Source organism: Neofelis nebulosa, chromosome 5 (genome assembly GCF_028018385.1).
Source record: "Neofelis nebulosa isolate mNeoNeb1 chromosome 5, mNeoNeb1.pri, whole genome shotgun sequence".
NCBI lineage: Eukaryota > Metazoa > Chordata > Mammalia > Carnivora > Felidae > Neofelis > Neofelis nebulosa.
The window spans coordinates 46,542,777-46,686,955 of record NC_080786.1 but is presented as its reverse complement, the minus strand read 5'-3'; the positions used below and the strand labels follow the sequence as shown (position 1 = coordinate 46,686,955).

Here is a 144,179-nt window from a genome sequence, read left to right as displayed (position 1 = left end):
TTACCAGTCTACTCTTGAAAGACCCTCCAAATATATACACCTTAAATTTAACCATGTAGCACACTACAGTGCAAAAAAGCCCACTTTATGAAAGGAGAATTGAGCTTTTAGGTAAAGACTAGCAAATGCCAGTTTTCTTTACCCAGTTATTTTATTTAAAAAATATATTATACCGTTCATAAGACCTATTAATCAGCATCAATGTATGATGTAATGCTTATTAAAATTAGTAGAATTAAAATGGAGATGTTTTGATTAAGACAAAGGTTCTCAACCCTGGCAAAATATGAAAGCCACCTGGGGACCATTTAAAAGAAAAATATTATTTGAATTAGAATTTCTGAATTAAAAAAATCTCCCTAGGTGGTTCTTATAATCAGCCAAGATTGAGAACCACTAGTCTAAGGTTTAGAATATTTGATCCAGGTTTTGCTGGAGATGATTGAGTAAATTTTTTTCTCACACAGAGCTGCTATTGGCATCATTCTACACATGGAGGGAGCTTAGTGCTAACCAAATCCTCACAAGTCAAATCAGTAAGAGACATGGGATCCAGGTGTAATCTTTGACAACTTTTTGAAAAAAAATTTTAAATGTTTATTTTTGAGAGACAAACAGACATCAAGCAGGGGAGGGGCAGAGGGAGAGGGAGACACAGAATCCGGAGCAGGATCCAGGCTCTGAGCTGTCAACACAAAGCCCAACGCAGAGCTTGAGCCCATAAACTAGGAGATCATGCCCTGAGCTGAAGTCAAAGTCGGTCAGCAACTGACTGAGCCACCCAGGTGCCCCAATTGATTGACAACTTTAAATACCAGCTGAACTTTCAATGCATCTTTACTTCTCTAAACCTACTAGGTGGGGAGTCATGGGAGAGGGGGGCCATAATGGCAGAGCAGCATGGAAGTTATTTGCTTCTCTCATCCCAGAAATGTAGCTAGATCAACACCAAACTATCTTGCACACCTAGAAATTTGATCTGAGGATTAACTCAACAATCTGGATAACTTGAACCATACAACTCAGCAGGTACATGGTGTGGAGATGTGAAATGGTGGAGAGAGAAGCTGTGGAGTGTAGGGAGCTATTTTTGCTTGAAGAGAGAGGATGGAGACAGGGGGGAGAGTACAGGAAAAGTGCTCCCCGTGAAAGCAGCTGGAGAGAAAGAGACATAGTAAAAACACCCATAAGAGAATTAAAAAGAAAGAGAGAAAGGAGAAAGGAGAGTGTTTGGGTACCATTAAGACTCTATTAACAGAAGAGCATAGAGTCTGAAACTCTGCAGCTCGATATCTGGTGGAGCTCTGGCAGAAAGGACTAATTCCCAGGAGCAGACAGCCAGGTCCAAGGGGTCTTCAGGCCACACAGGGAGAGGGAGTTCCCCTGCTGGGAGGACATTTGGTAGAGGCTGTGCAGCCTGCCCACAGGCAAAAGTCCCAGTGGACCCCAGAGAACAGTGTTAGATTGCATCTAACACCACATTTACTGGTGTTAGAACAAGGACATTAAGAGGCGGTGAGCCTGGCACCAGAAGTGTGTTGTGATTTACCATAATCCCTATAATGCTGCTGCTACATGATTGTGTGAACTTTTTCTGGGGTGGGCTGGCACTTGGCTGCAGTCTCTGGGCATCTGCAGTGGCATGGTCATGTAAGCATTCCCTCAGGTGGGCCGGCACCTGGCCATTTCTTGATGAGAACCTCTCTAAGAGGGTCTGAGCTGGTCAAAGCCACCAGGCCCTCAGAAGAGAGGGATTTGGAAACACAGCCCCATCTAAAATAAAACTCAGGAAGGAGGGGCCAACTGGCAGGCTGATGACTTGGTCATGGACACACTAGAAGTGGGGAGTGGATGAAGGCCGGAAACAAAGGAGGGGTGCTTGATTGCTGGTCAGTGAGAGCACAGAGTTCTGATACCAGAGACTGGTAGCTGGGTGATGCCATTTTCACCTCTCCCATGCATGTGCATACACTTGTACCTGGGCCACAATGATCCACCCCAGAAAGATAAGCAGCTCCATCTAGTGGAGAATGGAGCCATTACACCAAGCCCTGTCCAACTGTGCTAACCATGCTCTAGAGGAACACTACAAGTTTCTCCAACTGCTTAGTTCACAGACTATAAAGTGCTTCATGGTTTGACTTCTAGGGGAAACTGGATGTAATTTCAATCGTATTCCATTCTTTTTGCCGGTCCATCTGCTCAATTTTCTTTTCTTTTCTTATTCTTGAAAGCAAAAAGAGAAAACATTTATGTTTCCCCCTTTAAAAAAAAAACATTTTTATTTAATTTTTTCTACTCTATTCTTCCTTTTTTCATATTTTTCCTTTTTTTCCATATTTTCCTATTTTTCCTTTTTTTATTCTGTTTTACTTTCATCATTTCATTTTATTCTATTTTATTGTATTCATTTTTTTTTAATTTTCAAACGTTTTCCTTTTTTTCTTTTCTTTTCTTTCCCTTTTTCTTCTATTCTATCAAACTATTTCAACAACCAGACCAAAACAAACTAAATATCTAGCATCTTTTGCTTGATTTTTTTTGTGTTGTTTTTAATTTTAATTTTTAATTTTATTGTTTTTCTTCCTCCAAAATGATGAAATGAAGGAATTCACTCCAAAAGAAAGAACAGGAAGAAATGACAGCCAGAAACTTAGCCAACACAGATACAAGCAAGATGTCTGAACCAGAATTTAGAGTCACGATAATAAGAATACTAGCTGGGGTTGAGAAAAGAATAGAATCCTATTCTGCCAAGGTAAAAGAAGTAAAATCTAGTCAGGACAAAATTAAAAATGCTAAAGCTGAGATGCAATCTTGAATGGATCCATGGTGAAAAGGATGGATGAAGCAGAGCAGTAAATCAGTGATATAGAGGACAAACTTATGCAGAATAATGAAGCAGAAAAAAAGAGGGAAACTAAGGCAAAAAATGATATAAGAATGTGAAAATTCATTAGAAATTTTATTAAGAAGGAATAACATCTGAATCATGGGATCCCAGAAGATGAAGAGAGAGAAAAAGGGGTAGAAGGTTAAGTGAGCAAATTATAGCAGAAAAGTTTCCTAACTTGGGGGAAGACACAGACATCAAAATCCAGGAAGCACAGAGAACTCCCACTAGATTCAACAAAAATCGACCATCAACAAGGTATATCATAGTCAAATTCACAAAATACTCAAGCAAGGAAAGAATTATAAAAGCAGCAAGGGAAAAAAGTCCTTAACCTACAAGGGAAGACAGATCAGGTTTGCAGCAAACCTATCCATAGAAACTCAGCAGGCCAGAAAGGAGTGGCAGGTTATATTCAATGTGCTGAATTGGAAAAACATGCAGCCAAGAATTCTTTATCAAGGAAGGCTGTCATTCAAAATAGAAGGAGAGATAAAAAGTTTCCCAGACAAAAATTAAAGGAGTTTGTGACCACTAAACCAGCCCTGAAATAAATTTTAAGGGGGACTCTCTGAGGGGAGAAAAGATGAAATGAAACAAAAAAGACCAAAAGCAACAAAGACTAGAAAGGACCAGAGACCACCACCAGAAACTCCAACTCTACAAGCATCATAATGGCAATAAATTCATATCTTTCAGTACTCACTCTGAATGTCGATGGACTAAATGCTCCAATCAAAAGACATAGAGTAACAGAATGGATAAGAAAATAAGATCCATCTATATGCTGTTCACAAGAGACACATTTAAGACCTAAAGACACCTTCAGACTGAAAGTAAGGGGATTGGGAACCAGCTATGATGCTAATGGTCACCAGAAGAAAGCCAGAGTAGCCATACTTATATCAGACAATCTAGATTTTAAAATAAAGATTGTAACAAGAGATGAAGAAAGGCATTATATCATACTTAAGGGGTCTATCCACCAAGAAGATCTAACAATTATAAACATCTATGCCCCCAACATGAAAGTACCCAAATATATAAATTAATTAATCACATACATAAAGAAACTCACTGATAATAATACCATAATAGTAGAGGACTTCAAGACCCCACTTACAGCAATGGACAGACCATCTAAACAGAAAATCAACAAGGAAATAATAGCTTTGAATGACACACTGGAACAGATGGACTCAACAGATATATTCAGAACATGTCATATTAAAGCAGTGGAATATACATTCTTCTCCAGTGCACATGGAACATTCTCCAGAATAGACCACATACTGGGACACAAATCAGCCCACAGCAAGTACAAAAAGATAAAGATCATACAATGCATATTTTGAGACCACAATGCTGTGAAGCTTGAAATTAACCACAAGAAAAAATTTGGAAAGGTAACAAATACTTGGATATTAAAGAACATCTTACTAAAGAATGAATGGGCTAACCAAGAAGTTAAAGAGGAAATTAAAAAGCATATGGAAGCCAATGAAAATGATAACACCACAACCCAAAACCTCTGGGATGCAGCAAAGGTGGTCATAAGAGGAAAGTATATAGCAATCCAGAATCCAGGCCGCCTAAAGAAGGAAGAAAGGTCTCAGATACACAATCTAAACTTACACCTTAAAGAGCTGGAAAAATAACAGCAAATAAAACCCCAAACCAGCAGAAGACAGGAAATAATTAAGATTAGAGCAGAAATTAATGCTATTGAAACAACAACAACAACAAAAACAGTAGAACAGATCAATGAAACCAGAAGCTATTTCTTCAAAAGAATTAACAAAATTGATAAACCCCTAGCCGGTTTGATCAAAAGGAAAAAGGAAAGGGCCCAAATAAATAAAATCACGAATGAAAGAGAAGAGATCATAACCAACACTGCAGAAATGCAAATAATAATAGAGAATATTATGAGCAATTATACACCAATAAAATGGGAAATCTGGAAGAAATGGACAAATTCCTAGAAACATATAAACTACCAAAACTGAAAGAAGAAGAAATAGAAAATCTGAACAGACCCATAACCAGTAAAGAAATCAAATCAGTAATCAAAAATCTCCCAAAAAATAAGAGTCCAGGGCTGCTTGGCTTTCCTGGGGAAGTCTACCAAACAATTAAAGAAGAGTTAACACCTATTCTTTTGAAGATGTTCCAAAAAATAGAAATGAAAGGAAAACTTCCAAACTCATTCTATGAAGCCCATAATACCTTGATTCTAAAACCAGACAAAGACCTCACTAAAAAGGGGAACTACAGACCAATTTCCCTGATAAAAATGGATGCAAAAATCCTCAACAAGATACTAGCCAACCGGATATAACAGTAGATTAAAAGAATTATTCACCACAACCAAGTGGGATTTATACCTGGGATACAGGACTGGTTCAATATCCACAAAACAATCAATGTGATACATTGCATCAATAAAAGAAAGGACAAGAATTGCATGATCCTCTCAATAGTTGCTGAGAAAGCATTTAACAAAATACAGCATCATTTCTTGATAAAAACCCTCAAGAAAATAGGGTTAGAAGGATCATATCTCAAGATCATAAAAGCCTTATATGAAAGACCCACCACTAATATCATCCTCAATGAGGAAAGACTGAGAGCTTTCCCCCTAAGGTCAGGAACACAGCAGCGTTGTCCATTCTTGCCATTGTTATTCAACATAGTATCGGAAGTCCTAGCCTCAGCAATTAGACAACACAAAGGAACAAAAGGCCTCCAAATCAGCAAGGAGGAAGTCAAACTTCCACTCTTCCCAGACGACATGATACTCTATATGGAAAACCCAAAAGATACCACAAAAAAACTGCTAGAACTGACCCATGAATTCAGCAAAGTTGCAGGATATAAAATCAATGCACAGAAATCGGTTGCATTTCTATACACCACTAAAGAAGCAACAGAAAGAGAAATCAAGGAATCGATCCCATTTACAGTTGCACCAAAAACCATAAAATTCCTAGAAATAACCCAAAAGAGATGAAAAGCTATGCACTTAAAACTATAGACAATATATCAAAGAAATTGAAGAAGACACAAAAAAGTGGAAAAATATTCCATGCTCCTGTATTGAAAGAACAAATACTGTTAAAATGTCAATACTACCCACAGCAATCTACTTATTCAATGCAATCCCTATCAAAATAACACCAGCATTCTTCACGGAGCTAGAACAAATAATCCCAAAATTTTTATGGAACCAGAAAAGACCCCGAATAGCAAAAGCAATCTTGAACAAGAAAACCAAAGCAGGAGGCATCACAATCCCAGACTTCAAGCTATACTACACAGCGGTAGTCATTAAGACAGTATGGTACTGGCACAAGAAGAGACACTCAGATCAATGGAACACAATAGAGACCCCAAAATGGACCCATAAATGTATGGCCAACTAATCTTTGACAAAGCAGGAAAGAATATCCAATGGAATAAAGACAGCCTCTTCAACAAGTGGTACTGGGAAAACTGGACAGTGACATACAGAAGAATGAACCTGGACCACTTTTTTTACACCATACACAAAAATGTACTCACAACGGATGAAAGGCCTAAACACAAAACAGGAAAGCATCAAAATCCTAGAGGAGAAAGCAGGCAAAAAAACTTCTTTGACCTTGGCTGCAGCAACTTCATGTCTCTGGAAACCAAAGCAAAAATGAACTATGGGGACCTCATCAAGATAAAAAGCTTCTGCAGAGCAAAGGAAACAGTCAGCAAAACTAAAAGTCAACCAACATAATGGGAGTAGATATTTGCAAATGACATATAAGATAAAGGGTTAGTATTCAAAATCTATAAAGAACTCAGCACTCAAAAAACAAATAATGCATTGAAGAAATGGGAAAAAGATGTGAATAGATAATTTTCCAAAGAAGACATCCAGATGGCTAACAGACACATGAAAAAATGCTCAACACCACTCATCATTATGGAAATGCAAATCAAAACCAAAATGATATACCACCTCACACCAGTAAGAATGGCTATCGTTAACAACTCAGGCAACAACAGATGTTGGCAAAGATGTGGAGAAAGGGGAACCCTCTTACACTGCTGGTGGGAATGCAAACTGGTGGAGCCACTCTGGAAAACAGTATGGAGGTTCCTCAAAAAATTAAAAATAGAACTACCCTACTACCCAGCAATTGTACTACTAGGTATATATCCAAGGGATACAGATATGCTGTTTTGAAGGGGCACATGCACCCCAATGTTTATAGCAGCACTGTCGACAATAGCCAAAGTATGGAAAGGGCCCAAATGTCCACTGACAGATGAATTGATAAAGATATGGTATATATATATATACATACATACATACACACACACACACACACACACACACACACATATATATATATATATATACACTCCATATATACACAACGGAGTATTACTTGGCAATCCAAAAGAATGAAATCCTGCCATTGGCAACAATGTGGATAGATCTAGAGGGAATTATGCTAAGCAAAATAAGTCAGTCAGAGAAAGACGAATATCTTATGATTTCACTCATATGTGGAATTTAAGATACAAAGCAGATGAACATAAGGGAAGGGAAGCAAAAATAATATAAAAACAGTGAGGGGAACAAAAAGATAAAAGCCTCCTAAGTACAGAGAACAAACTGAGGGTTGCTGGAGGGGCTGGGTTGGTGGCATGGGCTAAATGGGCAAGGGGCATTAAGGAAGACACTTGTTGGGATGAACACTGGGTGTTATACATAGGGGATAAATCACTGGAATCTATTTGTGAAATCATTATTGCACTATATGCTAACTAACTTGGATGTAAATTATAAATAATAAATAAATAAATAGAATATAAATATACTGGGTGGAGCTAGCAGATAGGACAAAATTTCCCTTGATAAGAAACGATGTTTGTTATATAATTAACAGAGGCCAAGGCATAGCAGAACTAACACTATTTAGGGCCTTCTAATAGCCATTCTTTAACAATGGAACCACTGTCTCTGCCAGAAAGCCTATGGCACACTAACATGAAGATACATTGATCAGATTTAGTTCATTAGTATATTATAGTCAATATCTATTTTTAATCCTTCTAGATTTCTCAAGACTCATTTGGATTCCCAAAGTTAGTTCTGTGATGGTTACAGGGTCTTTAGTATGGTCTGATGGCTTTTCAACCATACTTAAAAGGTGAAGTGTCTCATAATTATGTTCTATACTGTACCCCTCTCCAACAACCAATTCCCACTCTAGAGAGTAACACATTCCTATCAGATGGCTTTCCTATTTTTCTCTCCTTCTATTGCATGCATTCTAAGGAGTAACTGAAATCAAAATTGTCTACACTTCAGGATTCTGTCATTTGGAAACACAAGCTAAGCTATGTTGAAAATGACTTCTTGGGTCTTCAGACATCTGTCAGTCTTATGATCGTGTGGGTAAGTATAGCTGTGTTCTGTAATTAGAACATATTATCACAATAGTTAATATTCACTTTTTAGTATTAAAATTTTAGACCAATTTAGGTTGGTCAGGGAGATGGAGTTTTGTGGGTTTTGCCTATTTAGAAGTTTCTCTGGAAGCAGATTCTCTAGTCACAGTAATTTAGCAGATGTATTAAGGGTGAGTGGGGCAGAGTGGAAAAAGACAATTTCATGCCTACTGTAACTTCAAAATAGAATTCTCTAATGTGTAAACATCAAGAAGAGAAGGGAAGCACTCAGAAACTAGGATATCTAAAAGAGAGTAGATCTTCAATAAATTATATTTTGGTGTAAATTCTTTGGTTAATTTTTTGGCATAAGTCTTCTTCAGTGTGAATTCTGTACTAGCCTCTCTTGTTCATTTCACAAGTTAAGTAAAATTAATAGAAGCATACTAATTAGATTAGATAAAAAGCAAAATGGAAATGAAAGTTTTTTACAGTAGTTAACATTTGCATAACCAGTTACAAGAGTGATCCTACTAAGTGAAAGGATTTTATTTTATATTTTAAAGATCAATACATCCTAGTTAAAGAAACAGACTAGTAAGGAAAACATACTTTAGGGCAATTTTCATGTTTTCCCAAATTGTAGCTCAAATTTCAGGGCTCAGGCCAGTAGATACATATTGTCTCCATATTCTGAAGATAAATACTAGATTTATCCATGCTGAATTTGATGAAAGCTGGTAAAACCAGTCCTCTACCAGCTTTTATCGATAGAACACTAGAATGGTTTCTCATAAAATCTGAATGTACTTTCTTCCTCTGGGAAAATGGAAGAAATAAGATAGAAATAACTCTATAACCTTTTAATAAGTTTCTCCATTTTGCCTAAGGTACTTTTATAAGCCTCTGTTACTTGCAACAGAAGGATCCCAAACTAAAATATGAAGTACCATAGTCTTAAATGGATCTTCAGGCAACCACATCATTTTCTTTTTTCTAAGTCAGCTTCTAATGGAAGTAAGGAGGGAACACCTGAGGTAATGAGAACAGCGAACAGCTTCTGGAAGTTTATAAAAGGACATTTTAAGGTCAAAACATGGGGAAAACACAAGGTTCAGATGATAACTCAGTCACCCTGACAGCAAACAAAATAAAAACTGCCATCTCAGCTATACTGACAGCAGGAACATTCTAAAAAAGTTGGTAAAATGAGGGCATGTCTCACTTTTTATCATGTATCATTGCTTTATTTATCTTTATTTATCTGTATAAATATTTATAAATAAATAAAAATCATAAATAAATAAAATATAAATACTTACCATGTATTATTGCCTTATTTATCTTTATTTATCTGTATACTAGTTTACATATATTATCTTCCTTATGAGACAATGCGGCTCTGAGGACCTGGTTCCTAATTCATCTCTGTATTTGCCCATCAATCAGCATGAGGTCTGTTATTTAGTATTTAGTATGTGTTTAACAGATATGTGTTAATTGAGTGAATATGATGGGGGAATAAGACTAACCTGACTCCTTTTTAAAATTCTGATATTCAGGGATAGCTTATATGAAAACAAAGGAAATATGCCTTAAAAGAAGAGGCTCTCCTAGGTGGCACCTTACAGCTAGCATAGTGCTTCTCAGTCACAACTAATTTGTCTCCCAGGGCATATGTGGCAATACCTGGAGACATTTGTGTTTGTCACAACTGATGGCGGGGATGCTACTACTATCTAGTGGGTAGAAGCCAATGATTCTGCTAAATATGCCAGAACAGTCCCACTCCCCAACCTTTTGTAATTCTACAAAAAGGAATTATCTGGTCCAATTGGCAATAGTGCCAAGGTTGAGAAATACTGCACTGGAGTTTTCTCTGATCAAAGACTCCTTCTTGCTGACTGGAGCAGAAAGAACGCCTTCGGGTTTCAGTTGCTAATACTAACAGCTGGTGCCAGAGATATTATTTGTCCCACTACAGCAATTCTCCCCTTATCTTTTTTAGTAATAAAACATCATGAGTTTTAGCTGGGCCCTTGGCTACCAACAAAAAACTATATTTCTCATCTTATAGCCAAGATTGAGGATGAGATTGAGTTCTAGACAATGGAAAGGAGTGGAAGCGATGTGTGCTTCCTTCTTTAAAAGGAAAGCTTTTGTACCCTCCATTCTTTCCTTCCTGCAAGGTATAACATAGACGGGGAAGATGTGAATGATATTTGTCCACGTAGATGTGGGTAAAATCACAAGAAATGCAGAGCAATGGGGTAATAGAAACCTGTGTCTCTGAATGACCTCTTGGAGCAGTCACCTACCTGTCTTGTCCTGTTTCTGCCAGACTGTCACCTGAGCAAAAAAAGTTAATTTCTTTGGACCTCAGGGTTGTTTGGGTCCTTTGTGATAGCAACTGAGGTTTTACCCTAACTAATGCAAAATAGATATAGTTTTTATTGTTCTGGTTGATGGCTTGGAGTAGCACTATAGGAGACAGAAAGCTACACTCACATAGTTCAGAATACCGTAGACAAGAGTAGTAAAAACTGATAAATACATGATATTGGCAGACAGTGGGAAGAAGACCACATCTCAAAAGATACCATATTTTCTGTGTGCAGTGACTTTTGTAGCAGTCTGCTAACCCATAGATGATACAAACTGTAGGACATGGTTGGACATGGTGATTTTTTAATTGTAGAATTTAGAATGTATACTGATTTTGTTTTCTTTTCCTGTATTGATGTTGCTTTTAATTTCTTTGTTTATTTGCTTAGGAATTTTGATAGGATATATGGCCATCTAGTAGAAAAAAAATTTCCCAGTTTTCTGTTTACAGGAAAGAGATGGCCATTTGACTCATTGAAAGGAATAGAGATCTTAGGAATAATGCAGATGTTGTATTTAGTGATTTGAGGAATGGTGAAAATGATAACGTTTTAAGCATCTACCAAGTACCTGGTGGTCTGCTTTCTTCTCATTGTTATGGGATACAATTTGGAGAAAAATAACCATTTTTTTCTCCTACACTTTCTGGCTGCTGCCTCAATTTCTACCCACCAAGTGGCTTTCAGTCTCTCAGAGAAGGTCATATGCAGCTGAGAAAGAGGAAATCAATTGAGTTCCTCAAGAGATATGTTAAAACTCCTATGAGTCAGGCATGTTGAAAGCCAACACCTTATAAAAGCCAAGTTTTTTGAGATCACAGAGGACTTTTTAGGCAACAAAAGGCTGAGCCCCTGGAGATTGCTGACCATGAAATCTTGAGAATAAAGTTGGAGAGAAATGCATGTTGAGATAAGAGTGTTTTCCCACACAAAAGAAGATGAAATTTAACATGTAAGTGGGATAAGTATTGTTGGAGAGGAAGGGGCTAGAGTTTGGAAGCTGAAGGTGACTGAGATGGTATATTGTGCCCCACCCTCAGCTTAGCCAAGCTCTGGGTGGGGTAAATGAAGACCATAGATGGATTTGGTAGGGGTTTGCAATCAGAGGAGGCAAGTTTTCTATGAAGCCTGAGGGAGTGCAGCTCTCAAAGTCAAGTCCCCTGAATGTACATGTTTCCAGACAACATCATTGTTGCCTAGCGATAGAAGAGTAGAATCAGAGATGTGTCATTAGAGATGGTCACAGATATCCTATCCTAAGTTTCTCACAGTTTGGACTAGTGCAGCAGAATGTTAAAATTTTTCTGTATCCTTGAAAAGGGGACAAGAGAGTTGATTGGGACTTTGTACAGACCTTATAGGTAGGATAAGAAGGATAGGAAGTGACCTTTGACATGGCAGAGGAAAAGTAGATGGGGGTGAAGATGCTATGATAGTGGGTATAAGTGAGCTAGAGTTTGATGAACAATATAGCAGTAGACCCAGCATAGGACTGAGGAAAAGAAGTAGACACATTAGTCCTTCTGTATACGTCAATGTGTATTGAATCCCTTCAAAAAAAAAATTATGTCATCCCCTCAAGAAAAGACAAGAGCATGAAAACAATCTGGAATTGACTATTTACCCAAAGAAATGGAGAAAACTCTCATAGGCCTTCTACATAAATACACAGTAACCTCCAGTGGTTGGAGGTGAGAAATCTTTCAAAGATGCACACATCATGGAGATGTTTTCAAGAAATGGATTCTGAGCAAAGACAATAGTTTCCAAATTCTAGAAAAGTATAGAAAAGTCTTAAGAATGAACTAAATAGTATTTGAAGAGAGCATAGAGGAATAAATGTGGTAGAATGAATATGTGATAGAATGATATCTGAAACTTTCTACCACCTTTTCAAATGGTCTCAATGTCCCAATAATGGAATCTAGGCATTTATTGCTATAGAAGGGGAATAGATAGAGTTGAAAACAAATTGTCAGTTGGTTCCTACACATGGCTTAAAAAATCCTTATTGCATAAATAAGAATATTGAAAGCCAAGGCTTACTATTGCAAGTGCCAGGGTTATGAGAAATAAAGTTTAATTAAGGAGCAAATTTTGAAAATGCAAAAACTACCAAGCTTTCAGATTAGCAACCCCAAGAGGAAGAAGGCATGATGATTTACAGGCAGTTTTCTCAGTCAAAAGAGACAGAGATTCAATCTGTCACTAGGAGAAGGAGACTCATAGGACACAGGACTAGACTTTAGAGGTTTGTGTGTGTCTGGGAATGGGAGGCTTCAGCGCCCCTCCCCACCTCCATTGATCCTAGAGCTCTATGCAGTAAAGCCAAACAGAATCAGTGCCACTAGCTTGACATGAACCACGTACTCTTGGTGGCCAGGCTCACAAAACTAACCACAGTTTAGGTAGAGAGTCAGGTAGCACACTCAGTAAAAATATTAAGACACCTATGAGGAAGGTTTAACCATGAAGTTTTCAAATGTAAAGCAAAAACCAAAACAAACAAAATAACAAAAAGATACCAGTGTACCTTCTTACAGAATTTACAAAAAATGAAAAATTGGCCTGATTTTCTTTGGATTTAAAAAAATAAATAAATGTGTTCAAATATTCTCTATCTGCATACCATTCAATGATCTTAAAAACAGACAATGTTTGTCTTAGGATAGATGTGAATCCTTAGGCAATAGGGCAAAGAAAAGAGATTAGATCTCAAGAGCCAGGCTGTGAAGCCCATGTCAGGATCTGGGCTTCTGGCTGGGCCTCTGGCTGAATCATTTGCCAGGCCTTGTCTGGGCCTATGGTGGGCCTGTGAGTAGGTCATGGGCTAGGCCTGGGTCTGGGCCTGGGTCTACTAGGTCCAGATCTTAGGCTAGACTTGAAGTCTGAAGCCAGGGCTGAGACAAAGCCTAATCCTAAATCTGGGTTTGAGATTATGCCTGGTTCTGGATTAGCTCTGGGCCTACATGTAAGACTGAGCCTAGGGCTGGGGCGGGAGTATGGTCTGTTCCTGAGAGGGTTCTGGGTGGGAGGCTGGACCTGAGGCTGGGGCTGAGGCTGCAAATTTTTATCTATAAGAGGAAGTTTCTGTTACAGCTGCAGAGGCCTTGTTTGTGATTAAGTCAGTAGATATCAGGAGTCATATCTAGACTTCTCTGGTAAGGTCACTGAATTTATCTCAGTGACTGAGAATTTCTCATGGAAAAGCAAAGTCTTTCAGACTCAGTCTTCCATTTAAATCCTGAAATCTTGATAACTGAATTAGAATAACAGTTCATCAAGAGGAGAACACAAGTGAAGGCATAGCTAGCTTTAGTTATGGCAAAGAGCCTTTTTATTTTTTTATTTTTTTAATTTATTTAACTTCAAGTTAATTAACATACAGTATAGTATTGGTTTCAGGAGTAGAACCCAGTGATTCATCACTTACATATAATACCTAGTGTTCATCCCAACAAGTGCCCTCCTTAATGCCCATCACTAATTTAGCCCATCTCCCCCACCTCCCCTCCAGCAACCCTCAGTTTTTTTTTTGTGTATTTAAGAATTTCTTATGGTTTGCCTTCCTCTCTGTTTTATCTCAGTTTTCCTTCTGTTCCCCTCTGTTCATGTGATTTTTTTTAATTCCACATATGAGTGAAATCTTATGATATTCATCTTTCTCTTATTTCCCTTAGCATAATACCCTCTGGTTCCATCCATGTTGTTGCAAATGGCCAGATTTCATTTTTTTGATCAGTGAGTAATATTCCACTGTGTATATATATATATATATATATATGCGCCACATCTTTTTTATCCATTCATCAGTCAATGTGCATTTGGGCTCTTTCCATAATTTGGCTATTGCTGATAGTGCTATGATAAACACTGAGGTGCATGTGCCCCTTAGAATCAGCATTTTTGATTCCTTTGGATAAATACCCAGTAGTGCAATTACTGGGTCATAGGGTAGTTCTATTTTTAATATTCTGAGGAACCTGCATATTGTTTTCCACAGTTTGCATTCCATCAGCAATGCAAGAGGGTTCCTCTTTCTCCACATCCTCGCCAACATCTGTTATTTCCTGAGTTGTTAATTTCAGCCATTCTGGCAGGTGTGAGGTGGTATCTCATTGTGGTTTCAATTTATATTATTCTGGTGAGTGATGTTGAGCATTTTTTTCACTTGTCTGTTAGCCATCTGGATGTCTTCTTTGGAAAAGCATCTATTCGTTTTTGCAGTGTTTAGTTTGGTAAGTTCTTACACATTTTGGATATTAACCCTTTATCTGATATGTCATTTGCAAATATCTTCTCTGTTATGGCGAAGAGTCTTAACACTTGTTTGGCAGTGAGAAGGCACTCAGGTTCATTAGTTCTTTTAAATCCTAAACAATTTTCAGTTATTCATAGTTTATGTTTTAAAGTGATCATTTATATCTTAATCAAACATGTTGCCTTTGGTTGTTATTGATATTGGTTTTGGAACTAAATGATTATTACAGTAACTGTCATTTCTAACATTATGTGGGTCTGTGATTCTATAAAAATGTCAGAGATACGTTAAGAACCACTCATTCAATTCCAGCTCTGCCTTTAACTTGATTTTGAACATGTTGGTTTCTCTTAAAACCTCCCTCGTGGCATCACAGCATTGCTTCCTGGAGTTGTGAGTAGTCTGCCAGCTGGTACAAAGTACAAAATCAACAAGCCATACTCTTTGAGTATCCATTCCCTTCATTCATAGGTGTCATCTGCTACCAGGACTCACTATTGAAATTCTTCTCCTAGGGAACACAAGCTACTTTAAGCAACTCAGTGGTTTGAGTTGAACAAAAGTGGTTGTGAATCATCTAGAGACTGTAAAATACCCCATGATAAACTGCTGAAGTACAAGCTACTATCTCAACTTGTACTTATTTTCCTTCTTCTGCTTTGATCTTGGTTAGAGAAAATAACCATTATTGAGTTTCTATGATTTGTCTGACACTTGAAACTCATTTACTCACTTCATTTTCAGAATGGCCTGCAATGAAGTGTTGTGATTCCTACTTAGCATGAGGAATATGAGCCTGAGAGAGGTTAAATCACTTGCCTTTGGCTACATAGGCTGGGATATAAAGTTAACACCCTTAAACCGTATATAGGACTTCCTATTCTCTGATTCCTGGGGTGCTTATTATAGAAATGACAGTGCTGCCTGACTCATAATTAAGTTCTTGCCTTTGGTTTCTGATCCATGTTAGGTTTCCTGACCCTCATTTCCCCTTCAGTATTGTGACCTAACCTTTATCTGGAATCTGAGCCTCAGTCTGTGATTCACCATTAACTATTCTCTTGTGCGGTTCCTACAAATGGAATTTTTAAGGTATGTAAGCCTTGAATTAGTTTTGTTAAACTGAATAAAGAAAAACTCATTTAAAATGGAGTTGGAAGGCCAGAAAGGAAACCTCTACCTCTCTTGCTCTTCAACTGCTGACTCCAACAGGATGAGACTATCCTTTGCATTTCCAAAGAGAACAAGCCTATCTTACTATTCCAGCAAGAGGAAGGAAGAATTTTTCCTTGCTGGGCAAAAGCACAGCCAATAAGAAAATGCCACAACTTAGCGAATGAAACACAATTACTATTCTGAACTCTTGCTTTCCTTTAGTGGACTCTTTTTTTTTTTTTTTCAAAGCAGCCCCTCCCAACTTCCTCCTTTTCTCTATAAAATAATGTTCTTCTCCTTAGATCTCCTGACTTGCCTATGGTTAGTCATAGCTTGCATGTCCCCAATTGCAAGTCCTTTGCTGTTCCTAAACAAACCCATCTTGCTGGTAAAATAACTAGCTGTTTTAAGGTTGATAGTTTGGACTTACATAATGATGTAGAAATTAAGATATATGGTATATAAACAAACAAAAAGAAATATAACAATTCTTGATTTTCACAAGACAGTGTGTGTGTGTGTCTGTGTGTGTGGTGTGTGTGTGTGTGTGTGTGTGTGTGCTATTCAAGACAAATTACAAAACCCAAGGCAATTTCTTATCCTCATCCAGGATAATATGCTGTTGCCTATGCCAGTCTGTTTGTTTTTAAAGAATGCAAATTAATTTTAATATTGGACTATGGCATTTCCAAGGATGGAAAACCTGTTGCAAAAATGTCATATGATTCAAATTTTATTTGAATTCCACTTTGAATAGCATTGCCTGTGGCATCCCTTCATGTAGTAGCACAGATGGTAGAAAGGTGTTTATACATTCACATTTTTTATATTCCTTATCAATTTCATTCATAATCTTTGGTACTGTCCATTGAGACAGTTTACATTATTGTGACACTAAGATATGTGTAGAAATATCCAACATTTCAGTAACCCTGAGTAAACAAACTCAGGAAACTCAGGGTCATGAGAAAGTCATTAGCCATGACCTTGAAGAGTTAATGCAGCAAAGAAAATCAGGGAGAAAAATTTTGCCAACAGATTATTACTCAACATCATTTTTTTTGGTAAAAGAAAAATATTAAAAGGTAAAACAGAACGTCTTATTAGCACTACTCACTATTAATGTGCTTAGCATGGCTAACATAGTGGTAAGATTGTCCTGGCCACCAGAGTCTCTAAGGGACTGTGCACATTCTGCAAGCAGTTAGTACTCAGTACCTCAGCCTCTGAAATTACACTAGGAAAGAAATGAGAGCTCTGTTTTCTTTCACTATTTTTCATGAAATGCAACATCTGGACAGTGAACCTTTAAATTAACTTGATTAAGCGTTGGCTATTAAAAACAGAGTGCTAATGATGTAAAGGAAAAAATGATTGACGATAAATATCACCAAGTCGTATTAAGGTAGCAGTGAAAGGGATTTTCCAGTCAGAGCCAGATTTACATATAATAAATTATCTAAATGTTAGCCTCTTATGAATTCTGTGGTGTTGGCAAAATAAAATAAGAAATTGATTCATACTAAAATTTCACACTGTCTTTGTCTTTCCTTCATGTAAGAGTCTTGAACTCTAATAAATGCAAATAACCTTGCCTGAAAGATGATGCCATCCAGTAATGGGCACAGAGCTTAAAGGACAACCAGAACAGGACCATATGAGTGAGCCCATGAGGCAGAGTCACCTCTTAAGTGCATATGTGTTGATTTGCTTTGGGACTGCCTGTTTGTCACATTGGCATGGATGGGTATCTGAAGGAAGGTTTTTCTAGGGGAGGGAGAGAGAGAGAGAGAGAGAGAGAGAGAGACAGAGAGTTGGATCACCCCAAAAGGAAATAATTCAATGGGGCAGGTAGACCATAGCTGTACAAAATTATATGGAAAGCACTGATTTAAGCACAGAGACTTTAAAATTTCACACTCTGAGGGCACCTGGGTGGCTAAGTCAGTTAAGCATCTGACTTTGGCTCAGGTTATGATCTTACGGTTCATGGGTTTGAGCCCTGTGTTGGGCTTTGTGCTGACAGCTCAGAGCCTGGAGCCTGCTTTGAATTCTGTGTGTGTGTCTCTCTCTCCGTCCCTTCCCCACTTATGCTGTATCCCTCTCTCTCTCAAAAATAAATAAACATTAAAATAAATAAATAAATAAAATTACAGACTCCTGGCCTCAAATCCTTCATCCATTTACCATTTGTGGAGACAAAATACATGACTGGGCTATGGCTTAGTTTCCTCAGCTAAATTTCCTAGATGTATGGATAAGAGTAAAATGAGAACGAGTATCAGAAGAATGGCATAAGATTTAGCTATACAAAATTAGAAAATATTTAGCTCTTGGTAGCTAGTATTAATTCTATTATTATCATCATCACCTCCATTGTATAGTTGTAGTGTGGATTCTGGAGTTAGGCTAGTTAGGTTCAAATCCTTTTTCCTTCATTTACTAACTTTGTAACACTTGACAGGTTATTTATCCTTGATATGCCTTGATGTCCTCATGTGTAAAATGATAATTATTTCTACCTTGTGAAGTTGTTAGGAGAATTAAATAATTTAATTCAGGTGAAGCTCTTAGAATCATTAGATCTGGCAAATAGTAAACACTCCAAACGTTAGCTGATATTACATCTATATAATTTCAGAGTTTAAAAAAACTCTGAAGAGTGGCGATTTGAACATAAGAGAGGATACTTTCATTATAGACTACTGGTTGCTGTTTAGACTATCTAAACTAACCTCAAGTGCCTCAAAGTTGGAATTACTTTTTTCTGGGATTCTGTTATGCTTGCGGCAGTACTTACAGTGACAGCCTTTCTAAGTAGGAGGGAACCAAGTGGTCATCCAGGCCCACTTGACACATGCACACTTTTTACAGCATCTCCAACAACACAAGGCATAGCCAATGATGGGTAACATCACTTCTCAAGGCAGCCCGTCCTATTTTCAGATACTCATAGGATAGAAAATTTGCTCTTGTCTAATCATCACCTCAGTTCCCTCCTAACCACTGGACAAGTTATGTCCTAAAAAGCACCTCAGACTAAATCTAATTCTTCCTTCTTATGAAAAGTTTTGAATATTTGCAAATAGCATCCAAATCTACTCTTCTCCCCAATAGGCTAAGTTCCTCTTTCCTTGAAGCTAAACTCCTTCCATTGTTGCTGGTGTAAGAGTAGCATGGAGTCCTTTGGAAGTCAAGTGAGAGGACATCAAATTTCCATGTGCTTAACTTGGGGAGTTTATCGGATTCCTCTAATGGAGGAATCTGCCCATGAAGATGGGAATGCTAATACCCTGCTTTAGAGGCCACATTAAGGATTAAATGTATGAATGTATGCATAACACTAGACACAACACAGGTGCTCAATAACAGCAGTAACTACCCTGATAGTTACTGTTTTACATAGCATGTTTCTCCTGCTATTCTAGGCCTTTTTTTAAGTTTATTTATTTTGAGAGAGAGAGAGAGAGAGAGAGAGAATCCCAAGCAGGCCTGGACTGTCAGCACAGAGACCCAAGTGTGGCTCCAACTCAGGAACCGTGAGATCATGACCTGAGTTGAAACTAAGAGTGGGACGTTTAACCGACTGAGCCACCCAGTTGCCCTTATTCTGGGCCTTTTTTGATGAAAGTGTTCAATGTACCAGCAGGTGGAAGAGAGTAAAATAATTATTCACCTTTCCTGTACTATTCTAGATGTGAGCTACTGTTTTTTTTTTCTTTAAGTTTATTCATTTATTATTTCAGAGAGAGAGAAAGAGAGAGAGAGAGAGAGAGAGAGAGAGAACAAGCAGGGGAGGGACACAGAGAGAGGGAGACACAGAATCTAAAGCAGGCTCCAGGCTCTGAGCTGTCAGCACATATCCTGATGTGGGGCTCAAACTCACTAACCACAAGATCATGACCTGAGCTGAAGTCGGACACTTAACCTACTGAGCCACCCGGGTGCTCCAATGTGATCTATCCTTAAATTTAGGAGTCTCATAGATACATTTGAAACTACTTATAAGTAATAAATGTGGGGAAAGTTACAGAATGCTTATCATGTGTTGTTCACTGTGTTAAGTGGGTATCAGGTACATCCTGTACTGTCTCCATTACAATAATACTATGAGGCAAAGTCCATTATTATCCCCATTTGTAGAAGAGAAAATTAGGCTTTAGTGATACTAAGAAATTTCTACAAGTTCACATAGCTAGGAAGTGGCAAAAGTAAAATTATAATTCAAGTCTTTCTCGTTTCCTTTTAAATCCTCTTTTATGCTACCTGTTCTTCACAATCAATGAGTTGATTGAACACACAATAGCAAGAATGATGTCACCTCCCCCCAAATCCCAAAATACAACTGGGAAAATGATGACAATACTAAAGTTAGGGGAAGTAGATGGAAGCAACGAGGTGTCCTCTGAATCTGAAAACAGAAGAACCCCCAAACTGCCAGTAATTACTCACCAAAAGTGTGAGGGGCCGATCTGAGAATCAGCAATTGCAAACTGGGAGGGCGGAAGATTTTTACAGTTTACATCTTGGCACAAAAGGTCCACGGTCAGGTGTGAGGTTGCTTTAGAGTCTTACAAATTTTCAAAATTAATCAACTGAAGCTATCTTCTAGGATAAAGTCAAACGTTGATGGAAAACTAACTTCTGGACATAGAATCCAAACTGAAAAAAACAGTGTCAACTGAAGTAAAGAAAAGAGAAGTTCCAAGTATTATAACTTCAGGAAACATATGACAATTTTTTAAATTTACTTTATGAAAATACAGAATAGTAGGGTCTGGCTCGGGGATACTGGAAGACCTTCAGGGTCCAAAATGGTTCCATTCATGCTGTTACCTGCCATCTGCAGGGAGCTTAGCTGGGACTCTTACCAGAGGTCTTGATTCTTCTCCTTGAGGGGACTATCATCATGACTTCTTGTACTTTCTCAAGCCTGAGAAGAAGTCCAAGAAGACTTAAGAAGAAGAAAGCAGAAAGCAAAAGCTGTTAGTTCTCATAAGTCCTGGGCTCCGAAATCCCCAGAAATCACTTCTGCTACATTCTACCGATTAAAGCAGTCATAAGACCAACCCAGATTCAAGGTGTGGGAAAATAAACTCCACCTCTCAAAAGAAGAGTGGCACATAGGTCCAGCAAGAAAAGAATCTATGGAGGCCATTTTGGGGGACTATCTAGCGTGCATGTTTATACCACAAACAAAGAATGAAAGTGTATCCAGTTGTTGATATAACTACGCTGAAACAAACTATTCCAACTAACTTTAAATATACTCATAGATTATACATCTTTAGTAGGTATATTCTAAGGACAAAAATAACTGCAAAATGAAGTTTGTATCTTAAAATTATTTTAGAAATCATATCATCTGAGGTAATGTTCATATTGACATTCTGAGATTATTATGTAAGTTAGAAAAAGTAAATGAAGAAATTACATGGTATTGTAAATTTATCATTCCTCATTATTGAGAATCGGGATTCTCAGCATGGGAAAAAGAAGACAGAATAAACTCGTGATGTATTTTATCTTATTTTTTCTTTATAATGTATTGTATCTAAAAAAATACTATCCACTAAAATTCCTAGACAAATAATCAATCTAGAAGAAACACACAATTACCACTCAAATTGAAATATTATGTCTTACTAAAAAGAATGAGAGTTCCTTAATAAATGGCTGATTTTAGTAATAAGAAATGTTCAAGATGGCGTACCAAATGGTAAGGAAACTATCAAAAACACCAAAACAGTCATACCAAAATACTTAGAAGCCTACTTGAAGAATTTCTCAGTGGCCAAATAGGAAACAATTTAACCACTAGCTAAGATATAACTACAATAAGTTTAAACATATCACAAAGTTTAAATACATGAGTTTAATACTGTTGGTATATATATATATACATGTATATGTATATGTGTATGTATATGTATATGTATATGTATATATATGTATATGTATGTATATATATGTATATGTATATATGTGTGTGTGTATATATATATGTGTGTGCATATATATATTGCATATATATATATATATATATATATATATAAGCTACATCAGGGAGACATTAGGAGTTCATTTTACTATTGCTTACTTATTAGGATTTACTTTTTGGTACAAAATAAAAAGTTAAAAATTTCAGGATAATTTAAAAACTAATACTCAATGTCCTTTCATCATTATTTATAGATCATAGAATTGTGAACAAAATTTCCTAAACATTCTTAGATATACAAATAGTTTTAAATATCATCACAAGGAAGAAAAATTTCTTAAAAATGAAGTGATTTTGAATCGTGTAAGACCAGATAACAAACCACATATGTTCATTCTTTCTGAAAAATTTTGAGTAAGACTTGCTAAAAATATAAATGGCTGTTTCCCAATAAAACCATTTCAATTGTATAAACAAGATACATCCACAGTCACCAATTTGGTGATTATTCAGGAATCTGGTAAAATAAATGATCATGTTCTCTTTTAAGCATATCACAATTACTGAATGAAACAAAAATAAAATTATGATCCCCTTTTCTACCTATATTCTACATAATCAATAGCTGCCTAAATTACAAACTCTTTTCATTCCGTTTCCAAGGTATTCAATCACTTCACATTTTTGTTTGATGATATGACATTATAGAAATTATTTAGCCCTTTGTTTCATTTATCTAAATTTTAAGACATGTTATTTATGACTTCTAATGTCCTTAAACTCACATAAACCCTGTAGGTATCATTTTATGGCCTTCAACCTCATTCCTGTACGAAAGCTTGGTGTGCTGTCCAAAAATGCAAAAAAGCAGTGATGAAAAAAAATTAGAGGTTTTATGAATAATGCTCTTCCTAGTTATTAGACATTTAGAATGGATATTTCTTTCCACCTCATTGAATTTGTATCATAATTCTCTAAATAACAAGAGATATTGTAGATATAATACAATATTCTAACAAAATAAAATACTTGAAGTCAGGAGTATTTCAAAATACTTGAGGTCAGTCTAGTAGAAATTATTTACATAATGCTGATTTGAAAATAAATTACGCTTTGACTCTTATTTGAATCTATATGTGACATGGAAATGAAAATTTTATATTTATTGATAACTGAGCACAGTTTTGTAACTGTGTACAATAGTAACTGACTAACTGGAGTGCACTGGAACTGAGTTTGAAAATAACAGTCGGGGATCTCAACAATTCCTTTTCAAGTCACCTTGTAGGGATTGAGAAGGAAAGATTTCACGCAGCTGCCTGTGATCCACTTCCTTCCTGTTTGCAGGAGTAGAGAGTCACCTCAGAAGGAATAAAGCTGGTCTAAATTTGTAAACATGTTCTAAATTTGGACCTCCTCAAAAACAGATTAATGATATTCACTAGAGAGTCCTTATCTATGAAATAATGAAATTTTTTTAGCAGAATATCCATGGTTTATGATTGATACATTGATGAATAAAGCTAGAATTTGGCTTTATGAAGTACGGCTTCCTATGTCACATAAGCTGTAAGTATCTGACATAAAACATCGATCAAAATCTAAACACTAAAGTGTTCTGCAAGCTTTCTTAGATACCTTGTCTATTATTTTGGATCAGAGAGCTTGTCCAATGAGAGAAAGATGGACCTGGGAAAGTGTTCATGAAGTTCGAGAGCTCTCCTTGATATGCCTATGCCTCTTGATGGCCCATAACCTTGAAAATGTTAGTAAACCTTGAAACTGGATTTATTTATTTGCTACTTACTTATTTACTTATTTGAGTTGAGCTGTTTATTCGTGTCAGACTATTTTAACATTATCTTGAAGTATTTAAACACTGTCTAAATTAAATCATGGGATTTCCTAATGACTATTCTGTGCTGTGATTGAGAAAGAGTAATGGATACTAAAGCTCTGAGTAGTTATAAGACAAAAAAAAAAATCTTTCTTTTTGTAAGTGATTATAAACAATAATTAGTAAAAGATTAGAAACCATTTCTAAGAAATATGAATGTTACTGATATTTGCACCTACATGGATAAATAAAAAAAAAATTATAAGTATATTTTACACTGGATATTTTGTCTGTGACCTCTGCAAAGGAAACCAGTTACAAAATAAGATTGCTTGCTTGATAATGGAGTAGATATTTCTATATATTGGCTCTTAGCATTTGGAGGCTGTATCCTGGAGATCATTTGAAAAGGAACAGACATTCAAAGTGACTTCCTCACTTCAAAAGGGACATAAAAATTTTCAGGAATTTGGAAAGAACAGCTTGAGAGATCTGCAGGTTATGCTGATCTCAAGTCGCTCTTTATGTACCTTGAGAAACGATGTTGTACACAGCCGAAGTATGACATTCTCTCTTACTGGATGCCATCATAAAGATGATACCAATGTTTCTAAAATATGTTTCTTTACTGACAGGATATCTTTAACATCTCAAAAGGAGGTTTGAAGATAATATCAACTTTCCCTGTGTTGGTAACATCGGACTCGATTTAAGCTCAGAGATTAGACCTAAAGCAATAGATAAGAATGAAATTTTCTGGAGGAAAAAGAATGAAAAAGAAAAGGGAGCCAAGAACACTAATATTTAAAAGGTGGCTAAAATACAAGGGCCAGAGCTTGCAGAGCAGTGAAAGGTAGTAGGACAAAGTCTGTCAAATTAACGATTTAATTATTGAGTAAATTTTGCTTCCTGTCTTTGTTTAATTCTCCCTAAAGTAACCCTTTGCGGAAAAGTCCTCATTTGAGAAAACTTAAATGGTTCCATGTATCCTGCACTGCAAGCCGAACAGCACTGTGCACGTGTATGGTGTCTCCACTACCAGAGGGTTGTTACTGATCACCTTCCTTGTAATTGCACACTTCCACAGTGATTGCTCCCTCACTGGGTTGGCCTGCAAATGTCTGCCTTCTGGGCCTCCGCCTTTGCACCTCAACTTCTTGCTCTGTGGCGCTGCTCACTCCCATGCCAGTCCTCAGCAGGATGAACATCACCTGCACATAATTTCCTAGCCTACCAAGACAAAATTCAGACCTCTCTTCCATGCACTTTTAGTAATTTGGGCACATCTCTGTTTTTGCCCTGACCGTGTTATGCACATCTGTCTATACGTCTGTTTTTCCTATTAAGATCACGAGCTAACTGAAGGAAGGGGTGAGCTAATTTAATGAGGGGAACGCTTGTTGTTCATAGCTTAACCAATGACATAATTTCTGGCTTATGCTGGGCATTCGATAAATATTTGTTGAGTAAGTATATTTGTTATAGAAGGGGTATGCTGTCACATAACTCCGTTTACGTGATAGGATTATGATTTTGATTTTGAATGTGTTTAGAACTCATGACACATCTTAGTTTATTTTGTGTCGTCAGTCTCTGAGCATAGACAAAAATTTAATGGAAAAACATGACAGAGGAACAAAACAATTGAATTATTGATGTAATGAGCTTTACTTTTTGATTAAATGTATTACAAATGTATATATTTATCTCTGTATATAACACATTTATATGTGTATGTCCAGACTTTCTCCAGGTCCACTAATTTGGGAGCACAAATAGAATCACAGAAACCGGTGCTTTGTCTTGTTTACGCTCCACTTACTCAGCCTGTGTGAAATCCCACCCAGGTATGTATTTATGTAAGGCCCCTGGGATATGTCTCATTTAGGTTCATAAGTATGCTCATGTTCCCTTCTCCTCTCCCGACAGATTCTCTCTCATGGCATCTTCCTGGGATTGCTGAACACAGATCTAACTAACCACTTTGCTCCTGATGGGTACTTCCATGTAGATCTGTCATCATTAGCTCTAATGGAAACCACCATCATTGCTGATGGATGTTATTTTATAACTCAAGTTTCAAAATAGTTTGATGTTCCAAGTTTACACGTGAGAGAATCTTTAGTTTTACCTTCTATCATATGGAGGTTTTGGGTAATGTGGGTGGGTGTTGGGGGTGTGTGGCTCACAAAGCTGTGCTGCTTGGGCCCCTATGTTTTACAAAGATTCTAATGAAACAACTTTTGTTTCAATTAACTTATATCTACTTTTCTCCCCAGAATTCAAACATGACTCTGTGGGACTTAAGCCAAAAAAGAAATCCTAAGTGACCCACATTGTGTTGTACTCAGAATCACCCATGTCCCATGACAAAGGCCTTGTCCTGAAAACAATTGGCTGAATGCACCTGTTTTGCACCCATGATGAATTCTTCCCCCGTGGACCTGTTCATACACACATATGTGCACACAGTGCATGCTGCCCTGCCCCATGATTCACCAAGCACTAGTCTTTATCCTAGTTGTGGACAAATTGAAGCTAAAATTGAAGTAATAGTTTCTAATACACACATTATAGCTCTTGTAGGATGCATCGATTTTGTAACACACCAAAATATTTACTACTTAGTTTTTGTTCCGTTGGAAACCACAGGAAGTGGGTAAAATGTAATACATGCAAGGTGAAACAGCCCTGTTTCAGCAACTACTATTAAGTTTAAGAATGAAAGCCCTCATCCTTTCCCCCATGATAATAACTTCAAAGTCTGTCACAAGTTAACTTGGGTGGAGACTTTTAAAACATGCCCTTTGTTATATTTGAACTTAGTACACTACACTTTGAATGGAAAGCTATGAAATTAGCTCTCATTAAATTAATTTCAAACTCTTTGTATTCTTAGAAGTTAAATCTCAAATGAAGAAAACTACATTTTTAGGAAGAAAAAATTTTAAATCTCCCTTCCCATTATCAGTGTTTTCTTATTGAAAATAATGTCTCATAATAGGTCATAAACAACTTTTCCAAAATATCTTAGTGGATTGAAATTTGGGGTAATCACTTGGACTTCTTAACAGAGATTGTCATGAAGAGTTTGTGTTTCTTTGGAGTCAGATCTAAGTTTCAAAGCCAATTCTGACCCCTGCCTTGCTCAATTTCTCAAAGCGTGTTTCCCCAACAGTACATTGGAGATAATAATACAACCTAAATGGCGAGACTCTTGAGGAATCTAATGAGTTACTAAGACACAGCCAATAATTTTTTTACATGGCATTCCTTGTTCTTTTTCTTTATGTGACATATATACACACATCAGTATAACACTATGTATTTCAAGTATTCATTTGCACATATATAATGTGACATGACAAACTGTAATTTACTCTCTTTAGGGATCAAATCAAATCAACATATTCACAGCTAGAGGTTATAAATCTAATTATATGTTATATAGAATAAGAGAAAATTTGGTATTTGAATACATTATTACTTTCAACAGAAAGTTATCAAAAAGTAAATTTTCTAATAAAATATTGTCCATATTATTAAAATTTAGAGAAAATACGGACATGACTTATTGATTCTGTCTGAGAATCTCACTAAAACATAATCACAGGGTTCTAGGTCATAGGACTTCACATTGCATTGCTAAAGAAGCCAGCTACCTATAAATGTTATACACTTGATCATTATATACAGAAATTTCTATTCTGACATGTTACACATTCTTAAGTTTATTGTATCATCTGAAAATATTATCTGTGGATTCCATACCATATGGTTAAATTCAAGATTTTATATGCGTCCAATATTCTGCATGTGTAAATAAAATGTCTGACTCCAGAGCCTATTCTAGAACTCATTCTCACATCGTCCTGGAGTTGTCTTCCTTAGACCTATGTTATAAGATGACTCTGGGACTAACCCATGTGATAAATTATAACTTAAACATCCTTAGAGAGAATCTAAATATGGTTTCTGAAGTGCAACCCTACCACTTACTAGCTATGTGACCATTAAACTCTCTGTGCCTTGGTTTCTTCATCTGTAACTTTCATAGGGTTTGGCAACAGTTGAATGAATTAAATGTATAAAGTGTTAGAGCAACTGTGCCTGGTACATCTTAAGTGCTACCTGTGTTTGTTATTACTATTATTGTGTTGATGGTTTACGATGGGATTTGATGACTCAGTCCTGAACAATCTCATTTTTTTTTTCCACCCAGGGTTGAATAATAGATTACTCTCACAGGAATCCATAGCAAATAGAGATCAAAGCACCTGATTTGTTACTGGTAAGCCTGGACTGCAAAATGAGCTTGAGATGAAAACTAAAAATTATAAATAACTTAAATGTCAGCAATGAAGTATTGACTAAAGCAATACAGCTATATCCATACAATAGATTACCATATAGTGACCAAGAGCTATACGCTAGAAGTAGGTTTATTAGCATAAAAGACGTATTGTCTTTTGACAATTGAATTTTTCAATTCTATTTGGACTTGAGACAATAATTTCTTTTAGGAACAATTTTACATTTGTTTTAAAGAGTTCTTTGCTAAGACCACTGGTCTACTCAAATATTTTTGGTACCAAAGTCTCTAAGGGGGGCAAAATTACCCTTCATAAAGTATGGAGTGGGACCCAGAATGAGGAAAGTATGGAGACTAGCAAAAGGCAGGACAATGGGCAGTGGATGCTATTTGCTTTCAGAAAAATTATTGGTTTTGTTGTGTTTTTTTAAATTACTTTTTGTTGAAAATTATTGCAGAGGTTAGGTTTAAAACCAAAACTGGTGCAAGGGAAAATAGAGAAAGCATGAATAAACGCACAGGCTGGAGTCAAATGATGGTCAATATGAAATAAGCCCTTAAGAATATTTAGAAGCTATGAGTGGGAATTTAAACCACTTATGATATATAGTTATATTATTCTGTGAAGCTTATTAATTCTAATGGAAAAAAGTTTCTGCTTTAGTAATGGCCTAGTAATTCCTATTGATCCACACTTCCTGCAAGGGACCTCTCTAAACTCTGGGAATATATAAACAACCAACTACATAAAGATACTACAGACTGAACAAAACAAAGCAAGGAGGGGGATCCACACCTGGCAGAAGTAAAAGGCACTGAGTGACATTCACAGTTACATTTTTAAGTAATCAGGCCAGGCTGGTTTGCTAAAATATAGAAATGAACCTACAGTCTATCTGGCATGAGAAAGCAAAGAATGAGTCCAGAGTAAACTCAGCAACTGGAAAGTGAAGGGGAAAGAACCCTGGAGAAGAGAGAGTTACAGACAGGGAACTGCATATCTGGTATATAAATTCTATTCAAGTCTCTAGCTGACCTCTGAACTATGGATGTGCTGGAAAGACTCTAAACAGCTCAGTTAAGGCTAAAATAATTGAAATGAGATTGCAGGGCTTGGAGTTTGAGTTCAGCCATGAAACAAAATATTTGTACTTTTCCATGGAACATAATAGAATCCAGAGACTCCACAGTATATTATTCAAAATGTCCAGAACATAATCCAAATATATTAGATATGAAAAAGCAGGAATTTGTGGCCCATACTTAAGATAAAATGCAATCAATGAGCATAAATTTTGATATGACCCACCTTGTGAACTAGCAGACACAGATTTTAAGCATCAATTAAAACTATGTTCAAAGGTATGGAGGAAAATATAAGGGATGTGGCAATGGCATCTGGCGCATGTGTTTGTATATATACACTCTATTTTTTATATAAGACAGCAGTACTTATAAAAGCAGTGATGACAGAAAGTAGTCCAATCATGTACACTAAAAAGGAGCATTGAATTCAATTTTAAGGACATTAATCCATAATAAACAACCATATAAAATGTACCTTGCTAGGTTCTAGAAGGGCAATAAAAAATTAGATGTGGTTCTTCTAATCACAGACCTTAGAGTTCACTTGAATCTAAACAACTATGTTATAAGTGCAAAAATAATTCATTTATTTCCAGATCTGCGGAGGAGATGACCTAAAGGAAGGTTTTCAGAAGGAGTGACAGATGACATGGGCCTTAAAAAATGCATAAAATTTTTTGTATTTGGGCATGATGGGACAGGGGTGAGCATCCAGCTGTGCATAGTGAGAAAGTTCTGCATATAGAAGTGAGGTAACCATCTTTGGCTGGAGAGTATAGTTTGTGAAACTGGCAGTGGGAGATAACATATGATAATATTGGTGGGCCCAGATAGTGAAATGCTGGACCAAATAGCTTAGACAGGATTCTAAAAACAATAAGGAACCAATCAAAAGACAAGATACCAAAGCCCAACATCATTTCCTTTGAAAACTACAAACCCAGAAAGAATTTCCATTATTTTTTGTTTATAATTCTTACAATCACCTAGTACAAAAAGTAAATGGAATAGCTCTTATAGTTTTAATGCAGGTCTCTTGTCTGCTGAGGGTAAAGCTACCAGGTGACAGACTTGGGCAAGAAAAGGATTAAGACTTATGCTATGAAATTACTTAACATTTTGGTTACAAGATATATCTAAGAGTTTGTGGTTCTATAAAATATTTCACTGCCCTAATTAAAAGAGTCCCTATCTTTTGGGTAAGGGTAGGGAAAATTTATTTCCAATTTTGCAAATTAAAACCCATGCGTAAAAAGCAAATTACAATTACATTAGATGTTTCTAAGTTTGCAGAAATAAGTAAACACTTCTTTCCTAAGGCTCTTTTGTGGCCTTTCTGATGAGGATATTCAGGAGATTATGTTTTCAGTTTATTATCAGGCAGGTATAAAATCACACTAAAATTTCAAAAATATTGACCACAAAGGCAAGGCATGAAAAAAATATCTTAAAGCCTAATAATAAGAAAATAAATCCTTTGTGAGTAATGCATGTTTATAATATCTCATTTGTTTGAATTATGTAAGCACTAACTGGGAATATTTTGGGTTTTTGTACTGTCAGAATATATCACCAGAGTATAGGACAGAAAGGGCAATAGAATTTTGTCTTTGTACTCATAATACCTATTTTATCCTTCATGTTACAACTAATCATTTTTTTAACATAACTTATTGTCAAGTTAGCTAACATACAGTGTATACAGTGTGCTCTTGGCTTCAGGAGTAGATTCCTATGATTCATCGTTTACATACAACAACACCCAGTGCTCATCCCAACAAGTGCCCTTCTCAATGCCCGTCACCCATTTCTGCCCCCCTTCCCATCAACCCTCTATTTGTTCTCTGTATTTAAGAGTCTCTCATGGTTTACCTCTCTCTCTATTTGAAACTATTTTTTCCCCTTCTCTTCCCCCAGGGTCTACTGTTAAGGTTCTCAAATTCCACACGAGTGAAAACATATGATATCTGTCTTTGTCTGACTGACTTATTTTACTTAGCATAAATACAGCTAATGACTTTAAGGAAATGAGCATAGACATGTGGCCATGGACACATTTTGTTACATGTAAGTGAATTGTTATGTGATACTTATTTGATTTTAAAAAGCTAATGTAGCATCCATTTAGTTTTTCCTATATTTGTTTTGTGGCATAGAGGGATGCCTGGATAATCTATATGAATATGCGCATAAATATTTCTTACATTTTACAACTTCATAAAGTGCACTTTGTTTAGAACACTTCCTTCAGTGGTCTTATGTGATGTTCTATGAACATGAAAACAAGGCTCATTCCAGATGTAAGTCACTGTCTTTAAGATACAGTCGTCCAAAAGTATTTACCTTTGTTTTGTTTTGTTTTGTTTTGTCGTGCTTTGGGTTTTCTGATAGACACTTTGTGTTCCATAGCTCTGAGATTTTTGCAAATCTTCTTCTTCTCTCTCTTTGTGTACTTTGGTAAAATCATTTATACCTAAATTCCCTGAGAGACAAGCTCAAACATGTCTCTCTTTTTGTCGAACCATCTCTTTAGGCTCCATTTAATTTGATTCTTTGCACTAAAAACCATGAAACAAAATAGGACTTATAATTACAACTTGACTCCAACTCATAATCAATACAAAGAAATACATATAGACATCCTTGAACTCATTACATTGCTTTCTTGCTTGTTGCTATGGTTGACTTTAAATTTTGTTCAAGACCACAATTTCTAACAATAATCTCTAATAGTGTATGCTTAATCTGTTATTCAGTTTTCACATTAAGTTATAAGATCAAATGAAAAAGAATAACATAGAGAATGTTGCCAACATATTTTTTTTCGCAATCTGGTGATGATTAAATGCAGACTACTTGCTGCTTTATCTATCTTCTATTTCTTTTACACTGGTTGAGAAAGTCTTATAACACCTAGGGTTTTGGATTTATATGCTCAAGCACTAGACAATGCCAGTCCAGTTCCTTTCAATTCTTAGGTGAAGAAATCAGTAAATACTTCCCATCCTCTTCTTTTCACAGACTCCGGGCACAGCATGTCTTTAAAAGAGTGTCAAGTCTTTGCTTCTCTGATTTACGTCTATGAGTTAAATCAAATTCTAATTGGCCTACATCTGCACATGCAAAACAGTGTGTTACACAAGCATCTCACTTTTCCCTGAATGGAAACATCAGTCCATGACTTCATCTTCTAAAGGATGTCAGAGATTTGAATTGGTGCCTCAGCTTGCTCATTAACATCTCCCTGAAGTGATCTCCCATAAGGAAGTAGAAGACAGGGTTGACGGTGCTGTTCAGAAAGGCCAAAGGCCGAGTCACGATGTATAAGGAGTTGATGGTGGCCTGAGCACAGTGGGACTGCTTCCACTTTCCCAGGCGTGAAGCAATCCTCACATTCCGCATGATGTGGTAGGGAGTAAAAAGCACGGAGAAGATCACAACTGCCATGATGACTAAGGTGAGGGGCTTTTCAAAGGGCAAAGCAGTAGCAAGCTGTATGCTCCTCTGCTTTAAGAACAGAGCAATCTTGAAATAAAAGAAGCACATCACCAAAAGAGGAATGAGGAATCCCAAGAAGGTTAGACACATGCTATAAATGAGGTTGTATTTGGGGTCCCCAGAGCTTGCATAATCAACACAGTTGGTGCCATTGACAGCTATATTTGGATGTATAAGAGAAAGTATGGGCAGGAGCTCTAGGGTTACTAAAACCCAAATACCCAAAGAGATGAAAACAGCGAACTCTTTCTTTTGCAGAAAGTGTTCTCGGAAAGGATGCTTCATGAGCAGGTATCGGTCAATGCTGATAAAAGTCAGAAAAAGGATGCTCGTGTAGAGGTTGGCATGAAGCACATATCGGTTGGTTATGCAGAGCACATCCCCATATGTCCACTTTCCTTGAGAATAACTTCTTATCAGCATGGGGAGGGTGCACAAAAAAGCCAAGTCTGAGATAGAGAGGTTAAAGAGATAAATGTTACTGCTATTCCAGTTCTTCAGACAGAAGAGGTAGCCAAACACAACAGTTGTATTTGCAAGGACTCCCACAACAAACTCGATCCCATAAAAAATGGAAAGGTAGTACTTTTCCAGGGAAATCTCTGCTGCCAGCCAATTTTGGCAAGTTTCATTCCACGCCTAAGGAAGAGAGAGAAAAGAGAAGGTTGAAACACCAGCTTATGACTAATGACAAAACTGCACATAAGTAATAATTTAAAAAAAACACTTAAAACTTGAACTATGAAAGGTTAGTAAGGAGTGCACATACATACACATTTATATACAGATATATCATTAATATATTATTTTAACAAATATTTATTAAGTGCCTTTGAACTATGCGCTAGGCACTGGGGATAACAGCAGCGAGTCAAACAAAGTTCCTAATCTCAAACAATTTATACTCTCTTGGGAAGAACCAGGATGCAAATAAATGCATGTCTTCTAACGGTAAAAAATGTCCCAGACATAAGGGGAAGCATGTGCAAATGCCCAGAGGTGAAAACACACGTAGAGGACTTGACAAATAGCAAAGAGGCCAAGAAATGGTGCAGTGAAGTAAGTGGAGCATCTAGTTCATTTTTCTGTTTCCAGCACCTCCCATGGTCCCCAGCATATCACAGTTGTTCACCCAATTCTGCTAAGTTAAATACAATTGAACCACAACCTAGGAGAGGAAACAGGGATTCTTATAACTCCGGTCCTGCTATTTTCATAGATTTTACTGTGTTTCCATATTGTCAAAGAATTGTGGTTATTTCACTCAATTTGTAAAGTATAATTCCAGTTTTATAACATGATTTAAAAAAATTAAAATACGGTGCTTCAATTCTTAGTAATAATAGTAATGGTGGCCAAACTTGCTGAGAGCCTGTAGGATATCTAAGCAACATCCTTGAAGTCGTCTGTAGCTTGTCTCCAATAACAAGTAAGCTACCAAGTGTTGCCTATAGTGTTTAGATGTTTCTTGACTCCATTACCATTGCTCCATCTCCTTCATCACCATTCTAGTCCAGGTCACCATCATCTTTATCTTGGCCTGTACTGTATCTTCTAGGGTCTCCTCGCATCCTCTCTGGCTCCCTTTCAACCTACCTTTGGCTTGAAAGCATGACAATCTTGAAAACTACAACCATAATTCTGATTCTCCTCAGCCAAAAGACTTAAGTGACTTTCCTCTGTCTAGGAAATAAATTCCAAATCCGTAATGACACGCATGACCTGGCTCCTGTAGGCCACTTCAGCCTCACCTCGCCTGACCCCCCTCCTTACTCATCTTCTTCCTGTTCTTTGATTGCACAGAGAACTTACCAATGCTCAGTTCACTGAAACCCATCTCACTGACCTTTTCCCCCTGTGATCTTGCCCCATCACAGACACTGCCTTCTATCTGCATGTCCTTTCAGACTTCAAGTGTGGATTTCCCAAGAGAGGCTTTCTGACCCACCCATCTTAACTTCAGCCCCACATTCTATGTTCTCATTATAAACGAAGTTTCTTCGAATTTCTCACAACTTGATCACACTCAGAGTTTATCTTCTACCTCTGGCATAGTGACTGCCAGATAGGGAGATGGTATGTAAAGGCTTGCTGCGTGGAAATGAAGGTAAACATTTGATAGTCTAAAAAAAACATTTTTTACAAATATTTCCTCTAAGGTCAGAGAAGCAGTAAATCCAGCAAATTAAGCCCATTGCTCTATTTCACTCTAAAAGTTGACACTACACGTGGGGTGCCTGGGTAGCTCAGTCGGTTCAGCATCCGACATCATCTCAGGTCATGATCTCACAGTTCCTGAGTTCGAGCCCCGTGTCGGGCTCTGTGCTGACAGCTCAGAGCCTGGAGCCTGCTTCAGATTCTGGGTCTCCCTCTCTCTCTGCCCCTCCCCCACTTGTGCTCTGTTTCTGAAAAATAAACAAATGTTGAAAAATTTTTTAAGTTGACACTACGCGTAAAATGACTAATATTTAAAACAGGCAATTGTGGTAGTTAGGTTGCTTTGTTTAGACACACATTTGTGGAAGGTAAGATTTCATATATATCTTCCAGAGTCAATTTTTTAAATTAAGGTCAATTTAAAAATTATGAATTTACCTCTGACGTTAATAAACATCAGAAAGTCTAGGAAATGTACCAAAGTATTAAGAGTTCTATCCCTAGGGATGAGATACCAGATAACTTTTTAATGTTGATTTATTTTTGAGAGAGAGAGAGAGAAGGGGAGGGGCAGAGAGAGGGAGACAGAATCCAAAGCAAGCCCCATGTTGACAGCAGAGTCCAATTTGGGGCTCAGACACATGAACCATGAGATCATGACCTGAGCCAAAGTCTGGTGCTTAACTGACTGAGCCACTCAGGTGCCCCAATACCAGATAATTATTAATGTAATATATAGAGTATATATAATTAATTATACTATATATATATTATTATATATAGTATATACTATATATATTATTAACATAATATTTAGTATATATAGTATATATAATGTAATATATATAGTATATATATAGTTTATAGTATATATATATAGTATATATATATATATATATATATATATATATATATATATATAAAATAGAGTCAGTTTATCTGGACTTTCTATTTGTTTCCCCAAATCAACATGTATTTGATATTATTAGGATTTCTAGAAATACAGCAACAAAATTAATGGTCTTTTAAAAATATATATAGGCTTCATTTTATAGGTCAGTCAGTGGCAATTTGCCACTATTATTTTTAACTCTATTCCCTGATGCTTTCAGCTCCATGACTTCTGGAAATACGTTCTTCCCAGCTTTCTATGACATGGCAGTCTTCTCACTATCCTCCTTTCTCTCTTTGTGGACTATTTGCCCAAGCTTCAAATGTTGGAGCTCCTCAGAGCTCAGATCTGGGCAACTTCATTATTTGGGGAGTGCTCAAAAAAGCAGGTGCACACACTCAAAGGTATAGTAAGACAATAGAAAGTTTCCTTAAGACTCAGTTGTTCCACTTTGAATTTCCACTTTTTCTAGTTCTTTTTCTAGTCCTCTCTCTTATTTTTCTGACTACTCAGTTCTTAAAATGCATGGGCTGACGTCAGTAGCTTCTGTGCAGCAGGAAGGTTTGACTGCTATTGCAGAAAAAGACAGCCATGAAGACGTGCATTACTACATGTGCCCGATTCCCAATAACTAGCACTGGGGCAAGTCAGGGGCCGTGCTGCCACCATGGAGAAGGCTTTTTCTGCTTCAAGCTGTCCCATGGGAATGGAGATTCAGGGAAGTAGCAGGGATACAGCATATCAGAACTGGAATAAGGAAACTGAATGACTAGTCACCTTTGTCTTGCTTCTCAGAGCAGTTGCTTTATATTTTTAGTTTTATTTTAAAAATAACTGAAAAATGAATGTTATTCTGTAACACTAAGAAGGTACAGGTAGGCAAAAAGAAGGAATGAAAATTAATTGTCTGTAAACCAACTAGTCCTCATACCTGGATACCTGTTTACAGTTTAATATTTATTTGAATTTATTTTTTATAGAAATGAGATTATCCTCTTTATGATATTTTATAATCTGCTTTTTGGTACTTTATTTCATTCTTAAAGTAATTTTCTTAAGTTCTTAATAAATGGTGGTTCATGAAGGTCAGGCTGTCTTATATTTGCAGGCCAGTTTAAGTCTCACTGAGACCCATAATTTTCTGGGTGCTAGAGTCCAAATTAGATGATGTTTATAGTCTAATGTGTTTTAGTGTGGCCATTATAATTATACAAATTGATGAAGTAAGCTGATCCTTTAAGGAAAATTCTCAGTTGAAGGGATATTCCTTCACAAAAAATTAATATTCTCTGTTCCACTTTCTCGTGGTTGTGTTTTTAATTTTTAGGAAATAGAAATCATGATAAATAGGTTTTAACTGTTTTGGGTGAATTATTTATTTATTTTAGCTATTGGTAATTGAAGTGAAATCTTTAATTATATATCCAAACATATATCTAAACCTGTTAGAACTATTGAATTACAAGCAATAGTCAATACACACATAAGCAGATAAGTAGTACTCATTTTTAATTTGGATTAATGTTTCTTTCACCTTAATTGTATTCAGTCTTTTAAAAATGTACACTATTGAATCTTAAATTTAAAAATATATTTGACAGCTTATTAGCATTTAAATTGTTTTTTACAATCATTATAATTAAACAAAGATTACTTATGCATTTTAAACCTTAACTGCTTCTTTAAGGCAAATTTACATGGCAGTATGAGTCTTTTTTAACAAATTGCTATTTTCATTAATAAACAACTTGAATGAAAAAATATATATTCACACTGAAAAGATACAATCACTTAATATTGATAACTTGTTTTTTTGTATATTCCAGAATTTATACTATAAGTCAAGGTATTAAAAAGTAAAGTACCAAATTATGTTTTTGAATTAAAGAAAACTCACCAATTATAAAAAGTTCTGGAAGGTAAAATAGCAATGGCTTCTGCAATTTGTCATTTTTCCTTAGTGAATTACTTTCTTGAAAAATTGTAACTTTTGCAACCATAATTGTAATTTTAACATAAATGCTAAATTTAATCTTTAGAATAACTTAAGATTCCCTCTAACATATTATTTTCTAAACGTGAAATATTACATGTGGTTGATTTTGTCATACAATTTAGAAACTTTACATTTTTTCTGTAAGTAGTTACATTTAAGCAAATCTGATTACTCTTTTTTGTTGAAATATGTTACCAAGACATTAGCAAATGTAATAAACCTCTTTAAATAAATTTAGTATTTGGCAATTAAAAAAAGACATTCAATTTAGTGAAAAATAAATGTAGGAGAAAAAATTATGACTTCCTTTTAGTTTCCTTTATTGTTCTTCATGTTATGAATGACAGTTCAGACAGTTCATTTAAACATTATTTAAAACCTTAACTGCTTATAGGCCATTTAAAAAGAAACCCCTGAGGGAAGTCTGGCATTACTTTGTACACCTGGGTGACATGAGTTGCATTATAACTTACCATTCTGTTGGAAGGCCCTGATCCCTTGACGGAAACTCTTTGCCAGCAACCTGATAAAGCTTCTAACCCAAGACTGTGCCGCTGGACATAGTGAAGCCTAATTTGCATATCATGCAGACAAGATTAATAATTCAAAAGTCCAGAAATAATTTATTCAGTTGAACTCCCAAGTCCAGTTCAAGGGGAAATTCCTGTGAAGTTGAGACACAAAACAAATTACTCATGTCACAAAAAGATTTTGAAAAGACTACTGTTGAAATCATCTTACTCACTATCAAAACAACAGAGAAGCATTGGTCATTTTCATGTTTACTTGCATATTGAAAGTTAGTATAGTTTATATTGGATATACAATTGCTTCTGCTTTTTTTATGCTTTTTCTTTATTTTTCAAATTGACAATTTTTAATGAATTCTATGTTGGGCATATAACTAAACAGCTATTATCAACAATTTTGAGGGAGGTATAAAACTGAAGTTTTGAAAGCAAATTTGGGTATATGCTTTGTCAGTGTTCCGGCAAAGGGGACACTAGAGTTTCAGGTATTTCCCATTTTATTTTCTGTGATTAAAATCAAGAGACACATTAAACACACACACACACACACACACACACACACACACACACATCAGATGGCTAGGGATTAGGGAAAGAGGTGGTGTCTACCTAAGATAACCTCAATACGTGGCATTTCATATATTCTAATCAATGCTTAGCATAGCACCTGAAAGCACACTTCCACAACTTCGGACAGGAAGCACACCTGGCTTTTTCTGAGGATTGTATTAGATTTATATTCAAATAAACACTCATTCTGCTTGATCTGAAGCATAAGGTTTATGCTGAGAAAGTCCCTATTTTACAAGCAGTAGTAATTTCATTTGGCCGTGATAAAGTTGAATGTTGAGTTAGCAGTGACAGGCAGAAGCTCCAAAAGAAATTCTATTAGAGTCAGTTCTTCTAGCCAAGAATTTCCCCTTCTCCAATATATGAGAGCCCAAAACTTAGAAACTTAAAAAAAAAAAAATATATATATATATATATATGTGTGTGTGTGTGTGTGTGTACATATATACATATACACATATATAACATACTTATGAGTATATATATGCATGAAATATAAATATATGTCAAATGCATGTGTATTTATTTCAAATAATGTCTCTATCATTTGCTGGGTTCTTATGATATTCCTGGTATTGCACTAAGCACCTTTATGTAATGGATGTTTACAAAAACTCTGAGATTTTTCTCTCTTGTTTTTAAAAATTTTCCATATTGTGGATGAAAAAACAGAAGCTCAGAGAGGTCAATCAACTTTCCCAAGATCACAGAATCTGTAAGTAAAGCAACCTGAGTCTAAACCTATGTATTTTGATTTTAAAATCACCAGCTCTGATTCTTGATTGCCTACAAGATTGAATGACAATAACTTTAATGTACACCACAGATTGACTCAAAGTTCAAGATTTAATGAGAGCTATTTTTCAAAAATGCAGCTCTTTTCTACATATAAAAGAAAAAAAAGACTAAAAACATCATTTTTGTCTATAATTTTAAAAGGGCAAAAACCAAAGCGTTTGGATGACCAGGTCCAGGCTTATTAATTTTAAACATAAACTAACATGACTTCCCTCCAAACAACCATGGACATATGGATATATCTCACAGGCTTCTGCACCATTCTGGTGAGAGACAAGGGCTATTCCCTCCTTGTGGGGTGGTATAAATTCACCAGAACTTCCTCTTTCTTCTCCCCACATCCTGACTGTGGACTGCTAACATGAAAAACGGTCTATACTTCTGCTTTCTTGTAGAAGGAGTGATCAGATCTGTGGCCTGGTAGTCTTACTTCCCTTCCATGTCCTTCTTCATCAAAGGTCCCATTGCCTCAGGATGCTTATAATGGAGAAGCTGGAGTCATTATGGAGCGGATTTAATAAAAGGTCTCCATTACTTCCATTCTTTTCATGTTATGAGTCTTTATTCAGATCTACAGGAGGTAATTGAACAGAATCAAGGCCAGAGTCAGAGTTATGTACTTTGTGAACAGGGCTCATGTCATGGGTGTGCTACCTTTTAGCGACATAGGACCTTATGCTGTAAAGGACCATACACTTGTCTTAATGTTCTACTCTTACATCCCAACTGAATTTTTACTAACTTTTTAAAGAGGCCCTATATTTTCATTCTGCACCCAGTTCTGCAAATTAATGTAGCAGTCTTGCCTGTGAGACTACAAATATAGAAAATCATTTCTATTGAGTGTATAAAATTTCAACGAGCAAAGATTTGGGCTTGGGGGTTTTGTTTTGTTAGAAACAACGTGACATGTTTGAAATTTACTGCTTGAGCAGCAACGAAAATTTTAAAGGCAGTCATTTTGCAGTATAATTTATTGTCTAAAAGTTAATATGACATACTGGTTTGGTTGGCCCTAGAGGCAAACTGCCCCCTTTCAAATCCTGGTTTCGCTGCTTACTGGCACTCAGTGTTCTTACTTGTAAAGGAGGGATAATAAAAGTGCCAGTCTCACTGAGTTGTTATGTATATGGTAGAATTACATCGTTTATACATATATTATATAGTATGGGTACATATTAATTGCTACATAAATGCCTGCTATTCCAGACGTTTATAACAAATGAGAAGGAGACCTCTTCAAAATGATCATGTCAACCAATGCCATCAGTGTTAAACTATCTGCTGCCCAGGAATGTCCATTTAAAATGACCTTATAAAAGAGAGTATGGTAAAAAAAAAAAATAGAATTCTAATTCTGGATTTGCCTTTTACTTTCTGTGCAGTCTTTGAGAAGGTAACACAACACGGTTTCCTCATTTGGAAAAGGGGAATAACAATTCCTACCCCATAAACCTCATAATGCTCATAGTAACCAAATGAGATGTTATGTTAAAATGTTATGGCCAGGAATGCAAGAGCAGTTCATGTAAACCAGGAGCACTCACCAGGAAATTCAGGAGGAATAATAAAAGACTAGGAAAGATAATAAAACTATTTATTAAATTCAGTGTTAATAATCAGTCTAATATTTTCTGAACACTCTATAACAATATCTGTGTACCTTAGTTCCTCTAATATTCACTAGGATTCAGTGCAGCGTAGACTGTTGATATCCCTAATGTTCAGATGAAGAAACTGAGGCATAACAAAGATCAAATAATTATCCATAATCAAACAGCTCATAAATGCCTGGGTTATAATTTGAAGTCTTATCTGTTTTACTCTGACCAAGCCTTTGACTGTTATTTTGTGTCTTTCATGGTAAAGAAGGTAATGTTAGGTTGAAATATAAAATGACTACTGTTAAACCTTTTTTACTCTAAATATAGCACTTTTGTGTGTTCTGGCCTAATAAAAGTAAGTTTAAAACTAACACACGGGCGCCTGGGTGGCTCAGTCGGTTAAGCGTCCGACTTAGGCTCAGGTCGTGATCTCGTGGTCTATGAGTTCAAGCCCCTCATCGGGCTCTGTGCTGACAGCTCGGAGCCTGGAACCTGTTTCAGATTCTGTGTCTCCCTCTCTCTCTGACCCTCCCCCGTTCATGCTCTGTCTCTGTCTCAAAAATAAATAAACATTAAAAAAAAAACCTAACACTGAGTTTAGTTATTGGTTATTATATTTACTGGTTATCAGATTCAATAATCTGCCATCTAAATAGAACATTTTAGATAAGAAACCAGAAATGTTGAAAATAAGTAAAGTATTCATAGGAAGTTTCTAAACACATTTCTTTCAACAGCATTAACAAGTCTGTGTGGAAAACAAGCTGGTCTAAGGTCACACAGATCTTCAAGAAATCAAGAGCAGGGAAAATAAAGGAAAATTAATTCAACTCAAGGAATTTATCCTAAACCTGTAGGAGTGATAACAATATTATTGCCTTACTAATGATATTACAGTTCCAAAGAGCTTGAGATGGATCAAGAAGATTATTGAGGAGGAAATTTTGGTGTTGCTATACTGGATGGACATACCCAAGGCTGCACAGTTATTTCCCTATCGAATTATGGTTTTACATAAGACATTAAGAGAACAGCAAGACAGTAAACATAATAGAGGGTATATGTGGTGTATGTATGAGGCATACATATGTATATATATACATAAAAATATATGTATGTGGGTATATGTAGTGTATGTATGAGGCATATATACATACATACGTATGCCTCATACATACACTACATATACCCATTTGTGGGTACCATATATATGATATATGGTACCATACCATATACACGTATGTGTACACACACACACACACACACTCTTCCAGATTCTAGAAACCAAACTATCTATGGACCAAATTTGCTTTACCATGGAAAGCTGCCTGTTTGACATAGGCATGCAAGCTGAGACAAAGCAATCTGTTTCCTCTTACATAAAGACCTTTGTCGTTGCCACAACATCATTGCCAGCATTTTTTTTTATCATGCGGTTGAGAAAAATGTGACACATTTATTATTTTTTGGCATAATTCAAAGAAATTGTTTTCTGCTGAGTTAAACCATATTACTTGTTAAAAGTATTTGGCTATGGCTGAAAAGATTCTAAATTCTTTGAACTATTAATAGGTAATCTAGAAACACAGCAAACTACCTTTTAATTTTCAGCTTATATTCATATTCCAACAGCTAAATGATTTTTAACGATATATGGTAAACTTAATCACAGGTGTTTCCCTACAAAAATAATGTATTGTTTGTTTGATATGAAATTTAAACATTTGTATGCTATATGGAGATAATTTTCATTCCTGGCTGTCACTAAGGCTTAGCCTTTTTGATCAAAATAAAAGAGTTTGCTTGAAATATTGAAATATTTTATTCATTTGTTAATTGACTCTTCAACTACTCAGTCTTTTCCAGTCATATTTACTGTGTTTTTGCATAAATTTGCTTGATTCTTGGAATATTTTGCATTATTATGAAAACAAAACAAAAACAGCTATTTCATTGCTTTGATGTACATATAAACACTTTCAATTGGGTACGAATTAATTATTCCCCATCTTGCATTTCTTGTTTACTCTAATTCATCATTTTCCTTTGGAATAAGGAACAAGAAAGTTTGATTGAATATCACTAAGCACTTTAATAATTGAATTGAGAGGTTTTCAAAATTCCCTGGAGTATGGGAAATATGTTCATTAAGAGAGTTAAGTGCTTTGTGAGTGCATTATAGGTTAAATTAAGGAAATTGCCTGCCCCATTAATAAAACATTTAGTGGTATAAATCTCCTGTACTAGTATCTTTACCTCTGCAATATACTCATTGATGCAATTATTAATTTTGAAGTATGTTTTACACAGACTTACTATACTGCAAAACTAATAAAATATGATTTCACTGGTAGACCAGTAATGTAATGTATATGTAATATAATGAATTTTCAGGCTGCAGTATTTCTGACAATTACAGGTAAACAATGTAAAAAGTTAAGAAAATACTTCAAATGCTACCTTTAAAAAATCTCCCCCACCTTGTATGTATTACTTATGTGTCTATAAGTAGTATTTTTTCATGTTAACCTAACTTTAAAACCCAACATCACTTGTATTATTTCAAAGAAGAGTACATTTACCTAGAGGCGTACTGAGTAATGTGTAGAATTGTTGAATCATTATGTTGTACTTTGGAAACTAACATAACACTGTGTTATTATACTTTAAAGTGTTACTAGTGCTGGTCAAAATGCCTAGCACAGACTATTAGATCAGGAGATGTGCTTAGAAACCATTGTGTAGAGCTGCCTCATCCTGAGCACAAGGACGTCAGTGTCAGTGGTTAGAAGGGACCTGGATGGATGGAGAAGGCTGAGTCTGGGAATACGGAGGGATGTTCTGTGTACAACAGAGATGCCAGGATTCCATGCTGGGGGAGGAAAGAGTGGTAGGGAGCCCACCCTGATATATACTGCCTCCTGTTGGAAGAGGAAAAAAACCACTCTCTGATCCATCCCCAGATTAGCACCTACCATTGTCTCTTTTATTTAACAAAAAAGAAGGAAAGAAAGATAAGAGCAAACTTGAGGAAGAGGATCCAACAGTTTGACCCTCCATGAGGACTCCATCTTCAGGAGAGGGGTATAACAAACCAGGAGCTTCTCACTGTCAAAGGAACTCAAAACACAAAAGCTTACACCAAAAACAATTAACTCCAAGCAAAACCCTGTTTTGTTTGTAACTGTGACCACAGTGAAATGCACCAGCTGCATCAATTTGTTTTACCACTGATACAGCCTCTACCCTTCACAGTCCAAGGAAACCTTTTGAATAAAAATGGCCTATTCCCTTGATACTATCATTTTTTCCTCCTTTACTCAACATCTTTTAAGACCTATATGTGTATCAGGACCTGGAAATCATGAAATGCTCATTTGTAGCAGAGATCAGAATAAAGGGAAAATAAAAATGAACTAATTTTTTTAATGACAGTAAATTCTTGAAAGTTAAATATCAACATCCATGAGAGGGGAAAAAGCAGAGATTAGAAAAGACTTCCACAAGCAGTATCTGATATTTTTTTTCTCTCCTAACTTCAATTCCTTCCCCATTAGTGAGACACTAATATGTCATTGTGTAGCTCATTTCCTGCCTTCTTTTCAATAGTGAACTCAATAAACATGTGCTTATCACCCACTAGGTTCAAGGGGATATAGGGTAAAAAAGGATTAATAGGTGTAAAAACCTGACCTCAAGGAATTTATGATCTTTTTATACTTAAATCTTTTTAAAATCCTCAATAAAGTCTAATCCCACATGGAACTTCTCTTGCTTGCCCTCCATATCACTTCAGCTAGTCCATAATATGTGCTTGTTATTGTTGAATTCTTAGAAGAAACATTTTTATAATACTGTATTAATGATCCAGCTTTTCCATAATCCCTGAAAATCTGTTTTGCTTTGCTAAATCAAATATTGACCTTGAACAATTTACATCATTATCTGAGCCTTGATTTTCTGATAGAAGAAGCAAATTAGTGGGCTGAATTATGAATGACAAGCAAGAGCTGCCTCTCTCCATGCTTGAGTTCATAGTAAACATTATTTATCAATCACACTGTTTCTTCTGTACCCAAACTTAAGCTTAAAATATTTCTTAATAGAATCCTCCAGCAACTCCTAACAAATTAAAGATATCATTCTTAGTACATCTTGGTTTGAATATAAGAGTTCTCATTTAATATAAATTACTTGGTTCTAACACATGATAACTTCTTGAAAATCTGGTACCAACTGAGAATTTGTTTCTTTTGTTTTTGGTATTTATTGTTTTTATTGAGGTAAAATTGGTATATAACATTATATAAGTTTCAGGTGTGCAATATTATAATTTGATATTTGTATACACTACAAAGTGGCCACTGTATTACCACCACACATATAGTTACCATTCATCGCCATACAACTGAGCCCCTTCACCCATTTTACCCATAACCACCACTCTCCCCTCTGGTAACCACCAATCTGTTCTCTGTATCTTTGGATTCATTTTTGTACTGTTTATTTTGTTAATTTTTTTTTGTTTTTTAGATTACACACATAAGTAAAATAATACATTTTGTCTTTCCCTGACTTATTTCACTTAGTATAATACTCTCAAAATCCATCCATGTTGCCACAAATGATAAGATTTCCTTTTTTATGGCTGAGTAGTATTCCAGTATTCCATTTTGTATATAAGTGTGTGTGTGTGTGTGTGTGTGTGTGTGTGTGTGTGTGTAGAGAGAGAGAGAGAGAGAGAGAGAGAGAGAGACCTGTGGAATATATTCCATTTTGTATATATATGTGTATATATATATATATATATAGAGAGAGAGAGAGAGAGAGAGAGACCACACATATAGACCAGTGTGTGTGTGTGTGTGTGTGTGTGTGTGTGTGTGTGTATGTCACATCTTAACAGTCCATCTTTTGATGGGCACTTGTTTCCATATCTTGTTATTATAAATAACACTACAATGAGCACAGGGGTACATATATCCTTTTGAATTAGTGTTTCCATATTTTTTGGATAAATACCTAGCAATGGAACAGTTGGACCATGTGGTACTTTTTCCCAATCTTTTCCACCCTTTCGTATTTCCTTATTTTCCAGGCTTCTAGAAAACTGGTTGTGAGTTTGACCACAGTTGTTACATTAGCTAGATTTGTTTATTCTGGTTTTAAGGGATTTATTATGTCTGAAAATTATTTAGAACTCTTCGACTATTTTTTGCAACATTTCAGCTTCTAAGTAACAAGTGAATTATTGTTTCAGTGATCATTCTTTGCATGACTTTTATAATCTTATCCAAGGTTTATGGGGTATCAATTTCAACTTAAAGTAATCCAGAGTATTTGCCAACAAATTGTGCTTAAATTTTCACAATTCATTTTTGTGAAAAGTGGATTTGTGACTAATGCAAGGGCCTTGTCTACCATTGGTTATTACATAAGCTTCCCTTTAAATACCAGGAAGAGTTATATATATAGAACAAGGGACAAGAAATTGCCAGATATTGTTCCCCAGAGAAATGAAATTCTAGCCTCTTAGATAATCTGTGGGAGGAGGGAATGAAGGAAAAATAATTCTATTACATGGTATCATGCTTTGTGAACTCAAGAAGAGAATGAAAAAGAAAATAAATCATAGAAATGGGGGAGATCATCTCAGAATCCAGGACATCAAAGAGTGTGCTGACATAGGGGAATGTTTGGAAGCATAGACACATGCATGCCAAGGTCAAAGAACAAGAATTAATGGGAAGAACAAGAACTTCACCAAGAATAAGCAATAAATTCACTTCTGATGATAAAAATTATCAAAATTTAAGGAATCTGATATACCTTTCTCTAACTGGGTCTGCTGCATTTTTACTTTAATTAATGCAGTCTGTTGTCTCCATGAACTTTATAACTATCCAGTTTTGTTTACACAGATGGGAAAGATTTTCCCAGAACTGATATGTTTTTGTTAATTTTGGTTTGTATTCAATGCTTTTCCAAAGTGGGAAATATTTTGCCAATCATAATTTTTAAAGTTTATTTGTAGCTATTCAGTAATACAAAGTTCTAAATGTGTGATGGCATTTTATCTATGTTTAGTTCTAGGGAAATTAAAAAATAATAAAATTGTACTTCCCAGAAAGAAACTTGTACTGTAAAAGTGAGAAATAAAGGAAAAGAACAAATATTTGATCACGTGGCATGAAAGGGGGGCAGGAGAATGTTATACTGTGCAGATGAAAAGTTAATGCAAGCCAATAAGAGCCTCCATTACAGTTAGGGCGCTAAAGCAAGTAATATGAATACTGCCTACAATTATCCTTGAACTTATGGAAGAGTGTTTGCATTTCACACTTTCTGGCTTGGTGACTGTGAAATATTTTTAAATTTTATTTAAGAGATTGTAGAGTCACATGCTATTGTAAGAGGTAATGCAGAGAGAGCTCATGTATCCTTTACCAAGGTTCCCCCAGTGGTAAAATCTTATAAAACTTATTAGAAAATCTCCAGGATATCAACATTGATACAGAGCATTTCCATCACCATAAGGATCCCCCATGTTGCCCTCTGATAACCATCCTCCTTTCTACTTCTACCTCTTTAAACCCCAGTAACCACTAATCTCTTCTTCCATAATTCTGTCATTTCAAAAATGTTATGTACGTGGAATCATGCAGGCTGTAACCTCCTACGACTGATTTTTTTTTCACTTAATATAAGAATCATCCACGCTATTGGGGTGTCTGGGTGGCTCAGTCGGTTAAGCATCTGACTTCGGCTGAGGTCATGATCTGACGGTTCGTGGGTTCAAGCCCCGTGTCAGGCTATATGCTGACAGCTCAGAGCCTGGAGTCTGCTTCAGATTCTGTGTCTCCCTCTCTCTCTGCCCCTCCCTGGCTCACACTTTCTCTCTCTCTCTCTCAAAAATAAATAAATGTTAAAAAAAAAAAAGAATCATCCACTTTGTTGTCTATTGTCAATAGTGTGTTCCTTCTGATTGAGGAGTAGTATTCTATTGTATTCATGCACCACGGTTTAACTAGTCAACTGTTGAGACATGTCTGCATTGTTTCCAGCTTTGAGCTACTAGGAATAAGCTTGCTAGCAACATCTTAAAGATTTTGGTGTTAATGGAAGTTTTCGTTTCTTTAGGGTGAATGCCCCGGGATAAAACTGCTGGGTTATGTAGTAGTTGCATGTTTAGTTTTTTTTTTTTTTGGAAACTGCTAAGCTGTTTGCCAGCATAGCTTTACCATTTTACACTTCGCTAGCAATACATGAGTGATTCAAGATTTTCCTGCATCCTCACCAGCATTTTGTGTTGCCGTTTTCCAAGAGGCCTCTGCAGACATTGCCATGTGGGTGGCTCATTACCACCAGGCAGTGGGCACAGTCCTGACTCTCCACTAGGCTTCCTCTGAGACCACCCCAGCAGGACTGGCTGTGAGGGAGGTGCCATGTTACTGCCCAGTGGGGATGAAATTCCTGGCTCCCTACAGGAGACTTTGCGGTGCCTTACCGTGTGGCGAGGGGAGACTTCTAGACTCCTTACTCAGCCTTCTCTGGAGTAGGTGGGAGCATGCCAGTGTTTTTCTCTGATGCTAAGTTTGATTAGAGTGATTTTTTTTGTCCAAAAGGTTTTGGGGGCTCTTTTTGTGTGTCTATGCCCACTGGCATTTTTAGATTGTGCTTCTTTAGCTCCAAATCTGGTATCTATGAGGCAAAAACAACAAAACAACAGAAGTCACCACCGTGTTATTCTCCGGATACCAAAGTTTCTAGCTATCTGTCTGCCTTATCTTCCTCTTTCAGAGCCTTATACTTTTGGTTGCACTAGACAAGAAGAATAGGAAAAACTATATCTGGTCCATTTTCCTGGAAGCAGAGGTCCCCTAACATAGTAATTTGAAATGAATAACATAAATTGATAATGTTTTCCTTAAGACAAAAGAAATAAGTTACACTGTTAATATATACGTTCTTATATTTCCATATTACAGTTATGTGTAATGGCTGCTTCAGTACTAAAGAATATTGCCTTGATTGGCCTCTGTAAATGTTCTTACATGAAAATTAGCTGGAATCTAAATGATAACTGAAATGCCTTCAATTACTTGGAAGAACTTCAATGCTCAGATTGAGTAATTTTTAGCCCCTCGCATTATGTTTTAAATCTGTCTAAAAAGTACTTTAAAAAGTTTCAAAGATGTGCCAAGTATAATATGAGAATTATTCTGGACATTAGAAAATTCGCATATAATAAACTGATTTTTCTTTTCACTTTTAATCACAAAGGCTATTCTTGGCAAAGGTTGTTTGAAACCTCTCCTGTTTGAAAGGAAAATAGAAATGTGAGTTAGAAAGTGAGTTTTTGAAGATAATGCTAAGAAGAAATGAGAATAGTAGTTCTATTTTAAATAATAAAACTTCCTGTGTCACTACAATAGTAGTGAAATATTAAATTTCTTTCATGTAATGAAATATTAAATTTCTTCCACTGTCCATATATCCAGAAATTTCAGAACTAAATATATATGTTTACTATAGATGTATGCCAGTGAAAATTTTTATTTTATTTTCAGTTAAAATTAAAAAAAAATAATTTATGCTCTCTTGCCTAAAGATTAATTGTGCCCAGTATACTCTATACAACTACTTAAGAACACTAATAATTGTCCATGGTTGATGCAATTATAATTTGATTTAACATACCATGATATAGGTCACAGAAAGCCAATGCCGATTGAGAATGGGAATGTCTAGGGTAATGTGACACAAAAAAGTCACTTCCTCTGAGATTCAGAAGACACTGTCACACAAATAGATACCTTTCATTCTACCTACATATATACATCAATACATACCAACAGCCAATCATGGATCCCACTCGTACCAGCTGCTAAGACCCTATTGTTAATTTTTCAGAAATTTTTTGAACTAGTTGAGGTCAGGGTAGTAGTTTGAACTTGGCATGGTGGGAATATTTACACTATGGAAATTGGCAAAGCCTTAAATCAACACATCCTCCCCTCAACACCCACTTTTCAAAGAGACAGCTGTTAAACATTTGTTAGCATACCACACCATAAATCTTTCCATTTGCCATCACTACTAACTGGTACTTAATATATATATATATTTATATATTTATATAAATTTATATATATTTAATAAATATATTTGGAAAATGTGTATAATGAATATTACAATATTATTTACTACACAATCATATATATATATATACACACACACACACACACACACACACACACACACATATATGATTACATACAAGTACATTCACATACATAGTCCAAGATTACTTTTCTAACCAGTGTGTGTTGTAAACACCACCCTGTGACAGAACCTGTGCTGGGTGCATTAGGGAACACAAGCGTGACTTCAAGGAGTCCTCAGCCTTGTTTTTAGGAGAATACCTAATTTGAAACAACAATATTGTGACATTTTCTTCCTCACCTTTGCCTCCTATCCCCCATGCAGTCACGAAATAACCATTTCTTGGAAATAGCTGATAGGTAAACAAATGTTTATAGAAATGATGACTTGAAAATTCCTCAGTTCTTTTGGGGAGCACACACAGATTCTCTCCCCACAGGAAGTCACAAATAATAGTGATTTAAAGCACTCTATGGTACATTCCAAGAGTGTCTAGAAATCCTCCCTTTCTTGGCAGGCATCCATTCACAAGCAATGGAAGATGTGTCTCCTGTTTGGATGCAGAGATAGGCAGGTGGAGCTGTGTGACTATGGCTGGGTGTGACAGGAGGAGTCACCACAAGGATTCAGGGTCTTTGAGAACTTTGCTTCCTTCTTTGCCCTGTGGTACCCCAGCTCAGCACTCTCAGTCTTCCTTCACAGCTTCACATTTAAGACAGAAGAAAATCATATTCCTTAGCCCCGTTCAGCTCATAAAATAAGAGGCCAGCCCTTCCTCTCACTCCTGACTACAATAAATTTATTTTTAAATTCCTTAATACAGGGGTGCCTGGGTGGCTCAGTCAGTTAAGTGTCCAACTCTTGATTTTGGCTCAGGTCGTGATCTCACAGTTCATGGGCTCAAGCCCCACGTCAGGCTCTGCGCTGACAGTGCAGAGTCTGCTTGGGATTTTCTCTCTCTCTTTCTCCCTGCCCCTCCCCCCTCCATCTCTCTCTCTTAAAATCAATAAAGAAAAATTAAAAAATATTTTAAAAATTCTTAATACAGAAACACTTAAACTGCCTGTTTAGGCCTAAAAGGAGAAAAAGCTATATAAAATAAATGTTAGGTATCGATTTATTTTATTCCTGGTTTCCTTCAGGCATTTATCAGTTAAATATAGAATAATAAAATAGCTGTACAATGAGAAAACATGGTTCATGGTTAGGATCATTAAGTTTAAACTGATAATGATTCTGTTTCAATGTGTTTTTTTTCATAATTTTTTTAATGTTTATTTATTTTTGAGAGAGAGAGAGAGAGTGAGCAGGGGTAGGGGAGAGAGAGGGAGACAGAATCTGAAGCAGGCTCCAGGCTCTGAGCTGTCAGCACAGAGCCTGAGGCAGGGCTCAAACTCACGAACCATGAGATCATGACCTGAGCCGAAGTCAGACGCTTAATCGACAGAGCCACCCAGGCGCCCATCATTGTCTTATTATTGCTTTTAAGGAGCTAAATGATAAATGGCTTGAGATTATGTGGTTTGTTTGAATTATGAAGTTTGAGTATTATTTCTGTCATCACATAAATAATTGCCACACAGTGCCCCAAGGGAAAATTATTTGCATCTAGATTTGCACCTGTCTTAGTTTAATTTAAAGTTACATACTACATTAGATGTAATCATAATAGCAGATGAAATATTCTCTTGATAGTATTTATTGTACTGACTATCATTTATATGGTTTTGTTCTTAAGTTTCTGCCAATTTAATGTATCCCATTTCAAACCGTGCAAGTATCAAAAAGAGAAAAAGGACATATAAAATGAGTTGTCTGAATTTTGGCAACAAATGCTTTATAACTTCCATATAGAGTTGATTAAAATGAACTAGAAAAAAAGATGCTGCATTGTTGTCCTTACAAAAATTCTTATTTAAGAGAGAGAGAAATGTCCCTTGAAAATATTTCTCTGTCCCTGTATATCCAGAAACCTAAATTGGCATGATTTAGGGAGTCAGATCAGTGGCCCTATCTGGGCCAAGAGATATGAGTATTCTGTTGTGAAGAATTGGTACTCTTCATCTTGAAGGGAGACATTAAGCCCATGCTTAATTTCAAAAATGTTCCCAGAATAAAGCAGTTCCACCATCCTGTGTCCTCTGTTGCAGACAAAGGTGATAAATGCTTGGGATTTCCTAATCCCAGTCGATGAGTTCTCCCTACCTGCATGATGGCTTAGGACAGTCATGTGATGACAGATGGTGAGAACATGAATCATGTGTCCATGCCACCTCTCAATGGCCTTTTTCTTTTTTTTCCTTTTTTTTTTTTTTTTAAATTTCATGTTTATTTTGGAGAGACAGAGAGAGGACAGAGTGCAAGCAGGGGAGGGAAAGAGAGAGAGGGAGACATAGAATCTGAAGCAGGCTCCAGGCTCTGAGCTATCAGCACAGAGTCCGACGCGGGGCTCGAACTCATGAACTGTGAGATCATGACCTGAGCCTTAGGTGCTTAACTGACAGAGCCCCCCAGGTGCCTTTCAATGGCCTTTTTCTTTACAAACACGACAGTGGGTCGTATTTAGGTGTAAAACAGAGGAAATTTCAGATTTTTAATAATTTGGCAAGGTAATTCAAACTAGCTAATTAACATGTCTCTAAAACAATATCTACATATCTATACCCAAAGGCCATAACAGAATCCCCACATACCAGAGGTCAACCTTTACATGAGGGAGCTTTTCTAATTCTAGATTACAGTTAATTATACCAAACCAAATGCACTTAATTACAGTGTTTCTTTTTTGGGCTTGCATTTTTCCTCTGAGATTTAAAAGCCCTTGAGATACAATGTTTACAGGCTAAAAGCTGCAACTCTTGATAATGTCCATGATAAAGACCCATTGATAACTATAATTTTGAATGGGCAACATTTTTTTTGGTGCAGGTAGAATATCCCAGTGAGATTTTCTCAGTACCAGCACTCATGTAGTAATATTATTCATCAATAGTTAAAATTTTGCATGATGGTTTCAAAGATCTTTTAGTCACTTGCATTTTTATGATCTACCTTTATTTTGTTTCACAAAGCTTATTTCCTTGTGTCTCATAGTTGTTGTGTCCCATGTCCTATGAGAGACAGTTCCTTGACCTCTTATATTTTAAAATTTCCCATAGCTCACAATTCAGTGATACTCTCTTTCCAAGGCCATGAACTCTGGGTCTCCTATCTGCCTCTCAAACCTGAGTTCCGTGTAAGGCAAGCTATGAAGTGGCTTGCTTGAATGGGTGAACCAAGGATGTACATTGTAGACTATTTGTAGTTTGATTGGCAAAATCTTTAGGAGTAAGTGTAGCTTTAAAAAACAATAATTTTTCTATACTAAATTACAGCATATTCCTCACACCCTTCCCTAAATAGAAAAGTGCCACCTTCTATATAGATTTGGTAATAAATAAATGAATGATACATTTAAATTATCCCTGTTATGGTTAAGTATTATGTCAGTTGTCTCGAGGTAAAGAGAAGTGAATCAAATGAAGCCCCTGCCTTTAAAAATGACTTAATGATGTATTTGGAACTATCAGTTAGCAACCAGGAACTACAAAGGTAGGAGAGTAAGGATGTAGCTAGACTCTTAATGGAAGGCTTCATCTCTCCCGCCTTTCCTTGAAGAGTCACTGACATGTGGAATACTAAATATGGGACTTAGAAAAGTGTGATATCATGTGACTCTTGGTTTCTTAGCACACTGCATTTTATGCCCTTTAATGTGTTTCTTTATTAAACTTTATGTGACATTATGTTAGAAGGGCTTGCAGCAAAACTGTCTTGCTGAGTGATGCATTTTCTTGGGTTTCTGGGAAGAGTATTAGATTAAGTGGCATATAATTTTTGAAGTCCATGAAGTCCATGGAGTTGGCTCCATGTCAGGCCAACTCTAAAATGAGGAATATATATATTTGAGTTCAAAGTACATGAGCATGATATGAACTTCTCTGTAATATCATCATCTTAATCTGTTTTTAAAATAGAACCTATGATTTTCTATTGAGCATATGTGGAAATGATATTAGAGCCCTTTGGGATTACAGAAAACATCAACTAGATAGGTGGCTTTACCCAGAGTATTGTAGTCAGGGCATATCTGGTTGCAAAGCAGGCTTATTTTAAGGAGGCAATCACAGATAAGAAGACAAATGCAAGTACAGTCAAGCCTCACCAAGAACCTGGAATTTGAAAAGTCAGTGATTTAATTAATCAAAGCTAGTCTCTTTTTCTACTTATCTATATCTGTCTTTCTATTATCTCTCTCTCTCTCTCTCTCTCTCTCTCTCTCTCTCTCAGTATTTGACCCATCATCTTCTCTTTCTATATGGCTGCAAAAGGTCATGTTAGCCACCAAGATTGCATATTGTTTCAGCACAACTTCCTTAGCCTAATGACCTCATCCCCAATTTTTAAATGAGGGGGTCTAACTTTCCAAGCCCACCTTTTTCAGCTAGGTCTATGGGTCTTGAGTAAGGGATAGGCAGATAGTACATGCTGAATATAGTTTTCCTTAGAAAGGGATAGAGATGGAAAGCAATGAAAGGTACCTCTTATAAACCTTAATTGCAATATGCCTAAAATTAGAACCATCTTTCTCTTCTCCACGCCCTTCCTCAACTCATATCCACAGCATATTTGTCTTCTTTGTATCCCTGTCTTCATAAATGGCATCGCCAACCATCTAGTTATCTAATCAAAAAAGAGAGAAGATATTATTGACTTTTCCTCCTTATCTCCATATGCCCAATCTGTTCTTAAAGGCTGTTTATTTTATAATAATAAGTACCATTCACTCACTGGATGGAACTTTATATATATTATTTTAGTTCAATTTCAGAAAAAGTACAAGTTTCATATAGTACCCATATTTTATAGATGAAGAAACAGAGACTTAGAGCAGTTAAGTAATTCACTCAGAGTGACCTACATAGCAAAAGACAGAAGAGGGTTTTTAGCCTAGGCACTCTGACACTGGAACTATCCCTTGCCTGGCCTAATAGGAGATTAGAACATTTGTAACCAGGAGAGTCAGGGAACCTTGGACTTGCTGCAGTTATTTTACATCAAATTTTAATCCTTTAACAGGCAATTTACTTATTAATTCCTAATCAACAGCAAGGGAGCTAACTGGATAGTGATAAAATAATGACTATTCACTTTTTATGTCTGAATTATTTTCCAACTCCATTCCCTTTTCCAGTAAGGATTCCTTACTATCCCTGGGTACCCAGAATGCCTGGCTCAGTTCAGTGCTTGGGCCTCTGCATTATATGATCTTGAAAGGATAAGTTTAAATATATCTAGTCTTATTTAATCAAACTCATGAGTACCACTACCTAGAAATAAAATATAAAGAAAGAGGCACAATTTATTACTCTTTCCCAAGTTAAAAAAATGGTGGTTGTATGAGCAGGGAATTGTATCTATTCTTTCCTTTTATAATTTTAGCTTTATTCTTATACTTTGGGTTTTTTTTAATCTATCACAGGCCCTATTTTAGATTTGATTAATCACTGCAATATTTTCCTCAATATTTAGAATAGAATGGTCTTTATTCTTTACAAATATTTGTTCATGATCATTGTGTTCCCCAGTGTCTTCAGGTATATGTTTGTGTATATGAGTGAGTGGGTAGGATAGAGTGTAAATTGCTAACTTAACTTGAATAATGAGCATATAATTATCGTATATTTGCTCTTATGACATTAATGGCCAAAGCTGTAATTTATTTGATGTTGATTCTCGGTCAGATTCATATAGAAACCTATCAGCCATTTTATAGTGTCCCACTTTCTGATTCATTTTACAGCAATATATTTACAGAGAATTGGGAGTCAATGTACAAAACATTTTGCATTCAACATTATAGAACCTTGTTTTATGATCTCTGTCACTTACTTTCTAGAAAAAAAGGTAATTTGATTTATTGGCCACTATGTTGTACTGTGCCCTTTACCTTCCTTCCTTTTAATCAATTCAAATCTTAGCCTCCCATAGTCATTATTTTTGCTTTGTTTTGTTGTTCATTTGTTTGTCTGTTTTATGATTTTGTTGGGGCACATAACATATTCTGATGTGTAAGTACACCCAGTTTATTGTTTCATTGTTAAGGTTCCAGAGCACTTCTCATAGGAAGCGCACCTGCTTAGAGTTCAATAAATGTCACATGAATTAAAGGGAAGCACTATTAAATAGAGTGAATCATATGCTTATTTTCCTTTTTCATATTTTTAAAAATATTGCCCTTGTTTCTTCTAAGTTTGAGAATTAAACTCTTGGATACATTCATTAGGATTCTAAGGGATGTATGATACATGCCAGCAAATCTTGCTGATTTTAAAACATTCCACATTTTTATTTATTGATTCTTAAAAAAACAAAACAAAACAAAAAAACGAACAAACAAAGAAACTTTGACCTAAACATTTCATAGCAACTATAACAGAATTCGAAGTAACTTTTGTGCTGGGCTTTCATCTCCCTGCTAAAGGAAAACAGCATATTTAAATTATTTGATAACTATCCTACTTAATTCCTTAATTAAAAACAAATTTGGTTCTGTCGCTCTTGTTTTATAGTGGCTGGTTGTACTAAATTACAAATTTTGTTTAAGAAAATAACAATTTTTAATTCACTCCTCAAAGTATAGCCGTTTATCAAAGATTTATTGCAGTGAGGATGATGGTGGCTTCTACCAGATCAGTAGCGGTAGCAATTATAAGGAATATTTGGGGGATTATTGGGATAATTTCGAAAGTGGGGCCAATTGTATTTGCTGATGAAACAGACATGAGATGTAAGGGAAGGAGGAAGAAAAGATTCATACAAGATTTTTTGCCTAAGGGAAGGAAGAATTCTACATAGTTTGGAAGACTACAGGAGCAGCTGCTTGCGATACTGTTATATTTTATTGCCTACTAGATATGTCAAATTGCCAATTGTACATATGTCTGAGGTTCAGGAGAGAGAAATAGATGGGAAATATAGAAATAAGTGGGAGATATAAATCTGAAGCCACCGGGACATAGATGGTAAGTAAAGCCATCTTAAAAGATCAACTAAGTGAACTACCATGTGATCCAGCAATTCCACTTCTGGATATATATCCAAAGGAAATGAAATGACTATCTTGAAGGGTTATCTGCACACCCTTGTTTATTGCAGCTTTATTTACAATAGTCAAGATATGGAAACAACCTAAGTGTCCAAAGACAGATAAATAAAGAATATGGGACATAGAAATATGTATTTACACATAGATAGGTAATTCAGCCATAAAAGAATAGGGAAATCCTACCATTCACAAGAACATGGATGAACCATGAGGGCATTATAAGTGAAATAAGTCAGGCAGAGAAAGACAAATACTGTATGATATCACTTATATGTGGAATCCGAAAAAACTGAACTCATAGAAATAAAGAACAGATTGATGGTTAACGCGAAGTGTGGAGTGGGGGAAATGGGTGAAAGTGGCCAAAGAATCTGAACTTCCAGTTAGAAGATGAATCAGTTCCTGACATGTAATGTACAGCATGCTGACTCTAGTTGACAACACTGTACTGTATATTTGAAGTTGCTGAGAGTAGATTCAAAAGTCCTCATCACACACAAAAAATTGAAACTATATGAGGTGATAGAAATGCCAACTAACCTTATGGTGGTAATCATTTTGCAGTATATACATATACCAAGTCATCATGTTGTGCCCCTTAAATTTACACAATGTTGTATGTCAATTATGTCTCAAGAAAGTGAGGGAGAATAAAAGATCATCTAAGGAAAGATTATGGATTGAATGCTGAGGTGTGCCAACACTTGACAGTTGAAGAGTGGAGAAATGATGAGCAAAGAAGATTGAGAAATCAAGAACAGTAAGACTGAGCGTTAAGTTCCACATTCCAAAAGCAGGAGATCATTCAGTGCTACAGTTCCTACAGATAAGCAAGATAAGGTTGGCTGAGAATTCACTGACACATTTAGCAGTGTGGAGCCATTGGTGACACACTCAAGAGTATTTTGATGGACTTGTGGATTAAAACACAAATTGCAGTGGATATAACAGAGAACAAATGGAGAAGAATTGGAGCCTAGTATTAACACTTTTGAGAATTTCCTTTAAAGGAAAAGAGAGAATGTGGTGGTAGCTGGAGGACAATATGGTCTTCTGCAAGATTCCTTCCTTAGTTCATTCATTTGTTCGTTTGTTCGTTCCTTTTAATGGAAGAACTAACAATGTTTGAATATGGAGGAGGAAAATTAATAAAGAGGGAAACGTTTATCTTTCAATGTTTTGGAGCATTGGCTTTGTTAGGCAAGAGGGGATGGAATCTGTAGAAGGCTCAGTTTTATGTAAGAACACATAGTTACAAAGTAGAAGTCAGAGTGTTTGTAAATAATGTAGATGCAATGGTAAACAAGGTAGACTGGGAAGTCCTCTTTCATTTGCTTCAGTGAACTACATAGTTGATTGATAGTGAGGAGACGTGTGTGTAAGAGGTCTGAGAAGAAAAGAGAAGGTGTGAATGTATAGGCAATGCCAATGCAATAGGAAAAAGTGTGGGATTTCTGGGTAGTTTTAAGGTCCGCTTGGTTTCAGTTGCTAGGGGTCCACAGAATTGTCTACTTTTCTCCAGGCTCATTTGGCTGTGAGTGTCCAGGCAAAGTTGAATTTAACTACAATTAAGGTTGTGCCAGGTAAGTGTATGAGTTAGAGGGAGAGGCAAGCAATTTAGAGTACCTACAATGGAAGGACTAAATTGATACACCATGGTATCTAAGCTGGGAGAACAAACATGTATGGGTATTAATTTAGAAAGGGAGGAAAAATAAGCAATAATTATAATAGATTCTCATGGCTCAATACCCTTGTAAGTTTGGGAAATTATTGAAGTTTGGATATCAACAGGGACTGAAATGAAAGACAAGAGAGAGTAGTCAGGGAGTAGAGTATCAGAAGTTGAGTTTATGAAGAAAAAGACTTACTGGTAATGACAAAATCTAGGGTGTAGCCAATCACAAGAACAAGTGGCTGAGACCTGATATAGGAAATAACACTGTAAGAAAGGAGGATAAAAAAGCCTAAGTTGAAAGAGTATTGGAAGGATCTTCTAGGTGGATTTTGTAATCCCAATTCTCAATGGAGTGTATGGATAGAATTATCAGTAATCCACAAGGTGAACTCTACAAGGAAAAATGGGCAGTGGCTCAGAAGTCTACATATGACAGCAATAAGGAGAGATAGTGGATAACTACAGTTTGGAGGCAAGGACTTCAATGGTGGGGGTTTTAAAGAAGATAGAGGGAGAATGGCCTGGAAAGAGTAGTGAAGAGCCACAGGATGCTTCCCCCATTTTTAGGCACATTAGTATAAGGGAGTCACTGACTTCAAGGGATATAGGAGAATCAGCTTATAATAAAGGATAGATTTTAGTTAGAGTGGGAAAATAAGACATTATAGAGAAGAGTTTGAGGTTTGAAGTATGGAGATTTTACTATTAATCAGCCATGATTTTTGGAGGGAACAGTAGAAAGGTTCAGGAAGGAGAAAGTAGGAGATAAGGTAAGATAAGACAATATTCAGAGTCCTGAGTAACTGAGAGTCTGAGATATGTATAGTATTGGGAGCCCTGGACATAAATAGGGTAAAGAATGCAATTTGTGTCAACCAGCGAAGTGGGGGTGAGGATTGCAGTGAATGTGGGCTGTACGTCTAGAGAGAACATAATGGTGGAGAGAGAAGGCCGGTGGAACTGGAACACAGGAAAAAAAGAAACACACATCACTGCTGAGTGCAACAAAGGCAGAGGGAATAATTGAAATGTTATAAATGACAGAATAATAATCATATTTACATTATGAAAGAGTCTCCCCCCCCATGCATGTGCACATGCACACATACAGACACACTTGCTTTCTTTTTCCACTTTTCTAATTTTGATATTTATTTTCTCACACTTGAATCATTGGAACAATTTCACAAGATTCTTAATTTCTAACTCAATTATTCCTACAAATATCTGAGTGTCAAGTCACTCTTTTTATCAAAATAATTTCATACTCAAGGAATTTTCGCAATACCTACTATATGGGATCAAGTCTAAACCCCTAATTTCCAACTCAGCAAGTTTAGCCAACACAGCCTATTCACCTTCTAGTCCACTGCATTACTCTTTTGCACACTACACGTTCTATGGCACACTCTTTTATTTTTCAATTCATGATATTCCTCCTCTTGGAATGCTCCCTCCAATACCACTTGTCAAAATTCTACTTATTTTTAAAGTTACAAATCAAATCTAACTTACTTTGTAATATCAGCTGGAGATAATATCTTCTGCCACTAAATTCCCACACATATGTTAGTACATTTAATTATATATAAATATTTATACATTAAGTGTGTGTATATATATAATATACATATAATAGTAATTTAATTATACATACATTTAAATATAACCATAAGATAGTATCTCCAAAAAGCTGAATTTGTGACAATTGATAATTATGTGGAAATAGACACTTTTGATGCCTAAGATCATATTTTATACATTAGCTGCCCACTGCCCCTGGACATGGCCTGCAAAATGTTGGACAGAAATATTATTTCAAAATATGTTTTAAAAGGACTACAAGTAAGTTTATACTATTTATAGTTGAGAAAACACTAGAATTTTAGTTCTTTAATTCTAAATTTGATGTTTATAAAGATATTTCTTGACTTCTCAATTTTAAGTATTACCTTTGACTTTCTTCTGAAAGGTAAGTACATACAGTCTTACCTACAATTAAATGCAATTACCTTTTTTCATCATCCCTACAAAATCAGATCATACTTTTTGTTAGGTTTCCATTAGTATCTACCATATTGTTGCAGTGTATTGTCTAAATACATAAATTTCATTTCACAAAGGTAAAATTTAATATTAAAAAGAATATGTCAAAGCCAATTTTTCAGGATAACAAAGAATAATACAACTTTATGTAGTGTAAATTGATAAAACTATAAAATAGTTAAACAAAATTATTTTTAAAAGCCCTGAAGACACACACCAGAAACCGAAGGATACACAAGTTATTTTGCAGAAACGCTTAAAATTCTGTAATTATATACAATTATTCAGTATAGGAAGTCAAGATGAGAACTAATAAGACATACGTTGAATGATATAATGGTTTTTTGTGTGGAGTTTATAAAAATAATGAAAATGGTAAAATTATAACTTCACAATTTGATGGACACCATATCAATTTCATTCATTTCAAATATTATAGGAATGAACTATACAACGAGATAACTAAATTAAAAGAAAAATAGAAATCTAATCATCAACCTGTTTAGCACTGTACTTCTAGAATACTGAAGCTTCTGTAAATAAGGTTATAAATTTAATATGATCAATTAATAAATTGAATAGACTAACAGAGGAAAATAGCTTGACAGTAATAAGGCAAAATAGGTTTCTTTTCATTCATAAAAAACTAAAAATTGAAGCATTCTTACAACAACAAATACAAATCTATTGTGACAAAAAAAATCAGAACAAAGTTGCTTCTGTGGCAGTGGGGCTAAGATTTGCTGGAGAAGGAGCATGAGGGAACTTTTGGGGAGTGATGGTAATGTTTTCTATCTCGATAGGGATAAGATTCACCCAGGTACTTGTTTGTTGGTCCTCAATGGATGATATATTTAAGATTTGTGCATTTCAAATATATAAATTTTGCCTCAAAGAAAGCAAAAACAATAGCTAGTATTTGGGTTAGTGAAGTGCACACTAAAATGTTTAGGGATGGAAAGTACTGATGTCTGCAATTTTGAAAAGCATGAAAGAATAAGTTGGGGTGATGGATAGATAGAGAATGGGTAAATGAATAGAGAGCTAATGAATCGGGTATAATGAGACATTTATTGTTACATCTAGGTGGTAGGTACATGAGTATTCACTGTGAAATTCTTTCAGCTTTTTGGTATGTTTGAAAATGTTTATATTAAGGGTTGGAAAAGAATTGGAAAAGAAAGGACAAAATGCTGAAAATAAAAACATAACCTTTCACACAAGGGGCGCTTTGTCACTAGATGTTCCTTAAGGGTAATGTATTGACCTAAATATCTATATTTGTAAAACAAACAAAATGCAACTACAACCATTAACTCTCCACCTACAGAGCCAAAAAGGAACTCAGAAGGGGAAATACTGAAAAGAGCAGAAGTAAACAAAATTGAAAGCTAAATGAAATCGGTTATTTGAATTTCCAAAGAGTCAAAGTATCAGCCTAATTAATGAAAGACAGATATAATGTGTCATTAAATAAGAACTAGAGAAAGATCATCCACTAGACAGTTGAAATATTTAAATAATACAAATTTTTATTTCCAACTGGAAATGGAAAACTACTTAAAAATACAAAATAGCAAAACTAATAGTATCAAACAGACAACTTGTGAGGAACAATAAAAGCGGAATTAATGGTAAAAAGGAAACAACTTCAAAAATAAACTGCATGGAATTTTTCAAAATTTTTTAGTGATGAATGATTCTTATGGTACAAATACTTCTCTAAGATATAAATAGCATGTTTATTTCTGGTTTATTTTAGCAAGAATAAAAAATGTGGTTTTTCTCTCAGTCTTGACCAGAGCAAAACCAAAAGGCAAATATTAGCATTAGCGTATTATAAAGATAGATACAAAGAGCTGAAATAAAATCTTAGAAAATAGGTTTTAGTTTATTTCTTGTGAGAGGGGGGAGGGACAGAGAGAGAGGAGGAGAGAATCCCAAGCAGGCTCCTCATTGTCAGCGCAGAGTCTGATGTGGGACTCAAGCTCATGAACCCATGAGCTGGTGACCCGAGCCAAAATCAAGAGTCAGACGCTTAACCAACCAGACGCTTAGCCACCCAGGTGTTTCAGAAAATAGTTAAAATTTTTTTTTTAAATAGGGTGTTGAAAAAATATCTCAGAAAATAGAGTTTAGTCTGTAACATGCTAAGATTTTTACTTCAAAAGTGACATAGAAAAGTTTTATGATGTCAATATATTATTTAAAGAAACTAATGGATAAAATTAGGTTTTACCTTGGAATATGCAAAGAAGGCTTTGGATAATATGCTTACCTCCCTCAACATAATCATAAAGTTTGGGAGGGAAATGTATGAGAAAGCCCACTCACACTTAGGAAACCCCTCTAACCCCCAGGCCCTGCTGAGCTTTTGGTTTGGTGGTGGCATCACGTGATTTGACCTGTGGCTCAAATGGCCTGGTTTGGGAAAATATACCCAATAATCAGATTTCTCTTTGAAAAGTTTGGGTAACTAAGAATATGAACAGCAAGAGGGGCAGAAATCAGCATATATCAGGGTTTTCTATGGAGTGATGGGTGTGGTTCTATCATTTATTTAATTTAATTTTTTTGAGAGAGAGAGAGGGCACAAGTGAGTGAGGGGGAGAGAGAGAGAGAGAGAGAGAGAGAGAGAGAGAGAGAGAGAGAGAAAAGCAGGGCTCACCCAAAGTAGGGCTCATGCTCACCTGAACTGAGTCTCAAGAAACAGGCCTTGAGCTCACCCAATGTGCGACTCAAACTCACAAACTGTGAGATCATGACCTGGGCTGAAATCAGATGCTTAACAAGTGAGCCACCCCATTTATTCAATTTTAACAAGTGAGCCCCATTTATTCAATTTTAAATCAGAAGACTGAAGCAAATAAAAAGAACCCCCTCTGAGAGATCAAGAATCTGGGGTTCTAGGTGCTTGTTACCCTCTCTTTCCTTGAGATTTGTTCTGTGTGGTCCTGCCCTTGGCTCTCTAGGATCTGTTCTTTATGTTTTAATAATTTCACTCTCACATTTCTTCTCCACTAACTGCTCTATTACGTAGCTGGCTGTAATGTGTTTCTTTTACTTGAAACCAAAGAGCCTCAACTAAACAGAATGGACAAAAGTTGCCTAATCATTATATACTTGAAGTGCCTAACACATAAGAGCAGATTAATTATTTGTTGAATAATTTACAAAATAGAACATGTAATTGATTAAAATTCCAACGAGGAAATAATTCACCATTTTAGACATGTTTTTACAATCATAAAAATATGGAGAGTGGTTAACTTTGATTCATATCTTATTCAGTAACAAATTATAGCTAGGTGAAAAAAACAAACATTTTAAAAGAGTGTTAGTTTGGTTTTTATGAAACAACTCTAAAGCTTCCGTTTCTACATCTGAATATAGGTTGCTATTATGTGATATAGTCGTGGTAGTTTTAATTTATAAAAAAATAAATATTGGATGAAATAAATTCCCTGAGGGCTTCTATACATTTCTATTAAATGAAATAAGGATAAAAGTATGACTTTCTCCATTCTTGGGGAAGAACGGAGTACCTTTGTATACTGAACACTCATGCATGTCAAATTCTACACATTGGATTTTAAAATACAAAGTTAACCTCCAAATACTATATTTCAAAACTCATTTTTTAGAGATTCAATACATTGTTACACAAGAAGCAATAGATACCCTTTTTACAAAATCAACATATTATTTGTGAAGATAGAGACTATATGAACAAGATTACTTCCTAGTTATTCCTTCCCTGTATTGATTTGGGAAGGATTTATTTGGTTTTTAAGTATAAAATACTGTGATAGGCACTGGACAGGAATACAGAAATGAAAAGTAGGTGAACTACTACTAATAAAAAAGAGGATGAAATTAATTATCAGTAAAATTAAGGACGTAAAGTTCTTATCAGAGAACTAAAGGAAGAGGATATGCTTTTGAGTTGAATCTCAGGGATTTAAATGGATTATGTTCAGCCAAATGATGTTAATTGACCAAAGACCTGATGTGATTTGGCATAATTGATTTTGTCATGTTTTATCATTTGTTCCTAGAAATGGAATTATAGGTTGATCAGTGGCAGACTTTGGAGGCAAAGAATGGTTTTTAAACATACAGTGATTAATAAAACTGAAGAGAAAACAAAATCGTGGGGTGCGAAGGTGGCTCGGGTGGTTAAGTGCCTGACTCTTGATTTCTGCTCAGGTCGTGATCTCATGGTTTGTGAGTTTGAGCCCTGTGTCAGGCTCTGCGCTGAGAGTGTGGAGCATGTTTGCGATTCTCTCTCTTCCTCTCTCTCTGCCCCTCACCAGCTAATGCATTCACTCTCTCTCTCTCTCAAAAATAAATAAACTTTAAAGCAAACAAACAAACAAAAACCACAAAATCACAACTCTGACTTCAACCTAGCACTGGTAGGAAGTAAATGTGGAAACAACAGCAAATTCCAAACTCCTATTTATGCCACATCTTCTTAATTGTGTTTAATTTATAGCCCTTAGTTGCTCTGAGTCTCATATAATAGCTAGTGGATGCTAACAACCAATTGACTTGCAGCTAACATGGTCAGAAAATAGCATATCAGGAGAAAGGAATGACAAGGATAGATGCAGAGCAGAGTCTTTGGAGGGCAAAACTTGTTAGGCCTCTTGTAATAAGTACTGAAAAGACTCCACCTCAACTTGGAGAGACCAGATAGGCTAAGCCGAGTCATATGAAAACCTGATAAGAAATTCATATTTTTCTTTATGAAGTTAGAGACTGAACTATCATCATTCTTTGTCTTGCTATACGCTGCATTTTCAGAGAGTGGTCCTCTTACTAATGGTAAGACATCAGATGACTATAGGAAATACTGTGACATTCACTCACATAGTGAGAAAAGTATTTACCTCCTTCTCAATTACTTTTTAAGAAAGGCTGATTTAGATTATCTCAAGTTTTTAATATTTTTTAATGCTTGCTACTACTTTTTTTTTAAAAGGGGGTATACAGCCTCAGGTTCAGAACATTGACAGGCAAGGGGACTCAGATAGCATGTATTTATTAGTATTCTGTGTTCATTTTATATTCATAACAGGTAACACAGGTGTCTTGATGATGATACAATATGAAGTTTTACTTTTTAAGAATAAATATATTTAATTTACAATAGTTAACTACTAAAAAAAAATAAGAGAATTAATTGCAAAGGTGGCACATGGATATGGCAAAAATCAGGAGGCTCTTACGCAAATTAGTGAAGTGTTGAGATATTGTTCTGAGCTGAGGGAGAATATGAGAGGGTGTGCTGTAGATTTAGCAGGACTCAATCACCTAGAAGTCCCAGAACGGAAATGAATAGGCCCCTTCCCTCCATATACCTACAGTTCAATTGACGAAACAGGGTTCTCTGTAAGTCAGTGTTAGGTAATTTTGTTCATGATAGATGGCTTTGGGAAAGCTAAGCCAGCTGTTGCTTTTTATCCTGTAAACTATCAAAGCAGAGAGAGAGATGTTTGCTCTCTCTTTTATTTCTGTTAACATCATAATAAAATATGGCCTGTTCTGTTGTTTGTCTTTGACCTCCAGGTTAGTTGCATCTTTCCTACAAAGTTGCTCAAGCTGGTTATTTTTTCATTATTGGTAAGAAAGGAAGAGGCAGATCCAACTTAGATGTGTAGTTTTCTTCTTAACTGGGTTTCTGTTTTTATTTTGGATGTATTTTATCAGGAATGAATTTATGGGGCCATAAAGAGTCTTCTTTACAATTAAAAATGATTCTCTTTTTAAAGAAGTATACTTTGCTTTTCAAAATTAAAGTCATAATTTCTTAATTGATTCCCTCTATTCTGGGCAAAAATAAAACATGTATGTGAATAAGAAAGGAATTAACTGTAGAATGTGATATATTTTATAATAAAATATTTATTCAGTTATGAATTTTTAATTAGTTATAATTTTTAATGAAAAATTTTAACCATTAAGTATTTTGTTAACAGACTTACGATTGTGTTATACTCAAACTATCAAACTAAATCAAATAAAACTCAAATAATCAGACCAGGAAAGTAACATCAATATAGTAATTAAATATTGTGTTAGTTAATTATATTGACTCTTAAAAATAAGTTACTAAATACTGTATTTGACAATTTTTCAATACTGCCCTATTTAGTGGTCTTAACAAATTTGTGGTCTTGAGTTATTTGCTAATGGATACAGAATTTGAACCTATCATTTTGTTGGTAGATGATCTCAGTTACAAACAAAAAAAGTTTACAAGCCCAATAGATATTAGACTATCTGCCACCTATTTCCTTCTGTCTAGAGCTACTCCAATTGCTTAGTCCAAATATTCTAAACCATCTTCCCTTTTGGAGTATGTTCATTCTAAACCTGATCAGCAACCAATCTGTCTTTTGATCAATTACTCCTATTATTGTTCAATCCATTTGTTCATAGTCTCATCTTTGCATAAGCTCAATTATTTTGAAAGCTCACTGGAAGGACTGGTGTGCTTGTGAAATATAGTTCCTTGAAACTTGTAACATTCTTTGCTTCAGTATCACTGATGTTACAAATATGTGGGGTTTATTTTTATTTTATTTTATTTTATTTTATTTTATTTTATTGGCTTTTGTTTTCCCTCAGAGCTCATGACATTCCTTTCCCATACTCCGCCAAGAAGCATTTCAGATTACCATCAGTATGCTGGATATTTCAGCAAACACTTCCAGGAGGTTGTCAGTTTCTTTCACAACATTACTGCAGCTTTGCTTTAGCTGAGTTTGTTTCTTTTGAAATGCTTGGAGGAGCTGAACACCCAAACATAATAGAGAAAAATCAATGTCTTTCTTTTGTGGTATGCTGCCTTCTGCTGGTAGCTCATTTAAAGCAAGTGAATATTATATTTTAAAATAAATGTTAAACGCTGAAAGAAATTTAAGAAATGTTTCTCACACTTGAGCACTTGTGGACTACCAGAAATATCTCTGAAAATTACAAAGATCCTTAGACTATATATTAAAAAACTCTTCCTGATAAATTTAAAGCCTCTACTTTAGGTTTTGGCTTCATGAACACATCCAGTTATAAGGTGTTCATCTAAATGATCTACAATTTGTGTGTACAGTTAAATTATAAGAATTATGAAAACAAAATACTTGTAAATTCCTCCAGAAGGCTTGCAGACACTCAGATCTGTAGACCTCAGTTTGACCTTCAGACCTCAGTCTGAAAAATACTAACCAACTCCTACACTATCATTTTACAAGTAAGAAATCTAAATCCAAAGATATGAAAGAGGTTTTGTCCACAATCACCAAAAATTTTCAGGCAAAGCATTGGTGAAAAAATTTTGTGTGTGTGTGTGTGTGTACATATGCAAGTGTATGTACATATAACATAGTTTGTGCCCACCTGGATTTCTTTTCCTTTCAACCTGAAACAACATAATGTACTGTACTGTACTTAGAGATTATGGTCATATCAAAACCTGGGACACTACTTGGGAAAATGACATTGTGATTAATTACAATGTTTATGTTTTTTCTTTATTCATTTTATGAAGAATCTATTAAGAATTTCATTCAAATATGGAAAACTAAAAATGTATTCTCCCACCAAACAGGAAAACAAACAAAAGAAACAAATCCCCTAATGCATGAAAGAACTGTGTATAATATAAAAGATAAAAAAAGACATGGATTAAATAATAAAAAACTAAGTCAAATATAATATAGATTACTAATATTATATTATAGTTTAGAGATACCTAGTTTAAATACTCAAATTTTAAGAACTTATAATAAGTATACTGACCTATTAGTCATCAAAATAGACCATTGGAGAGTTATCATTGGACACATTTACAACCTACAAATGTTGGCATTTAAAGTCTAGGCAAATCTGGCATGATATATTCAAAGTGCTGAATGGGGAAAATCTGCAGTCAAGAATACTCTACCCAACAAGGCTATCATTCAGAATAGAAGGAGAGATAGTTTCCCAGACAAAAACTTGGGAGTTCATGACCACTAAATCAGCCCTGCAAGAAATTTTTTTAAACTTTTTTTAACATTTTTATTTTTTTTTGAGAGGCAAAGAGAGACAGTGAGCAAGCAGATGAGGGGCAGAGAGAGAGGGAGACACAGAATCCAAAGCAGGCTCCAGGCTCTGAGCTGCCAGCACAGAGGCCTACATGGGGCTCGAACCCATCAACTGTGAGACTATGACCTAAGGTTGGATGCTTAACAGACTGAGCCACCGAGACACCACAGCCTTGCTTGAAATATTAAAGGAGACTCTTTGAATGCAAAGGAGAGACTAAAAGTGATAGTATTAAGGCAGAAAACACCAAAGCAGTAAAAAATGAATATTTCTGTAAAAATTAGTCAAGAATTCACACGCACAAAAAAAAAAAACAACCATGAGATTTGATAACACATACCTAAAACATGGGGAAGAGAGAATAATGCGTTCAAACTTGAATGACCATCAACTTAATTCCATCCTAAAACAGCAGAATACACATCCTTTTCAAGTGCACATTGAACATTCTCCAGAACGGATTACATATTAGGTCACAAAACAGGCCTCAAGAAATACAAAAGACCGAAGTCACACCATGCAACTTTTCTGACCACAACACTATGAACCTAGAAGTTAAACACAAGAAAAAAAAAATCTGAAAAGACCATACATAAATGGAAGTTAAGCAACATGCTATTAAACAATGAATGAATCAACCAGGAAATAAAAGAAGAAATAAAAAATATATGGAAACAAATGAAAATGAAAACAATGGTTCAAAACCTTTGGGATGCAACAAAGTGGTCCTCAGAGGGAAGTATATAGCAATTCAAGCCTACCTCAAGAAACAAGAAAAATCTCAAATAAACAACCTAAACTTACACCTAAAGAAGCTAGAAAAGAAGAACAACAAAAAAAAACCCTAAACTAGTAAAAGGAAGCAAATAATAAAGCTTATAGCAGAAATAAATGATACAGAAAGTAAAAACAAAACAAAACCAAAAAAAACCCAAAGCAAAAACAAATAGCAACAACAAAACAACTCCCCCTCCCCCCCCCCACACACACAATAGAACAGATGAATGAAACCAGGAGCTAGTTCTTTGAAAATTAATAAATTTGAAAAATCTCTAGCCACACTTATCAAAAAGAAAAGAGAAAATGACCCAAATAAATAAAATCAGAAATGAGAGAGGAGAAATAACCAATACTACAGATATGCAAACAATTATAAGATAATATGAAAAACTACATGCCAACAAATTGGACAATCTGGAAGAAATGGATAAATTCCTAGAAACATAAACTACCAAAACTGAAACAGGAAGAAATGGAAAAACTTTAACAGACTGATAACCAGAAAGAAACTGAATCAATAATCAGAAAACTCCCAACAAAGGAAAGTCTAGAACAAGATGGCTTCTCAGGTTAATTCTACATGTATGTATGTATCTATGTATGTATGTATGTATGTATTTATTTATTTATAAATATTAATTTCTTTTTGAGAAGGGGAGGTGGAGGAGCAGAGAGGACACAGAGGATCTGAAGTGGACTCTGTGCTGACAGCAGAGAGCCCAATGAGGGGCTTGAACTCATGAATCATGAACCGAGCTAACGTTGGACACTTAACTGACTGAGCCACCTAGGCATGCCTCTACCAAACATTTAAAAAAGAGTTAATACCTATTCCACTCAAACTATTCCAGAAAATGGAAAAGGAGGAGAAAATTCCAAATTCATTCTATGAGGCCAGTATTTCCCTGATACCAAAACCAGATAAAGACACCACTAAAAAATAGTATAGGCCAATATCCATAATGAACATAGAGACAAAGATTCTCAATAAAATACATGCAAATTAAATCCAGCAATACTTCAAAAAATAATTCACCATGATCAAGTGGGATTTATTCCTAGGTTGCAAGTGTGGTTCAATATTTGCAAATCAATCAGTGTATACATCACATCAAGAAGAGAAAGTCTAAGAGATGCATATCATTTCACTATATGCAGAAAAAGCATTTGATAAAATACAACATTCATTCATGATAAAAATCCTCAATAAAGTAGGTGTAGAGGGAACATACCTCAACATAATAAAGGCCTTTTATGAAAAACACACAGCTAATATCCTCAATGGAGAAACACTGATAGCTTTTCCTCTATGGTCAGGAAAAAGACAGGGATGTCCACTTTCACCACTTCTATTCAACATAGTAGTGGAAACCTTAGTCACAGCAGTCAGATAACAGAAAGAAATAAAAGTCATCTAAATTATTAAGGAAGAAGTAAAGCTTTCACTATCTGCAGATGACATAATACTATATATAGAAAAGCTGAAAGACCCCACCAAAAAAAATTGCTAGAACTGATATACAAATTCAGTAAAGTCATAGGATATCAAAGTGGTGTGCAGAAATCTGTTACATTTATATACTGCAATAATGAGGCAGAAGAAGGATAAATTACAAAAACAATCCCATTTACAACTGCACCAAAAATAAGATACCAAAGAATAAACTTAACCAAAGAGGCAAAAGACCTATACTCTGAAAAGTATAAAACACTAATGAAGGAAATCGAAGGTGACAAAAAGAAATGGAAAGACATTCCATGCTCATGGATTGGAAGAATAAATATTGTTAAAATGTTCATACTACCCAAAGCAATCTACACATTTAATGCAATCCCTATCAAAATATCACCAGCATTTTTCATAGAACTAGAACAAACAATCCTAAAATTTTTATGTAACCACAAGAAACCCTGAACAGCCAAAGCTACCTTGAAAAAGAAAAGCAAAGCTGGAGGCATTACAATTTAGTACTTCAAGTTATATTATAAATCTATAGTAATCAAAAAAGTTTGGTACTGGCACAAAAATAGACACATAGATCAGTAGAACAGAATGGAAAACCCAGAAATGAGCCTACAGTTATATGGTCAATTAATGAAAACCACAATGGGATATCACCTCACGTGTGTGAGAAACTCAAAAATACAAGAAACAATAAATGTTGGCAAGATTATAGAGAAAGAGGAATGCTTGTACAGTGTTGGTAGGAATGCAAACCAATACAGTTACTCTGGAAAACACTACAGAGGTTCCTCAAAAAGTTAAAAATAGAACTACTATATAATCCAGCAATCACCCTACTAGGTATTTACTTAAATAAAACAAAAATATTAATTCAAGAGATACTGCACCCCAGTGTTTATAGAAGCATAACTACAATAACTGAATTATAGAAACAGTCCAAGTATCCATTGATTGATGAATGGATAAAGATTTTATATACATGTATATTACATATATGCTTTATATACATATATACATTTTATATATTTTATTTGCAAAGACATGGATGGAGCTCCAGAGTATTATGCTAAGTGAAATGGTCAGAGAAAGACAAACACCATATGATTTCACTCATATGTAGAATTTAAGAAACAAGACAAGCAAGCAAAGGGAAATAGAGAGAGAGAGAGAGAGAGAGAGAGAGAGAGGAAGGGAGGGAGGGAGGCAGACGAAACAAGAAACCAGATTTTGAACTATAGAGAACCAGCTTATGGTTACCAGAAGGGAGGTGGGTAGGGGATGCGTTAAATATATCTGTTAAGTCCTTCTGGTCCAGGTATCATTCAAGCACATTGTTTCTTTATTGATTTTCTGCCTATATGTCCATTATAGGCAGACATATGCCATATGTCCTATATGTCCATTATTATAAGTGGAGTATTAAAGTCACCTGCAATTACCATATTCTTATCAATTAGTTTGTTTATGTTTGTGATTAACTGCTATTTATATTTGGGAGTTCAAAGTTGGGGCATAAACTCTTCTTGGTGGATATAATGCCCTTCTTCACTCTTGTTACAGCCTTTAGTTTAAAATCTAGTTTGTGTAATATAAGTATGGTTACTCCAGCTTTCTTCTGACTTCCAGTAGCATGATAGATGGTTCTCCATTCCCTCATTTTCAATATGAAGATGCCCTCAGATCTAAAATGAGTCTCTTGTAGACAGCATATAGATGGATCTTGGTTTTTTTATCCATTCTGATACCCTGTGTCTTTTGATTGGGGCATTTAGCCCATCTACATTCAGAGTTATTATTGAAAGACATGGATTTAGTGTCATTATGTTATCTGTAGGTTTCATGCTTGTGGTGATGTGTCTGGTCCTTTGTATTCTTTGTAGCATTCTATTCACAGAGTCCCCCTTAGGATCTCTTGAAGGGCTAGTTTGGTGGTCATGAACTCCTTCTGTTTTTGTCTGGGAAAGCCTTTATCTCTCCTTCTATTCTGAATTACAGCCTTGCTGGATAAAGGATTCTTGGTTGCATATTTTTCCTATTCAGCACATTGAAAATTTCTTGCTACTCCCTTCTAGCCTGCCAAGTTTCAGTAGATAGGTCTGCTACTACCCTTATGTGTCTACCCTTGTAGGTTAAGGCCCATTTGCCCCTAGCTGCTTTCAGAATTCTCTCTTCATGTTTGTATTTTGCCAGTTTTGCTATGATATGTCATGCAGAAGATCGATTCCTGTTATGTCTGAAGGGAGTACTCTGTGCCTTCTGGATTTCAATGTCTGTTTCCTTCCCTAGATTCGGAAGTTCTCAGCTATGACTTGTTTAAGTACACCTTCCACCCCTTTTTCTCTTCTTCTTCTGGAACTCCAATGATATGGATATTATCACATTTCATTGAATCACTTAGTTCTCTAATCCTCCCTCGTGATCTAGTATTTTCTTATCTTTCTCAGCTTCATCATTTTCCATAATTTTATCTTCTATTTCACTTATTCTCTCTTCTGCTTCCTCCATCCTTGCTGTCACAGTATCTATTTTATTTTGCACCTCATTTACAACACTTAATTCATCATGACTATTTCTTAGTTCCTTGAATCTTCAGCAACAGATTCTCTTCTGTCTTCTATGCTTTTTTCAAACCCAGCTATTAATCTTATGACAATTATTCTAAATTCTTGATCAGATATATTATTTATATCTGTTTTGAGCAATTCTTTAGCTATCATTTATTCCTGGAATTTCCTTTGGGAATTCTTCCATTTCATCATTTTGACTAGTTTTCTGTCCTTTATGTGTTTTAATAGCTTGTTATGTGTCCTACACCTGCAAGTACTACTATATTAAAAAGGGGTCATACACTGTCCAGGGCCTGGCCCTTCAGGAGGTGTTTTTGGAGTGTGTTGCGTGCTCTCTGTCGTTGTGACTGTGTTTGCTTTATGTCCTTACTCACAGTAGTGGTTTCAACCTTCCATCATGTGTCCTTTGATTTGTTCAAGATAGATCACATACTGGATCACAAAACAGCTCTCAATAACTGGGATCATACCATGCATATTTTCAGATCACAATGCTATTAAACTGGATATCAACCATAAGAAAAAATTTGGAAAGCCTCCACATGCCTGGAGGTTAAAGAACATCCAACTAAATAATGAATGGGTAAACTAGGCAATTAAAGAAGAAATTTAAAAATTTATGGAAGCAAATGAAAATGAAAATGAAAATATGATAGTCCAAATGTTTTGGGATGCAGCAGAGGTAGTTCTAAAAGGAAAATATATTGCAATCTCAAGAAACAAGAAAAATCCAAAATACAAAATATAACCTCACACTAAAGGAACTAGAAGCAAAGCAACAAAGCCAGCAGAAGAAAAGAAATGATAAAGATTAGAGCAGAAATAAAAAATATAGAATCCAAATAATAATAATAATAATAATAATAATAAATAATAATAATAAACAAAAGAAAACAAAACAGTACAACAGATCAATGAATCTAAAAGCTGGTTTTTTGAAAGAATAAACAAAATTGATCACCCCCTAGCCAGACTTTCTCATAAAGAAAAGAGAGAGAACTCAAGTAGATTAAATCACAAATTAAAGAGGAGATATCACAACCAACACCACAGAAATACAAATAATTGTTAGAGAATACTATTAAAAGTTATATGCCAACAAACTTGACAACCTGGAATAAATGGACAAGTTCTTAGACACCCACACACTACCAAAACTCAAACAGGAAGAAAGAAAATTTGAACAGACCCATAACCTGCAAAAACATTGAATCAGTTATTAAAAATCTCCCAACAAATAAGAGTTTTGGGACAAATGGCTTCCCAGGGGAACTCTACCAGATATTTAAAGCAGAGTTAATACCTATTCTTCTCAAGCAGTTCCAAAAAATAGAAACAGAAGGAAAGCTTCTGGATTCATTCTATGAAGCCAGCATTACCTTGATTCCAAAACCAGACAGAGACACCACTAAAAAGGAGAATTACACTCCAATATCCCTGATGAACATGGATGCCAAAATTCTCAACAAGATACTAGCAAATCAAATTCAACAGTGTATTAAAAGACTTATTCACCATGATCAAGCAATTTCTAAAGACAACAGGCCACAGAATAATTTCATGTGCCTCCTTTTATATAAGGTAATAATACTCTAATTTATTTCATAAAGAAATTATTAGAAAATGCTTTCAAAATCATCAAATCCCAGGACACTGAATGAATACAAAAAAGCCCACAGCCAAATTGTTTCATATAGCATCTTTTTGATGATTGCTTCAGAGATCCAATTTCCATAACAGTCATGAAAATAAAAATATTTAAATTCTTGAAATATATATAGTTTATGTAATATTTTCATTTTTAAAAAGAATTTTAGGAACTAAAGGAATTATTTTCCTTCAATTTATTCCAAGATGTTGGTTTTGAGGCATTTATTTATAGTTTTAAATATTTTCTGTATGTTCAATTGAAGCAGGCTGAAACGTTTTTCTAAACCACTTTAAAAGAGATGTTGGGGTGCCTGGGTGGCTCAGTCAGTTAAGCATCCAACTCTTGGTTTCACCTTAGTTCATGATCCCAGGGTCATGGGATCTAGCCCCGCTTTGGGCACTGCACTGAGCATGAAGCCTGCTTAAGATGATCTCTCTCTCTCCCCCTCTGTACATTTCCCCTGCCCGTGCTCTCTCCTGTCTCTCTAAAAGTAAATATTTTTTTAAAAATTTAAGAAAGATTGATGGGGGGTGGGAGGGAGGGGAGGGTGGGTGATGGGTATTGAGGAGGGCACCTTTTGGGATGAGCACTGGGTATTGTATGGAAACCAATTTGACAATAAACTTCATATATTGAAAAAAAAAGAAAAGAGATGTTAAAACTTGATCTTACTGGACATCTATAATAAGGCTATTATATAACTTGGCCTTTTAGCTTATGTTGGGTAACAGCTTCCTGGAAACACAAGGGAGCAGACTAAGAAGAAATGAAATAAACTGGTCCTCAATCTGTAGCCTCTTTTATTCTGATGAAATTTACATTCAAACTACATAGATTTGGTTTTATTTACTTTCTTATTACTGATTTTTATCTTGTTTTATCCCGACTGTGAAAGTAGTTTCATATTTTCTTTGCCAATATTGAAAAGTTGATTGAACACCAGAAATCTAAATTCATTTGACAATACCCATTGTGTCATTTATTTTCTAAGAGACAGAAGAGTAGCTGTGTTGAAGGCAGACATTATGCTGCGGGGATTAATTTTCATGATTTCCACTCCATTATTTTCTAGTAGTTAATTTTTCTCAAAATTTTTGGCTTATTTTCCCAAAAATGTAATGGTATTAATCATAACTATTGACTTATTTGCTTTCACATCAATTATATAGATCAGTGTTTTAATGACAAATGGTTTGGGTGCTCTTGTATTCTTTTATTTTTATTGTGTCCTCATAGTTTGATTGAAACTTTTAAATAACTCTCCATGTTTATTTGAAGATCTTTCAATTAACTGGGAAAATATTTTCTAAGAGAAGCTATGTTTTCAGGAAGCTATTCTATTTGTGTGTGTTCATCTATCTAGAAATGATAACTATCATGTAACGGTTATGGGACTAAACTATTGTTAGACCATTTTTTGGCACAAGGAAAAGTTCACATTTGCATTAATCCTTAATAATTAAAAAAATGTTCAAAAAATCCCTGCACTGAAGATAAGTCAACCTTTTGATCTACTATAAATAAGTGAGATTTAACTAATATATTAATATATATTACTTCTAAATTCAACTAGTTTAAAAGTGGAAGTTATCTAACAGTCTATATACTTAAATATATGTAAGGGGTGTTCCACTTAAATTATTATAGATAAAAGATGAATTTACCCATTCAATTAGCCCTTGTCTCTAATTTAATACTAATTAAATTTAGCATTTAATTCACAGAGTACAGATTTATAAAGTTATAAAACTGGTTAGTTCTCTAAATAGCCACCATGCACCCTAAGCATAAAGGGAATAAAAGAGTAGATAGTTACTAAAATTTGAATTGTTCATAGCTGAAAGGCCAATCTACACATGATCCTGCTGAACAGACTGCCACCCCCACAAGTTAGGAAGAAGTGTTTGAAAAAGAAGAAATACATTCTCTAAACTTCAGGTCTTTCACAGGCATAGAGTTTTAAAGCACAAGATGAAAACTGTGCTTTAATTTAATTTGTCAGAAAACTGACAAATTCTAATCATCGCATAGGATTAGACACTTTTTAGAGAAGATGCGATTTTAATCACAAGGAAGCATGACTTTGGAGACTCTGCCAAATCATAAGAATGTAACTTTTAGTTCTTAGTAGTTTAGAGTTAAAAAGAATATTAAGTTCCTTTTTGGACGATGTGAACCCATACTGGTATGCCAGGCTCAACCAGAAGTCGTTAGAACATGTCTCTCTGGGTTTTAGAAGTAGGATAGACTGCAGACTTCCTGGGCCTGTCACTGGCATGAGAGTGAGCCTCCCTAAAGAGTGAATCACCTTGGGAGGATTTAGGGGAGGTCGAGGATTTTGAGAATCTGAAGTCTCAACTTGGAAGAGAAGACTGACATCAGGTCATCAAAACACAAAATGGATTTTGTTATCAAATAGAGTTAGCTATTCAGACTTTTACTTGCAAGAGAGAGTTCTCAGTCAGATACACCACCCAAATGGAGTCAACAGATACTCAGTGGGAGAAGACAGCACTAGAATGAAACATTAATTTCCCTTACATAGGCATCTCATCTTCTTCAGAGCCCTAAATGTACTAAAACAAACAAAGAGACAATAAAAGATTGACAAATGAGTAGGAAGCCATCTACAGGCCTCTCAGAATTCTACAATCTTTTATAAGGAACCTCAGTTTTAAAGTATCTTAGGCTTTCCAAAAGGCTTATATTTTTATTTTACAATGGTGCTCTAGCCAAAAGATTAGTAAAAAGGAAGAGCTGAGAATTTTAGAAAAACCATCAGAAATAATTCCAGCCCTGATGAAGAAAAAGAAGTGAATATCAGTCCTGGGACATTTTTATCTAGAATAATGTCTATCAAGATTAAACACCACTTTAAACAATAGTATTTAAAAAAAAAAACCTGAAAAAGGCCTGTCAAAATGTAACATTTTAAATATTAGAAGGGTAGTTATAAGTTATGTGGTACTATCAACAATATTGTGTGGGGGCACCTGGCTAAAATAAGCTATCACTGTCCTCTGACCAAAAGATTCAGAGATCCAGATATCTTTAAATATATATTGCTTAAATTTTGGTGTCCTGGACTAAGAAACTGGTTGTGAATTAAGAAATGTAGTTTACAATGATAGATAGATGATATCAAACTTGGACAAATGTATTTGTGAAGAGTAACAACTTCATTCATACTAGTGGTGAATGTGGTTTTTCCAAAGATCTGAAACCATGCTGAGACAAGCCTTGGTAGTTGACATGCAGACATTTCTTTTAATTAGTGTAAAACTCATCAAGTAAGGGGGGAAAAAGGAATGTAAGAAAATTTAGAGATTTTAAAATGATAACCATTACAAAAATAAAAATCTAATACGCTGGGCACCTGAGTGGCTCAGTTGGTTGAGTGACTTTTGGGTTAGGTTCAGGTCATGATCTCAATTTGTGGGATCGAGCCCCATGTTGACCTCCATGCTGACAGCCTGGAGCCTGCTTAGGATTCTCTCTTTCCCTCTCTCTCTGCCCCTCCCCTGCTCACAGGCATATGCTCTCTTTCTCTCATTCAAAAATAAATAAACGACTTAAAAAAACCTAATCCACTCTAAGGAACAAAAAAGTGAGAGAATTACTCTCAGACTAATGTATAAAAATCATCCACCAATAATTTTGCTCATGTATGGAATTTAAGAAAAACAAAAAGGAGCAAAGGAAAAGAGAGAGAGAGAGAGGTTGAGAGACAGAGAGGGAGAGAGAGAAACCAAGAAACAGACTCTCAACTACAGGGAACAAATTGATGGTTACCAGAGGGGAGGTGGGTGAAGGGATGGGTAAAATAGGTGATGGGGATTAAGGAGGGCACTTGTGGTACTGAGTACTGGGTGATGTATGAAAGTGTTGAATAACAATGTTATATACCTGAAACTAATATAACGCTGCATGTTAACTGTGTTGGAATTTAAAATGAAAAAATGAAAAAAAATCATCCACTGATAATAACAACTCCTACATAAGAATTTAAGAAGACAGTTATGAATAAAACATATATTCCTAACATCAATCCTTTGCACCTTTGTTCTTTTTTTCCTGAAATAGTGAGGCTTGAGTTTTTAGACTGATCAGGTTTCCACATAGCCAACTAATACACTGATTTGCTGTTCTGCAACCAAATTTAAAGTGCAGAAGAGAAATTATTCCATGGAATGCACCCTCTATGTGGCTATAGATCACCCTAAATTCAGAATTCCAGAGTCAAGTGATGTACATGACTCCAGCAGGCTGGAGTCTGCTTTGGATTCTGTGTCTCCCTCTCTCTCTGCTTTTCACCTGCTCACACTCTACCTCTCTCTGTCTCAATAATACACATTAAAAAAAAGTGGTGTTAATGTTTCCAAATTCAAAGAGAAAACTTTCAATAACTAACCGTTAAGTGTAATGTTTCTTGTGTTTTTGTTTGCATAGTTTTTCAAATTTAATAAGTTCACTTCTATTCTTAGACATCATATTGACAAGTGATGACAGAGATCATATAATAATCTAATTTGTTTCAACCCTATAGATACCAAATATTATTTGTAAAAAATCTGCTTTTATTGAGATAACCAAATGACTTTCTGCTTTAAATTATTAATTGGGAGAATTGTATTAATAACCATTCTGTTGTTAAACTTACCACATTCTACTAGAATAAACTTCAGGTTATCATGATGTTACCATTTAAATATATCTCAATATTATTTAATAGTATTTTAGTTTAGGATTTTGAATCTATGTTCATAAATGTGAACGCCTGTAATTTTTACTTCTCAAAGTGACTTTCAGGTTAAGAGTCAAAGTATGTTAACTTCTCAAAGTGCAACATTTCCTTCCTTTTGGAATCTAGGAGTAGAAATAATTCTTTTTAAAATAATTTTTAGAATTTGTGTTTGAAGCTGTTTGATCTTGGTGTGTGTGTGTGTGTGTGCGCGCGCAAATACATTAAAATTACCATTCAATTGATTTCATGATAATAGGATAATCTTATTTCTTATGTCTTCTTGTGTTCTTTTTTCAATAAATCTTTCTATTTCATCTAAATGTAAATGTATTGCAGAAAAGGTATTCATACTATTGTATTTTTAATATCTGCAAGGTATTTATAGTCCCTTTTTTATTCCTTATATTGGTTTATTATGATTTCTCCTTTTTTTCTTAATGTTATTAGAGATTTACCAATTCATTACTTTTTTCAAAGAACTACATTTATTGACTTTGTTGATCCTATGGTGTTTGTTTACAATTTCAATTTTTTTGTCTTCTTATCTTTCTTCTTTTCTCTCATTCCATTTTTTCTTCTACTCTTTAGATATTATTTTTCTTTTCTTAATTTAAAAAAATGGATCTTTACTTGTTAATTTCATTCATTTTATATATTTATTTAAGATTGTATATCTTCCTCTGGATACTGATATAGATGTATTTCATAGCACACATATGTAATATTATAATGCAGTTCAAAATATTTTCAACCTCCCATTATGATTTCTTCTTTCACATTTGGGCTAATCCAAAGTATCTTAATTTCAAAACATGTGGAATTTTCTAGTTATATTTTATCAGTATGTAATTCTAAGCATAATGGTGTCTGTAGACAGAAGACTGGGTCAAAGTAATTTGAATCCTCAAATTTTATTGTACATACAAATCACTTGGAATTCTTGTTAGATCACATACTGCTATTCAAGAAGGCCCATGATTCTGCATTTCTAACAACTGCCCAGATGCTGCTAATGCTTTCTAGTCCACACACTATGCTATGAATAGCAGAAATCTTTATGGTTTTGTTCCTTTGATATTAATTGAGACTTGGTTTATAATTCTGCCTATGCTTGATTTAAACAAAAAATATTTCGTGTGCTTGAAAAGAATGCACATTCTGATGCTTATTACTTTATATTCATTAGTTTAAATTTTTTAGCCATGTTGTTCTAACAATTATTGAAAGAGGCTCATAAAATTCTGTTACTTTTGCTAGTAATCTATTTTTCCTTTATTTCTCAGTTTTGTGTATTTTGAGATTATGTTATTAAGTGCATATAAATTGATAATTTTTTATCTTCCAGGTGAATGGAATTATCATTAGGAATATTGCACATTTACTCTAATAACAATTTTTAACTCTAAGAGTATTTAATCTGAAAACAAACTAAATATACTTATTAGTATTTGCATGGCACACCTTTTTCTTTTTCTTTCCATCTTCCATACACTTATATTTTATTGCATTTCATTTACACAATTTATGTTTGATTTTAAAATTGTATCCAGTTTTACATTTTTTTGTCTTTTACTTAAAACTTTTAGCCCACTTACATAAAAATTCTTATTACTATGTTTGGTTTAAATTTACAATCCATGATTGTGCTTTCTGTTTGTCTCATCTGCTCTATGATTTTTCCCCTCTCTTGCATTCTTTTGGAATATCATTTTCTTATTCCATTTTCCTGTGATATCTTTTTACTTATACATTTTTTCTACAAATTTTATAGGTATTGTAGGGATTAAGATAAAATTCATTAATTTATTAATGTCTAATATTAATTATATCTTTATTGTCGTCTTGGACAATAGAAAGTTGTTAGAACACTTTAATATTTTTACTAGTCTCTTGATGCACTAACTAATGTTATTGTGTATATTAATTTCTTTCTAATCTTATTTATTAATTTATTTATTCATTCATTTATTTATTTATTTATTTTAGAGAGAGAGTGCATGCACATGCACATGTGGGAGAAGAGCAGAGGGAGAGGGAGAGAGAAAATCTTTAAGCAGGCTCCACACTCAGTGCAGAGCCCTACACAAGGTTCTATCTCACAACTGTGATATCATGACCTGAGCTGAAATCAAGAGTCAAATACTTAACTGACTGAGCCACACAGGTGCCCCTTTCTTTCTAATTTTAAACCTCACAGGACATTATTATTGTTATATAAAGTCAATGTTCATTTTGGTTTATAAACATATTTACCACTTTTTTTCCCGAGGTCTTTACTTCTTCCTTCTGCTTTGATCTTCCATATGGGATGTCCTGCTTGAAATATCTTCTCTAAATTTCAAAGTGTCAGTATTCTTGAATTCTCCTGAGTTTTGTCAAAAAATGCCATTTGTACTCATATTTGAACAATACATTCATATTAGTCTTTCTCACTATATTCTTTGTGTCTATCTATTTTGTATTTTCTATCTTTCTATCTCTCTGTTCAATATTATGGATAATATATAAAAGAAATATCTACATTGCAAAACCAAAAATTAACCCTAATATAAACTATGAAAATTGGGCTATTATAATTCATCCAGGTAAGTTTATTAATTGTAACAAATATACCCTGATGGTGGGGGATGTTGATAATGGGGGAGCCTATGTATGTATGAGGACAAGGAGTATGTTAGAAATTTCTTACCTTCCTCTCAATTTTTCTATGAACCTAAAACTGCTCTAAAAATATAACATCTTTAAAAGAACCTATATTGAGCATTTAATTTTTATAGTTAATATTTTCTTTGTTTTATTTTTTTATTTATTAAATCTCTCGTGTCACTCCTTCCACAAATATATTTCCCAGTTTTAAAATATTTTTATTTATATTAAGCACGTTCTATTGATACATTTTTTTTCTAATGACAACAATATCTGAATCTGAGTGTTTCTGCTACTTAGTTCTTATTTTGCTCTTTGTCTGTGTCCCGAGTTACCTTTAACTCCCTATTGATTGTTCAAATTTAAAAAATTATTTTTAGGAAGTACCATGTTATCTTCTCCTAGTGTTGACCTATATTTCCTTCTGGTATGGCCACCACTATAAATCTAGTTACCATTTGTCACCTTACAAAGTTAGTACAATATTATGGACTGTATTTCCCATCCTGTACATCACATCCCCATAATTGGAAGTTTGTACTTCTTGATCCCTCTCACCCATTTTGCCTTCTTTCAACCTCCTCCCTTTGGGCAAACACTAATATTCTGCTTTGTTTGTTTTGGCTTTTAGATTTCGCATATAAGCAATATCATGAGGTATTTGTCTTTCTGTGACTTATATCACTTAGTATAATCGCCTCAAAGTCCATCCATATTGTTGCAAACAGCAAGACTTCCTTCTTTTTTAAGACCTAGTTGTATTCAGGTGTGTGTGGGCATGTGTCTGTGTGTACATTTCTTTTTAATACACTTATCCATCGATGGATACTTAGGTTTTTCCCACATCTTGGCTATTATAAATAATGCTGCAATAAACATAGGAGCACATATATCTTTTTGAATCCACCAGGGGTAGGATCTGGGGGAGACCATCTCTCTGCCTCTCCTATCCATCTCTATATGGTTCTTTTATCCTTTGTTGTAGAGACTGGTTCATCTAGTTTTCAGATTTTTTCAGAGGGAAATGACCCATTTGTAGCTGTAGATTTGGTGTGTCCTTGGGAGAAGGTGAGTTCAGGATCTGTGTCTATATCTCTCTATATCTATATGTCACAAATGGGACTCATTTTAGTTATACAGGCTGGTTTAACATTTGAAAACCATACTAATGGAGAAAAACATAATCTTAATAGATTACAGAAAAAGCAAAACTAATTTGACATGAAGTAATAATGACAATAACAACAGCAATAATAATAATAATAATAATAATAAATCTCTCACCAAACAAGCAATAGAAAAGAACTCCTTCAACTTCTTCAAGGGTATCTTGAAAAACCTAAGCCTAAAATATTATCATATTTATTAGTGAAATATAAAATCTTTTATTCCTAAAATCAGGAAAGAAAATTAAGATACTCTCACCACCTCAACTCAGCACTGGCGTAAGGCAGAACAAAATTCAAAGTCATACATAGTAAGAAGAAAGGAATAAACTGCCATTCTTGGAAGATGACATGATCATGGTAGAAGAAACTCCTAAATAATATGCAGACTCAGTTAATAAGTAAATTTAGCAAAGGCTTAATATAAATGTCAGTTTTAAAATATTAAACATATTCCTATATACTATAACAAAATGGGAGAATAAAACATCAAGACCATTCATAATAGCAACAAAACCCATCAAATTTCCATAATTAAATCTAACAAAAGATTTGTAAGACTATGGCACTTAAAACATTGTAAAGATAAATTAGAAAATACTTAAATCAATTGAGAGATACAGCATATTCAAGTATTGGAAAATGTATTAATTTTAACTTACCAATTCTCCCATAATTATTCCACAGATTCAATAAAGTCTGACTGAAAAATCTCAAAAAAAATTTTTGGGGAAAAAATTGACAAGCAGATTGTAATTTTTTTAATGCAAAGAACATAGAATAGTTGAGACAATTTTTAAGCAGGACAAAGTTGGATAATTTACCAAACCAGATTTCAAGTTTAATATAAAAATCAGTGAACAGGAGTCAAAATAGAAAGTATTCAAAGTTAAGTGCACAGGGGATGAAACATGGAAAAACGAAGGGTTCTGTAACCTCTGGGAAAATATCAAGCAATTGAATATGTGTAATTGGGAGTTCCAGAAAGAAGTAGCAGACATATTGTTGGGGCAGGAGGAGAGGGGATAAATTATATGAAGGTGAAAAGGTCAAAATTTCTCTAAATCTAAAGAAAACTATGAATTCAAAGATCCAAGAAACTCAATAAATCCCAAGAGAATAAAAATACAAATCACAGCAAGTCACACTTTTTTTAATTTGAGAGAGACAGAGACACGTGAGTGTGAGGGGGAGAGAGAGAGGGAGGAGAGAGAATCCCAAGCAAGCTCTGCATTGCCAGTGCAGAGCCCAATGTGGGGCTTGAACTCAGGAAACCACGAGATCATGGCCTGAGCAGAAACCAAGAGTCAGACGCTTAACTGACTGAGGCACCGAGGCACCCCACAGCAAGTCACGTGTTCATCAAAATGCTGAAAAACAGTAATTAGAAAAAAAAGTTTTCAAACTATCCAGATATCAAAAGAAATATTATATACAAAAGGATACAAATGACCACAGACTTCTCATTAAAAATTTGTAAGAAGAGATCAACATCTTTAAAGTTCTGAAGAAAAATCACACTATCAGCCTATTCAAAGTGAAAATGTTTTCTTACATTCAAGCAAAATAAAATTTTATTTGGGAAATAAGCTCTGAGAAATCACTGCAAGCAAACATGCAATACAGAAGATGATAGAAGCACCTCTTCAGAAGGAAAAAAATAAGATGATAACCTTGAACTATACAAAAGAATGAAGAGTTACAGAATGATAATCATTTGGGTAAATATAGATGTTTTTCCTTATCTTAGAAATGCTTAGAAAGATAATACTTAAAAAATTATTAATATAATGTTGGGTTCATAACGTAAACAGTATTGAAATATATGGCAACAATAACCTACAAGATGTGAGAGAAGAAATGACAGTATACTTTCGGAAAGTTCTTACTACTTTTATTACATAATACATTATTTGAAGTTAGATGTGATAACATACAGATGCATACTGTAAATTCTAAATCAACCATTAAAAAGAATAAAACCAAGAAAAATATCTCCTAATCCAATTGCTAGAGAAAATAATTAAATCATAAAAATACTGAAATAATAAAAATAAGGAAAATAGTAAAATAAAGAGCAAATGTAACAAAGAGCAAACAGCAAGATGATTTAACCCCATACATATGTCTCCAAATATGTCCTATACATATAGTATCCATGTTATCAAAAGGATGTCTCTCTGACACTACATATTACACAAATGGTGTCTCAGCTCTTAAGATTATCTACTGACCTTCTGTAATGGAAGTTGTTTACAGCAGGGCCCTATAATAGACTAGCAATTGTTCAAAAAAGTAATACTTTGCTCCTGCATCAAGTAGATCTTGAATCCAGAATCCCAAAAGACACCACTGGATGGCAGTATTTGACTTTATCTGCAAGTCTAGTGAACCACTCCAAAATCAAATGTGCATGCCAGTTATTCTAGACCCCGGCCAAATTCAATATTATTTCAGTATATAGTTAGTAAGCTGCTTATGTTGGTAAATACATCTAGCGATATATAAATACATCGAACAGGGGCGCCTGGGTGGCGCAGTCGGTTAAGCGTCCGACTTCAGCCAGGTCACGATCTCGCGGTCCGTGAGTTCGAGCCCCGCGTCAGGCTCTGGGCTGATGGCTCAGAGCCTGGAGCCTGTTTCCGCTTCTGTGCCTCCCTCTCTCTCTGCCCCTCCCCCGTTCATGCTCTGTCTCTCTCTGTCCCAAAAAAAAAAAAAAAAAAAAAAAAAAAAATACATCGAACAATATTCAAATAGCCTGCAAGGGCCAAGTTTATTTTTTAGTGTTCATCCAGCAGAGACTATTTTGTTTCATACGTCCACGGAATGCATCCTGAGATCCTGGATGAAGTTATTAGAAAACTTATTGATTAGGTTAGTTCCTGTATTTTATCTAGTTGGATAAACCATCTTCAGCTACTCATGTACATCAACATAGTCTTTGGTTTTTTTCCCCAGAGCGAAATTATCCTGCTGTACTACCAAAATGAATTACCTTCATCTTAACATTCACCAGGTAAAAACTGCCCCTAACAGAGTAATGATAGTATTTGAGAGGGGTCAGATATCCCTGAGGGAAGATGATAAACATATACTGGAGTCCTGTACCAGTGAAGGCAAATTGTGTCTGGATTTCTTCTCAAGACGGGATCAAAAAGATAGTGTTCAAAAAGAAAACACTAGCTAATCTGTAATAGCATACTAGTCACCTTTAGTTTGCTGCTCTTCTCAAAGAGTTTTCATCCAAGAAATTCTTCTCAGGTCCATATTGGAGTGCTAGGCCTTCCACCTGGATGAATCATAGCTACTGCAGACACTATATGAACAAACATCCTCTCTACCTCCTACCCCATCAAAAAGATTCAGAATCATCTATCTATCTATCTATCTATCTATCTATCTATCTATAGATATAGATAGATAGATATATGTGTATGGCAGAAATTAATTAGAAAAAAATAAGCAATGGAAAAGCCAAACACTTGAATAGGCACTACATGAAAGAGAAACACTGTAAACCAATAATTACAGGATGATAACCAAACTCATTAGTATTTAGAGAAATGCAACAAAAAACCACAATAAAATACTATATTATACAAATTTCATTGGCAAAAATGAAGAAGCTTAACAAATCCAGTTACTGGAAAAGATGGGGATCAAAAGAAATATTCATACATTGCTTTTGAGAATGTAAATTGGTACTGCTATTTAGAAAATAATGCAGCATTAAGTTTTCTATGACTCAACAGTTCTACATATATATATATATATATATATATATATATATATATATGTATGTATATATATATGAGGAAAACTCTTACATAAGTGCACCTGGAGGCCCAGAATATCATATTTATAACAGTATATTTTATAAAGTGAAAAAACATAGAAAACAAACAAAGAAACAAAAACCTGGGGAAAAACTAAATACCCCAAACAAGAGAATGGTTAAATAAATTGTGGTATATTCTGGTAATAGAACATTTTATACCTTGATGAAAACAAATAAGCTTACATTCCCTGCAACATTTATGGCCAGTATGTATATGATTGAGTGAAAATCATGTCTCAAAAGACTACATAAAGTGTAATTCCATATTTTGCCCCTAAAATAAGCAAAACTAAGCATATTGCTTAGGCCAGCTTACATACATTTAAAAATATTTTTAATTAAGAAAAGAGAATTGCATACCTCCAAATGAGAATTTTAGCTATTTCTCAAGGGAAACAGAGACTGGATAGGAAAAACATATAGGTGGATAAAACATATTGGTAATATTCAGTTGAAGTGAACACAATAGTGAATTTATGGTGTTTGTTATACTATTAAGACTTTCCAAAAAGAGAGAAGATAAAGAAAGAAATGAATTAACTCTTGAATGGCAGAGGGAATCTGTAATAAGTGTAATACACACAGAGTCCATTTAAGACCTTCCATCCTTTTATAAGCTCTCCCTCACCCCAAAACCCCTGTGCTGCTCAACCAAACTATTCCCCCAGGTTCCAAGGAAAAAAAAAGAATTTGTAAAAATAAAACTTCTCTAATGAGACTCATATTTTCTACACATATAATTAAAGTGTTACAGCTGTTAATAGAAGTCTACAGGGCAAAAATGGGGTGAGACAAAAGTAGTGTCCAGGGTGGTCTTCTAAGAGGAGGGGGAAGTATGAGCACAAGTCCATAAATACGAAATTCTGATAGGACTATGGGGCTTTAAGGTATTTTGAGGAGTAGACTGTGAAAGGCAGAAGGGATTCTGCAAAATATAAGCTGAAGACTTCATCAGATGGATCATTTAACTAATTGATAATTGACCTTGCTTCTATTCTAGTGTATGTATTAGAAACTACCATGTATGTTATAAATTCCCTTCTAAGACCAGCTTCATTTCAGCCCACAAGTCATGATATGTGTTCTCGTTATCATTCAATTCAAAACATGCTCTAATTTCTATAATAAGTTAGATTTTGTCTCTAAGTTATTTAGTAATACATTTATTACTTTCAAAGAGATGGGGATATTTAAATTATCCGGTTGTTATTAACTTTTAGCCTAATTTCACTAGAACCTGAGAATATGCTCTACATGGTTTCCATCATTTAAATTTGACAATAATTACTTAATGGCCAAAAATATTTTTTTTTTTAATTTTTTTTTTCAACGTTTTTTATTTATTTTTGGGACAGAGAGAGACAGAGCATGAACGGGGAAGGGGCAGAGAGAGAGGGAGACACACAGAATTGGAAACAGGCTCCAGGCTCCGAGCCATCAGCCCAGAGCCTGACGCGGGGCTCGAACTCACGGACCGCGAGATCGTGACCTGGCTGAAGTCGGACGCTTAACCGACTGCGCCACCCAGGCGCCCCCCAAAAATATTTTTTAATCTTCAATGCATACTTGAAACAAATGTGTATTATGAGATTATTTGCTACTGATTTCAATATGTGTAAATTAAATCATTTGTATTAATTATATTATATGATTTTATTAAATATATTAACAGAATTATAATTATGTTGTTGCAATCTTATCTACTTATCAATTTGTGTCTGTTTTTTCTAATAGTTACTAGAAAAAAAAGGATTCAAAACTTCCACTATGGGTCCTTAATTTTTAAAAATCCCCAAATCTCCCCCATGAAAATTCACACAGAAATTTGGTTAATAACACCAAAAATCTATGGACAACATTTTATGCGGTAAAACATGAGCCAGAATATAAAGTATCCATACAAACCTCCAAGTATGAATGGTGAGAACATTCCACCAACGATTATAAGGCTGGTGCAGCATCAGTGCCTGTATAAGAGATAGCAGAGGGAAGCAACAAAGCATTTGATAGGTTAAGATTTTAACAACAAATATTCACCAGAAATCTTAGTAAAATTCAGAAAACATTTGAAACTGGCAGGGATTTGTGGACCCTACTAATAGGTGAATATAAGCTATCTGCAATTAGATCTGAAGGGGCTGGAGTAGTCTGGACTCTACCATCCCTCAACATGAACCAGTTAAAGCCTCTTTCCAGATAGAGCTCCACATTGACTAAGAGCTGCTGGGAATAGAATCCAAATAAACCAGGACAGAGGAAAGGACAATGCAGATTAAATGGCTAGAACATAATGTAGTATTTGATAAGAAAGAGCTCAAGAGTCATAAAATTAGGAAATCTGTAAAACAATTCTTTCCCTATAGCTTCTAGAAGTTAAGATAATTAGTTTCATGTAAAAATGAGCATCAGAAGTAGGAGCCAAGATGGTGGAAGAACATGGAAGTTTTTTGTGTGTCTCACGTCCATGAAATACAGCCAGACCAACACTAAACCATCCTGCACACCTAGAAAAGTGATTTTGGATTAACACAACAATCTGCACAACCTGAACCACAGAAATCAGCAGGCATGCAGCATGGAGAGCTGAACTGGGGGAGAGAAGCTGCAGAGGGCAGGGAGCCACTTTTGCATGCAGAGAGAGGATGAAGATGGGGTGGGGGGAGAGGGCGGATAATATAGGAAAAGCACCCCTCCTGGAAAGGAGGTAGAGACAAAGTGGAAAATTGGAAACAGCCACAGGGACAGAACTAAAAAGGTAGAAAGGAGAAAGGAGAAGGTTTAAATTCCATTAAGACTGTAAACAGGGGGAGTGCAGAGTCTGAACATCCACAGCTTGATAACTGGTGGTACTCTGGTGGGAAGGGCAAATCCCCAGTAGCAGAGTGGGGTCTTGGAGGTTCTCAGGCCAAACAGGGAGAAGTGGTTCCACTGCTGGAAGGATATGTGGTGGAGGCTGTGAGGCTACATGGACCCAGCAGACCCTGAGAACAGCCACATTTGCTGGTGCTGGAACAAGGTCGTTGGGGGTGAAGTCTGGTGCCAGATGTCTGTTGTGATTTTCCATAATCCCTGAGGCTCTGCTGCTACACTGTCTTGCAAACTTTTTCTGGGACAGGCTGGCAACTGGATACAGTCTCTGGGCATTGGCAGCAGCACAGTACCGCAAGCATTCCTTGGTGCAGCCGGCACCCGGCCATTGATCGCTGAGACATTCCGCAGAGGGGTAGAGTGGGTCAAAGACACAGTCCCTCAGAAGTGGGGGGCTGGTGAAGGCAGCTGCATCTGAGACAAAACTCGGGAGGAAGGTGCTTCCTGGGGCTTGATCACGGACAGTGTGGAAGCGGGGAGTGGGTGGAAATCAAAGATGAAGGACGGGTACACGATTGCTGATCAAGAAGAACAGAGTTCCAATACTAGACACTGGGTAGCTGGTGTCACCACTTTCACCACTCCCACCTATGCATATAAGCACCTATAAGCTCCAAAACAATCCACCCCAGTAGGATAGCAGCGCCATCTAGTGGAGAATGGAGAATGCCAACTAGAAGAGCCATTACACTAAGATCTGCCCAACTGGGCCACCCTCGCTCTTCAAGAACACAAGCCTCACTGCCTACTTACTTTATGGTCTATCAAGCACTTCATACTTTGACTTTTGGGGGAAAATGAAGTAATTTCAGCCGTATTTCAGTCTGTTCACCAGTCCAACTATTCAATTTTCTAGCTGTTTTTTTCTCTTTCTCTTTTCTTTTCCTTTTCTTGAATACAGATAGAAACAAATTCATTTTTATTTTCAAATTTTATTAAAAATATTTTTCTTTAATTTGTTTTCTACTATATTTTTACTTTTGTGTAATTTTTTCCAAACTCTAATTTACTTCCGTCATTTCATTTAGCCTACTTCAGTGTATTCATTTTTTCAAATTTTCAAAACATTTCCTTTTTTCTTTTTTTCCCCTTTTTTCTCTAATCTATCAAGCACTTTCAACACCCAGAAAAAACACACCTAGGATCTAGCATCTTTTATTCCATTTTTTGTGTATGTTTTTAATTTTTAATTTAAATATTTTTTTACTTTAATTTTTTTAATTTTGATTTTTCTACCTCATTAATTCCTTTTCTCATTTCAAAATGATGAAACGAAGGAATTCACCCCCCTAAAAAAAGCAGGAAGAAACGACAGCCAGGGTCTTAACCAACACAGATACAAGCAAGATGTCTGAACTGGTTTTTAGAATCACGATAATAAGAATACTAACTGGAGTCAAAAATAGATTAGAATCCCTTTCTGCAGAGAAAAAGGAAGTAAAAGCTAGTCAGGATGAAATACTGTATATACTGAAAATATACTGAAAATGCTGTAACTGAGCTACTCTTGAATGGATGCAGCGGTGGCAAGGATGGATGAGGCAGAACAGAGAATCAGAAATAGAGAGGACAAAAATATGGAGAACAATGAAGGAGGAAAAAAGGGGGAGACTAAGGCAAAAGAGCATGATTTAAGAATTAGAGAAATCAGTGACTCATTGAAAAGGAACATCACCAGAATCATAGGGGTCCCAGAGGATGAGAGAGAAATAGGGATAGAAGGGTTATGTGAGAAAATCATAGTGGAAAACTTTCCTAACCTAGGGAAATACACAGACATCAAAATCCAGGAAGAACAGAAGACACCCATTAGATTCAACAAAAACCGATCATCAACGAGGCATATCATAGTCAAATTCACATAACACTCAGGCAAGGAGAGAATCATGAAAGCAGCAAGGGAAAAAAGGTCCTTAAGCTACAAGGGAAGACAGATCAGGTTTGCAGCAGACCTATCCACAGAAACTTGGCAGGCAAGAAAGGAGTGGCAGGATATATTCAATGTGCTGAATCAGAAAAATATGCAGCCAAGAATTCTTTATCCAGCAAGGCTGTCATTCAAAATAGAAGGAGAGATAAAAAGTTTCCCAAACAAAAAAAAAAAGGAAAGGAGTTTGCAACCACTAAACCAGCACTGCAAGAAATTTTAAGGGGGACTCTCTGAGGGAAGAAAAGACGGAAAAAAAATCTAAATATAGATATATAGATATATAGATATCTCAAGGCAACAAAGATTAGAAAGGACCAGAGAACACCACCAGAAACTCCAACTCTACAAGTATCAAAATGGCAGTAAGTTCATATATTCCAGTATTTACTCTAAATGTCAATGAACTCAATGCTCCAATCAAAAGAAATAGGGTAACAGAATGGATAAGAAAACAAGCTCCATCTGTATGCTGTTTACAAGAGACCCATTTCAGACCTAAAGACACCTTCATTGAAAATAAGGGGATGGAGAAACATCTATCATGCTAATGGTCAACAAAAGAAAGCCAAATAGCCATACTTATATCAGACAATCTATACTTTAAAATAAGGACTGTATCAAGGGACGCAGAAGGGCATTATATTGTAATCAAGGGGTCTATCCACAAGAAGACCAAACAATTGTAAACATTTATGCACCAAATGTGAAAGAACCCATATATATGAATCAGCTAATCACAAACATAAAGAAACTCATCAATAGTAATACCATAATAGTAGGAGACTTCAACACCCCACTCACAGAAATGGACAGATCATCTAATCAAAAAATCAACAAGGAAACAATGGCTTTGAATGACACACTGGACCAGATGGACTTAACAGATATATTCAGAACATTTCATCCTAAAATAGCAGAATATACATTCTTCTCCAGTGCACATGAAACATTCTCCAGAAGAGACCACATCTGGCACACAAATCAGGCCTAAGCAAGTACAAAAAGATCGAGATCGTAGCATGCATATTTTAAGACCACAATGCTATGAAACTCAAAATCAACCACAAGAAAAAATTTGGAAAGATCACAAATACTTGGAGACTGAAGAACATCCTACTAAAGAATGAATGGGCTAACCAAGCAGTTAAAGAGGAAATTAAAAAGCATATGGAAGTCAATGAAAATGATAACACCATAACCCAAAACCTCTGGGACACAGCAAAGGTGGTCAAAGAGGAAAGTATATAGCAGTCCAGGCTTTCCTCAAGAAGGAAGAAAGATCTTAGATACACAACCTAACCTTGTACCTTAAGGAGCTGGAAAAAGAACAGCAAATAAAACCCAAAACCAGCAGAAGACAGGAAATAATAAATACTGGAGCAGAAATTAATGCTATCAAAACAAAAAAAAAAAACAAACAGTAGAAGAGATCAATGAAACCAGACACTGGTTCTTTGAAAGAATTAACAAAATTGATAAACTACTAGCCAGTTTGATCAAGAAGAAAAAGGAAAGGACCCAAATAAATAAAATCAAGAATGAAAGAGAGATCACAACCAAGACAGCAGAAATAAAAACAATAATAAGAGAATACTATGAGCAGTTATATGCCAATAAACGGGCAATCTGGAAGAAATGGACAAATTCCTAGAAACATATACACTACCAAAACTGAAACAGGAAGAAATAGAAAATTTGAACAGACCCATAACCAGTGAAGACATCAAATTAGTAATCAAAAATCTGCCAAAAAACAAGAGTCCAGGGCCAGATGGCATTCCAGGGGAGTTCTACCAAACATTTAAGGATGAGGTAACAACTATTCTCTTGAAGCTTTTCCAAAACATAGAAATGGAAGGAAAACTTCCAAACTCTTTCTATGAGGCCAGCATTGCTTTGATTCCAAAACCAGACAGAGACCCCTCTAAAATGGAGAACCATAGACCAAGTGCCCTGATGAACATGGATGCAAAATCCCTCAACAAGATATTAGCCAACTGGCTCCAACAATACATTAAAAAAATTATTCACCACGACCAAGTGGGATTTATACCTGGGATGCAGGGCTGGTTCAATGCCTGCAAAACAATTAACATAATTCATCACATCAATAAAAGAAAGGACAAGAACCATATGATCCTCTCAATAGATGCAGAGAAAGCATTTGACAAAATACACCAAACTTTCTTGATAAAAACCCTTAAGAAAGTAGGGATAGAAGGATCATACCTCGAGATAATAAAAGGCATATATGCACCACCCAACGCTAATGTCATCCTCAATGGGGAAAAACTGAGAGCTTTCCCCCAAAGGTCAGGAACAAGACAGGGATGTCCACTCTTGCCATTGTTATTCAACATAGGATTGGAAGTCCTAGCCTCTGCAATCAGACAACACAAAGAAATAAAAGGCATCCAAATAGTCCAGGAGGAGATCAAACTTTCACTCTTCTCAGATGACATGATACTCTATATGGAAAACCCAAATATTCCACCAAAAAAATACTAGAGCTGATTCATGAATCCAGCAAAGTTGCAGGATATAAAACCAACTCACAGAAATCGGTTGCATTCCTATTCACCAACAATGTAGCAACAGAAAGAGAAATCAAGGACTCGATCCCATTTACAATTGCACCAACCATAAAATACCTAGGAATAAATCTAACCAAAGAGGTGAAAAATCTATACACTGAAAACTATAGAAATCTTATGAAAGAAATTGAAGAAGACAAAAAAAAATGGAAAAAGATTCCATGCCCCTAGATAGGAAGAAAAAATATTGTTAAAATGTTGATACTACCCAGGACAATCTACATATTCAACGCAATCCCTATCAAAATCACACTAGCATTCTTCACAGAGGTAGAACAAATAATCCAAAAATTTGTATGGAGCCAGAAAATACCCTGAATAGCCAAAGCAATCTTGAAAAAGGAAACAAAAGCAGGAGGCATCACAATCCTGGACTTCAAGCTGTACTACAAAGCTGTAATCATAAATTAATATATATATGTAATCATCAAGAGAGTATGGTACTGGCACAAGAACAGACACTCAGATCAATGGAACAGAATAGAGAACCCAGTAATGGACCTACAAACATATGGCCAACTAATCTTTGACAAAGCAGGAAAGACTATCCAATGGAATAAGGACAGTCTCATCAGTAAGTGGTGCTGGGAAAGCTGGACAGCGACATGCAGAAGAATGAACCTGGACCACTTTCTTACAACATACACAAAAGGAAACTCAAAATGGATGAAAGACCTAAATGTAAGACAGGAAGCCATCAAAATCCTCGAGGCAAAAGCAGGCAAAAACCTCTTTGATCTTGGCCACAGCTACTTCTTACTCAATACATCTCTGGAAGCAATGGAAACAAAAGCAAAAATGAACAACTGGGACCTCATCAAAATAAAACTTTCTGCACAGCGAAGGAAACAATCAGCAAAACTAAAAGGCAACCAACAGAATGGGAGAAGATATTTGCAAACGACCTATCAGATAAAGGGTTAGTATCCAAAATCTATAAAGAACCGATCAAACTCAACACCCAAAAAGCAAATAATCCAGTGAAGAAACATATTGCCAGTTATAGTTTTTTTCCTTATGTGATAAACTTACTGAAACTTCCAAAGCAAAAACCACCACCATGAATATAGGTGACAGCCGCTCTTGGGATTTCTGACTTTCTCTTTGGCAAGTACAAATGTACCGGAGTACCAACAAATGCTGTATCGGTCTCTGTGACATTTTCATCTGAGGGTGGTTGTGTATAGTCCAGACTGAATATCATGGAAATTAAGTCTCCATGACTAATAATACCTAGGTTTTCAAAACACATACGCTGTAAAAGCAAAACAAAAATGAATATTTTCATCTTATATTACACCAAATGCATATAAAGAGAAAATAAAACGTAAGTGAAATGGACAGAAATAGAATATTTGTAATATTTATTTCCAAGTAATACTGTATAGACTTTATTCAATACCTTTTGCCCTTGAAAATCTCAAGTATCCTATATTTTATTAGTAACTGTGTCATTCAAAATCTGTCAATTAACTGGCAGTTATTTTATAATTGTAAATTCTTACCTGGAAAATTTCCAGGTCTTATAACACCTTTTCTTTCCTTTTTGTTTTATAGGCATGCTGTCATATTTTTCTTCTTTGTTGTTCATTTTACCTAATCCAAAACTTTAAAAGTTCTCTTATGCTCACACTAATAGTTATTTAATGCTGTGGTTATCTTTTTTTTAATGCTTTTTATTTATTTATTTTAATCCAGTTTAGTTAACATTCAGTGTAGTATTGCTTTCAGGAGTTGAACCCAGTGATTCACCACTTACATATAACACCCAGTGCTCAGCCCAACAAGTGCCCTCCTTAGTGCCCATCACCCATTTAACCCATACTCCCAATTACCTCCCCTCTAACAACCCCCAGTCTGTACTCTGTATTTAAGAGTCTTTTATAGTTTGTCTCCCTCTGTTCTTATCTTATTTTTCCTTTCCTTCCCCTATGATCATCTGTTGTGTTTGTTAAATTTCACATGAATGAAATCATATGGTATTTGTCTTTCTCTGACTTATTTTGCTTAGCAAAATATACTCTATCTCTATCCATATCGTTGCAAATGCAAGATTTCATTCATCACTGAGTAGTATTCCATTTTGTGTGTGTGTGTGTGTGTGTGTGTGTGTGTGTGTGTGTGTACATACACATACACATACATACACACCACATTTTCTTTATGCATTCATCATTTGATGGACATTTGGGCCCTTTCATAATTTGGCTATTGTCACTATTGCTGCTATGAACACTGGAGTCCATATGCCCCATCAAATCAGTACTTTTGTATCCTTTGGATAAATGCCTAGTAGGGCAATTGCTGGATTGTAGGGTAGCTCTAGTTTTAATTTTTTGAGGAACCTCCACACTGGTTTCCATAGTAGCTGCACCAGTTTGCATTCCCACCAACAGTGCAAAAGTCTTCCTCCTTCTCCGCCTTCCTGCCAACATCTGTTGTTTCCTTAGTTGTTAGTTTTAGCCATTCTGACAGGGGTGAGGTGGTATCTTGTTGTGGTTTTGATTTGTATTTCCCTGATGATGAGTGATGTTAACCATCTTTTCATGTGTCTGTAAGCCATATGGATGTCATCTTTGGAAAAGTCTTTGTTCATGTCTTCTGTCCATTTCTTCACTGGATTATTTGTTTTTTGGGTGTTGAGTTTGACACATTCTTTATAGGTATTTCATATTAACCCATTGTCTGATATGTTATTTCCAAATATCTTCTTCCATTCTGTAGTTTGCCTTTTAGTTTTGCTGATTGTTCCTTCACTGTGCAGAAGCTTTTTATCTTGATGAGCTCCAAAAGGTTTATTTTTGTTTTTGTTTAATGCCCTGTTTTCAACTTTAAATAGCTGTGTCCTAGCACCCAACCCCCATCCCTCAAATCCCATATTTGATATCACTGGAAAAAAATATCTCCCTGGTATTTCTGATAACTCTTCTAGGAAATTTGTGACATGTCACTGGGCAGTTTACTCAAAAGAAAAAAACTTAAAAATACATGGTCAATAGTACATTAAACACATTCCTACAATTATTTCAAAGAGTATGGTATTACAGGATCTTAGAGAATGTCTAATTCCTACACTTTAACAATGAGGAAGCATGCAGAAGCTCTAAGTTGCAGCCAGTAAAGGTCAAAGCTAAAATGTGCTCATTTTTCCAGACCAACCACTTATACCATCACTTACTGAATATATGATCTGAAGCAAATTAAAATTACACTCTACTTCAATTTTTTAATCTACATAATTGTAATCATAATAATAACAAGAAATCCCTCAGTGGGCTGTTGTATGATTTAAGTGAGTTAGGACTTCTCATGCACATAGAAAAGTGCCTACTACATGTACGTATTTAATAAATCTTGCCTTATTTAAGTATTCTTTACTACTAAAAATTCTTAAGTAATTTCATGCTAATTTAATATAATCAGGTAGAGTGTCGTTTAAGGCAAGATTTTGGGAAATGGGTCAATTAAACTAATTTTTCATTTAGTGAAGTGAATTTTAAAAGAAATTTGACAGGTTGCTTTTTTTTCCCTCATTTCTCAGACATTTTCTGTTTTTGAGCAGGTAAGTATTTTTTGAATAACAAAAGTATCACCTTAGAGATTATTTTGTGCTGTTCGACCATACATGGTCTGTAATTCTCAGAGCAATCCTGAAAAGTATTTATGATTAATATCCCCATTTTATAGGTTAAAAATGTATAATGGAGGGTTAAGGAAAGTTTAGAAGATTGGACATGCTTTCTTTTACCAAACTCAGCCTTCCAAGTTAACATATGACTCCATAGCAATGCATTTTATTCATCAAGATTACTTCCTCAAAAACTTTACTTTTCACTTCCATTTCATATGATAAAGTAATCTACCTTACTGGTATCTCAACTTTGAGTTACAAAATTCAGTACTGACAAGAATAAAATTGGTTGTTGTTGTTGTTGTTGTTGTTGTTGTTGTTTTTTGAGAACAGCCAAGGACTGTTAATTTTACTAGAATAATCTTGCATGTAAATACATGGGTGCTCTTCTTAGCATCTTTTTAAAAATAAAGAACAATCCAGGGCGCCTGGGTGGCGCAGTCGGTTAAGCGTCCGACTTCAGCCAGGTCACGATCTCGCGGTCCGTGAGTTCGAGCCCCGCGTCAGGCTCTGGGCCGATGGCTCGGAGCCTGGAGCCTGTTTCCGATTCTGTGTCTCCCTCTCTCTCTGCCCCTCCCCCGTTCATGCTCTGTCTCTCTCTGTCCCAAAAATAAATAAAAAAATGTTGAAAAAAAAAATTTAAAAAAAAAAAATAAATAAAAAATAAAGAACAATCCATATACAATGTGAAATCTATAAGGTACATAATTGTGTTATAGATGGACAATGGTAAGAATAATTTGTAGGTGGAAAAGGAAAACACTATGGAGTCGGCACTTTTTTCCCCACATCTTCTTTCATGTTACGTTAAATCAAGGAGTAGGAGCATTGGAGAAAGAGGCAGTTGTAGTGAAGGTAAGCCACTAGAAGTAGTGGATAGGTAGACTTAATATTGTTAAGATTTGTCAATACTGGGGTGCCTGGGTGGCGCAGTCGGTTAAGCGTCCGACTTCAGCCAGGTCACGATCTCGCGGTCCGTGAGTTCGAGCCCCGCGTCAGGCTCTGGGCTGATGGCTCGGAGCCTGGAGCCTGTTTCCGGTTCTGTGTCTCCCTCTCTCTCTGCCCCTCCCCCGTTCATGCTCTGTCTCTCTCTGTCCCAACAATAAATAAAAAAAAAACGTTGAAAAAAAAATTAAAAAAAAAAAAAGATTTGTCAATACAACCCAAAGTAATGCAATTTCCATCAAAATTCCAACAACCTTTTCCACAAAATTGGAAAAGCCAATCTTTCAATTCGTATGGAACTACAAAGGGCTCCAAATAGATAAAACAATCTCAACAAATAAAAAGTAGTTCCATATTTCCCACTGGGGGCCAGTGGAAGTTACTACTGAATCAGAAAATATCTGCAAACAAGCCACTCTAACACTTTATAAAAACTGAAGCAGGAACTCTGATATTAGTAAAAAAAAAATCTGAACTGTCTCTTTCTACAAGTTATAAAAAAACAAATTTAAAAAAATGGTGAAGAAAAGTATCAAGGGTCAAGTCTCATACAAAATATACAACATAGACAAGAAAACTAAAATAGAAGAAACAAAAAAATAAACACAACTATCCATTTATACAAAGAAAAGCAATGTGGAAAAAAAAATTTAAATATTAAACAGAAAAGAAGGGGGCACCTGGCTGGCTCAGTCAGTTAAGCGTCAGACTCTTGACCTCAGCTCTGATCATGATCTCAAGGTTTGTGAGATCAAGCCCTGTGTAGAGCTCTGTGCTGACAGTGTGGAGCCTGCTTGAGATTCTCTCTCCAACTCTCTCTCAATCTCTTAAGAAAAAAATAAATAAAAAACATTTTTTTTAAAAAAGAAGTGATAAATGGTAAGAGAAAGTGACAAATATTAAAGATAGGCAAAGAAATGACAAATATGAACAATTGCACTCATTTAAAAAAATTAAAACAAGATAACAGAAAAAATATTACACACTATAATCAAAGAAGCTTTCCTAAAAAAAAAAAAAAAAAAAAACCACTTGAAAATACATAATGAGAGCCTGCTCTGTGTACCTGAGAATATTGAACCAGAATAGCTAATAGAAAGATATATTCCTGTAAGTTATTGTACTGTAAAGAACAAAGGGAAAGACATTATATGTTTAGGCAAAAAAGTCATTTGGGTTCTGAGGGAAATAATAAGACCAACAAGAGAAGTTAGTGGTCATTCTTTATGTCAAGAGAAAATATAATATTTCATTAGTAATATAATAATAATTAATTGTATTATATAAATGTGAATAAATAATTTAATATCTGGATTTTTTTCAACTCAGTGTATTGTACTAAGAGTGCATCCTAAAGAATCTAGTAGAGAATGAGCTTCATGTAATCAAAATTAATAAAGAGACAATGTAAATACTGGTTAACATTATTAATGATACTGTTACTGTAAAATCAGTGTTCATTGATGGTTGAAAGGGGGAGGGGTGTAGCAGCAGATAAGGTATTGCTATTGCTGTCTAATAGCATAGATAAAGTGCAACCAGATAGTGAAAAGAAAGAGCAAAAAGACAAAATTTACTATTTTTAGTTATCAAAAGTAGTGGTGGTGGTGTTCATATTGTTATTCAAAGACCACCACCTTCGTAAGGTGAGTAAAAACAAGATAGGGGGATAGGGGATATGTGGGTGGTTCAGTTAGTTAAGCATGCAGTGTTGATTTTGGCTCCAGTCATGATCTCACGGTTTCTGAGTTCGATCCCCACATGGGGCTCTGTGTTCACAATGCAGAGCCTGGTTGGGATTTTCTCTCTCCCTCTCTCTCTCTGCCCTTCTTCCATTCACACTATATATCTCTAAATAAATAAATAAATAAACATTAAAAAAAAGAAATTGTGGGATGTTTTTATTCCCTCATATACATGTATCCCCAAGTGTCTAGATTCTTGGATTGTCAGTGTGGAAAAAAAAGACAAGCGATATAGAGGAGATCAAGTAAAAACCCTGTGGTCTTCTCTCTGACCTCAGCCGTAGCAATTTCTTACTTGACACATCCCCAAAGGTAAGGGAATTAAAAGCAAAAATGAACTACTGGGACCTTATGAAGATAAAATCTTCTGCACAGCAAAGGAAACAACCAACAAAACTAAAAGGCAACCAACAGAATGGGAAAAGATATTTACAAATGACATATTGGACAAAGGGCTAGTATCCAAAATCTATAAAGAGCTCACCAAACTCCACACCTGAAAAACAAATAACCCAGTGAAGAAATGGGCAGAAAACATGAATAGACACTTCTCTAAAGAAGACATCTGGATGGCCAACAAGCACATGAAAAGATGCTCAATGTCGCTCCTCATCAGGGAAATACAAATCAAAACCACACTCAGATATCACCTCACGCCAGTCAGAGTGGCCAAAATGAACAAATCAGGAGACTATAGATGCTGGCAAGGATGTGGAGAAATGGGAACCCTCTTGCACTGTTGGTGGGAATGCAAACTGGTGCAGCCACTCTGGAAAACAGTGTGGAGGTTCCTCAAAAAATTAAAAATAGACCTACCCTATGACCCAGCAATAGCACTGCTAGGAATTTACTCAAGGGATACAGGAGTACTGATGCATGGGGGCACTTGTACCCCAATGTTTACAGCAGCACTCTCAACGATAGCCAAATTGTGGAAAGAGCCTAAATGTCCATCAACTGATGAATGGATAAAGAAATTGTGGTTTATATACACAATGGAGTACTACGTGGCAATGAGAAAAAATGAAATATGGCCCTTTGTAGCAACGTGGATGGAACTGGAGAGTGTTATGCTAAGTGAAATAAGCCATACAGAGAAAGACAGATACCATATGTGTTCACTCTTATGTAGATCCTGAGAAACTTAACAGAAACCCATGGGGGAGGGGAAGGAAAAAAAAAGAGGTTAGAGTGGGAGAGAGCCAAAGCATAAGAGACTGTTAAAAACTGAGAAAAAGCTGAGGGTTGATGGGGGGTGAGAGGGAGGGGAGGGGGGGTGATGGGTATTGAGGAGGGCACCTTTTGGGATGAGCACTGGATGTTGTATGGAAACCAATTTGACAATAAATTTCATATATTGAAAAAAATAATAATAAAAAAAAATAAAAGCAAAAAAAAAACCCTGTGGTCTTGAATTTGAGTTGGAATAACAGACTGCAATAATTATCAAGGATATCAAGAATCATTTTTTTCTTTAAAAATGGGTATTTGTAAAAAAATAAATAAATAAAAATAAAAATGGGTATTTGTATAAAATTCCTAGTTTTGTCCACTGAAGAAACCTAATGCTCAGACTGTGGTACTGAAATATCACCACCATTAAAATAAATCAAATATTAAAGGAAAACCAGGGATCTGGGATGAATGGCTAATCCAAGATCCCTTTCAGAAAATGTGTAAGATGAGCCTGGAAAATACTGACATATCAGGTTGCAAGGAATATCATATCAAGAGCCATATCAAGAGGACTGAAAGGAGCTTCCAGTGGCCCAAAGAGGGAATACTGAACTACTTTAATAAGAAATTAATCAAAATGGGGCACCTGGATGGCTCAGTTGAGTGTCCAACTCTTGATTTTGGCTCAGGTCATAATCACATGACTTGTGGGTCAAGCCCCGCATAGGGATTCTCTATCTCCTTCTCTCTCTGTCCCTCCCCTCCTCACTCGCTCTCTCTCAAATAAAATAAACTTTAAAAAATGCTTCAAAAAAGAGAAATTAATAAATAAAATAGGCTTTAATTCTCAAGTGTGTACTGATATGTTATTATTTAATTAATCAGTTGATTACATTCTGAAGATAACAGGGAATCAATTCATTATCTTGAAAAGAGGAAATGAATACAAGGAAATAATAAACATTTTATCTTGCTTTTCTTATGTGAAGTATGCGGTTGTTGAACTAAAAATGAAGGTAACCATCTTGTATAAAACTTTCAAGGTAATATATAAAAGAAATAATCAAATTAAAATATCACTTTGCAATCTCCATTGAATTAATAAATCTGTATCCAGCCTCGATGGCTTTTAACCTAACATGTAGTGACAAATATGTGTTTCCTGATGAAATAAAGCCCCATCATATATATTCTTGCTAAACAGATTGAACCTAAGTCTGGTCAAACCTCTGGATTCCAACTGATAATTCCCAGGAAACACACAAGACAGAGGAACATGGTAAACTGCCAAGAAGTGTGCAGTCAGCACAATCTAAACTGTAGGAAACCGTACAGGCTGAGATTCTTCCACAGATAAATTAGGAATAAAGTGTCCTTGTAGGAGAGCCCAGTGGCCAAAGGAAAAAAAAAATTATGAAGCGTACTTGGAGAGTGAAAGAGATTTAAGAAGACTACCATGTTTCAAGTTGTGAAAGAATAAACTAGAGTTTCTAGGGATTCACAGTTGGGTGATAATATTATATACAAATGCAGTGAAGCTATAACTAAAATTCAGGACAGCGGTTCCACTTGGAAAGAGGGGAGAGTAGTGATTTAATTGTGAGTCAAGGATGGGCACATGGGTAACTTGGCAAAGTTGCATTTCTTAACCAGAGTGGTGGTTGATATGGGTCTTCACAGTATCCTAATTCATTAACTATACACTTGTTTAATGTGGTTTATCATATCTGTTTGATTTTAAAGTAATAAGTATTTTGAAATAAACATAGCCTAACAACATATAAAAAAAATTAACTCCATAACCTAATATAAGACCTAAAACTATTCAACTAGAAGAAAACATGGGGAAATTGGATTTGGCCATGATTTCTTGGATATAACACCATAAGCACAGTCAGTGAAAGCAAAATAGACAAAAATTAAACTAAAATTTTTCAGGGAATCAAACTAAAAATTTTCAGGGAAACGAAGGAGTCAATCAACAGAGTGAAGAATGGGGGGTGCCCTGGAGGTTCAGTCAGTTATGCATCCAACTCTTGGTTTCAGCTCAGATTGTGATGTCATGGTTCATGAATTCGAGCCCTGCGTTGGGCTCTGTGATGACAGTGCAGAACCTGCTTAAGATTCTTTCTCTCTCCTCTCTCTGCCCCTGTCCTGCTTGTACTCACTCACTCTCTCTCTCTAAGTAAATAAATAAACCTAAAAAAAGCAGAAGGAAAAGGCAACCAGCGGAATGGGAGAAAATATTTCCAAATCATATATCTGATAAGAGGTTAATATCTGGAATATATAGACAACTTCTACCACTAAACAACAAAAACAAACAACATCCTTAAAAACTGAGCAAAAAACTTGAATAAACAGTTCTCCAAATAAGAAACACAGATGGCCAAAAAGCACACAAAAACATGTTCAACATCTCTATTCATAAGACAAATGCCAATCAAAACCACAGTGCGATATCACCTTATAGCATTAGTATGGCTATTATTCAGAAAAACAAAACATAACATGTGGGTGTGAGGATATGGAGAAATGGAATACTTGTGCACTAGGTTACATTAATGTAAATGTAAGATGGTTCAGTCATGTGGAAAACGGTATGAAGATTACTCATAAAATTAAAAGTAGAATTTATCATGTGATCCAGCAATCTTACTTCTGAGTGAGATGAAAGAGAATGAAAAGCAGAATCTCAAAGAGATATTAGCACACCCATGTTCACTGCAGCATTATTCCCCATAACCAAAAGGCGGAAGCAACCCAAATGTCCAACAACAGATAACTGGATAATGAAAACATGGCATATACATATATTAGAATACTACGCAGCTTTAAAAAGAAGGAAATCATGTCATGTGCTACAACATGAATGAAACTTGAGGATATTATGCCGAGCAAGAGTCAGCCAGTCACAAAAGAACAAATATTGTCAGATTTTACTCATATGAAGTATCCACGACAGTCAACATGATAGAAACAGGAAGTAAAAAGCTATTGCCAAGGCCTCAGGGCAGGAAAGAGGGGAATTAGTGTTCAGTTGGTAAAGAATTTCAGTGATGCAAGATAAAAAAAGTTCTAGTGATCTGTTGTAAAACAACGTGAAGATATTTAACACTACTACTGAACTGTACACTTAAAAATGGTTAACGTGATAAATTTAAAAAATGGGCAGTAATTCTCATGACTAGAACCATAATAAGAGTTGCTTTAATATAGCGTAAAAATAAAATAAACATAGTCTGATAGGATTCTTAAATATCCATATATTGGTCACAGAAATCACATCTAAAGTATAGTATGCAAAAATATTGGCATTCAATATATTACAAAACATATTTCAAGAAACATATGGTATAGTTGGCAGCTAGTATAGCTACATTGCTCGATGCAAGAATCATTTTTTGCCTATAGACAGATAAAGAAACGATAGATAGATAGATAGATAGATAGATAGATAGATAGATAAAGAAACTATAGATAAAGAAACTCACCAAATAGTGACAAAAAATTTTTATGCACCTAGATGACAGATCAATTCCATACTCTAGTAAACTAGCCTCAAAATAGGGACGGAAAAAACATAAAACTCAAAAAGAAACTGAAAAATTCACTGCATTAATGAGAGAATTTTAATACTTCTTTCCTATCATTAAGAGATCAAGTAGATAAAAGTTTTAGGAAAGATGTGGAAGATTTATACAGCACATTAATTAACAAGCTCAAACTCATGGTATAAGTAGACTGTTTCAACCAACAATTAAAGATTAATATTCTTTAGAAATGCATATGAACGTATACACAAATTGATCACATGTTATGCAATAACCCTAATCTCAAGAAGTTTTGTAGGACTGTAACATACTGACCATATTCTCAGGTCTCATCACAATTAGGTTAAAAACTAAAAAAAAAAAATCTCTAAACAACTAAATATCAAAAAAGACTCAATTGAAATAGAAAATACTAAGAACGAAATAGACATCAACAAGTATAGAAAGCCATTTAAACAACAGGGGAAAATCTGTGCTAAATTCTAAAAAAAAAATCCTAAAATTTATGAGTTATGCATCCATGGCAAATTCTCCATTTTTCCTAGCTCTCACCAATAAATGAAAGAACAGCTGTATAGAGACATAGTCTATGCATATGAATGTATGTACATGTGCATTTGTACACACTCTTTTCTCTTTATTTCAGTGGTGAATTCTACTGAGAAAGGGTCACAAAAACGTATCATAGAGCAGTTAAATACCTCTTAAGAAGTGAATCGAAAGCTGCATATGTGCTTCTCTGGTGTTTGTTTGGGGAGGCTAAGAGGTAGCATCTTCCTGGCATAAGGAAAGCCTCAGGCATGTAGAAGATGTTGGTTTGGTGGCCTCATTATATACAGCAGCTAAAGCCACGGAGACAGACAGACCTGGAGACAAAGACAGGCTTCGTAAGACAAATGTGGGAATTCAAGCTCTATCCTGAAGGAACTGGGGAAACGTTCCATGCTGTAGAGGGTGATCATATGTTCCTCTCACCTGAGGTCATCACCTTCGCAATTACCTTGGTTTACACAATACATTATTTAGACATCCATCTATAAAGGCGTTTAAAGAAAACACAAGTCTGACCTGGTATAGTTAGGCTGAGAAGGGAAAGGTATTGGAAAAAAATACCCAAACACCCACAGAAGATCAGATAACTGTGAATTGTGTGTGATGCAAACACCTGAAGAGAGGACAATAATCTTCCTCCTGTTGCTTCATAAACTTGAAACTAGAAGGCAGAAATTCACAAACTAAATCCCTGGAGTCATGACCTTTAACTTGGAACTGTAACACCATGACTGAATATTTCAGCAAGGAGGAGAAACAATATAAGCTAAAGCCCAATGAGAGAAAAACTCTCTAAAGGCCTGGTCTTTAAGGGAAGCCACTTTAGATTTCTTTCCAAGTCAGCACGAGTGTACATAAACTTTGCTGAAACCGAAAGCCTGATTTATGGCCCACCAAATGCATGTTGTATACCTGGTTTGTAAATGAGCAGCCTGAAAGAAAATCATGTTGTCTTTAAGATAGCCATCAATGCTTCTACTCACTGCATTCCTTGATGTTAAAACTCATGATTCCTGTCTATATGTTAATCTAAATCTTTTGAACTTCCACAAAATGTACAAATATTCATTCTCTGTAAAAACTGTTCATTCTTTGGAACACTTTCTTCCCTGTGAAGAGACTGTTTCCCAGGCAGCTATCCTAACTTGGGCACAAATAAAACTTTCTTTTAGATATTCTAAATGGTCTGTCCATTTTGTGTCAATAAGCCCATCATAAAGCAAAGTGGAGGATGGCTCGTGCCAGTAGGAAAATTTCGCATCTATTGAGTTGGAAGGAGGAGGTGTGTGCTCTATACCTTTCTCTAAAATTGGCATAGGCTGCCTTGGGGGTCAGAATAGCACCCAGGGCTGAGGCACAACCTACAAAGTGGGTCAAACTCTTCAGGTGTCTTCAGTTCCACTTTCTGCAGACTTCCCCCTGTCACCTTCAAAGTGGCCACTCCCCAGTGGCCACCTGTTTCTTGGATCTTCCCTTTCCTGCAGTGCATGGGTGCTACCTAAATCACCTCTAGTTCTCTCCTTCTAATCCCAGCCTCCTTTCCTTTAGAGCAGCTGAAGTATTATGAAAATATTAATAACAACAGCAACAACACACTATAATTGAATAAACATACACCTGTATCAGGCAAACCGGCACATTCTGATTAAAGTAAACACAATCATCACTCAGTACATCTCCCAGATTTCCAAATATCCAATTGTTAAACCTCAAAAACATGATACCCTATTTTTGAAATAACCTCACTTCTGATTGTGATTTTATTGTTGTTGCTTTAACTGTATCTCTTAAAGCTCTTCATTTAGCTCATCCAGCTGCCTCTATATACCTACAGATACAATTCCCCTGGTAGTTTGAAGAGTAGAGAACTTTATCTTCACCTGGTCCTTCTTTTCACTAAAGACAAATAATGTACCTCAATAAGAAATAAATTGCCAAAAGATACTCTCTGGGTCACCTGTATACGTGTCTAGGTTATTTGAGTCTAGGCTTTGTCTTTGAAATATTTTACATCTATGCATTGCCTCCATTAAGTACACTCTCTATGCTCATTGTCTCTGAGATGTTTGCATTATATTAGTCCCTTAGGTTCTCTTTTAAAGAAGTTATAATATCTGCCTGGTTTCCTAACTGAATTAATCAAAATACAGTTTTTAATATGTATTCATTTTTATATCTGCATAAGTCATAATTTTAAGATATTCGAAAAATCATATTTGATGACATAGACCTGGTTAATCACTGTATTTACACATCGGTATGGTGGCTTATAACATTTATAGCTACAATGTTTTCATGGTATTATATATCAAGCTTTGTAATGAATTCTGATGTTTAAAATTTTTTTTGATGTTCATTTATTTTTGAGAGACAGAGAGAGCACTAACAGAGGAGGGGCAGAGAGAGGGAGACACAGAATCCAAAGCAGGCTCCAGTCTCTGAGCTGTCAGCACAGATCCCGATGTGGGCCTCGAACCATGAGATCATGACCTGAGCCGAAGTCAGATACTCAACTAAGCCACCCAGGTGCCCCTGAATTCTGCTGTTTTAAAGAGGTTTATTAAATTCTTAAAATGCCACCTTCACTCTGACCCCACCAGTAGTTTCATATACAGAATATTACCTTTTATATGGATATTGTTACATTATTACCCATGATTGTATAAGCTTGAAAATGATGGACCAATGAATATATTTCCTAGGTTTTGAAACTTAGTAATAGGACATGGCCAATAGCTTTGGTATCTGAACAGATTCTGACATGTGATTATGGGGGAAAAGCCTCTCTCTCTTTCCCTTCTCTCTCTCTCTCTCTCTCTCTCTCTCTCTCTCTCTTGATCTGTCTGGTTCCAAAAAGAATAAATCTTGAATAAAATGTGATGTCATCTGCCATCTTATGTCAGTATCAAGTGATGCGTTAGTTTGAAAGTTTTATCCCTAACCAAAATGAGCCAAATCAGCATGTCATATGTTCTGAAATTGTATTAGTTTCTGCAAACTCCAGCCGATGAACATGATTAGCCTGCATTTTCTTTCCCAGGCCCTGTGGCATAGGACAGGCGATTTACTATACAAAATACATCATTCATCGATGCACCACCCTCAATGGTGTAAGGAAAAAACAACAACAACGATCACATAAACCTCTATAAACAAAGTGAGGGTAGAAGATTTCACTACACCCTTCTCGGGGTAATACCAGAAATAGATAACGCTAATCCAAAAATGAGCCAGCAGGTTTTGCTTGTTCAGGGAAAATGCAGAGCCCATTATTCAGCCTCATCCCTTGACAAATTATATTGAAATAAGGAAATTTGGAAATTAAATGCATAGTGTTTTTAAGCAAAAAAAAAAAAAAAATTAACAAAGCAACAATAGTTTTCCTAGTAGGGATTGCAAACTACCCCCCACCCACACCACCACATTAAATCTAGAGGTAATGCCAATATTATATTGGCATAATTATATATTAAATATTATTAATAAATCATATAAATATTAGCATAAAGGGAAAGGAGCAGAAGGGGGATGGAATGTATAGACAGGTGGAGAGAGGCTTACAAGTACCATATCTGCTGGGTTGTTTGGGTCACTAATGTCTCTTTCTCTACCAATGCCCACTGTTCTAAAGCACTATGCTGAGATGGTGAGAATCTCTTCCGTTACCTCTATAAACTCTACAATCTCCAGCCTTTGTTACAACCGCCAGGAGGTGCTGCCTAGTGCACAAGGGTGTCCAAGTGAATCCTATGCCAACCCCTTTAGAAATGCTTGGAGGGTGATATTTATTGTGAAACGTGCTTCTTTTAATTGGGCGGTTAATAGTAGGAGGCGTCATTGCCTAAATATTGACAAGCTTAGAGAACTCATTACTTTTTTATGTAGCCCACTCCATTTTTCCAAAATAATTTTAAATATTTATTGTTTGAATAGTAATACATTCATATAGTTAAAGTAATACAACCAACATGAAAAAAGTGTATCTGCTGAGGCAACCTGCTCCCATTCCTGTCCTTACCCATCCTTTAGACATTGATAAAATGTCATTTTGCTTGATTTTGTTTTTTGAAGATAAATGATAAATTGTATAATACAATTTTGTTTGAGGTCCTCTTAATAGGAGTAGACTTTAGAACCAGAAAACCTCCTTTTCCCAGTTTTAATTGAATTTTTGCTCTTTTTAATTTCTTTCTATACTGAGGAGATCAGGCCTTTGTGGAAGAAAGTGCAAATTTTGTTCCCCATTTATCTTTTATCTTTAATACAATAAATTGGCCATATTGAAGTGTTTCTTTTTATTTTTCTTCATTTTAAAAAAATTATCATTTGTCAATGTTTACATTGTGTCTTCAAAACTTTGAGAGTTAGAAAGGCCTTCACCAAGATTATAGAATTCACTCATAGTTTCAACCAGTATTTTCATGGTTTCCTTTTTATACTTACATCTTAGTTCCGAGTGGAATATGTGTTAATAAATGGTGAGAGATATAGAATGAGCTTCACTTTTTTCAGCTTCTTATCCTGGTACCATTTATTTTAAAGTTCCTAGTGATTTGAGATAATATAAAAGATCTATATAGGTCTCTAAAAAATAGCGAAAAAAAATGATTCCTACATGATCTACCAAATATATTCGATGAAGATATGCATGGTAAATAGTACAGTGCTCTCAGAAAAGGGGGAGAAAGTGCATTCAATATAAAGGGGCATATTTCCTTACATGCACAACAGATGGCCAAAAATGAGAGTGATAATGGCAGTGAGCACCACGCTCAAGAAGACTAGAAAACTGTCACAGGAGCCTACCGTGAACCCAAATCCTGGATTTTTTCTTATATTTAAAGGTTCACTTGCATCTTATTTATTTATGTATTTATTTACTGCTTATATTTATTATTGTTTATTTATTTATATGATTTATTGCCAAGTTACCTAACATACAGTGTTTACGGTATGCTCTTGGCTTTGGGAGTGGATTCCCATGTTTCATCATTTACATACAACACCCAGTGCTCATCCCACCAAGCGCACTCCTCAATGCCTATCATCCATTTTCCCTGCCCCCCACCCCCACTCCTTTCCATCTTAATTTGTTCTCTGTATTTAAAAATCTCTTATGGTTTGCCTCCCTATTTGTAACTATATATATCTATAGATATAGATATATAGATATAGATATATAGATATAGATACATACACACACACACATATATATATAGTTAGTGATTCTTCACTTACACATAACACCCAGTGCTCATCACACAAACTGCCCTCCTTCATGCCCATTGCCCATTAGCCCATCCCCCAACCACCTCCCCTCCAGCAACCCTGTTTGTTCTCTGTTGTTAAGAGTCTTTTATGCTTTGCCTCCTGCTCTGTTTTTATCTTTATTTTTCCTTCCCTTCCCCTATGTTCATCTGTTTTGTTTCTTAAATTCCACATACAAGTGAAATCATATGGTATTTGCCTTTCTCTGACTTATTTCACTTACCATAATACACTCTATCTCAATCCACATTATTGCAAATGGCAAGATTTCATCCTTTCTGATGACTGAATAATATTCCACTGTGTATATGTATGTATGTGTTTGTGTATATATATGTATACATATTTATTATCACATTTTCACATTTACTCCTGAAACCAATACTTCATTATATGTTAACTAACTTGAACTTGAATAAAAACTTGGAAGAAAAAGAAGTGGAACACACTATTATATGATAAATAAAAGTAAGTTGTAAAAGCACTGAAGATATAAATCATAAGTCAAGAATAATTAAATATATTGCAAGAAATATTAGGAGTAAGCAATCTGTCTGACTTGCTCTGTGGCAAGAACCACGCAGTGTTTTCCATTGCTATTCCTAAACTTAGAAAATGTGCACATGGAGATCAAAGATTTCTGTGTGCACATGGAGGTCAGAGATCTGGCAGTTTCCAATCTCTACCACCAAACAATCTATGCTAATTAAAGTAAAAAGTTAAAAGAAAGGGAGAGAGAGAAGTTTAATTTTGTAGTGGGAGGTTTAGAGAAAATAAACTGGGTCACTTTCCCAATGAAGTAGTAGTCACAATAGAGATAACAGAGAAGCATTCTTCCACAGCCACTAACCAGGCCTCTCATTGTTTTTAAAGGCATTTTTCAGTCAAACAATCTATACTCTATTTTCATAAGAACCTACTTGCATGTTTACACTATACACTCCAATTCCAAATTCAATGCTTAAATATCATAGTTAACTACAGGGTAGCTCAAACATATGACTTCTGAGTTTTGTATAAAATTTTTAAAAATCTTTACTTATTTGAGAGAGAGAGAGGGAGAGAGAGTTATGCACAAGCAGGGGAGAGGCAGAGAGAGAGGGAGAGAGAATCCCAAGCAGGCTCTTTACTCAGCACAGAGCTTGACATGAGGCTCAGTCTCAACAACCATGAAATCACGATCTCAGCTGAAATCAAGAATCAGATGTTTGGCCAAGTCACCCAGGCACCTGTGCATGACATTTTTAAATCACACCTAAGTAAAAAAATAATAATAATAAAATAAAACAAAAAATTATTACTCTTTTTTTAAAATATTACTGCTACTTTAGAATGTATCATTTTAGAAATATAACCTGAATGCTTCCTTGATCATCTTGTTATCAAGACCTATTTTGAGGTCATTCAGAGATATAATAAAGAAGTCAGCAGAATTTGAAGTCAAAGACATATAGAACTTGAAAAACAAAATAAAACAAAACCTAGAATACTAGAAAACTTGCCTCTCTAGATTAATAAATATTTTCACATAACAAATATTATGCCATTTTTATAAGAGCATTAAGCAACATCATTTTCCATGGTCCCTTGACATTATCTGGGAGGGGTTTATAATATGCTATGAGGACTTCCAAGATTAGAAAGTGAAAGGAGGGATGCCTGGGTGGCTCAGTCTGTTAAGCGTCTGACTCTTGATTTCACCTCAGGTCTTGATCTCAGGCTCTTGAGTTCAAGCCCTATATTGGGCTCCACCCTGGCATGGAGCCTACTTAAAATTTAACAAACAAATAAACAAACAGAAAGTAAAAAGATGTTGTCATCATCTTGTAACTCAGGTTCTGTTTCTTCATCAAGACAGTATTATAATTTCAATGCCTGAAATTAAATAAACATTGGGCAAGCCCTACCCAGAACTATTATCTAATTTCTGAGCCACAGTTTCCTCAGTTTGCCCAAAAGCATCCTATGTGACAAAGTCTCAAAGAGTAGTGTTGCAAAAAAGTGCTCAAGATCCAATGCACCCCGTGTAAAAGAGAATACACATGTTGTGGCAAGTCCTGTCAAATCTGCCAGCATTGTTTTATCTTCAGGTATTCACTGCACAAATAATTATGGAACATCCACTTGGAGAAAAGTGTGTTAATTCTCGCAGATTCTGGAAAATATAGAAGCCCATCCCTTCTAGAAGAGAAGAAAAGCAAAGAGATTCATAAAAAGTGAAATAAACAATAATAACAATAACTATGTTTTGATATATTTTACTAATACATCTTAACTTTCATGAAATCCAAATTATTATATGCAAATCGAATGTATTAAGTGCTATGTAGTGATTGGAATCATTTGGAGTGAATAATGGAAACTTTGTTGCGAAGGTAACTGAGTCAAGCCTTAGACAGGTCCATTGTTTGGTATGCGGGAGAAAGATAAAGGAGCTTTTAAAATAAAAGGCACTTAAGTAGACTTTCTAAGTCTGTTTTTTAAGGTAGTTTCTCAGCTTACTATATCACTTCTTGCTCCTTCAAATTCTGTCTTGGTTAATATATCATCTCACCTGATGTATTGTTAACTAACCTCGCTGAATCATATCAGAAATGAAGACATCCTAGGTGTCTCATTAAGCTAGTTCTGCTGACTTTAGTGTAAGATTATTATTCTTTTCTTGGTCACCATTCTACTTTTCAGAAAAGCAAACAAAAGAATGTGTATAACCACCTTTTTTCTATTGTCAAGAGAATTCTGTAAGGAAGGTGGGTGGTAAAAATAAATAAATAAATAAAATTTTAAAAATGTGAACTTTCAGCAGTACTTGCCCAGGAGAGAAAAACTAAATGTTGTGTTTTACTACAAATTTTCTGACCTTAATGATCTTTTTTTTTTTTAAGTTATTTATTTATTTTGAGAGACAACGAGTATGAGTAGGGGAGGAGCAGAGAAAGAGGGAGAGAGAGAGGCCCAAGCAGATTCTGATCTCAGCACAGAGTCCCACATGGGGCTCGAACTCACAGACCGTAAGATCATGACCTGAACTGAAATCAAGAGTCGGACATTTAACCGACTGTGCCAACCAGGTGCCTCATGACCTTAAAACTCTTAAAGAACTGTGAACTTTGGAAAACCTTGACCTGAATCTAACTGAAGATCCTTTCCTGACTAATGATCAATGGGACTTGTTTTGAACTGATTGTACACTGACATGAACTCATCTTTACTACATAGAGAACTGGTTCTCAGTTCTTAATCGTCACAACCACTGTGTGTGTGTGTGTGTGTGTGTATGTGTGTGTGTGTGTGTTTCTCTTCAAAATATTAGTTTTAAGCAGGTTGTCTTCATGATGAGTTTCACTGCCTGAGCTGGCAGCCCTAGTGAATTCTATATAACTAATCCTATGTTTTATTTACATTATAGCAAGAAGGAAGACAGGAATTCCAAAGCAGTATGAAGAAAGAAGGCTAAAGTCAGTAGACTTCAGCTGAATTCCAGCAGGGTGGACTCTTGGATTCATCACTTTGAGGCCAGTTCAATTCCAGTGTAATCAAGTTTGTCATGTGCCAACAATGAAGAAGCTGGAGTTATGAGTAAGACGAAGGTACAGAAAGCTAAATAAACCCTCTTCTGTCCAATCGTAGTTTATGTAACCAAAGTATTTATTATTTTAAAAATATAGTAAGTTTATATTATGCTTACAGTTTTTAGATGAAATAATTGAAACAGATATTTACTAGCTGTATGATCAAAGGGAAAGTTCTTAGACCACTCCTGAGGCAATCATTTCATTTATAACAATGGCATATTGATGCATACCTAATAGGGTTGTTGATTGAATTCAACTAATGCATCTAAAGAACTAAGCATAACTTGGCATCTAGGAGGTCCTCAATCAACGGTAATGTTATAATTACTATTATCTTTGTACATATTACTGTTATTAACATTACAGGGAGAGAGGAACACAATCAAGATTCATGCTCTGATGGATCTGACTTAACCCATCCTCCACTTAAGAAAATTGATCCCTTAATGCTGTCTACATTGCTGGATTCAAATATGAAATGCAGCAATTTAATAAATGAGCCCTAGGAACTGCTCAGGCAAATTGGGAGGCAACATAGAAAAGGCCAAGATTGTACAGTGCAGAAATAGCAGTAGAATAAAAGCATAATGACCAGTGAAAATTAAAACCTTATTATCCATGGGGTGCCTGGGTGGCTCAGTTGGTTGGGCGTACAACTTTGGCTCAGGTCATGATCTCATGGTTTGTGAGTTCGAGCCCTGCCTCGGGCTCTGCCCTGACAGCTAAGAGCCTGCTTCGGATTCTGTGTCTCCCTCTCTCTCTGCCGCTCCCTCACTTGTGCTCTGTCTCTCCCTCTCTCTTAAAACTAAATAAACATTTAAAAAATTAACGAAAATAAAACCTTATTCTCCTCAAATGTTGATAGATTCTTAACCTGTTAAAAATGGAGAAAACGGATAATGCATTCTGATTGGAATTCTATAAATTAAGGAAGGATAGCTTCACAAAGATATGAAAAAGTTTTTTGCTGATTTTCCCCCCACTTTCTACCTGGACTACACCCTCCCTTTCAGATAACGTACACTAGGTAAGATTCAGGTCAGTCAGGCTTCCAAGAGTGAGTTGGTGGGAAAAGTCTTCCTCCTTATCCATGAGCAAATACTGAAAACAGAGAAGCATGCTGTGTGGGGCAAACAGGTTAGAAAAGAATGGTGCTGACAAGGAAGAGGATATTTTTCCCTTACATGGATCTAGAGAACTAAAACAGGAAATCCAAATGATGACACATCAGAGCACCATTCACAACAAGACGGTACAAATACTGACATAAGAGCTTGCTGGTGAACCAAATTCTTGACTTTTTCTAATACTCAATTTCACTCATATTCAAACAAATTTCACCCAGACAGGACAGAGGTCTGACTTCCAATCTTACAGCCAGGAATAAGTTTCCAAAATATTAATGGAAATGCTTTTTAAAACTTAAATAATACCTACATTCTAAGATCTTATTTTCTGCGACCCAACTAAGTCTTAATATTTAACTAGGGTCCTAAAAGCAAATTAAGGCTTTTCTCGCATGGTTAGTAAATGATTGCAATTTGAGGGTTTATGATTCTCACTGAATTCCTCTCAGCTTTTCAGTTAATACTTAACCTTTCCAAGGATTCAGAACTCTGTTCAGGCACTTGAAATATCATTGTGGATATTGTAAAAGATCTTCGAGAAAACCATTGTGAAAGTGGTTGCATTACTCCCCTCAATCTTCTCACCCCACCTAGGAAAAATAGCTCACTCCAAGCAATCTGTTTATCAAATGGGCTCTCATTAGCTGTTGATGGACCAAAGTGATTAAATTGAACCAATGCAATTTATTGCTGCAGAAAGATACAAGGCCAACACTGACGTTAATCTTGATGCATGCACATAAACCATTCAAAATAAGGCAACCATTCATGTTGCAATGCAGTACCTCAGCCTGGCAGGGCCACTGGTTGCATGATGGGAAACAGGAGAGGATTGGACTTGGAAGTGAACACACTGGTTAGTTCCTTCATGGACTGACCCTCATGGCTGTAGGTCAGGGAGCACAAAACAATCTTAGCAAACTTCTATCCCACAGTCAGGATTTTCAGCTATGCCATGCTGCAACACCTACGTGCCAAGATTTTGAATGCTTGCACAAGGCTAAATAAATGGCTGATTTTTTGTAATTTCCCTCACTTTGGTGGCAAGTTTTGAGGCTTAGGAAACATTGTAAGTGTCATAGGTTTATGATAGGAGTTAGAATCTATGCCTCATTGAAGAGAGCATCAAAACAGGCTAAACTGTGATCCATGCACCCACACATTTATAGGTATCTGTATCATCTCTAACAAGGTCTACATCCTATCATTCCTTTATGTCATTCAGTGGTGTTCCATTGCATACATAAATCAAAATTTGTCTGTTCACCAGATGATGAATACTTGCATTGTTTCATTTTTGCCCATAATGACTAAAACTGTTTTGAACATAAATATGAGTATTAAGAAGGATATATATTTTCATATTTTTTGAAAATGGAATTTCTGGGTCATATCATAGGTTCTGTTTAGCTTTATAAGAAGTGGACAAACTATATTTATTAATAATTAACAGTGTTCAATTTTTTTCCATGTGTTCATTGGCCATTTGTGGGAGATGGAGGAGAGAAACATCAAAAGAAAAGACTTCAAAAGGGAAGGGCTGGAGAAGGTGCAAGGCCTTAGGACATGTTTACATAGTTGAACGTGGCTGCAGCTCATAAGGAATGCCTAGAGCCATTAACATTGTCCAGGGCTGGATCCTCCTTCACACCTGACCCTTCCTAGTGTTATAGAAACCAATTAACTCGAAATTCAACCTTGAAAAGCTAAACCATTGGATTGATTAACACACTTGTTTAGCTGACTTTATGCACATAGTCTTTAGCAATTATCCTAATAAAAAGAAGCTTCATTCTGGAGTTGGGGCCTCATTCCGACTGGAGTATGAGGACCTTCATTTAATTGCACTTTGTGGACTAATCTTTTGCGACTCCAGCCGTACTCCCAGCAACAGCCATTTATATAATCTTTTTCAATGAAGTAGAGCTGCTCAAATATTCCATGTATTTTTTTAACTTGTATATTTTGCTTCTTGTTACAGAGTTGTAAAAGTCCTTTAGGTACTGTGGGCTCAGGTTTGTTATCACATATATATTTCTCAGATATTTTCTCTTAGTCTGTGGCTCGTCTTTATATAAGGTCTTTCAAGGAGTAAAAGGTTTGAATTTTGATAAAGTCCAATGTATCTATTTATTTAATATCTGTTGCCTTTTTTCTGCCTCATGTCTTGTCTAAGAAATCTTTGACTACAAAATGTTCACAAATATTTTTTGCATTTTCTTCTAGAAGTTTTAAACTTTGAGGTTTTTATATTTAGATTCATGATTTATTTAGAGTTAATTCTTGTATTTGGTGTGAATTAAAGGTCATGGTTAAGAATTTGTTATGTGGATGTTCAAGTGTTCAAGCATCATTTAAAATATATATATTCTACTTTTGGAATTCAATTACTTTAGCAACATTGTCTCAAAAATTGACGTGGTACTTCAGCAACATTGTCTCAAAAATTGACGCTGTTATGCATGGGTTGATTTCTGGACTATTTTATCATCTGCTGCTTATTATTTGTTTATTGACTAGGTGTCTATCCCTATTGAAATTCCATACTATCCTGACTACAGTAGCTTTATATTGCCTAGAAATCAGGTAGTGTACATACTCCAAATGTGTTCTCTTAAAACAAAATAGTTTTTTTTTAACGTTTATTTATTTTTGAGACAGAGAGAGACAGAGCATGAACGGGAGAGGGTCAGAGAGAGGGAGACACAGAATCTGAAACAGGCTCCAGCCTCTGAGCTGTCAGCACAGAGCCTGACACGGGGCTCGAACTCACGCCCACGAGATCATGACCTGAGCCGAAGTCGGCTGCTTAACCGACTGAGCCACCCAGGCGCTCCAAAACAAAATAGTTTTTGATATCATTTTATTTCCATACTTTTTTAAGGATAAATATGACATCTTCTTTCTTTTTTAAAAAAAATTTTTTTATATTTATTTATTTTTGAGAGACAGAGTGAAACAAAGTGAGACTGGGGGAGGGGCAGAGAGAGATGGAGACACAGGATTGGAAACAGGCTCCAGGCACTGAGCTGTCAGCACAGAGCCTGATGCGGGGCTCCAACCCACAGACTGTGAGATCATGACCTGAGCAGAAGTCGGAGGCTCAACCAACAGAGCCACCCAGGAGCCCCTATAACATTTTCTTTAAAAAAAAAACAAAACTTAAAGCCTCCTGGGATCTAAATGGGGATTGTGGTAAATCTATAGGAGAACTGACACCTAAAAAATCTTGAATGTTTAGAAAGATGCACATGTTATTTCTATTTCTTTAAGGACATGTTTACTATGTCTTAGAAAAGCTTTCATTTTGCCTATAAGCCTGTCTTGCACATATTTTGGTAAATCTGCCTCTGAATATGTCACGGTTTTTGGTGCCACTTTTAAAATTACTACTTTATTAAAACATAATTCACACACCAAAAATTTACCATTTTAAAGCAATTTGACATGTCAGAGACTGTACTAGCACAGTGCAATAAAATTTGAAATAGATTTTAAGATAATAGCACATCAAATTTGATAGAATGAACACAAATTTTGTCAAAAGATAAATGACTATCTCCAAAGATAAATGACGATCTCAAAGAATTGACAACTCATTTAGCAACAAAGGATTAATTTCTTTACTATACATAACATTCTTTCATATTAATAATAAAGGCAGCAATGACTTAAGAGAAAAGTAGAGAAAGATTATGAAGTAATGGTTCATGGAAAAAGAAATTTAAATATGACCCTACCACTCATTATGGCAATAACTGCAAATTAGTCCCATTATTTTCCATGCATTTAATCTCTTTCAAATCTTCCATATCTGTCTCTCTCCAATGTAGCCTACTTCTTTATATCTATCTTTTACGCCTAAAATTCACTTCAGCTGACTTTAATATGTTGTTAAAGCACCTTTTGTGTTTTAATTTTTAACTGTTATCGTCCAAGTAGTCAAGGATAATGGTGACTATATAAATTCAAATCTTAAGAAACATCCTCCCCCAAGCTACACAGTCCAACAAGAACAAATAAAATTTAACAATCAATCTCAAACTTCAAATTGCCTGTAAAGAGAAATTGATCAGCAAATTACAGCAGCATCATTTCTCAAGCTCTTGCCTCAAATCTTTACAGAGAATGGGAGAGAGATGTCTGGAAAAAGTATAAAGAAGAGAGGAAAAAATGAAATGGGTAAGCCTGAGGAAAAATCACACCTCCTACCCCCAAAAGAGAAAGTGTGGGTGAACATGGTGTACATGAGTCATAATAGATCACAGAACTTTACTCAAGTGAAGGGACTTAAAATGTGCACAGTGCTCATTGGAAGGGGATGGTAATGGGAAAAGAGCAAAGCCCTATAGAGAGACAAGGGAGGAAAGTGAAAAAGATCAGAGAAAATCTGTAAATATCTTCTAGCTTTTCTTCTAACTGGTTATTTTTTTGTTTATATGAAATATAATAATTTTTGCTTATTGATTTTCTAATTTTCCACCTTTCTGAATTTCTATCTTAATGGCATCTTATAGGCTATCTTAAATTATCCAAGTAAGTTGAAATAGTGATCATTTAAGTCCTTTCCAATTGTTTACATTTTAAATTTCATTTTCTTGCCTAATTGAAATGGATGGTATCTATCCGGAAAAATGAAATTCAGTAAAGGTAATAATAGATAGTCATGATTTCTGAATAATTTGAATATGGATTAGCATGGGGCAAAATTTTATATGGCAAATATTTAGCCATATAAATATCCTTCTATTACTATCACATATTGTTTAAAATTAAAAAGTGAAATTTAATTTTTAGATCTCTTTAAGATATTTAGAGACAAGAATATGATTTTTCTCATTGTTGCTAACAAAAACATTGAATAATCTCACCCCTTATATCAACACTTCTTAGTCATGATATATTAGTCTTATGATCTGCTAATGTATTCTCCTTATGTTTTTAGAATTTTTCATTGCACTGCATAAGTGAAATCGATCTGTAGTTTTATCCTTTTCTGTCATTCTAGTTTTGATAAAATTACTTAATAAAATGAATACAGAAATGTTTTTTTTGCACCCTAGCATTCGATTTTTAAAGGGTTGATATATTTTCTCCTTTAGACTCTCTCAGGAACCCTGTTGTTGTTGTTGTTGTTGTTGTTGTTGTGTTTGTTTTTTGTGATAGGAAAGGCAGTAGTAGCCTGATCAGTGTCAAAATTCTTTTGAAATTTTTAGTATGCTAATGTATCATTTAAGATAGAAAACATTTTAGATTCATGTTTATTTTGCTAAAAAAAAGGTTTTCCAGGTTTAAAAGTTTATTTTAATTGTTGAACAAACTAATCTACAAACTTCTTTTGTAACTTTTTTCATTTATCCTTTCTTATTTGGTGTATTTTCCTTCTCAACTAGGATGCCAGGTTGATTAGGATCATCAATATTACTGAATGTATGAAACCCAGAAATTTCATTTATTAACGATGTCAATTTATTTACTTATTTATATCTTTTTAAAATTTGGTAATTCTTTCTCCTTAATTTTCTTGGGTTTATGTAATTTCTTCTTAACATCTTGAGATCAAGTTTAAGCCTTTTTTTTCTACCATATTGTGATTGGTGTATGAGACTGAAATTTCCTTTCAATGCAACAGGATTAGCTGTGTCCTCTAGACTGTATGATATTTCATATATAGCTATATATCTATCTTCCCACATACACGTTTAAAAAGTGAGAGTTTTTGTTTTCTGATTCTTTTGCAAGTTTTGTTTTCATATCTTATTTTTTCAGAAGTTAAGAAAACTTTGAAATAGAACTCTGATGTATTTGGAAGTGTTTAAAAATTTTTTTGTAGTACCTGCATGAATCATTTTGGAGGCACACACTACTTGGACAACTGCAGAGGGAGTCTCTAATAGAACTCAAATATTGCTACCCAGTGGCATCCTTTGGGATTTGTATTAAGGTATCTTTTTATTTTCTAATACTTTGGTGTTTTGATATCTGAGGACTTGCTGACCAGGAAAGGACTGTCCCTCTCAGGGTCAGCTTATGCCTAGAGATAAGCATCCAAATGGCCTGTGAGTGTGCCATTCATATGTAAACCAACCAAGAATGTTTACCCACCCAGTCTCCTACAACTATCACCCCTTTAGTCAAATCACCTCAGGACCAGGTACCAGACAAACAGAAATAGCCCCACTACCTCAAAGTCCACTGAAATTGTTCATGCTGCCCAATCCTAACCCTGCTTACATATTATGTTATGTAAAAATAATTGTTTTATGTAAAAAAATATGTACTGAAGTTAAATAATCATTTCAGTGTTTTGTCTCAGATAAGTTTACATTCCATTTAGCTCACTATCTAGTATGAAGAACACTGTTTACATTAGCAGATGTGTGGTAATCATTAAATAGGTAGCTAAGAGGTAGCTGATTGAATTAAGAAAAGATACAAAACTATTTTAAATTTGACCAATAAATTCAACTTTACAGGTAGGTAGCTAAAATCTTTGAACATGCATATTAAAAGCAAATTGCCTTTGTAGCTAAACATAATACATATAAAATCAAATATATAGCCTTGTAAGACAGAAATTTAAATGTAACTATGTTCAAGGGCCAGGGAGTTTATCATATATCCTGAATTGACCACATACCCTCTTCCTCCCCAAAAGGACTGCACTCCCATTTCCTCCTCATCCCCCATTTTATGGTATTTAGTTCTGTGTATTTCTTTAAAATTATACTATTTGTACACATTTAATCAATGTAGTTTACCTGTTTAAGGATGTTCCATCTATTCCTAGTGAACCAATAATTGTTATTGTGACTTTTACTAAATGCTTTTTCTGCATCTAGTATGATTCTGCTTCCTTTATTAATGTGGTAAAATTCACTTATTTTTGTAAAATATACTTTTCCTTGCATTATTAGCAACTTGGTCATGGTAAATCTGTATGTGGTATACGTATATTTTTCTAATACTTTATTCATGATGGTAATATCTTCATTTGCTGAATGTGATTGGCCCACTGTTTTCCTTCCTTATGTCAGATATAACATAAACAATGTGCTTCTCTGAAGATAATTAAAGAATGCACACTCTTTTCCTATTCTCTGGAATATTTTGTATTTATTTGGAGTGGTTTCTTTCTGATGTTTGTGTAAATTTCCAGTGAAGTTTCTTAGCAGTACAATTTTTTAATTATTGATTTAATTTAATGATTATAAAATATCTCAGATTTTCATTTCTTCTTCTGTTTTGAAAGTTATATTTTTCTTGGAATTTGCCTATTGGATTTAAATATTATGAAATATCATTTTTACTTTAAAGTTTTTCCAAATTTCTCTTTTAAAGATTACAATGTTCATTCTGAACTCATTGGGCTCGTTCTTTTTCATATTTTAGGGACTGCAGAATTGTCCCTTTTTCAATCCTGACATTATTATGCCTGACTTTGTTCTTCCTCATGTGTCTTTCCAGAGATTTAAATTTTTTATTAGTCCTTTCAAAGAATTAACTTCTTGCTTTTTGTTCACATTTATTGTAAACTTGATTTTGAATATCATAATTTCTGTTATCATTATTATCATCTTCCTTCTATTTTTTTCTTTGATTTCTTGAGTCAAATGATTATTCTAGCCTTTCTTCTTTTCAAACATATGCTTTTAAAATATAATTCCTATAAATATTGTTCTAAATGTGGGGAAAATATATACAAGATATATATTCTATTAAATACTGACCCATAGGTAATTACTGTATTTTTTAAATTTCCATAAAAAGAAGGATGTTTTCTTGTTGGTCTTTTTCTTATTGATTTCCCACATTTTTGCACTGTGGTTAAGAGTCCAAAAGGTGTGATTTAAATTCAGTGATTTTTTGAGTCTTGCTTTACGGACAAGTACTTGGTCAATTTTTAAAAATGATCACATGTACTTGCTTTCTTCCCTGTTCTTTACAGGTCCCTTGAGTTAAATGTATTAATCATTATTCCAGTCCTCTATACACTTGTTATTTTTGACTGCTTTTCTTAATTACTGAAAGAGTTCTTTTTAAATCTCTCATTGTGGTTCCGAACATTTGTGTTTTTCCCTGTAGTTCTGTTAATATTTTCTTCATATATTTAAGACCATGTTACTAAATCCATACAGATTTAGAGTTGGTATATTTTCTCGATGGTTTAACCTTTTCTGTAATGATGCGATCTTCTTAACCTGGCAGCGATGCTTTCAGATGTTATTTCCAGATATACATATTCCAACCATTTACTTTAAAATTTTCTGCTTACTTATGTTTTTAATCTGACAATATTGGTCCTACAACCAGATTATTTAGACCGCTAATATTTACTGTAATTATTAAAATAATTGATTTTAATCTACCACTTTATTTTGTGAATCCTCCTTCTTTTCTATTTTTGACTTCTTTCACATTGGTCGACCTTTTCATTATTCTGTTTTTTTCCTGTAATAGTTTACAAGTTATACCCCTTTTCTATTAATTGATTAACTGATTTTGAGACAGAGTGAACAGGGGAGAGGGGCAGATGGAGAGAGAGAACATTTTTTAAAATTTTTTAATGTTTATTTATTTTTGAGAGAGAGAGACAGAGACAGACAGAGCCCGAATTGGGGAGGGGTAGACACAGAGGGAGACAGGGAATCTGAAGCAGGCTCCAGGATCTGAGCTATCAACACAGAGCCCAGCACGGGGCTTGAACCTGTGAACTGTGAGATCATGACCTGAGCTGAAGTCGTACACTCAGCTGACTGAGCCACCCAGGCACCCCTGAGAGAGAGAGAATGTTAAGCAGACTCCATGAGCTTGATGCGGGGCTGGATCCCACAACTCTGGGATCATGATGTGAGTTGAAACTAAGAGTCAGACACTAAGCTGACTGAGCCACCCAGGTTCCTCCCTACTTGTATTCATTAAATGATTATCCTAAGAATTATAAGGTATATTCTTAACCTCTCAAAAACAAATGAAATTATGAAAGACCTATCATTTATTTCTTCTTAGACAATCAAAAGAGCTTGGAAGACTTAAAATCTATCCTCTCCTCCACTCTTGAAATTATGATTTGTTTTTCTCATATTTTAATTTTATATATCTTATTATTTTAAACTTTCCGAGTTTAAGATTTACCTACATCTTAATAAAAACAGATTTACCTACATCTTGCCACATTATTGCTCCTTGCTTCTTCCTGCATTATAAACTTTTATCTGCATTTTCATTCTGTCTGAAACACTTATTTAAACCACCTTTTAGTGTGTTTCATTAATAGCAGCTCTATTAGTTTTTGTTTATCTGAATATGCCTTTATTTCTCCTTTATTCTTAAGTAATATTTTTGTGCATCAAAGAATTTGGTTAACGGTAATTTTGTGTTGCACTTTGATGATATTCCACTGACTTAGAACTTACATTCTCGCTATTGAGAAGTAAGCTGTCAGTATGATTTTTACTTCTGTGAAGATACCCTTTTTTCTCTAAGATTTTCTTTCTTTCTTTTTTTTTAGGTTTAAAAAAATTTTTTAAGTAATTTTACACCCAGCATACTCACAACCCTGAGATCAAGAGTTGCATGCTTTACCAAATGAGCCAGCCAGGAGCCCCTCTATTTCTTTCTGTTGTATCTTGGGTTATTGATTGTCAACACTTTTGCCTTGTTGTCTGTATATCTAAGTATACATTTATCTCTAGCTATTTATTTAATTTTAACCTCTTAAAAAAGTATGTTTAAGGTTCATGGAGCTTCTGTTATCGGTATCTTGACATCTTTCATCAGCTCTGCAAAATGCTCTAATATTGTTGTATTCTTAAATCTTCCTTTCTCTCCCATTCTTTCCCCTCTGTTTCTGGTATAACATTTAAAAGGCTAGTGGATTTTCAGGTTGTATCTGCTATATTTCTTATCTTCTCTACTGTATTTTCTGTCTTTCTGGGCTTCTATGCTTCATTGTGCATAGTCATCCATGAGTCATATGGCCCATCTTTTAGCTTATAAATGATATCTACAGCTTGTGTAAGACCACTTAAACAATTTATAAAATTTTAATTTTGTTGATTTTATTTTTTTAGTTTTGGACTTTTGTTTGTTTTTCAAAATTCTACTTTTAGGCCAAAATTTGCAATCATGGTTGTGAATTAATTGAAGAAACTTGGATACTTACTTTATATTCTGTGGCTGATAATTGCAGTATCTGAATTTTGTAAAGTGTCTTTCTTTTGTCTGTTGATTCTGCTTGCTTCCCTTCATGGCTTCTTGTTTACTTCTTTGCTTCGATATGTTTTATTCTGTGCTGGCTACTGATTTTGAAAATTTTTTTGCAGGAATAATTTGAAGTCTATTACGATACTATATTTCTTCAGAGAGGATTTTTATACACTGTTCAGTATACTTGAATATCAACGTGCTCATCAATTTAATTTAAGTTCAAGGACAGATTTCCCACAACCATTCAGGTGATACAAAGCAACACTCTAAATGCACATGGTTTGTTTTGTATCATGCTCCCCCTAACAATGAGACCATACCTCTTTAGAGCCTCACTTAAAATCAGAAGTACTTCATAAGTGTCCCTGTCTTTTTGGAGGGCCCTGGAATTTGACTGCAACTCTCTAGCTCATCTTGGTTGACTAGTTTTCTTTTGATTCACATGTGCCATTAGAGCAGAGAGACATTGAGTGCTAGGTTATCTTTGCATGTGTTTTTTTTTTTTTTTTTCCATATCCTTTAAAAAACTTTTTGGCCTAGGGGCACCTGGGTGGCTCAGTCAGTTAAGTGCCTGACTCTTGATTTTGGATCAGGTCATGATCTCACAGTTTGTGAGTTCAAGCCCCACATAGGGCTCTGTGCTGACAGTGTGGAACCTGTTTGAGATTCTCTCTCTCTCTTCTGTCTCTGCCCCTCCCCTGCTCACTCTATTTCTCTCTCAAAATAAATAAACTTAAAATAATTAAAAACAATTTTTTTGGCCTGGAAATCTTTCATATGTTATTAGCAGTTTAATGCTCTCCAGAATATTATATTTTAATAATTACGGGTCAGAATTGATTGGTTCACCACTGTAGAAGTCTGAACTACATAAGAGAAAGGGCTCATTATGTGACATGATAAAAAGAAATTATCTCCAAAAATCCATGTCTTCTGATATACCCTTTGTACTGCATCAAGATGCCTCTCAGAGTGACAATGAGTAGGCAGTAGGGAAGTAAATTTCTGGGAAGTAGCAGAAAATCTGTTCTGCAGTATTTTTTATAAAAATCCCAAAATTTGTATCTTTCCTTTGTCTACAAATCATAAGAAGGTTATTCTGGAGGTATCAATAGCCAAAATTTATATACTTTAAAATGTGTATAGAAATGAATAATCAACAAAATCAAGAGCAAGTTTTGTTTGCATAATAAACTTATGAGCAATATTTATAATTAGAGTTAGTTATTGAATTGCAGATATTCATTTTTAAATCTACAAGTAAATTTTTTTTTCATATAAGAACATTTCTTCCATGCCACTGGTGCCTGGTTTAATATTTAGGTCAGATAACCAGTATGAATAACAATTTTACTCATTATTAGACTAATTATGATTATGTGTCACTTCAAATAAATAGTTAATAGATGCCCAGTTTTGGGGTACCTGGGTGGCTCAGTGGATTAAGCTTCTTACTTTTGATTTTGGCTCAGGTCATGATCTCATAGTTCTTGAGTTCCAGCCCCTGTGAGTGCGGAGCCTGATCGGGATTCTCTCTCTCCCTTTGTATCTGCCCCTCCCCCACTCACTCTCTCTGTCTCTCTCTCAAAATAAATAAATAAACTTAAAAATATTTAAAAACTAGATGTCCAGTTTGGCTAAATATCATAGAGATAGTGTAATAGTTGGCATCTGAAAATTATAATTCCTTCTGCAAGTAAGTACTATCTATAAACCTGTTAACATTTTTTGTCTATAGGCAAGATGATTATTCTGATAACAATAGTTTTCATGTAAGTTTTAGTATATGCCATGAAGAATACTGGAATAATCTGATTTTGTAACTATAGTGACTGGTATCATTGGCTGATTGCACAAATACCAGCCCTAATAAAACAAAATAGCATAGCACTTAGCCGACATATTAATGATATTTAAACCAATGACCTGGAAAGAGTACTTTATCATTTTATTTTTTTAAAAATCTGACAGAAGGTAGGAATAGAAGCACTCAGGATACAAATGTTCTCTAATGTTGATTTCTATGTATAATCTCTAATTTCTAACATATTAACATAACATAATTTGCATGGATATTTTAATGTTTGAAATAAATATTTAAGGGTAAGATATTTTTAGAAAAAAAAATCTGAGCAACATACCTGTTGAGTCACTGATGCAGCTAAATTCCCTCCAGCACTGTCTCCAGAAATTCCAATTCTTTCAGGATCCACACCATATTTATCAAGAACATCTTGGTGTAAGAACCACCTTAATGCATTATATACGTCTTCAAATTGATTTGGAAAGTGATATTTAGGGGCTAGTCTGTAGCTGTGGGCAGAATAACAATGTTCGTTAAGCCAATTATTTTTCAAAAAATAAAATGTGTGTGGGGGGGGTCATTCTCTAACCCTTAAAATCATAAGTAAAAACATTTTCTTTAGCAAACCTGGTATTTGAGGTCATTATGAATCCAAAGACAAATGTCATTCTTATGATAATGCTTGCTATAAAAGCCTTTACAAATTTTTACATGTTTACATAAATAAAGGCTTGAATGCAAAACTTGGCTAAGACTTAGGGGAAAAAACTCAGGTGATAATTTCCCTTAAATAAATTTTTACCAGAATGGTATTTTCTTTGTAATCATTTTACTTTATTAGTGACCAATAAATAGCACACAAACGTTAGGAATTATTCTATTCCAACTTAATCTAATAATCAAGTTGGCAAGTAGTCACTATTATCCTTTTTTTTTCAGTTTCTTCATTTTTCTATTTATTCCCATTTGTTTTGTTTTTTATTATTAATAATTGATGTAGAATGTTTTTTTGAGAGTAGATTGTGCCTGTATTCCATGAAATATTCTATACTAATTGTGTTAAATTTATTTGAGCACTTAATCTTTAAAACAACTCTATGATACAGAAAATATTATATGACTCTCAGTTTACATCTGAGAAAACTGGGCTAAAATGTTATTTATCTGGTACAAAGTTATTCAATTAATTCTAGAACCAGCCTTTAAACCCGATTCTCTCACCCTGAAGCCCTCATTTTACTTTGCTAATTAAGAGTAGGCTAGAAATCCAGCAGAGGTCATTTGTCTCTAAGATGCAGTAGTTTAATTTTATTGTAACAGTTTTTTGACTTCCTGTTTTTGATCCCCGCTTGACCTAACTGTACAACTCTTTTCTCTCTGACTCTTTTCTGGTCATGTGAAGTTCATGTTCTCTATTCTCACCTTCTCCATTTTATTTGAAACACCCCTAGAATAACCAAGGAATGACTAAGACAGCTTAGAGCATCCTACTCTGTATGGTATCTGGCCCAAACTCTAACAAATCAAGAGTACTCTTACTTGACTGAAATGACAACAACATCAAATCTATCCCCTGTCTGTTTTGACAGAAAGTCATAACTAAACAAAGCTGAAATAAAAGGAAATAAAATCAGAAACTAACCAGTGTATCGATGAGTGTTTCCATCAACACAGAGCTTATAACTATAATTTGTTCCTAACTGAAATGTTCTGGGAAAACTATTTCTAGGATTTCATCATAGCTATAAAACATGAATTCTTCTGCTCAGTGATCCTATGATATACGCATTGTCAACTCTCTTGTCCTTCCCCACATTTCACCCTGGATAACTTAAGCCAAATTCACCCTCTTTAAGATCAATCTCTTCCTCCTTCGTTCAGCAAGTAGTAGGTGGTGAAAGAATAAACACAGACAATTAACCCTCTGGCTTTCAGCAAGTCACAGTCTACCACAGACAGGGGCAAGGAGGGCCAGGCATATAAATAAAAAGCAACAATGCAAAAAATATTAGTTGTTTTAATGGAGGGGTACAGAAAATGTCATGTGGAAATGGCATTAGACTTTATTAAAACTGCCAGAGAAAACTAAAGAAAAGAGGAAGTAGGGAAAGCTAAAACCTGATTTATATATTTGTATGTTCTAGGCAGACAAAAAATGTGTTTTCTGGAGCTTTTTTGGTCTTGTGAGCGGAGTGGGGATGAATCACACATATTTGCTATTGAGATTGGATAAGTGCTTCCTTTTGCAGATAAGAAAATTTCAAGAAGATAAAATAGAATTTGCCAGTAATGAGAGGAGGGAGAAATCACAAAGTGTTACAAGGGGAAGTATCAGAATATGTAGTTGTCACAAACATTAAATCATGTGGGCCATGAAAAGAAGAGATTCCAAAGTTAGGTACTGAATGTTCTTAAAATATCAAATACACACTAAGTTTTAAACTTTTACTTAACATTTATATAAAAAGGTCATTCTTGGGGCACCTGGGTGGCTCAGTTAATTAGGTGACTCTTGATTTTGGCTGAGGTCATGATCTCATAGTCGTGAAATAGAGCCCTGAATCAGGCTCTGGATCCAGACTGGGCATGGATCCTGCTTGGGATTCTCTTCCTCTCTCCCTCTCTGCCCTGCCCCAACACTCTCCCTTCCTCTCCCCACCCCCTCTCTCATAGATAGATAGGTAGGTAGATAGATAGATAGATAGATAAATGGTCATTCTTATATTTTGGATTAGAACATAGATTTTTATGTCTTTTTAATATAAAAATAAACATCAAAATTTTGCTTATTGCTAAGTAAGCTTATTCTTACTTAGTTCCTTTCTCTTGGTAAGCATATTCTCATTCTTCAGTAATACTGTGATGAAAAGATTTTTAAAGAAGGGCTTTGGGTAACAGGGACTCATGGAAACAAACTGAGGCATGGCATTATCAGATTTTGTCTTAGAAACCTCACTTCATTGCCAGCTAAGGCCTTTACTGCCTGTATTTGTAGAAAATCATAGAGAGGATCACATCCTTTCCTACTTTGATTTATGTTTCCCATCTACATCACTCCATCAACACCTCTTTTCTTCTTGTCGCAGAGTGTGTTTCTCTTCCTATGTGTTGCCAATCCTTCTCCTCTGTACTAAGTCCAATTTCATCTCATATCTTCTAGATCAGGCAAACCTCATTCCATCTTCCAGCCCCCTCCCCTTTTCTGCAACATATTTCTATTAACCCCCACCTTTACCTTGAGTTTACAAACATGTTCATAGATCTCCTACAGGTAGATATAAAATAAATATAAAACATGCTTTTATACATAAAATAAAATATAAAACTTTATATTATATAAAGTAACACGATATATATTACATATTTAACATTTATGTAAATATTAAAAATACATAAAATTGCAATACACATTTTTTTATATAAAATAAAGATAAAATACTCATACTCAACTCTTCTTTTCCATCTAACACCTTTCTCATTTCTTTCCATATCTATGCTGATTGAAAGACTAGAGTCACATCTCCATTTCCTCATTCCTCATTCAGTATTCAATGTACTCCATTTTGGTTTCATTGCAACATCCCATCATTTCTGCCATTAACAAGTTCAATAATAAATTTCTAAGTTCATGAAACACTTTTCTTTCTTCTGAAATTTGCTACAGCCTTGGCTATTGATTATCCCTTTAAGAAAGAGATTTAAAATAATTCCTTTAAACTAACAGAGCTCAAAGAAATGAATTTCAGACAACTGAAGTGTTAGCTTATCTGGGATGTTTAACAATACATCTTCTTGATATGTTGAAATCACCATCTTAATACAATGTGTGTTGTATGATAAACTACAATTTCTAACAAGGGGCACATACCAGCACTCCCCAAACACCAACCACCACCATGAATATAAAATAAGCCTCTTAGTCTCTCCGGCTTTCATTTTGGTACATATATGCAGACAGGAACATTGTTGAAAGTTGTCCATCACAGTGACATTTTCATCAGATGTGGGTGGGACTTCTTGAAAGCTCATAAAGAACATTACAATGTTCATGGCATGGTTGATTCCCAATAGTTCAATAAACAGAACCTAAAAGGGCGGGGGGAACCACACCAGGTTACACATAGCAAATATCAATATTATTTATGCATGTAGGAGTATGCTATATGCTCCCAATGGTCCTGTGTCATACTGTCACAGGTAAATCTGAATGCCATGGTTAGAAATTTCCATGACTGGAAATTCAGACTTTTTACCATAATAGTTGCTTTAGATTTAAAAAAAGATATGTAAAGAATTATTCAGGTATTACAACTTGGTGGGTTCTAGGCTTCCTACTTTGAGCACAAAGATCAACAGGGTAAGTTCCCTACTTTAAATAAGCTCAGAGTCAAGTGGGAGAAATGGATATATATAAGCAGTTATAAAGCAACATAATTGCATAACTGCATGTCTCATAGACATGTACAATGAACTTTGGCAAGGGCCAATGGAAAGGTAAACTAGCTGCCTGGATGTGAGACCTAGGGAAGAGTTTTCAAATAGTAGGTGACCTCTGATACGGAACAAAGTTTGGCTGAACAAAGGAGGAAGTCTCACTCTAGGCCAAAATTAAAGACACAGGTACACTCCTACTTCAATCAGAGAAATGCAGGTAGCTTAGTAAAGCTAGGAAGTCAGGTCCCTACAGGGATGCATAAAAGAAAAAGGACCTCAAAAGGTAATTGGGAGCCAAACCATGATCTATAATGTTGGAATTCCAAGAATCAAAAAATTGTTTTCCAACCTTACGTTGGAAACATGTGGAGTATGGTCCTAAGTGATCGATTAAAGAGTTGGGTCAACCTCTGTCCCACTTAATGGAGATAAATGCAAAGGGAATAAACAAAATTATCTAATTTCAACACCAAATCACCCCCATGTTCCTGAAAGGTAGGTCAGGGAGATACATTTCCCAGAACTCCTTGCCAGGTTAAATTGTGTTACACAGAGGCACTCTTGTAAGACTGATAGGGTAGAAATAAAGAAAAAGCCATTATTTCCTCTGAGCCCCTATGGATATTTATGTGAACATTGACAATTATGTGGCTTTCCGTACCTCTGGTTGTCCTTTTGAGAATTACCAGTTCAGTGATGCAAGCAGCTTCAAGTACTGGTGGCTTCCCTTCACCCCACACTCTAAAGGTTGTATACCTCAAATTCTATATTCTCAAACTGTTCCTATTGGGATATTTATAACAGTATCTATATTGTAAGAAAACAATGATTGATAGAGAATATAGTCCAGAAGTTCTCAAGAAAGGAGACCATTTAAGACACGTGCTGGAATTAGATAACTGACCTGGTTAGATTTACAGCTAGTAAATTGTCTCATTGCTGATGCAAAATAGAATCTGTTCACACATGAAATGTAGTAGCAAAAACGTTATTAAATTAACAACTGTAATAGTTCTTATTAAAGGATAGTTTTGAGAGATCAAGTAGCTATTGCAATAAAATATTATGGTGAAAATAATGAGTTCAAGTACTAACTGAACTTGAAACATTACTGAAAGAAAAATTACATTCTCAGTTATTTAGGTTTTCAGTTCAAGTCACAGTCAGTAAAGCAGATACTCTGTAAACTTTCCCTAGAAGAAATCTCATCTTTAACAGCTCTAAAAGCAGAACCAAAGTTTGATCTTGTAAATTGTAGAATTGCCATGCAAGGTAAAGTCACCATCCACCAGACATTTTAAAAGCTTGGTCTAAGTTATTATGTGGGTGATATTCTGAGTAGATTACATACATTTATATGGGTTCTGAACATCCTCAACTCCCAAATCCTCCCAGACCTCCCCTAGTAGAAGCAACAGAAACCAGCTTCAGTAGTAGAAGTATTTAAGGAAAATGAGGCACCAAATTTCCCAGCTATTGGAGGGGAAGAAATCCAAAGGCTGAGGGAAATAGTAATATCTAATATCTAATTTGGTATTGTAAATAAATATCTAATTTATTATTGTAATCCATAACCCACTGCAACACTGTGTATTCAGCAAACTCCAGAGGATATCTATACAAAGACATTGAGAAATATATTAGTGAGTGGAACCTTAGCATCTTAGCATACCAAAAGAAATGAGAAAAGATAGTATAAAATCAACTAACAGATTGATGACAGGTTGATAAATACTAACAGCTACACACACACACACACACACACACACACACACACACATAAATATGCACTCACATGTATATAATGCACTATATATATATTTATATTAAGTTATAGATCTCATTAATATCTAAGTCTAGCCCATGTACAAATCTGTATTTATATGCACATCAATATCCATGTCTGTTTCTATCTCTATAAAACTTTTAGGTATTTTTCCAGAAATTTTACTCGAACATGATTTTCAATATTTATTTTATCCAGGATTGCCAAGGTTCAGCTGGGAAATTTTTTCATATGGTTTTATCTGGCTATAAAATCACAAGCATACAGGGCGCCTGGGTGGCGCAGTCGGTTAAGCGTCCGACTTCAGCCAGGTCACGATCTCGCGGTCCGTGAGTTCGAGCCCCGCGTCAGGCTCTGGGCTGATGGCTCGGAGCCTGGAGCCTGTTTCTGATTCTGTGTCTCCCTCTCTCTCTGCCCCTCCCCCGTTCATGCTCTGTCTCTCTCTGTCCCAAAAATAAATAAAAAACGTTGAAAAAAAAATTTAAAAAAAAAAAAAAAATCACAAGCATACAGTGATAACACAGGCATTTGTATGGAGATGGATATAAATAACAATAATATTTACTGTGTTTAGTTTTTGCCAGGTACTGTGCTTGTTCCCATTCAATTCTTACTAAGACCTGATAAGTAGTAATATATTCCAGATTTTCAGTTGAGTACACTGAGATGGGAGAGTTTAAAATTTCTGTTCATGTCCACCTAGGCAGTAGATGCTGGATGTGGAATTAAGTCCAGGTCTGACTCTGGAGCAGATGTCACTCTTGACTGGCCAGTATGCCATCTCTTAGTGACCATCACTGCAAAAGGCCCATTGAAGAAGACAGAGCATGACAGTGGATGCAGCAGTCAAGGATCCCTCAGTATCCATAGAACTTTGACGGGTATGAGAGAAAACACAGAAACCTAACTCTTTGGCCACCTTGCAGCTGGCCCAGGGTCCAGCAGAATGGTGTTATATTTTATGACCAGCTGCATTTTCCAATCTACGAATGCTACATCTGGGTGTGTGTTTAAGCATCAAACAAACACCCCCTCCTTACTGATGCCCAGCAGCTATTCCAAAGGGACTTCAGTTGTTAGACTCACAAAAAGTATACACTTTCAAGAAATGACTGCCCTCATGTTACAATTGCAGCCAGAAGTGTAGAACTTCATGCAGAGTGAACTGCAAATGCCTGACAGGCTTTGGGAGTCCAATTATTCTAGCTATGAGTGTGCTTTAGGTCTTCTCCATATTTTGGATATACTCCGCATACAGATATCTCCACACATGCTGACCATGCCCCCAAAACTTGGGCGTCTCCTACAATTGCTCCTGTCTACAATTACACAAGGGGTGGAGACTTGTACCTCCAGTAGACCATTTTCTGTCATTTATTTCTATGTTATTTCTACAGTGTTAAATAATGTTCTCCATTTTTCAGGCTGGGTGTGACTTTTGCACAAACACTCCAACCAATTAACAAAAAATGTCTGAAGAAATCACATAAATATCAGGCCTGCCGATTTTAAATGTTAACACAGAAAAGCGATAGATTGTTTAAGCATTAATTTATTTAGTTTTAACAAATTTAAAATTTCTACAACCTACGACATAAAGTAGGTATCAACACAACATTTTCCGCATGGAGGGAATATAGCTGGCCCTCTGGCTTTAAATAAAAGCTAAGTACAGAAAATATAAGGCCCTCTTTCAAAACATAAGTCACTGGACTCAAGTATTTTATCTGCAAAATATGAGACTGTTTAGTTCAAATAAACATCTTTTTAAATGATAGAAAATGTTCTATGTTATGCAAGTTAAAGAAAAGGACTTAGTTATAGAAATAGTAATTGTCACATGTTGTATAAGACAGTACTAGGTATAAAATTTTGTAAGATGACTTTATAATCTCACAAACTTCTGGATCCTACTAGAGTGTAATAAATGTATAACAAAAGACTAGGAAGCCATCAGTATGTTAAAAATAGTGTCTGTTGTCCCTGGAGTCTGAACTGAATAAGAAGGTCTTTACAGTTTCTTTAATTGTCTTCCCTTTCATGAAGTCTGATGAGTTAGAGCATTAACTTAATGGATATATCTTCTCAAATCATTTATTGTTTTTACACTAACTCTAAACCCTAAAAGGATTTTTAATGTAAACTTGAGTTATCAAATTATAAACAAACAAAAAAAAATTCCGACCAACTCTGGAATTTATATCCTTCAGTTTATGGACAAAATGATTTCTTGCATCTTTATCATCCAAAGATCTATCATCTAAAGGAAAAATAGTAAAACTGAATTTCTGATGATCCAAATTTAAGAAACAGTACTATGACTTTGGCTGCACCCAAGTTACAGATCTGCATATCAATTGTAGGTATTCAGCAATTTGAAAACTAAAAAGATAATTGGGCCTCAAAGTGTTCATCCTTTATAGGCCAAAGAGTAGCAAAACGAAATAAGCAGGGCTAGAAGAATCAACACCAAATGTAGGAAAAGAACAGAGATGATAAAACCAGTATTTTTAAAAATGGTCTCAAACCTAGGGAACTTCAAATTGTCCCAATACAATTAAGGAAAACCTTGTAATCTGGTATAATGATGGAAAACACTTTCACAAATGCTTATAACCTCAACCCCGAGATAGAGCTGACAGTGTTATGTTATTTGATTATAATGTTACTTCTTACCAAGACGAGATGCAACCTCCAAGTCCTTTCAAGGTGATGCTGAGCCATCTATCAAAGTTGGCATTTTGGTTAATTATATTTGATATTTCTATTCCAGGAGACAATGCTACATCACAGACAAGTTGACAGGTGATTATATTCAGTGACTTCCAAATTTTCTTCATCATTGAATTATTAAAAGTTTGAATTACTATTCAAAGAGTTTCCAACTCATGAAGAAAAAAAATTAGAAAAAAAAATTGCTACAAAGTGGATGATACACTACACAGTATTGCAGAATGGATTTTATGAAGAATGGTATGAAGAAATATCACAAAGGAGAAATATACATATTCATAGAAGACATGGACATATTTGGTGGTGATCACTAGTCAAAACAAGGAGGTGACTAAAAACTGGTACTGGTAGAACTTAGAAGAGGAATATATAATGAAAGACAAAATAATTTCAGAAATAAACACTAAGTTGAAAGTAACACAAGGTATTATATATGATAGAAATGAGAAAATCAAAAGGAAGAAAAAATGTAGGAAAAGATTAAAAAGTACTAGGAGGGAAAATGACACCATTTTTGAAGACATACAGAGAGGATCGTGTATGTATTTACATGTGTATATATGTATATATACATACAAAATTAATCTAAATAATAAAAGAAAACAAAACTATAGACCAAAATAAATATTTTAAATAAAATTCAAGAATAACTTATAAAAGATAAAGAGTTGAAGCTATACTCCAGTGAAACTGACCCAAATCCAACAACATACTTGCTAACAAAATTACTACAAATGATCAAATCACTAATAAAATGAAAATAAGACAAGTCTTGCACTTATTCAGAGCTACATTAATGCCAGAAGAGATATTTAAGAACACCTTTAAAAATTCAAGGAAAGAGATAATGAGCCAAGTGTTTAATACACAGGTTAACTGTTCTCAAATTATTATTATTCTAATTTTTTTTTTTGTTTTTTGCTCCAGAAGGCAGTTTTCTACAAGATGTTTCAAGGAGATTAAAAAAAAAAAAAAAAGCTTCAATTTCACATAATGAGCCTTACTAGAAAAGAACCACAAGTCTTTGAGGAGCAACTGGAGACAGTGGATAGGGAAGCCAGCTGCCCTGTCACCTTAGCAGGTCATGCTTTACAACTGGAAATCATGTACATCCAGTTTCCTTTGGCTTTTTACCAGCTGACTTGTTTACAAATATTTCAGTATGAATGCATTTGCATGCTTAAATACAAGGTTATTGCACAGAATTCTGTAACTAATCACGGCGCTAGTCAATCTTACTGTTTCTGAAGTTCACACTTCAAAGTGCTTCATTTGGGCAGGATTCATGCCATGAAACTCACGATATGACTTTTTGTCGGTCTTCCTGTCTTTTAATATTTAAAAGATTACATTTGTCTTTTAATATTTAAAGTTAAAGCTACTTGACTACTTCCTTCATATTTATTCTATTAGGGGTCTGCATTAAGGAATAGTTAAAATTAAAAAAAAGTTTTTAAAATCAGCAAGCCAGTTTTACGAACAAAATTTCCAAGACAGAATTTTTTTTAATAACAATAATACAAATACTTTCTCCTGATTAAACTGTTAAATAGTCAGTCAATAAAGCTCTATAATTACCAAATCTGTTAAAGTTTTCATATATGTGTTAACCAACATTAGTTTCCATGGCTCCTCAATGTTATCTGGGACAGGTATATAAACATAATATGCCCCAAGAACCCCCATAATCAGAAGTAAAATGGTCTTTCTTCCCATGATGGTTCTCATCTGCTCTTTTGACTTGGTGACACGGCAAATACACTTGAAATATTCAGTGGCTGAAAATTACACCCACGTTTTGGCACCCTCATAAAGTGTCATCTAACTTCCTGAACACAAATTCCACTGCTTAGTCTGTCATTTCATTGGCTGTCCTGTTACTAAGTTTACTCATTAAACTTAGTAACAAGTACAAAGAACTCTTCTGTTGCAAATTTTATCATATCCAACAGCCTTTATTATGTTGCTAGTCAAGTCAGTAAACAAACATGTATTGCACAGTTACTAGGTGTAGTAACTACTAAAGAATAGGCCATGATCAAATATAAGAAACTCAGTATATGCTTCAAATAACAAATCTCAGAGTTGGGGAGAACCAACAAATATTTTAAAAGTATTGAGAGCTTTTACAAAGTAATATAGATATGGTCATATGTATTTTGTATTACTTTTAATGTCTTGCTACAATTAAAATTACCAGTGAATAATAATCATGTTAAAATTATATAATAATCATGGAGAGAGCTAACAGTTTTTGACTACTTACTCCGATCCAAGAAAGTGTACTAAAACAATTAAAACTTATTTAAAGTTCAAAAGTATTGTCACATGAGAGAGAGAGAGAGAAACTGAGACAAAGTTCAGAAACTTGTGCAAGCTCATTCAACAGTATGGAGTGAAATCAGTACAGTCCTCTAAGAGTACACATTAAAACCTCACTTGTCCCAGTCTTCAATTAGTCTCAGATTACAGATAAATACCTGAAATTAAGAAGATTAAGTAACTTGTCAAGGTCATACAAAATCAAGTAGTAGTGTTAGAGACACTTACTGTTCACTAAATACCCCTGTAATATTTAGATCCCTTCTCTTGAGGTTAAGTGAGGTTATGGGGCTAGTGCTGGTAAAAAGGACCCGATAGAAAGTCATTTGTCATTTCCAGACAGAAGTAGTTAAGTAAGATCCAAAGACCTGGAAACCATTTGTTTTTGTTTTGCTTCCAAGATTTTATTAAAACTCAAATTAGTTAACATATAGTGTAGTACTGCTTTCAGGAGTAGAATTCAGTGATTCATCACTTACATTTGACACCCAGTGCTCATCACAAGTGCCCTCCTTAATGCCCACCTCCCTCTAGCAACCCTCAGTTTGTTCTCCAGAGTTAAGATTCTCTTACAGTTTGACTCCCTCTCTCAAACCATCTTTTAAAATGGTAGGATCACAAAATGTAAGTAGCTTGGATTGCTAAGGGACCCAAGAGTTTAAGTGCTCAAACTCCAGAAGCATTTTCTTGTGGAGCAAGTAAATTTCATGCCAAGTTTAAAATATGTGACATAATCCCCATATCACTTTAAATATATTATATTACTTAGCTCTCATATCAACAGTGGAATGTAAGAACTAAGACTATGAAAAGTTTCTTTCTTTCCCAAGATCACTTCATTACATATTTCCAAAGCTATCATTTTAGCCTAGATCCTCAGGCTCTGAGGTCTTTATTCTTAACTCTGCAAATTAACGAGAAGGGGAAATCCATAGGAGCTGGTCATGTCCATGTAGTGTTACTGTTAATTTTATTCAAAAAAAATTCTTGAACTTCCAGGACTTAGATCCTTTTTTACCTACTTGTATCTCTGTCTTATCTAACCACACCCAGGTAAGGCACTGATATCAGCTTCTCTTTCCATACTTAGTTCATCTGGGACACAGATTTATTTTGGACATAATAAATCCTTCAAGAAAGTTGAGAGGATTTTGATATACAGGACATGTGGACTAAAGTATAATCAATACTTCAATTACTTGATAACACTTCAAGTCTGTTTACTGTCCATCTTGACAGAAAATCGTATCTATAGAGTTTAAGTAAAACAAGACAAAATCAAAATATTAATGAGAATTAATAAATCATGTGATTTGATTTTTTCTTCATAGAAAGCCTCCCATGATAATTTCGTATTTCTACAATTTATATTGAAATCCTAGGAAGAAAATCTAACAGTGATCCCAAACATCAACTAATACTGCTCAGGGATTCTTTGACTTGCTCATGATTAGCTTTCTAAGCTCCATTCTGTCAAGTCCCATTCAAATCCTATACCAGCATCCAGCATCAATGTAGCTGTCTTCATTCAATGTGACTGACATGGTGTTAGTTGCTGGGAAGGCCAAAACGAAATACGTTTTCTGATTTCAAAGAGCTCATATTGTGGGGGCACATATGTACACATCAACAGCCCCTGCCTTGAAAAGAGGAAGGTGCTAAAGGAATTCTATCAACTTTGAAATCTTTTATGAAACAAGATAAATACAAGAGCTACAAATATGCAAATTATAAAGGTTTATGGCAAAGGTTACACTGAGCCACGTGTTTGGGTAAGGGTAATGGGTTGGTAAGTTAGAGAAAGTAATACTTTCCAGCTAAAATTCTTTTCAAATAAAGAGTCCTTTATTTAGTAAAGGAGTAAAGTAATCCTTTATTTAGGATTCTTTTCAAATAAAGAGTCCTTTATTTAGTAAAGTAATGAAGGAGATTTAGTAAATACAATTTTTAAGAGAAATTTCTCAATTTAACATATAACTATTCTTTTTTACAAGTTTTATCTTAATTAATATGCAATTATGGCTGACTGCATTTTGTTCACTTTGTTGTTGATTAACTGCACTGATCCATAGCAGCTAGACTTTGGGTGTATGTGTTTGTTTACCATCTAGAAGTTGGATGAGCCCCTCCTTCTGCATTACCAATGGGATTCCCACATAGAAAGAGGGGGTATAAATGAAAACTTTGGATTTGTAGCATTACTCACTAAATACTGCATTTTACATCAACTGCTCTTGCATTAGTGCTCTGAAAGAACCATGATCTTAATAAACTTGCTAAGTCAGATGAATATAAGTAGAGATTTTTTCCAGGCCAAAGAATAATGAGACTTGGTTAACCAATAGTGTACAGACCTATGGATTCATTTCCCCTAGACTTTGAGCTCATTTTCAATCTTCAATCATTAGTTACCATTACCTCCATCAGCCATTCTTTCTTCTTTTCCTTTCTAGCACTTAAAACTTTGACTTTTTCCCCTCAGAAAACTACACAGTGCAATTTCTTTCTGTCATGTGTAGTGTTGTCTGGCAATAAAGTTATCTTCTGAAAAATGTTCTATTTATGTGTATTCACTTGGGAAGAGTAGGAGACAGAATTAAATGACTATTTGAGACCCAGCAAAAGGAAGTAATATTTGAAGAGTGCCTATCAATGTGCCAGGTTCTGTGGCATGAGTTTTAAAAAATTTCTTCATTCAATTTTTACAAATATTTTACGAGTTGTGTATTATTTTACCAATTTTTACTAATGAGAAAGTTGAGGATCAGGGAGGAATAAGGACTTTGCCCGTGGTCACAGAGTAAAGGGTTTGTTAAACAAACACAGTGATTCCTAGTTCTTGACTCTCCTACCAAGAACCAGGATCTAAAACTAGATATGTCTGACAACAAAACTTCTGCTCTTTCTTTTACTTCAGTGGTTTCCTACACTCTTCTACCCTCAAAAGAGTTAAGGAATATCATTCCATTAGTAATGATGATTCACAGTGGGGGTTATATTCAACTGAGACAGTCAAGTATCCCTTGAACAAAGCATCAAACCCTTAATGGTGCAGTGTTTTGGGAAGAGAGTAACACAGAGATTCTTTTAAAAACCTCTTAAATGATTCTGTCATGGCCCTTCCTCCCAGAGCTTATATTAAGAATCACTATTTTATGGGCAGCTGGGTGGCTCAGTCAGTTAAGCATCTGACTTTGGCTCAGGTCATGATTTCATGGTTTGTGGGTTGGAGCCCACCATCTATTAGCTCAGAGCCTGGAGCCTACTTAGGATTCTGGGTCTCCATCTCTATCTGCCCTACCCCTGCTTGTGCTCTGTCTCTGTCTCTCAAAAATGAATAAATGTTAAAAAAAATTAAGAAGCACTATTTTATATTGTTCTACCTCTATGAAAACACTCTTAGTTAAATAGCTCTAACTTAGATTTAATAGGAGTAGGACAGTGAAAACTTAATCCAGCTGATGAAAGTGAAAATGTGGATAAGTGATTGGGAGATATGAAATTGTATATCAGTCAAATGTTTTTAACTGAGACTATGTTATTATAGAAAAAAAAGTTTCAAAAAATCTTCCTTAAACTTGACAAAGTA

General features: G+C 35.2%; 2 protein-coding genes across 2 annotated transcripts; both read right to left on the bottom strand.

The window, feature by feature from the left end:
• Positions 1 to 29,411: 29,411 nt before the first annotated feature.
• On the bottom strand, positions 29,412 to 38,581 carry SUCNR1 (succinate receptor 1). The gene is made up of 2 exons (XM_058730247.1): positions 38,322 to 38,581; positions 29,412 to 33,442 (listed from the first exon to the last, which is right to left on the bottom strand). The coding sequence occupies exons 1-2, from the start codon at positions 38,427 to 38,429 to the stop codon at positions 32,489 to 32,491; spliced, it is 1,062 nt and encodes a 353-aa protein (XP_058586230.1). The 5' UTR covers positions 38,430 to 38,581; the 3' UTR covers positions 29,412 to 32,488.
• A 41,406-nt stretch (positions 38,582 to 79,987) lies between these two features.
• Positions 79,988 to 140,196, bottom strand: LOC131513106 (arylacetamide deacetylase-like). The gene is given in 8 exon segments (XM_058732512.1): positions 79,988 to 80,216; positions 91,439 to 91,655; positions 96,762 to 96,984; positions 129,653 to 129,824; positions 130,855 to 130,924; positions 133,184 to 133,293; positions 133,295 to 133,401; positions 139,847 to 140,196. Coding segments are annotated over 8 exon segments (1,278 nt in total). The 5' UTR covers positions 139,997 to 140,196.
• Positions 140,197 to 144,179: the final 3,983 nt, after the last annotated feature.

What these genes read in the sequence shown, in the direction of transcription:
- SUCNR1 (XM_058730247.1), bottom strand. Translation starts at nt 38,429, where the DNA reads ATGCAAATTAGGCTTCACTATGTCCAGCGGCACAGTCTTGGGTTAGAA. An exon ending in CAGGGCCTTCCAACAGAATG is followed by an intron (nt 33,443 to 38,321) that starts GTAAGTTATAAT and finishes TCTCTTCCTTAG; the next exon opens with GCGTGGAATGAAACTTGCCA.